This window comes from Oryza sativa, chromosome 11, assembly GCF_034140825.1.
Source record: "Oryza sativa Japonica Group chromosome 11, ASM3414082v1".
NCBI lineage: Eukaryota > Viridiplantae > Streptophyta > Magnoliopsida > Poales > Poaceae > Oryza > Oryza sativa.
The window spans coordinates 8157172-8299803 of NC_089045.1; the positions used below are offsets into that span (position 1 = coordinate 8157172).

Consider the following 142632-nt stretch of genomic DNA (forward strand, 5'->3'; position numbering starts at 1 on the left):
GAGACTTGCCGAATGATTTATTTGGTCGAAGAAAATGAATACACGCAGTATAATAGGATGGAGATAGACCGATTAGAAAAAAAATGACAACTTTTCTTAAAATTTTGGATACTCGTGGCATGTTTTTTAAATTACTAAATTGTGCGTTTCGTGTAAAAATTTTCTGTATGAAAGTTGTTTTGAAATATCAGATTAATCTATTTTTCACGTTTTTAATAATTAAAACTTAATTAATCACACGTTATTACCATATCATTTTACGTAAAACGCTTAATCTTTATATTCATCTTCATCTTCAAGTGATTCAAACACCACCTTAGATGAAAATTTGTGCAAACCACGACATCTAAAATCACAAAGAAAATCCCATATGTAAATATGATGATGATGAATAGTTCATTTTAAGATAAAAAAATGAAAATTCAAATAACCGACTGGACAATTGTCCAGTTCGAAATTTGTCATTTTTATAACTCACAATGAAGTCGAATTTGAACAAAGATTTTTTACACGGCTATTCATCACCATCTTATCTATATGTACGTAGGATTGTTTAGTTTGTGTGAGTTCAGATGACATTTCAGTTGTCGTTTACACGGAGATTTAATATTGTGCGGTGGTTTACTACTACGAGAATATGTCTTCGTACTGCATTAGCATTTACAAGACATTTTACAAGTAGATCGAGTTTTATAAGTAGTAATAGCAATTAAGTACATTAGCATTTACAAGACAATAATTATATAAGCATAAATAAACATTATATCAATCCGTCTCTCCTATTTCATTTCTCCCCACCGAATTACAACTAATTTTTTAGATAATGACCGAATTACAACGGATAAACATGTAAAGCTTATAGTACTATTTAACAGCAAAGCAAAACAAAACAGAATTTCTAGGGTGAAATTAAGGGTCGAGTATATATGCAAAGAAATTGAACTGACATCAATTTAGATGGTCTACGTGTACGTATGCGAAAGATTCTGATCAAAAGTTCCATAAACTTTTGGATAAAAGTGTGCCATGTTCTTTTCTTGAATAAACTTTTGGATAAAAGTGGCACGCTTTTCAAACTGCTAAACGGTGTGTTTCGTGCGAAAACTTTCTATATGAAAGTTGTTCTAAAATATCATATTAATCTATTTTTTAAGTTTATAATAATTAAAAATCAATTAATCATACGTTATTACTACCTCGTTTTACGTGAAACACTTAATTTTTTATCTTCATCCTCAACTTTTATCCTCAACTTTTAGAATATTCAAACACCACCCAAGTTTTTTCTCACCAGCGAGACTAGCTAGCTAGCTAGCTTGTCCGATCCACGGCGACCGGCCGACGGGCGGTGAGAAGGGGCCTGGTCGGCGCTCCGGTAACATTGATGAAGGAGAGACGATGACGTTCGGCGATCGGCGACGGTGCCCGGACGTGTTCCGGCTGCCGGTGACAAGGACGAAGACACGCATGAAAGTGGCTTAATTAAGCAGGTGCTGTCGTTAGGAAACGATAGGCAAACAAACGATAAAAAATAATAGATCAATCACAGAAGACACGAGATTTAACGTGGAAAACCCTCCCAAAGCAGGAGAGAAAAAACACGGGCGCCAGCCAGCAAAATATCTTCACTATATTGGGGTGAGGTTACAACGCCGCACAACGGCTTACAAGAGGTATATATATGGTGGAACCCTAAAAGGGAAGACGATCCGTACCGCGGGGGCTTCGCCCCGTACCCCCGGGCGTCCCCAGGTGCACAACCCAATGAGCCAGCTTCGGCCTCCGTTTCGCTCCCGCCCAGCCTCCAGCAGGGCCTCCACTTCGCTCCGGCAGAAACTGGCCTTTATTAAGTGCAAATTAGTTTGGATCACAACTCAACAAACTCCACCTTGAGAGAAATTCCTTCTTGTAGCATGAAGCAATCCTTCACCCCTGAACATAATAAAGACAAAAGCATTTTCGGCACCAAATAGCCTCTTGGGCTAAACTACTACTATACCAACTAAGCTTGAGCAAAGCTCAAACTTAGCAACAGGAACATGTTTTGTCATCATATCAGCAGGATTATCATGAGTGCTTATCTTGCATACCTTTAACTTACCTTGCGCGACTACATCGCAAACATAATGGTACTTGATGTCAATGTATTTTGTCCTCTCATGAAACATCTGATCTTTAGTGAGGTATATGGCACTTTAACTGTCACAAAACAAGTTAATGCAAGAATCAACTCCGCAAAGCTCAGCAAACAATCCTTTCAACCAAACTGATTCTTTACATGCTTCAGCAATAGCCATGTATTCTGCTTCAGTGGTAGACTGGGCAACAACAGGCTGCAATGTTGCATTCCAACTCACAGCACAACTACCAATAGTAAACACATAACCTGTGAGTGACCTTCTCTTATCCAAATCAGCAGCAAAATCTGAATCCACATAGTCAACAAGCCCCTTATCAGTCCTGTCAAACTTCAAGCAAGCATCAGCTGTTCCTCTAAGGTACCTGAAAAACCACTGAACAGCTTTCCAGTGTTCTTTACACGGATTAGCCATGTATCTACTAACCAAACTCATAACATAAGATAAATCCGGACAGGAGCAAACCATGGCATACATCAAAAAACCAACAACACTAGAATATGGAACTCTTGATATGTATTCTACATCCTCATCAGTACTAGCACATTATAAAGCTGATAATTTAAAATGAGGTGCAATAGGAGTACTAACAGGCTTTGCATCATGCATGTTAAAACGCTGAAGATAACTTTGCTGACTAAGAAATAACAAACCAGAATTTCTGTCTAGTGATTTCCATACCTAGAATTTTCTTAGCAACACCAAGATCCTTCATATCAAACTCACTACTTAACTGTTTCTTAAATGTAGTGATTTCTTCCTTGCTCTTGGCAGCGATCAACCTATCATCAACATATAACAGCAAGTATATAGGTGATCCATTAACAAATTTAATGTTCACACAGCTATCAAATTCAGACCTCTTAAAGTCATGTGACAACATAAATAAATCAAACCTTTTATACCATTGACGAGGAGACTGTTTCAAACCATACAAGGATCTTTTCAACTTGTAAAAATAATCCTCCTTACCAGGTACTATGAACCCTTCTGGTTGGTCCATGTATATCTCCTCCTCAAGCTCTCCATGTAAAAATATTTTCTTCACATCTAGCTACTCAAGCTCAAGATCATGTATAGCAACAATACTGAAGAATGTGCGAATTGAACTATGCTTTACAACTGGAGAGAACACATCATTATAATCAACACCAGCAATCTGACTGAAACCTTTTGCTTCTAAACATGCCTTAAACCTCGGAGGCTCGCTGAGAGATAAACCCTCCTTTCTTTCGAAGATCCATTTACAACAAACAGGCTTCTTCTGTTTTGGCAAGTGCACAAGCTCCCATGTGCCATTCTTCTCAAGAGACTGCATCTCCTCCTGCATAGCTGAGATCCACTTCTCACGATCACCAGAAACAACAGCTTCAGTGTATGTAGCTGGCTCCAGAGTATTCTCCACCTGTTCAGCACAACTAAAAGCATAGTAAACCATATCACATTCCTCAATAAGACGGACTAGAGCTCCACAACTCCTCTTTGTTCTGTGATGTGCAATAGGTTCGTCTTGTGGCTGCAAAACAGAAGGTGAGTACTGAATAGTATCATGAACATCATTATCAACAATTTCAGTTTCCTGATCATCCACGTGCTCCACCTGCACGCTGACATATTGCTGCTCCTCATCAGAACCACCTGGTATGACATATGTGGACAAGCTGTCATTAAACATAACAGATTCATTGAAAACAACACTCCTGCTCATGAAGGTCTTATTAGTTTCAGGATTCCATAATTTGTATCCTTTTACTCCTGAACCATAACCAAGAAACAGACACTTAATAGCTCTAGGGTCTAATTTTCCATTATCAACATAAGCATAAGTAGTGCATCCAAAAACTTTCAACTGTGAATAATCAGCAGGCATACCAGACCATACCTCAATTGGACTTTTCTTATTAAGTGGGGTAAAAGGCGACCTGTTGATCAAGTAGCAGGCGGTGTTAGCAACCTCTGCCCAAAAACGCTTGTTCATGCGAGCGTTGGCACAACATAAAACGAGCCTTGGAGATGATGGTTCTGTTCATGCGCTCAGCCACACCATTCTGCTGTGGAGTGTACGGGATGGTGTGATGCCTAACGATGCCTTCCTTCCTGCAGTAATCATCAAAAGCATCCGAACAAAATTCACCACCATTATCAGTGCGAAGTACTTTTACCTCCTTTTCAGTTTGCATTTCTATCATAAATTTCCACTCTTTAAAAGCAGCAAAAGTATCATCTTTATGTTTCAGGAAATAAGGCCACACTTTTCTAGAGTAATCATTAATACTGGTAAGCATATAACAAGCACCACCAAGAGAGAGCTTGCGAGAAGGCCCCCACAAATCAGCATGTACATAATCAAGTATACCTTTGGTGCAATGAACCGAGGTATTTAATTTTACCCTCTTGTGCTTACCAAAAACACAGTGCTCACAGAACTTCATGTTACCCTGAGTGCAGCCATCCAGTAGGTTCCTCTTCATCAATTCTATCATACCAAGTTCACTCATATATCCAAGACGCATATGCCACATGTTAGTCTTACTAGGTTCATCTTTAGAAACAGCAGCAGCATTAACAGAACCATGTAATGTACTTCCTCTAAGGACATATAAGTTTGCAGAATTCATATCACCTATCATATAAACGAGAGAACCTTTTGATACCTTTACAACTCCACCTGAACCGGAGTATTTGTATCCTTATGCATCAAGTGTGCTGAGAGAGATGAGATTTCTCGCCATCCCTGGTATGCGTCTCACATCTTTCAGCGTGCGTGTCATGCCATCATGTGTCTTGATCTGAACAGAGCCAATGCCCACGATCTCACGTGGGTTATCATCTCCCATACGCACAACATCTCCATTCTGCACAGACTTGTAAGAACTAAACCAATCTCTGTTAATGCAGATATGAAACAAGCATGCAGTATCAAGTATCCATTCATCATGACCAGCAACACAACCAGCAAAAACGACAAGACAATCTCCTGAATCAGAGTTTTCAGCACTGGTAACAACATAGGCCTTACCATCAGATTTCCTTTTCTCCTTATTTTGCAGCTTCCAACATTCTTCAATGAAGTGATTTTTCTTTTTGCAATACTTACAGTCCTCTACCGTTCTGGCTCTTGTCACGATCATTGTTATCGTTGTAGGTTCTCTGCTCAGATCTGCCTCTGAGCTGCAATGCTTCGCCCTTGGAGGCCTACGCATCAGACTGAACCATACCTTTCATCTTCTCCTTATTTTGGAATGCCTCATAAACTTTCGCAAGGGTTAGTTCATCATAGTTTAATAGTATGGTGTCACGAAAATTTGCATATGAACTAGGCAGTGACCATAACAGTAGAAGACCTAAACCTTCATCATCAAATTGTACCTCCATTGACACTAGGTCGGCAACGATCTCCTTGAAGACCAATATGTGGTTCAACAAAGAACCACTCTCCTACAACTTGTGCATGAACAATTTCATCTTCATATGCATCTTACTGGTTAGATCCTTAGACATACAGATCGATTCCAATTTGAGCCAAAGATCTGTAGCAGTTTTTTCCTGCAACACTTCTTGCAAAATATCATTAGATAGATGAAGTTGGATCAGCGACAGAGCCTTACGACCTTTCTACTTCTCCTTAGCGGTCCATTCATCCTTCTTCCTCTTCTCGAAGCTTTCCAGCGCCTCATCAAGATCCGAAGATTGCACCAGAACAGCCCGCATCTTAACTTGCCACAGCGAGAATCTCGTCTTGTAGTCTGGCAGCGGTAGATCATACTTCATCGATGCCATCGCGAAACCCTAATCTTAGAACAAGCTCTGATACCACTTGTTAGGAAACGATAGGCAAACAAACGATAAAGAACAATAAATCAATCATATAAGACACGAGATTTAACGTGGAAAACCCTCTCAAAGCAGGAGAGAAAAAACCACGGGCGCCAGCCAGCAAAATATCTTCGCTATATCGGGGTGAGGTTACAACGCCGCACTGTGGCTTACAAGAGGTATATATATGGTGGAACCCTAAAAGGGATGACGATCCGTACCGCGGGGCGCCCCAGGTGCACAACCCAATGGGCCAGCTTCAGCCTCCGCTTTGCTCCCACCCAGCCTCCGGCAGGGCCTCCACTTCGCTCCAGCAGAAGCTGGCCTTTATTAAGTGCAAATTAATTTGGATCACAACTCAACAGTTGTGAAGAAAGAGGGAGAGAGGAAGCAAGCTTATACTCTATAATTAGCCAACGCATTCACTCGCCGTCACATCTTCAGTTCGGTTGGTGCAGTAGCTGGAAGTGAGTGTAGTGTGTGTATGTGTGTGTGTATAGGCAACATATAATATGCACACAGGCCCTCACGTGTACACACGTGCACACCAACTAAAAAATGTCACCAAAAAATCTAGAAAAAATCATACACATACTTTCAATTGTATTCACCTAGGGTTAAAATCTTAACGTCAAATTCATTATATTTTAGCCGTAACAAAAAAACAAAAAATCTGACAGTTTTAAGATTGCAATTTTGTCAGAATTTTATCTTTTTTGTTATTCTCTATGTAGAATGAATTTGAAGATGCGACTTTGCACGTAGATGTAATACTATTGAAAGTACATGTATGAATTTTCCTAGAATTTTTTGTGATAATTTTTAGTTGGTGTACACGGTGTGTACATGCGAGGGCCTGTGTGCATAGGATACGCTCCCGTGTGTGTGTATATATATATATATATATATATATATCTATATATATATATATAGATATATATATATATATATATATTCTAATTAGAGCGCAATACATATATGATGTTTCATGATAGTGGCGACGAGTACGTCAGATCGATCGAGGTCGGATGCTGGATTGGAAAATAACAGCTAACGCTTGGCCCCCAAGGATGGATCTCTCATGACACATATTTAGAGAAATTAATACTGTAGGAAGTACTTTGTTCTGTTTTCTTTTGCTGTTACGCCTATTATTATTATATAACCCCTACTACCATGTAAGGACATGTAGCCTAGTGGTTGCAGTGATCTGAGTAGCACCCTAAGATTCTGAAATCAAATCGGCTACATATATCCGGTTGGATGTAGAGGCCGGGTAAAAAATACCATTCTTTTAAAAAAAAACCCTACTACCACTACAGAATAGTCAAATGGGGTTATACAGTGTCTAAATCAAAGTGAAGACACAAATGTTTAGGGTGTGACTCTCTTTCTCAATACAATCCTTTCATCAAATATATAAATGAACAACCCTTTTTCTTTATATAGTAATGATCCATGTATGGAAGGTTTTGGTGATGGCCCCAATAAATGTATTTGGGTCATGCCTTCATGGGCCAATGCCAAAGTTTCCTAATACTTCTCCTTGGGCATTCACCGCGCGATGTCAGTGCCTCATCAAAACTCTATATAAAAACACAGTGGAAAAATATGAAAAAAAAATACATAGCATACACATGTATGTCATATGGGTTACCTTATTGAAAACATTGATAAGAAATTACAAGAAAAGTTATTCAAGGGAAAAAGAATACAATCTACCCATTTCTTGCTTTGATTTTCTTAATCGGATTTGGATATTTGATTCTTCATATCAAGTTTTGTTGATAGACTGGCAAAATCGGCCCCTTAACCTTGCATTTCTTTTAAGTTTAATTCGTTGCTTGTATCTTAAAATTTCAAAGATAATGCGAGTGATGTTCCAATGGTCAAATCTTGTGTAATTTATCTATGACCTATAGATCTGGTATAGTCTATTACTGATGGTGCGATGCACATCTCATTATATTCTCTGAAGCCTTACTACTTATTAGCACGGTTCAAATTAATTCAGAAGTGAGAGCAAATGGAATATTTTTCAAGGCATGTCTTCAAATATGCCATAACATCAATTATCATAACAATCAAAGGAGAACATTTATGTTGCTTAAGGAAAAAATATTTCCTTAGAGCATGTACAATAAGGCTTCAAATGCTAGCCACAATCTAGTACAAATAATAAGGTGGAGAGAAGTGAGAAGATAAATAAAGATAAAACAAACGAAATAAAGTTAAAGAAGCACTGCGGCGGTGAAGTTCAAATCTTGGTGACAACGGATATTGCAGACATCTGAGAGTACTTTTAATAGGATTTTAGTCAGGCCAGGGATTTGTCTTGGTCACCGACTCTTTCTGTTATAATAATTTCTTTACTACACTTATTATATAGTACAAGATAATTGTTTATTCCATTAAGTTTTTTTTAGACAATGAAACTACAACAATTGAAAACATAACCTAATTGGTGCAACCACCAGGTCCTCCATAGTAAAACATGTCATCTTGAAAGATACTAGCTTGATAACATTTCTTGTGGGTTGCAATGGTGAATATTGCTAGGCCAATGGGGAACATATCCTTGTCCATCTTTATCAATAAATTGAATGTTTTGTATAGAGGTTGAACCTTTTTCTGGCCATTTCCCATTGCCCATTGGAGTACTAGAATCTCCTCGGTAAGACACAGTATAGGGGCGGATATAGAGGGTAAGAAGTGGGGGCCTTGGCCCCCACTCAATTTTACAGCGAGTGGGGGCAAATGCCCCCTTGACACTTTTTACTTCCTTAGACTACCTAAGCGGTAGATCGTTGGCCCCCACTCTTGCTACTTTCTACATCCACCCCTAGGTATATCCACCCCATGCTACAACCGTGACATGGTCTAAGCTTTTGAAAAGACTATTTGGCCAATACCCGACTGCGCTAAGACTGCCTATGTCATTCCCAAAGTGTAGCCACCAATCACCATCATCAAGACTCTATAATACAATTTTCAAAAGTGAGAAGAGTTTGTTATAATACAAATGCAATTATTTACCATGTTGTATGCTAATCATCAAGTTGTGCATTTGCATGTATTGTATACAAATGTTTTAATAACATGTGTTGGTGCTAAGAACATGTTGAAAGTTAGCCAAATATTGGTCAAATCTCAAGGATTATTAATTTTTGTTGACTAGAAGAAACTTATGATAGGAAAAACTATTGTTTTGGGCCCTCAACTCTTACTATCTAGAAAAAACTTTCACCGCCACCTGTAATTACATTTGATTCTTCATGTTTCTAACTGGGATCCTCTTTGGCAAGCAGGCCAATCAGACAGTGTCAAATTGGCCATGGGCCCTATAACTTCCAGATCTCTCTTCCTCACTACGACGAGATATATCTCCTTATAAGTTTAGTTTTGTACGTGTACTTCGATGATTCATCATTGTCTATCAAGAAGGGGTCACTGCTATTGCCACACATGCATGACGATTGTGTTCAATTATTAATGATACATGGGGACAATTGTGCAATGTCATGTTCATGCCAAGAGGGTCCAAATCAGCCTCACATGGGATTAACCCAAATAGTTTTTGGCTAGGGACCTAGGTTTTCAAGGTTTCAAGACATGGTGGATTTGGATGTAATACGTTGCAAAAAAAGTTTAAAATATCTTCAACAAAAGGCAATTAAGATATTATTTGCTATGCATACACCCTTTTTAGAAATTCTTACATAAAATATCTTCAATGTGTTTTTGGTTTGTCCAGTGTTGTGATCTAGAGTATTGCCAGGAGTAATAGGAGCCCCATTTACTTGTACAAAGCCAGTACAATCCAAGTTAGAACAGCCAGTTGATTTTGTTCCATCCGTCTGACAAACCGAATTAGAAGAATAATGTTTACTAAGCAGTTCTTAAACACTTATATCAGAAATAATAAACACTTGTGAAATTGATTCGTACTGTCCAATATACAAAAAAAGGGCTTTACTATATCCAGGTATAATTCTGGATTAATCTACAAAACAGATATATTTCTGAGGTTAGTGCTAGTTGATGGTAGTTTTGCATGTTAGAAACAGAGAAAACTCTTACCTCCCATCCAGATATAATGAGATCAACTTCACTGTTTTGGTCATTCTGTAACCAAATTTGAGCTGAAGTTTGTGATCCATTCTTTGCATTTGGAAACTCGTAAAATCAAAAGTGGCGATGGCACCGGCAAATCCAGTTTTAGGTGTTGTGCTTGATCGATATATTGCAAACTACTCTCTCCGTCCCTAAATATTTGATGCTGTTGACTTTTTAAAACATGTTTGACCGTTCTTATTATTCAAAAAGTTTAAGTAATTATTAATTCTTTTCCTATCATTTGATTCATTGTTAAATATACTTTTGTGTATACATGTAGTTTTACATATTTCACAAAAGTTTTTAAATAAGAAAAACGGTCAAACATGTTTAAAAAAGTCAACGGCGTCAAATATTTAGGGACGGAGGGAGTACAACAAAAGAATATTTTATCAAGTAGTACTCTCCGAGTCGGTCTTTGCTATGCAACCCACATTTCTAGAGGTTGAATATACTTTTACAACAAATAATCCAAAAGCATATAACTCCGGTAACAACTGTCAGTGCACTATGCTACCATAGCTCTATATATAGTAGATTTAATTTCCTATAGCATGTCTTCTCTTTGCCTCAAGTGTTAGGATCTAGTCTTGTTCTACAATGGACATTCATGTGCTTTCTTACTATATGGGAAATTGTTCAAAAACTTCTTTATTGGAGACCACATCTATCAGGCTCTTTTGTTTTTTCTAAACTACAGTAATTAATATATTTGGTACCATTGCTCAGAGTATGCAGTCCCCCCTTCCCCATCAAAAAGAAAAAAAAATATAGACCCTAATTGCACTAAACCCTTGTATGGCTAGAATCGTGACCATATTTTGGCCTTTCCATACTCAATGGTTACAAACGCTCAACAATGTGCGTACCAGACTACACTCTTTTGGGCAATGCTGTTTTTCTAAGACTATTTATTGAGCCTTTGTTATTGGTCATATAGTTAACCTCAAAGCAAACTTTATGTGAAGAGCTATATTATTTTGTGAAGAATAAAGGCATATGTGTAGCAAAACAAAAAACATTATACCTAACACAAGGAATAAAATAAATTTGGCAAGAATAATGCATACCTTAGGTAAAACAACGTAGAAAATTATGGAAGAACATAAGTTTCGAGTATTTTCGGACTTACATGTGGTATTTGATTCGGTTCCAATCCATTAATAGGGGAAGCTCCACTTGCCATCATGTCACCATATCTGAGTTGAAAAGACCTTTTCGAGGATAAAACACCATTAGGGGTATGTTTAGTTCACGTCAAAATTGAAAGTTTGGTTGAAATTAGAACGATGTGACGGAAAAGTTGGAAGTTTGTGTGTGTAGGAAAATTTTGATGTGATGGAAAAGTTGGAAGTTTGAAGAAATAGTTTGGAACTAATTAAACTCGGCCTAGGTTGTAAAATGTCCATAGGATACTCATAACAGTATGATATTATGCAAACACGACTCAACCAAACCACAAATACTAATAGGAAAAGGCTGATATCTTGTAGCATTATGCAAAGGATTGCGATTTCTCTCAGATAAGTACATACTGTTATATGAATAAAAGACCTCGGGTTTGTGATGATATGCCTACAACATAAATACGTAGAATATAGGAAGGATGGCATGCTTTATTAAGACAGAATTTACTTTATTTAATGAGCATATCTCTCATTAAAAACAAATATCAGATATGTATGGCAATTATTGTAGCTGATATATATGTATATGCATTCATGCATATCTTCTATTTACTGTAAACAGAAACATTTATTGTTCTAGCTTTGATTCATTTATATAGGTAGACTTATCTTCTACTATCCACAACCACTGTCTAGTATTTGTATTGGAACAACATGTTGAGTGTGGGTATAGTTCAGTACTAAAATGCAAATTATTGCACAAATTAATATTTCCTTCTCTCGTGGTTTGATGTAACAATCCTATATGTTTTAAGTATTTGTTACCAAATCTAACGGATTCAGCAAGTGGTATTTTTCTGATGGGAAAAGTCCAATTTTAACCCTCTAACTTTTATGCTTATCTAAAATACACCACCGAATTACAAAACCGGATATAATACACCCTCCAACTAAACCGCACACTTTAATCCCATAAGCTGTTTTTATGGTGGTTTTGGAACACGTGGATGCCAACTATATAAATGCTCCACGTCAGCGGTTATATATATGGGCCAAAGCCAGATGCTTTTTCTCCCTTCGGTGTTTGCCTTGCAAGCGGCGGCAACTAACACAAAGGGAGGGGGGAAGGAAGAAAGAGAGGGAGAGGAAGGAAGAAGATGGGCCAGTCCTCCTCCTCCCCCTCGACCGCAGTGCAAACCCCGCCGAAGGGAGAAACATCTCGCTTTGGCCTATAACCGCTGACGTGGATCATTTATACAATGGTCTTCCACATGTACCACAACCACCATAAAAACAACTCAAGGGGTTAAAGTGTCCGGTTTTAATATTTAGAGGGTGTATTATATTCGGTTTCATAATTCAGGGGTGTATTTTAGATAAGCACAAAAGTTAGAGGGTGTAAAATGGACTTTTCCCTTTTCTAATAATAGATTCCTTTGCCACGAGAATCAATTCGCTGAAAACAAAAGCACTTTATCTGGTAGCATAATGTTTGTGCAAGAAAAACAGTTGATCATATACCATCCACTTAGATTAAACCTGAGGATCTACCCTCCTGACCCACATGTAAGTAACCTTAGACGGCAACATATGTTCGTTGGCACGAGAAAGGAAATCTTCATTTTAGGATCCACTAGCCAAGAGCTTGTGCGTTACAACAAACAAATTGGTTTTGTAGCCAGTTAAGTCAATGAAGCATATATTTAGTTCAAGTAGTACTTTATGATTTTCCTTATTGTACAGTGATTTCAAAATTTGCGTAGAGACACCAGTGAAATGGGAGAAGACTCGTTGGAGGTGGTGTAATAGTATAGATCGATTGTGGGGCCAAATATTAGTGGTAGGGATCGCCATATTTAAGTAGAATAGAAATGGTGGGTATGTTATCCAATATACCTTCATGTAATGGATTGACCGTCGAGTTAACAAACGGTACTTTCTAGCCATTAGGTGACCCAATTTTGGTGAAAATTTCAGTCATCTAGCCCCGGCCGTGGGGATCACAATAGAATGGCAAGAGCATCATCTTCAATGTCTGAAGTCTGAACCAGAGGAGCAAGTGATGGGTAGCACGCCAACGATTTGCAACACCTTCGTCCAGCTAGTGAACTCTTCTCATTCTCTGGCGTCAGTGATGACGACCATCAATTTCTTAAAGAAAGTGTTAACACCCTAATTTCACACCTAGACACGAAATAGGAAGACATTGCAAAATTTTGGAAAGGACCAAATTTCCTTCACAGACCGGTCTTGAGTTTCCTTGCTGGGGTGGTGGTGAGTACTAAGTGTAGGCATAGTAAAAAAACAAGACCGGACCGACAGTCCAACCGGAAAAAACCGAAACCAGCTTCCTCACCGGTTCGGTTTGCTATAAAGACCATTCATGCAATTGACCCGGTGTGAACCGGATGAACGAGAAACCGTCAAACCGGAGACTTCTGAACTGACCGTCAAACCGGAGACTTCTGAACCGGCCGATTCACACGTATTGGGCTGTCAGATGACATTTTTTCACCGGTTCGGTTTGCTATAAAGACCATTCATACAATTGACCCGGTGTGAACATGAATGAGAAATCGTCAAACCGGAGACTTCTGAACCGGCCGATTCACACGTACTGGGCCGTCAGATGACATTTTTTCGTAATGGGCCAGTCAAGTCCTAAGGCCCAGCTATGTTTTTTTGTTTCAAAAATGGCTGCAATGTGGGGAATCAATCCCTGGTCGGCTGGTCCTAATGGCAACTCAACCACCACCATGCTAATCTCCTTACTGTTGAATGGAATGAACACTAATTTAACTAATACATAGAACCGCGACCGGTGAACCGGTGAACCGACGAGCCCACCTGGTCAGTCCCCGGTCCGGTTTTTTCTACTATGCCTGTAGGAGGTAAGACCAACCCCTTTGTAAGGGCCAAGGTCGGTGGCCGCGCGCCGCCGCAGCGCCACGTCCGCCCGAGTCGGCTTGAGCCGAGCCCGTGTCCGGGCCACTGCCTCCCGTGTTGTTGGATTCACCTTGGGTGAATCCATGCCATGCCATTGTGGCCGCCACGTAGCCGTCCACATGGTGCCCCCGTGCCCTCGCCGCGGTAGACTGAGTCCACCGTGGACCGCTCTCCTTGTGCCGCCGACTCGTGGGGCCCGCGTGTCCCCACCAGTCCCTTTGATGACGTCAGTATCATCCTTTTTCTTCGATAAAATAATTATTAATTGCAAAATAATTTGGTTTAATTCCAAAAATTCATTTAAATAGTTTAAAACTTCTAAAATTCATAACTAATTCATACGAACTCCGAATTGAGTCATTCAACTTGCCAAATTCATCTAAAATTGAGATCTACATGTTTGCTTACTTTTAATATACTGTTTATTTGGTTTTTATTAGTATTTTTCCTCATTTTGTGTGCCAGCACGTAGATTCCGCCGTTTCGGAAGGTCGCGTTCGCAAGGAAAAGAGTTTGAAAGATCTTTTCAAGAATCAATGCAAGTCACACATTCCCCTTGAGTTGAACCTAATTTATAAATGTTTTATTGTTTGCTAATAAAATTGCATGTCTTGCTAATTACATGGGATTATGGGATCACCTATCTGCTTGCTTGTACCATTTACTTGACATCCGTCCTTTGTCAAACCTTAGGTGATAATTTGGCTAGCTTGTGTCACTTATGTTGATCTTGCTAGAATTATGTTATGCTTATCCATGCTCAATTACCACTAGCTCACATAATGGGATAATTACATTATTTCACTCTAGTGTCCTAATGAGCCGCGAGCTCGGGACATATGGCCATGTTTTATTGGTCGTAATTATCCAACTAAAATATGGCTTAATGGTAGGCTGTGGGTGTAAGGTTTTGCTAGTCGCACCCATGGCAATTAAGGACCGGTTCATGGGAAACCCTGAAAGACTTTACCACGCTTACCACAAACAAGAATGGGCAACTGATAGACTTGTAGTATAGCTTTCCCATTTCTGACGTACCGAGGCAAGGGTGGGCATGATGGAGTTTGGATGAGCCCTGCGATGGCCTATGCGGCTTCTGGATTCCCCTAGGTGCAAGGGGGGCTGCCCACTGCCGGTTTAGATGTGGGGCGAAACCTGAAGTGGGTGCGATTGGTTAGGGGGAGTTATGTGAAGGGTTTTGTCAAAATCACTCGCCATGGTGACGTGTCTGTGCGGACACAGTGACATGATGGTGGGTTGTGTCTTATACCCATGGGTATAGTTGTGCACCTCTGGCCAGAGTAAAACTATTCGAATAGTCGTGCCCGCATTTACGGGCGATCAATCAGATTCACCGTGATTAGACCCACTCCATTAAGTAACTTGACTTAATGAATTGGTTTAGTTCGGGTGGAATGGTTGGGCCTGTTCAATATGGTGTAGCGTTGTTCAGTGGAGATTTAATATTGTCTTTAATTGATCAACCGTTTTATTGTTTTAAACTATAAAATGTTTACAACCGTCTTTATGCATATAGCCATATACCCTGTTTGTTTTTCCTTGCACGAATGCATCGTTGGTGTGGTTTGCTGAGTACGGTAGTTGTACTCAGCCTTATTATTATTCTCCCTTTTCAGAAGTGTAGTGTTTTTGAGTTGAAGACGAAGTTAGAGGACTCAGGCTTATACCCCAGTTGAGTTTTACCTGTGGAGTGGAGATGAAGCTCTGCTAGGATCGTCTTTTTCCGCTGTTGCTGCTTTCTTTTCAGGATGAGGACTAAGTGCCTCTTTTGTAAGTATTTTACGCTTTATTTACGTCTATATCTATATATTTACTTGTCGTTTTGTGTACCCTGGCTGATTCCTGAATTGGGATTTTATACACAAAATATTCTGGAAATTGAGGCTAAATTTGTAGATGTGACACACCATATGGGCTAAAATGGTAAGGCACGTCCTCACGGTACTGAGGAATCTCAATGGTTTGATATGTCCCAACTGACGGCTAAGATTTGGTGCAATGAATGAAGTGGGTTCGTTCAACCCACTTTAATTAATAATAATAGAGCACGGTTAGGGTTAGCTTAATTTGGAGATCGATTGAGAGCTAGTCAGGTGTCAGCACACAACCTGCTGCCAGTGCCAGAAGTACTCAAGCTTTCCTTCTCACCGTCGATATATATATCTCTGCCCTGCTCCAACCGAAGTGATCTCTCTCCATTTCAGTGTAAAGCTAAGCCGCCCATATTCTTGCCTGCTAGCAGCTAGATTGCACCTTCATCATCCTCTCCGGCCGCGCCGCCGTCCCCTTCCTGTGTCGCCGCCGTCCGTTGCTGGAGCGCCGCCATCCCCTTCCCGCTGCCCCGCCGCCGTTGAAGGAGCGCCGTCCCCTTCCTGCCGTCGTCGCTGGTGAGGATATATCGATGAAAACTTCATCAACTTGATCTTTGCAAATGTTCGATTCTTGCTTAATTTCCCCCACTGCTTGCGACAATGTATTTTTTGTTCTTACACCAAACATTTCATGGACCCTTGCTTAATTAATTATTGGTGATGGAGATTATATTTATGCTTTTACTATGATTCTTACTTAAGATAAAATGATTTCCACCCTATTTAGAAGTAAAAAAATCCGGCTGGTTTACTTATAAAAACGTATAGTGGTTAATTTGTTGAATGATTTTTTTTTACTCCATGCAGGACAAATCTAGGAACAAAAAGTTGGGGAACTCAACATACCGAGTACATTGACATAAACACATCATCTTAATATACCAATACGTATTTTCTTCTACCCTCCAACTATTCAAAGACCTTTAGTACCTCTTATCTTATTAACCATGACGAAAAATTAAAGGGGGACTTACTCAAGGGGTATCCATAGGGTCCAGCGGATGTAGGGGGGACTTATGTCCCCTGCACCCACGTTGAATCCGCCCCTTACTCCATGCATATATTTCTATCCGTGTCGTGTGCGTGCACGATGTTAATTACTTTTGTCACTTCGTTCATGCCTATTAGTATGATCCTCTTGTTTGATTAGCATTAATGTATTGTCCATGCAGCTAGGATTTGCTCTTGTTTGATCAGTATCGGGTGCATAACTGCTATGCCAATTAAGGCTTTTGTTTCCGAGTCGCAAAACGGCACGACATATATAACATGCAGCATACAGCATGCAAACTCTTCCATTAAATAATGTCATCAACTGCACGACATATTAGATGTCACAGGTATACATATATTTGCAATAAGCAATTTACAATATATACTAATCATCAACTCGCGCATATCACATGGGCATGCATGTCTCAAAATATTAATATATGTATGACATTCGATGTCATTATATTTAAAGAGATTTACTTTATTTATTCAGATTTGAATACTTTATATGTAAATTTTTTAGATAAATATAGTAATATTTATAATACTAAATTAGTTTTATTAAATCAGTAATTAAATATATTTTCATAATAAATTTATCATGGGTTGAAAATGTTATTATTTTTCTCTACAAACTTAATCAAACTTAAAGCAGTTTGAATTTTACTAAAGTCAAAACGTCTTATAACATAAAACAGATATAGTACTTAGTAATTAATTTGCAGAAAACATATGGGCAGTCTACCAGACTGCCACCATTGGTTATATATCCAATGGATACAGAATGTGATTGAAATTTCTCAAGTTTTCTGTCACCTGAAAACTAAACTCCCCCATTTGTTTAACACATACAGCCTAAAACAACCAAAAATAATAATGCATTTTCTACCCGGTATCTGTGCACCGGGATGGACGTACCTTCCATATAGGAATAATAAATCTATAGTAAAAGACAAAATGATTGTGTGCACGGTCTCGAATACTCATCTAAAACTCTACTGTAGTAATGCTGCCTTTCAACAATACTCCTACCGAAACTAAATACCTGAGAACATATTAATTTCAGGTGTCATTTGCTACGAAGGAACATGTAGGTCATGGTGTCGGGGATTCCTGTTCAGCGCGTACGCGCTAGGAACGGAGGCATCGCGCACTCTCGCCGCGCTAATAGCGTTTAACGTGCTTTTTTTGCTAACAGCGCTTAGCGTCGTTTTTTTTTGTTTTTTTAGATAAAATTTACCATGCGTCATTTTCTTTTCTTTGTTTAGTTGACTGAACAAACTTTCAACTCAAATTTATTCAGGATTTAGAAATATTTTAACTAAGATTTAAAAATTTTCAAGTCTAGATTTGAACTTAGTTTTAAAAATTTTTTAAGTCAAGATTTAAATACTTTCAACTTAAATTTAAAAATTTTCAACTCAGGTTTTGAAACTTTCATATCTTGATTTGAAAAAAATTCAAGTCAAGATTTGAAAGCTTTCAACTCAGATTTAAAAACTTTTATCTCATATTTAAAAACATTCAACACAAATTTGAAAACTTTCATCTCAAAACTTAAAAACTTTCATCTCAAATCTTTAAAACTTTCAACTATTTAAGCCAAGATTTGAAAACTTTCAACTTAAAATTTGAAAACTTTCAACTCAGATTTGAAAACTTTCATCTCATATTCAAAAACGTTCAACTCAAATTTGAAAACTTTCATCCCAAATCTTAAAAACTTTCAACAAAAATTAAAGATGAAAGATTCAATTTCTAAAATTAAAAAAATCACGGAAAAAAATCAACGAAAAACGTTTCACGGCCTCCTTGCGGTGGAAAAAAGGAAACGAGAAAAAAGAAAAAAAAAGGAAGAAAAGAGCCGCGTGAGGAGCGTGGGCCGCGTGGGCCATAAACGCGCGCCAGTTGCACTAATTAGCGCATACGCGCTAATTAGCCATTGCGCATGGTGTCCCCCTCAGCGCTGAGAAGATGGAGTAGCGGTGATTGTTGGGGTTAGCCTAGGGCTAGTTATCCTAGCTATTACTCGTTTTCTAAGGGCTGTTTGGTTGAGTGCCAATCTTTACTAAAGTTGTGGCAATCACCAATTAAGCCTAGTGTTTGGTTTATGCCATAAGTGAGTTATGCCACAATATTTTAGCAAGCTGGTCCCCTTGTCATTGAGTGATTTTTTTACCATAACTTGCCACAATCATACCAACAAATTCTTAGCCATACAAATATGCCACACTTTACTAAATATTTTATGGTAAACTTATGGCCTGATCTCCTCTTTGTTGGCACGCACACGCAGACAGTCGTACGTCGCACCAGCTATAGATGGCCAAAGGGCCCGCCCGGCACGGCCCGGCCCATGCACGGTTGGGCACGGCCCAGCAGCCATCGGGCCGGCACGGCCCGATAGGCACTTCGTGCCGGGCCGTGCCGGCCCATGGGCTGCACCTCCCGCCCAGGCACGGCCCACCAGCTGTCGGGCCGTGCCGTGCCAGCCCGAAGGCATGCGTGGCCCATCGGGCTTTTATAAAATAAGTCTATTTTTCGTCCCTCCTCTTTGGGCTATTTCATGTATAGCTAAAATAAGTCTATTTTCTGTCCCTCCTCTTTGGGCTGACATATGTATAGCTAAAACAAGTCTATTTTCCATCCCTCCTCTTCGGCTAACATATATATATATATATATATATAAAGTCTATTTTAGGTCCCTATTCTTTCATCCATGGCATATAATATGTCTAGTTTTACTCCCATATTTTTTTTTTGTATCGGGCCTAGCTGCCGGCCCATCGTGCCGGGCCGGCCCAACGTGCCAGTGGAGGGGCCCAGGCATGGCCCGGTGGTCGGGCCGGGCCGGCACGGGCCTGACCTCCGTCGGGCCGTGTCGTGCTTGGGCCGGACCAAAATGCCGTGCCATAGGCCAGGCCGTCGGGCCTCGGGCCTTTTGCCCATCTATAGCACCAGCTGCAGGGGAGAGGCTACCACCTCCTGTCGCCTTTGCAGCTGTAGAGGGCACGCTAGCTTACCTGCAGCGGATGCTAGTAGGGAGTGTGTGCTGTGTTTAGAGGACTACGAGGCGGCTGAGCAGGTGACGGTGCTCTCGTGCGGTCACTTTTTCACCGTCACTGTGTGCTAGCATGTGGGTTATTAGGAACCACCACGTCAGAAAGAAATTTAAAAATATACTATTTTTTTTATAAAAATATTCGGGATGCAATTATTTTGGCAGAAATATACGTCCGATCTCGCATGATCATTGTACGAAAATGATGTAGGTATGATGATGCGGGCGGTGTCACGGATGGAAAGAGCGAGACCGAACGATTTCGCGAAAGGAAAGAACAAGAACGAAACAATGTCGCATAGAGAAACAGCGATACCGGCTGTCTTGTCCAATAGTGTCGTTTAACTAGTGATTAATTACCATAATTAGTGAGTAATTAATGATAATTAGAGATTAATTAGAGCGAGTACAATAATCCACCATGGACTGACGATAGGAATGCCACATCAACTATTGTGATTAGCTGGAGGAGAGAGGGGGAGAGAAAGAACATGAGCCGACGACAAATCTATCGCCGAGCTGCACACATTTATCGAGATAAGAAGCATTGACGATGGATAGCTAGCCAATCAAGAGAGAGAGAAGATTACGAGAGAGAGAGGTAGATTATTCTAATGCAAAGTGAAATGGATGGGCCCCAGCAGTATAGCTAGCTATTGTATACAAAGACTATACTGATAACTTTGATGAGTTGGAAAAAAATTGGAGCTCGCTGCTTACTCTATTATTGACATTACTCTTAGTTACTAATCAATGTGATTAAACATTAATCATTGGTGGTTGTGCGAGACCGTACGCTCTCGCGGCTCACCAATACAAAACCGTGGTGCATCGTCACCCTACATCATTCTCGCATAATGGATCAGTGATACCGCATCGCTTTCGCACTTTCATCCAGCGACGACGGTATATTTTTGCCAAAAAATTTATATCCCGAATATTTATAAGAAAAAAATAAATAAATAATATATTTTCAAATTTAATTCTCACCACGCATGCCATTGTGTGGGTTTATAGGTTGGGAGGTCTAGCTGGTTGTCTAGACATGGGAGTGTGTATAATGTATACAATCAATGCAATCTAGCATTCTTGATATAGGGATAATTTTACAACCACCTATAATGTTATAGAGCTTGAAAAAAGAAGCAAATTATTAATAAGAGATAACATTTTAATATAAGGAGTTTCATGTAATCAAATGGAGAGGGCATCTCCAGTAGATATTGGCGTATGTTGTGCTTACACGACTGATATTAAGTGTTTCACGTAAAATGGATTGTGATTAATTGAGTTTTAATTATTACAAACTTAAAAAATAGATTAATCTGATATTTTAGATCAACTTTCATATAGAAAGTTTTCGTATAAATGCATCATTTAACAGTTTAAAAAGCGTGTCACAAGTATCCAAAATTTAATCTTCCCCTTACACAAGAAACGAACAGGCCGTGTTCTAAACATAAAAAAACATCATTTTATACGCACTAGCGCCTCATGGCCGTCCATGTTGGATGGCTCTGGCCAGGAAATTATAAATTTCAATATGATTCACTTTGTTTATTGATTTTGGATTACTAAGCAAGCAAGCAAACACTTGTTGACGAGCATCGACCGATCGACGGTTGACCTAAGTCAAGGCTTCAAGCTTTTGTTGACGAGCACGCACGCAGCACGTGGTCCGGCGTGACGGCGGCCCAGAACTCGCCGTCGAGCTCCAGCGCCGCCATGTGCTCCGGCGCCAGCACCACCTCCGCGTCGACGCCGCCTCCGCCGTCCCGCGCCGGGTACAGCGACGCCTTCCCGTCGGACTTGTTCGCCTTCCCGCTCCGCGCCGCCACCGCCTTCCCCCACCCGAAGTCGCACCCGTACATGTCGAACCGCGGCGAGCTCCCCACCATCACCCCCGACGCGTCGAAGCACCTCGCCGTGTACACCGTCGGCCTCGCCCCCCACGCCGCCACGCGCGCCCGGATGCCCGCGTCCGTGTGCGCCGCCACGGCGCGCCCCACCGCCGCCGCCGCCCACCCGTGCCCGCGCTCCTGCACGAGCTCCGACGCGCGCACCGGCGACGCCTCCGTGCCGATGGCGTACACGCTGTTCCCGAAGTACTCCCTCGGCAGCGGCGGGCGGAGGCGCCCGCGGTTGTTGATGGCCACGCGGCACACCGTCTCCTGGTCCGGCGACGAACACCTGGCGCGCGTGATGCACCGCCATAGCAGCGAGGTTAGCGCCTGGAACTTGGTGATGGCCGCCGCGCCCGCCGTGTCCCCGGCGTCCAGGAGCTCCTGGCGCGCGCGCTCCTTGAGCGCCGCCAGGGACTCCGGTGAGAAGTGGACCATCCGCTCGCGCAGCGGCGGCGTGTCGAGCCGCTCGATCAGCTCGGACACGTCGGCGTACGGCAGCACGACGGTGGCGTCGTCGTCCTCCTCGGGCGACCACCGCTTGAGCAACGGTGGTGGGCGCGACGTCGGCGGCGGCGGCGCCGCCGTCGTGAGCCTGGCGCGCGCTATCTCGGCCCACGCATTGACCATGTCCCAGAACGCCGTGCCGTCGGAGAGCGCGTGGTTGTAGGCGAAGCCGACGAACACCCCGTCGTCGAGCTCGGTGACCTGGACGACGAAGAGCGGGAGGTGGTGGCCGTCGTAGTTGACGGCGTCCCGGAGCGGGAAGAAGGAGTGGACAAGACCGCACGGGACGTCGGCGTCGGGAGGGACGACGTCGGCGACCGAGACGCCGCCGGCGACGGCGTGGACGATCTCGACGCCCTGTCCATCACAATCGATGGAGACGGAGCAGCCGCCGCCGCCGGGGCGCTTCTCGGTGACGAAGCGGCCGGCGACGGGGTAGTAGGCGCGGAGCGTGGCGGCGAGGGCGGCGGCGAGGTGTTCGACGACGTGGGCGGTGGTGGAGAGCAGCGCGGTGGAGGAGGAATGCGGCGGCGCGAAGAGGAGGCCCTTCTGGATGTAGTTGGCGGAGAGCATGGCGACGTCCCACGAGGTGAGCGGGATGCGCTCCCGCGGCCGAGGCGGTGGCTTCACCGTGCGCGTCGACACCACGCGCACCGTCGACGACGGCATCCTGAGATATATGTGTGGAGTACTGGAGGAGTATATGTGTGTTAATGAGAGTTAAGTTAGTGTGCATCCAAATATATATAGGGCAAACTAAGTTAGCACTCTCTCCGTTTTAGGTTATAAGATATTTTAACTTTGGTTAAAATTTAACTATTTTAAGTTTAACTAAGTTTATAGACAAATATAGTAATATTTAGTGTTGCTTTAAGTTTTTGTTTGTTATATTTGATCATTCGTCTTATTCAAAAATATTTAGAATTATTATTTATTTTATTTATGAATTGTTTTATTATCAAATGTACTTTAAGTATAACTTATCTTTTTTTATATTTGCACTAATTTTTCAGATAAAACGAATGGTCAAACGTTAAGGAAAAAGTCAAAGCAACAGTAATATGGGACGGATGCAGTATATATTTTCATAATAAATTTGTCTTGGATTGAAAATATTCCTACTTTTTTTATACAAATTTGGTCAAACTTGAAGCAGTTTGACTTTGACCAAAGTCAAAACGTCTTATAACCTAAAACGGAGGGAGTACTTTACTACTAGGTCAGATGAGTAACTTAGGTTTATTCCAATTGCTAAGGATTTATTATTAGCGACAGAATAATATAAGATATGGGTTGGTGGCCCAAAAATTGATCCAGTCCAGTCAAAAAAGATAGTCAAAATAAATTTACATGCTCAAACTGCTAAGGATTTATTATTACCAAAAGATGAATATAAGATGGGTTGGTGGCCCAAGAATTGATCAACTTCACTCAAAAATAGATATAAATAAATTCAAATGCTCCAATTGCTAAGGATTTATTATTACCAAAAGAAGAATATAAGACGGGTTGGTTGCCCCAAGATCCAATTATCCAAAAAAGAAATAAATAAATTCAAATACTCCAATTGATAAGAAATTATTATTTTTCACTAACACCGGAAGCTTTAATCTTTCTACTACATTTTACAAGCTGTATGTTGAGTCTGACATGTGCCGGCCTACCTACAGTTACCCATACTACCTCCATCCGATAAAAAACCAATCTAATACTAGAATGTGTCACATACATCTGTTCAGATTCGTTGTACTAGAATGTATCACATCCAGTCCTAAATTTGTTTTTTTGAATGGAGGGAGTATGAGCAATTCTGAAATACTGGTTCGACATATCTTTAAATCATTACAGCCATCTCGCAATCACCCCTATGAACAACTTGGAAAGACTGGACCAACATATCTTTAAGTCACCACGGGCGTCTCGCAATAGACAGGTACGTTGCCTACTACTGAAAAAATAATTAGCAGTAAATACGAGCACATATGTCATTTCTAGGACTTAAACCTAGAGCAACGCTCACTTCGCACCTTACCAGGTATTCTGAAAATAATATGGTCATAATTATGAATTGGCACACACAAATTAACACAAAAGAAGATGAAGTGAATATGCGAAGAAATACTTATTATACGATGAATGAACTTCCCTTTCAAACTTGGCATGGCCAAGTTTGATGGAAGGGAAAGTGCCTGGAGCCTGCCTGCACTGCCTTTCCTTCCATATTCTCCTGCTACCCATTAAAATACTTGCTTAGTTGTAGAAACATGTAAAAAGAGAGAAAAACATCAAATTTACTTGCTATCTTTGACCCCAGTCTGATGCAGAAGATTACCGACGCCACGGACTCAATCAACGCTTCTAAATTATAGGCAGAACAAAAAATAACTAATTGATGCCCTACATTGATGTAGAATATGCTTAGATAATTGTATGTTAAATATTATAGAAATGATGAATGTGTAGATGTTAATATATTATGAAAATAATGTGAGGATGATAATTTGACACTTATATATTGAGTTTTATAATATACTACATACATCTCAATACTACCCACCTTCCTCCCGGCCAACCACAAGTAGATCGTGGCTCAAGAGCGACACCTAACTATCTATTAGCTCTCAACCTCTAAGAGTAAAAAGAAGCATGGTTCTCTTAGGATGAAGCAAGTAGGAATACTCAACAAATCTTCACGAAGTCAACAAAGTGGGACTCAGCAACAAACCAAGGGCATGAAGTATTCAATGGGAGCAGCAACCTTGATTTGGAGGGGAAGAGGCTATTTATAGCCACAATCTCAAATCTATTTGTTGAGGGCAAATATCCCTTTTTTCGGAAATTTTTGAAATAGATTTTCGGGAACTTCCAAAAAAACACCAGAGAGCATTATTGCTAGTTAACCATTTGCGGATTTCTTTTTGAAAATTACTTTCAGAAAATTTTGAAATCACCGGAGAAGAAAAATGCATTTTCAAAATCATCCAAGAAAGACCAGTACCGATTTTCTCAAGTTCAACTCAGTTCGGAAATTTCCTAAGGCAATTTTAGAAACTTCTAAAACTACCGATACTATTTTCGCGCCAACACACCTTTTCGAAAATTTTCAAAGCATTTTGGATACTTCCAAAAAAAGACTAGTACCGTTCTTCGAAAGCAAATATGTTTTGGAAATTTTCGAAACTCATTTTTAGAAAATATTGAAATAAACCGGTACACAAAATAAAGAATAAAGAATGAGAACCACTTCAATAAAGATTTTGAGAACTTATTTTGTTCCTAGACATCAAAACAACATCATAGTCCTGTTTTCCTAATGACGTAATTAATCAAATGAAAGTTTACATTTTGCAACATGAACAGATTATGCCTTGAACATCACTTCACGAAGAAGTGGCATTCCTTCGCTTACTCTCAAACTTCACTTAGTCTCAAATAAATTGTTAGTTCTCATAATCGTATTAGCATTAATAACCTAAATAATTAGAGAGCTATATACACTTTTAAATTTAAAAATATCCAATACAAAGGGCGTATGGTTTGGAGTGTCGGATGTTTGGATTCAAAGTTACTTCGAACTTTACCCTTTAAAAAAAAGAGAACTTTTAGGGCAATTAGGGAAAACATTTTCTCACATGCATAAAATAATCTTCATTATGATCATAGTATTACACATAGGTGTCGCCGATCACTATTCACTGACATGCTCACATCTCGGCCTTGGACGCCTTCACCACCTCCGCCTCCATGTCGCCGGCGCCGGCGCCGTCGATGGCGACGACGCGCGGCTCCCGCCCGCGGTGGCCGGGCACCTTGGGCACGGTGACGGTGAGCACGCCGTCGTCGAGCCTCGCCGCGACGCGCCCCACGTCGGCGCCGGGCGGCATCCTGAACCGCCTCCAGAACCTCCCCGCCGCGCGCTCGGCGCGGTGCCACCGCACGCCGTCGCGCTCCCCCTCCTCCTCCTCGGCGGCGCCGGCGCGACGCCGCTCGCCGGACACCCGGAGCACGCGGCTGGCCTCGTCCACCTCCACGCGCACGTCGCCGCGCCGCACCCCGGGCACGTCCACCGTCACCACGTGCGCCTCCGGCGTCTCCTTCCAGTCGCACCTCGCCAGCGCCACGGCCGCCGGCTCGCCGGCGGCGGCGGCGGCGGCGACACCTCCCGCCGGCCTCAGCGGCGACTGCTCCAGAACCCGGAACGGGTCGTCGAGCATGTAGCCGTAGCCGTACGGCACCAGCGCGGCGGCCGGCGGCGCCATCATCACCACCATGGCCGCCACCGCTGCAACCATTCCAAGAACCTCCCGTTCCGCCACCGCCGCCATTGCTGTCTAGGCTCCAACAATGTCTACGTCTTTGCTGTTTCTGCTTGTTTCTTGGGAGAAGGCAGCGTTCGCGTTCACGAGGGTTTTATACGCGGTGGCGCCATGGATGGCGAGGAGAGAGGTCGAGATGGGTCGAGATGGAGGTGGAGTAGGTTCTTCTAGGAGCTTCTCTTGTGATGGAGGATGGAGCGCCATTGGAGGAGTTGCGAGGTTTCGGGAGAGGTCTGGAAATGCAACTAGGATGGGTTGCGCCAGGATGGTTAGTTGGGCCCAATGTAGGCCCAACAGATGGCTTGATCGGTTGATCCGGGTTGGAGTAAATAATACTCCCTCCGTTTGATTTTTAAGTAAAACTAGAAAAAATTACTCGTATGTTGCAACAGATGTAGTCTATTTTAATCTTATTATTATTATATGGTTTAGTTAAGATAAAATTCACTGTGGGAGTTCGCTTGGATATATATATATATTTAGAAAATCATGATCTGCAGTTAGGAGTCCGACGTCTCAAGTTAGCATGCGAGTTTTTTTAAACAGATTTCTTATATGATTCCTTCTGTATTAACAAAAGTGAACGATCTTAAAAACCGACTCAAATACGGATGTGTATTTCCAAAAGCAAACGAACTTAAAAACCAACTCATACACGGATGACGTACCAAAATACCGGTAAAAACATTTTCAATTTTTTATAATAGTAGAGATTTAGAAAAAGCTTTAGCAACACCTAAAATATAAAATTAGTTTTATTAAATCTAACATTAGATATATGTTGAATTTTTTTTTTGCAGGGAACGTTGAAAATATTAATATATCTTTCTATTAACTAGGAAAAAAATTAAACAACTTATAATATAAACAGAAAGATTCAAAGTTTGGGTTGAGTTTTCGCGCCATCATTTCGTGTGCTTCTCCGTTTTGATTTACTCTTGGCTCCTTTGGATAGCCAGAGAATTCTTTTTTAGAATCTCGCTAACAATTGTGCTGTTCTTTTTTTCTGCGGAAAATGTACGTGTAAAATTAAGATTCGGGGAGATTTAAAATTCCTTTTACACCTCTCAAACTCTCAATGTATTGAATGTGGAAGGGAGCACATGAAACAGATCAAAGAGAAAGGGCTCCTTCGTAGCGCAGGAATTTTAGAAAGATTTTGATAGGAATTAGCTCGTTTTCTCCTGAATTTCCTTAAAATTTCACTGTTCCAATGGACGGCTGAGTGCGAAAAGTACTTGGTTCTAATGGTGAGAAGTGTTCAGTCGTAGAATTCAGGGTACAAATATAATTAATAGACTCTCCTTTGAGTTCATTTTGTTAAGAGTAAACGTTCAATTACAAGATTATAATCTCACGAAAGCAATAGACGCTTAATTAGAATGTGATGATTTGACCATTTCTGCTGCATGCATTCCTCGAAATTGCCTAATTCATACTCCCTCCGTTCCAAAATATAGCTATTTCTAGCACAGTGTCTTGTCCCAAAATAAAGCTATTTCTTCACCTACCTCCTCCTCTCAACCAATCACAACCATTCTTCTTCACCTACTTTCTCTTTTCAACCAATCACACACTTCCTCCAATCATTCTCACCTACTTTCTTAATATCCATGCCAATCTCAAAAATAGCTTCATTTTGGGACGGAGGAAGTACTAGTATATGTCAGCAGTTACGAAACTATGGATATATATGATCATAACGACATGCATACAAACCCAATGATATTACTTTGAATCTGAAGTGTATGGAATATAGATGCCTCATGGAAACTGAACGGACTACAGAGACACAGGATAATGTTAGGAAGCAGACAACAAAAAGAAAAATGGAATTCACCAATGGAAAAAGTATGATGAAAAATGAAATAACAATGAGAAATCTAGATACTTGCAGAGACGCTACCAGTTCTTGTACATCATCACAGCTTGATGGCACATTAACAAGTTAACATTCTGTTTTTAACAAAAAGGGAGAAAAAGTTGGTGTGATGACCAAAGTAAGAAATATACCAAAATGTTGTCACATACAATAAAACAACTATCATCAAAGAAGGACGCGTGAAAAACAAGAAAAATTAATCATAAATCAAGGCTATCCTAGCTGTGCCGACCGCCTCACCTCTTCAGATAGACAAGGGGATTTCACATCAAAATGTCTGTACAAGAAGCATAAATTGGTCATGAACTCAATAAAGTGTCATGTTCACATTTGAAGTCACACCCGCATTTTTGCTGAACAACCAACTTTTGATCACCCTCTACAAGTTCATAAATTGGATAGGCTGAGACGTGCACCACGGCAGGCCATCAAACTCGCGAAATTTTGGGATGTGAGCTCGACTGCGAGGTAAACATGAGTAGCGCGTCTTAAATCGTCTTTGCACGAATGATTTGAGTAGTGTTTGCAGTGGACAAGCTTTTTTCTGCATTTGAAACCACAATACTCATTTTATCATCACCAAATTGTCAGATTAAGATGACTTCAAACGAGTTTGCCCTTTTGCCTGAAAATACTTAGTGTGATCAAAAGAGAAGTTGTGAGGTGAGATAATCAAAACAAACTTCTATACGGAAGTTACCAAATTATAGTATTACCTTTCTTCTTTTTGATTTTTCAGTTTTCCAGCAGGGGAACAGACCATGACAGCCAGGTGCTCCGGGCTCAGAGACCCTGCAAATCACATATAGGTACCCTAAGCTCAGGCAGATCAATAGTAAGCATAACAAGTTGAAAGAAAAACATTTCCTATTGAGCAATGAACTCAGTGTCCTACACAGGGAATTTGGTCAAAAACTTGAAATATTTCTGAACCACCAAATGGAGAAGAATATTCCAAATCCAAAGGTAGCCTAAAAATCTCTACTCCAAAACTACTAGTGTATCAGAAATTCAGAATTGACCAATATGACAGGGAACCAAAGTAGCTTCCATGTCAATATCCACTTTCTACACTGTTCCAAATAATGAGTCTAAAAAATCAAAGCTTGGTTCGCTTACTAACATTTGCATGTTGTATGAAGCTAGGTTTGCTCTATAAAGATTGCATGCGATTGTTTATTATGTAGAAGGAAACCATAGAACTAAGATGGTCTGTTACTTACACACTCTCATTGTCACAGTTTGCCAAGTGGTTATTGCTATGCAAGAGGCTTGGTGAAATGGCATATCCATTTTCCATTTGTCCATTTTGGCGGAGACCATGGCTGCCAATATTTAAGGATTTTAATCCATTGCTCAGTTCCTTGTCGACTTGCCTTGAGGGAAAAACAGTGTCCGTTTCGGGCATCCTGTGGTACTGTTCACCACTAATTCGTGGCACAACTTGATTTCTCTCAGGTCTCATTTGATTCAAAATCCCAGGTGCATGTTTTTCAACAGCCTGAAGCCATGCACTTTCTAACCTTTGCTCCTCAACAGTCACGGCTTTCGCTTGTTCAACAGAGACTTCTTTCCCTCTAGTTCTATGCATTCCTGTGTTCCCTTCAGTGGTGCATGACTGCAAACCTCCACTAGCAGCTGAAGCACAGCTGAATTTCTCCAGTTTTTTCTCGATCTCTTCAGAATAATTTAAATTTCTTGATGGGTTTCGAATTCCCTTTAGTCGATCACTGTTTGTTGAGCAACTCAACGCATCAAACTCATCTCTTTCGTCCAAGTCCTCCTCACGTTTTAGTCCTCCAGCAAGAAGCTCTGGCATTAAACCGATCCTGACTTCTACATTGCATCTCAGTACAGTCTCCATAGAATTTCTGATGCTGCTCGTGAATCTTTGAGCTCGAGACTTTATATCACTGCCCTCAAATGCTATGAAAGCAATATAATATCCTGAAAATAAAGTTTACAAAAAAAAATGTTGGGCATGCTAGCAGCTCAAATTTAGATTAGTGAAACATTAGGAAATCGTATAGAAGGGAAAGAAATTCATAAAGGCCCTGTTCTTTTCTCCAACAAAAGTTGGATTAAATTTTGGATATTCGTGGCACGCTTTTTAAACCGCTAAACGGTGCGTTTCATGCGAAAACTTTCTATATGAAAGTTGTTCTAAAATATAAGATTAATCCATTTTTTAAATTTGTAATAATTAAAACTCAATTAATCACACGTTATTACCACCTCGTTTTGCGTGAAACACTTTATCTTCATCTTCAGAAGATTCAAACACTACCAAAGTTTCTCAGAACTTCGCTTAAACATGCATATGAGGCTCTATTGTACTATATGCATCTGATTAATCATATTAACATGATAACATTAGAACAGAATTCAAATATGAGCTTTCACCTAATCTGCAGGCACTAAATCGACCAACTACAGTTAATAAAAAGTTAATGACACGTTCTGTTTGAGGCAAGCAATAAACTATGCCTTCATTATACCTTCATTAAACGTTTGTACACCATCCTGGAATGCAAAATGCAAAGCATCCAACTACTATCACACTAGCATTTAATCAATACTCAATTTTAGACCGATTCAGTGGAGGCAGTAGAGCTATACAGCAGCTCTAGCCCTAGTCCAGAAGGTAGGTCCTAAAGCTCGGCAAACTTGTGAAACAAACTAGTGAAAGCACAAAAAATGGTGCAAGAACAAGAGAGCATTCATAGTACAGGTTTACCTCCATAGTCTTTGACAGATGCTAGCTTCCCATGATCACAGAGTAACTGCTTCAATGTCTTGGAGTGACAATTATCTATGCATTTTCTCCAAATTCGGGCAAGATTATCTGAGCTTACGTTAGTCATAGGCCTAAGCTCAGAAGAATTACTTCTTTGAGCAGAATCTTGTAAAACTCTATCAACAGACCTACATTCTCCATGCTTTAAGTTGTCGTTGGCCCTCATTCTGGAAGACACTGAAACAACACCCTGAGGACTGGAGTGCCCACTGGCTGTTCTGAGGTCCAGTGTTTTCCTTGAACCACGCAAAGTGAATAGAGGATGAGCTGTAGTCCTGCTAGCAGAGGATTCTCTCACTGCATCCATCACAATCTCACTGGTTGCTTTAGCACTTTGTTTACTGCTGCTTCTTGACTGGATCATTTCTGAATTATGACCAGAACCAAGCTGGAGTAGTGCTGCAGTGAACCATGTAGAACGCTCACTTGAAAGCCTTATCTGCTTCTCAGCATCAGAAAGAATCTTCAAAGCTTGTTGTAATCGTTCCAACTCGGCATCAGTAACTACATAAAACAAAATTGTGTTTGAGAACTTCATGTAGATAGCACTACATGGCTGTCTTGCATGTAGCTTGTATTACAAAGAGGTCATGAGACACCCACGAACCCTAGGCTAAGGAGAAATACCAAAAAATACCCTTTAACAATAGCAGTAACAACAAGCAGGGCATTACAGATACAGTGGCAGACAAACAGCAATTCCAAGCAAGAAAGATAACAAGGTGTGCCGGTATACACTATGTAGTATGTACTATTGATCTTCTTTTTTTTTTTACACATAGCCTACTGAGTAAGTGATTGTTACATTCATATTTTCAATTGTTCTATGAAAGATCCTTTTTTGGTCCCTAAACTATCGTCGGAGTACAATTTTCACCCTAATGAACTGAACATAAAAATATGAACTTGATGTCCTCTAACTTCTCAACAGGACCAAGTCCAACCTTAATGGTGGTATTCATGGTGATTTTTTCCATGTAAACCCACTGGATGGTGTAGCATCCAAATGGCAGAAATGATGACAAATCCGTAAACATGTAAGCAATAATCATGCACCAAGGTACCTTATCCCTGCAAACTGAGTGACATACTGACATGGCCAAAAGCACTTCCAATACCAACATTGGGATTGAAATAGTGGATTTGATCCAGTTTAAAAGTTTGATGATGTAGAGTAAATGGTTTTTTAAGTTAAGGTAAAAGTTACAAAAGTGATAGACTGAGAGTTGAGGGACCTGACATGCCATTTTTCCTTCTTTTTAGTACTGAAGTATTGAACAAAAGTAATTTAAAACTTCCATCGGTAGTAGCACAACAGGAAAAATCATGATACTAATAAGAATGCATCATGAATTGGCCTCTATAGTAGTATAGTACCTTGAAAACCACAATTTTTTTGTGTTATTCAACACCTTTGACTGGGAGCATAAGAATCACAAGCACAAAACAGTCACAGTGTCACACCATAATAAATGAGAACAAACTTCAAAAACTACATTCCACGTTACAAATATGAAGAAAGAGCATAAAACAGTTTAATCTAGCTAATCAAAATGATATAATATTGATATTCTGTGGAAAAAATTATGCATGGATGAGCAATAATTCAATAAAACAGCATAACTTGATAGTATTGCACTAGTAAATTGGAAATACTCACTGTTTCGACCACCAATTCCTTCTCCACCACAAGTAGGGTCAGCTAACCTATAAGTCCCAGCAATGATGTCCATTATGAGCCCAGCTAATTGAGACATTAATGCCATCGGATCAACACCAGAATCCATCAGTTCTCTGGACCTTTTCACTGTTTCAGCAGTGTCTGCTGACATGGCTATCTCTAAAAGATCAAGTAATTTCTCCTCGGACACAACCCCAACCTGAAATTTATTCAAAACATTGTAACTAATTTGGATAGTGAATTCATATTATATAACAAAGATAGGTTCAATTCATTCATGCGGGATTCCAATAACAGATCAATAAGTACAACTAAATTAAAAAGCAACTAGCTGATGGATTGCCTATTTGATTGGATTGTGCTTACAGGCTCTAAATTTGCTATGGAGAATCCTTGGACTCTGCTAACTATGACAGTACACATCCCAGAGAACTTAAGCCAACTGTTGAAGGTATGATTACTCTCTCTGTTGTTGAACAACACACACAGTCTCCTATATAAATGTTTGATCATTTCCTTTCCTAATCATATCCATAAAAAAATATCAAAATATAACATGAAAGTATTTTCTCATATCATATCAACTCGTAATGTTTTTTGCATATATCTGTGAGTTAAGATTTCAAGGTTTGAATGAACCCAAGTCTTTTTTTAACCAAATACTCGCATTCTAAACTGATAGGGAGTATATGTTAATTTCTTTGCACTGCTTTGATTAAACAAGACATTCAACTTAGCTTAATTTTATTCAGCTTCATCGATCATGTTATCAGGGTCTCTTCCCTGTTGGTTAAACTAGAACACAATAAACATATTCAATACATACAAGCTCCATTTGGATATGTGCAAATCGCGACGAAATCCTTAAAGAAGCAAGCACAACTTCAAATAAAATAGCAGAAATGATAATTCAAAAGATAGCCAATAATCTGAGCAGTAACTCACCAGATCATTTACGAGTGAAGGTGTAATCTTTTTCCCAAGCAAACTCAACTGATCTAACATAGTCTCTGCATCTCTTAGTGATCCATCTGAATTTAGTGCTATCAAATCTAAAGCAGCCAATTCAACATCAAGATTTTCCTTCACAGCAATTTTCCTCAGCCGACATACTATGTCAATGTCCTTGATCTTGGAAAACATGTATTTCTGACAACGTGATATGACAGCACGAGGAAGGTTTTCTGGGTCTATTGTTATAAATATAAACACAACACGAGGTAATGGTTCATCAAGAAATTTCATAAATGCTGACCACACTTTAGAAGATACCATATGGCATTCATCTACTACAAAGACCTTGTATCGTGAAGAAGTTGCAGATGCTGGTATATTTTCAATCAAGTGCCTAATTCTATTTATACTTTTTCTATTGCTAGCATCAACTTCAATTAGATTAATTCCATTTCCAGTGAAAAAGTCCGTACACTCCATACAAGCCCCACAGGGCTTGTTCTCCCCAATAGCAACACAACTTAAAGCTGCTGAAAATATCCTTGCTGCAGATGTTTTTCCTGTCCCACGAGGACCATGAAATAAATATGCTGGGGCTATTCTTTCTCTTATGATGGCATTATTAAGTGATTGTACTACAAAACTCTGACCAACAAGTTCATTAAATGACCTTGGTCGGTATTTTTGGCTCAAGCTTCTCTGGTCCGAAACTGCATGATCAGCTCCACTCATAGGCAGTGCAATCCCATCCTGACTTTTACAGCTTGACCACCTTCGGCCATCCAATCTGCTCAAAGCTTCCAAATCTAATTCTCCAAAGATGGTCGAAACTTCATCACTTGCTGAATCAAATGATGAATAAGCAAAATGACAACTATCATCTAAGAGTGGCGTGCTTTGGGAAGACTTCGTAAGATATGCACATTTACTGGAGCCAGATGATCTCTTCCTTCTGTGCATTGTCTGACCCCCACACAACAGGCTGCTCCCTTTTCTTCTGAGTGTATCAGAGAGCGAAGGAGAAAAACTTCTTTCAGATCCTTTATGTTTATTCCTCTTTGACCAATTACAAGGAATACCGCACCTTTGACTTCTCAATAATTCAGGTTGGTTTAGCCCATCTTCATCTAGTGAAGCAGCAGTTGTTCCATCCCAAGAACCAACCGTGCTGGGATTCCTCCCTCTGTACCTGTAATAAGAACTAGTGGAGACTGGAGTGCAAGAAAACGAAGATCCTTCTCTTCTTGGTACTTTCAAAAACTTAGAGGGGTTCGATGAGCTGAGACACCCAGGTGCAGCAAAGAGGGGTGATGTAGAATGAGAAAAGTAGCCCCCCTTCTGAAGCAATTCATGATTCTCTGAGTTATAATTATCAGTGTCTTCAGATTGCTCCCCAGAGTTAACATGGAGATCTAGCAACTTGGAAACTGTTGAATTTCTGATTGCTCCTTTCTTTGAAAGTGAACTCCTCCTCACCCTTCTAACAGTTCTTGTAACAGGAGTGCCTGAATTGGATCCCTGAACACTGTATATGCTGACAGGAACTTCCAGGCCTGTCTCGCTCCTAGAGTCCACACCATTAGAAATGCATGGGCTTTCCAAGCTACAGTCTGCTGAAGCTTGCCTGTCATCATCATCTAACTTTATCCCACTTTCACTGGATTTGTTAGAATGATGCCTCCAATTGTAGAGATAAACCTTTTTCCTTTTCTTTTCACCCTTTGGAGGTGCAGCAGCTGGCTCAATGTGCTTTTGTGATACATTACTGCCAATCTCATTGGGATTAATAACACACGAAGTTGTCATAAATGATTTAGAACTCAAAGGCGATCTCCATGATGAACATGTTTCAGGATCACGCAAGAACCGTGCCTTTCGTAGTGCAGTAAGTTCCTTTTTCAAGTGAAGCTCACTTGGACCAACACACCCCTCAACCATAGTTGCCATAACTTAGGAGCAAGAGAAATAGTGATAATCAAAAGGAAGCACTGTCCAAGTAAAGAAATGTTGTTCTTCAGTCTGCAATAAATCATACCCAATATTGTCAAAGCCTGAAACAACTAAAAGACATATGCAAAGTAAAAATAACCTATCATAAGCATTAAAGCTACCAAACTACCTGAGTAATAATAACACAAACAATTGAAAAATAGATCCATGATGAAATGGGAAGCAAACAACATAAAGGGCATTCTATTGGCGTGGGATAATCTAATAGAATTAGACTATGCAGAGAAAACTAAGCAAGCATTCAATGAATACGCGAATCATAATTCTCATTTTTCTCACAGAGAAAAGATTAATTTTGGCACAGCAATCTTTTCATAAACAATATTTTCATTACAAGTGACTAACAGTCTAACACTAGTGATGTACTGTCCTAGACTCCTAGCACCGCCATAGCCTCCTCCCATATTGCCCCTCCCCCCCTTCCCCATCCCACAGCCTCCTGCTGCTTCTCCGTATGCTGCGACCCTCCCACACTGCATATGAGCACAGCCAGAAAACCAGCATTGTAGGCTTGCATGAGGAGGGACGTGGGAGAAACAGAGGAGGAAGAAGGAACAGACATAATTGTCTTGTTCATCTTGGAAATTTTTTGTTCAAAAAAGAAAAATATATATATGTTTAATTAAGTGGTATGAGTAGAGGAGGGGATTTAGTTTTACCAATTGCCATTTAGAGGACATATCATCAATTTCCATCTAGTGGAAGGCAATGTACTCTTTTCTCAAACAAGAAAAATGGCAGTTATCAATCCCTGTTAAAGGAGAGGAAATCTATGTGGAGGTGGTGGCGTGATGCTAGCGGGGAAACCTCCAGCAGGTGGGAGAGCAAATATCTGGATGAAGATGGTAGCATTTGGAGGAATTCCTGTTGGGTCAAGTCTAGCCAAACTGTTGGTCTAGTCAAACCAGTATAAGTGAATTGAACGCTCATAGTCGACGACAAGAAAACAGGGACCTATAAGTGGTAAATAATCCCAAATTTATCCTTTATTCAAATATCAATATTCATATTCCTTTTCCTTTGCACTGCCTAAATGGAACACCACGTCTTTCAGGTAAGAAGAAAACACTAACTTACATTTGCACAGGTAGAAAACATGCGGTCATGCACACTTGAACAGATCTCATTAACCATCACTAACTAAAGGACAAACAATGCAATTCACTGAACAAAGCTATTACTAAATAGTTTTCCCATACTTCGCACTAGTTTATGAGAACGTCATCACAAGAGGAAGAGATAGGCCAACCAGTAGCAACATCATTTATCTGACAGGCAGAAACTTGGATCGCCCACGGCAACTTTAATTCAGGGAATTTTCCACCACAAACCACCAGCCTGTCCAAGAACTGAAATGGTGCTCAGGGCCAACCCGTACTTGAGTCAAACTGAAGCTAAACTGTCATGCTCCGCACTGAGCTGACCGTGGAAAGTATTCTGCTTGAGATCAACCAACTAGACCAAGTTTTCCAGCGCGCCGCGTGTGTGGAAGGGGGACCAAAAAGAAAAAAATTCACATTTTTGTACCGGAAACGAATCCAGGAACCCTAGCATCATCATCATCATCCTAGCGTGATCAGGACCGAATTCGCGGAATGGGAGCTCTACCCCCAAATCAAACACAAGCTTCAAATCAAACCACAAGCTTTGCTGTCCGATTCGTACCGAGATGGAGGCATGCAGAAGAAGGGATGGCTCCGCAGATTGGAGAAGAAAACACACAAAGAAGGGGATGGATTCGCCCAGACATTACCAGAAGAACACAACAAATCGGGCCTAGAGCCGCACGAGCAGAGCAAGAAACCGAGAAAGAAAAAAGGTGGCGCCTTTAGGAGCATGCAGCGACTACTAACCTCGAGGAAGTGGAGGAGGAGAGCGGCGTCGCAGTGGCCGTCTCCGCCGCGGTCGCCGGGCTGGATTTGGAGCAATGCGGGTGACTGGATTTGTGGGGAGATCGCCGCCGCTGCGTTTGGGCACCTCCTCCTCCTCCTCCTCTCCCTTCTTCTTTCCTTTTTTTTACTTTTTCTTTCTTTGGATTCTTTTATGTACACTGTACTACTCCTACACTGGGGAGAGTTTCTTCAGTTTTAAGGCCTTAAGATTCTGAGAAAAAAATGTAAAAATCTGGAGAAGGTTTCTATTTATTTTTTTTTACATATTCTTATAATTTTGATTGAAGATCTGAATTGTTTGGGAGAGCTTCTAGCTATTATATTTTTTCTCTAGAATCTCCAAACATGTCCTATGTTAGCTACAGTTTCTCTTAGAATCAGATACTCTCCTAAACAGTTTAGATTCTTATTTATATTTTGAGAAACAGTAATTGTATAAAATAGAAAAAAAATAGAAACTAGAAACCAGCTTTTTCATATTCTAAAAATGTTTGGAAAGCTTAAAATTATAAGAAGCTACTAATGTGTAGCCAGTTTCTAATAATCTGAAATAATTAGGTTTCTTATAGTTTATTTTTAGATTTTGTAACTACAATTTCTTAAAATCTATAAAAAAAACAAATTATTCGAGAGAATATTTTATTCTATTAGAAACTGCACATTTCAGAAGCTTTTCAAGTAGACCAGTGGTATGCACTCATGACTCATGTGAGTGCTGTGACTAGGATGAGAGGATGGAATAGTTTAAATGTGTTGAGCTGGACACACATTGGGGCCCATACTTAGGAAATTGAGAGATTTTTGCGGGGCAAAGAAGAACCTTTTTATTTTTCTTTCCAAGTGAGGGACAACCCTTTGGTCCAACATGCCGGCCTTCATTTCAGGCCTTTCTGAAACTAGTTTATCTTCTCTCCCCTGAATTATTAGTATGCCCCAATTATCATGGCATGGTGTACTTGCTTCCCTTAAATAAGAAAGCCAGTGTAATGGGGACATGTTGATGTTTTGATGGGATCATGGGAGAAAAAGGACTTTAGTACTACTTGATGGTATCATTGCAAGCATCTGATCTGAATTTATCTCAAGTTCATACCCCTCCATTCCACGATTTGGTTGAACTCATAATCCTTTTTAATGATGGATCGATAAAATCCTGCCTCTACAACTAACGTGGGTGTATACAGTGAAGAAAAAAAAATAAGACTACTTGGACCTAACACCTTGTAAAGAAGCCAGAAGGCACACACTAACGAAAAAGGTTCAGAAAAAACACAAATCATATGGGGAAGACGAAAGGCTCTGTTCAAATGCGTGTATTGATTGAGCTTTTTTTTTATCTTTTATTTTTGATTGAGCTTATTTACCTACATGGAAAATGAGACAGATTATTAGTGTATAATTAATTAAGTATTAACTATTATAAACTTAAAAAGATCTATTTGATTTTTTGAACTTATATGTAAAAAACTTTTGCACAAAACGTATTGTTTTAGGGAAGCATGTATGTAGGTAGAGAATAAGGAAGTAGCCATTCTGAGTAGCTCTTTAGAACTCGCCTAAGCTTCAATCTCGTTTCTAAAGTTCCAACCAAATTTAGAAAAAAAAACATGACTTCAATAGCCCACACTTTCTTCAACATATGACAATTATCTTCTTAAGCACATAGTAATGATTGGATATTCAGATCATCTGTGCATTTCTTCTGCTCTCCCGAAAATTTTAAAAAAAAAGAAAAAGAAACTGCTACACTTTCATGAAAATCGCCCCCAATGGTTTGATAGAGCATGTACAATCGGTGTCCCCCTGGCTCACATCGTTCGGCTCCGTTGCTTTTTGAGCCGACGTCATCACCCAGCAGGGGCGTGCGGTGCGATGAGGGGACACGCCCCTCGCTCACTTTTTAGCTGAGCCACGGAGCCAAGCTCTGCGTTGGGCACGCAGTAGCTTGTGGACACCGTTCCGATCCCAAAAATTTCCCCTTCCACCCTCGCCTCCTCCACCACTCTCCCCTCCCCCTTGGTGCCGTCATGCTCATATTCTCTCTGCCTCCCCTTCTAGCCGGCGAGGTGGTGGAGGAGGCGTCGGCGGCCCCCGCGAAGATCCGCGACAGCGACGACCTAGGGACGGTACGGCCGTCTGGATCTAGCCTCCCGACCAGCCATGGAGGGAGAGAGAGGTGGCGATGGCGGCCCTCCCCATCGCCCTCGCGGCCGCCGGCGACAGGAGAGAGAGAAGCGGTAGAAGAGGAAAACAAGTAAACAACATATGTGGCTTTGTGGGTTGGAGTATCTTCACATGGTTGCTTGCGATTTTGAAGAACCCAACTACGAGTATCCTCCATTGGAAAATGGATATCACATAGAGTGGCTCCAGTTAGTGAGGGCACCGATGAAGTGGCTTTGGTTGTAGTGTTGTACATGCCCTTAAGGGCATATTCAGAATTCATGAACTTTACATGATTTTCACAGGAAACAATTCAATCCATTCAACATTTACACGAAATTCCTCCGGACCAAATAGGCCCTGAGAGTTTCAGCAAGATACTGAACTTTTCTCCTGCTTAATACATAACACTAATTTTAGCATCAGGCTTATCATCAATGGCGTTCCTAGAGTATACTACCCTGGGTAGGACCCCGGTAGAATTTTAATTTTTAGTTTTTTAACCTATATTAACTATATTATTAGTTCAAAATCGTTGTATTATATGTACTGTGTTATTATATATATAGAACCTTGGGTAAATTTTGTTCGGGTTCGCCACTGATTATCATCCAAATTCCTGTAGGATGGAACCTAGCTAGTGAAGGCCGAATCATAGTCTGCCGGGCCTAGGCTATATCAATCAAGCCTATCTAGTCTAATTTTGGCCCACTCCTGACTATTGCCCTCCGGCCCTCTTCTTCTTCCCCAAACATCAGAAGGCTACCAATTTGTGCAAGCTAGCTCATTAATTAGCTTGCAAACTGACTTACTGACTAATTAGCTCACTGATTAGGAAAATTCACAAAAAAAATGTGATTTTCCATGTACCGTAATGCTAATGTAAACTTGTGATGTTATGCCAAAAATCGTGCGTCCAAATATTCAGTTTGTTAATCAAACTATCATGGTGAGACGGAACAAAAGAATATGTACATTTACTACTACACACATCGTTTTCCCGTGCGGTTAATTTGGATTTTCACGTACGGAGCTTCGGCCCGTCTGGAGCAATTCATCTGCGAAAATCACCATTTTTGCGTGCGGTGGCGTAACCGCACGCGAAAATCCGATTTTCGCGTGCGGTGCTTATGTCACCCGCACGCAAAAACAAAAAATCGAAAAAAAAATTCAGAAAAAAACAGAAAACCCTAGATCAGGTTGTCGCCACTGCTCCCGCCTCATTGTTGTAGGATCAAGGAGGCCGACTAGAGGGGGGTGAATGGGCGGTTTTAAAACTTAATGGCACTTAAACAAAACTAACCTAAGTTGCTAGGCAAGGTGAGGTGCAAGGTTAACTAAGCAACTAAATTAAGTTTTGCAAACCTAAGTGATATGGGCTCAAATATGTCTCTATGAATGTAAATAGCACAAATGTAAATGCAACAAATAAATGAGACAAGAGACAAGGAATTTTTCACCGAGGCTCGGAAACTCGCCGGTTTCCTAATCCCCGTTGAGGCGAGCCCAACTCCACCGCTCAACCACGAAGCCACTGCACGCCCCCTTCGTCAAGGGGTGGGCAAGGCGGGAGCCGGCCCACGGAGAGGACTACCCAAGCCTCGATCACTCGGGGTAGTTCTTCCTTCACTCCGAAGGTGGTGAACTCCAAACCACTCACAAACGGTGCCGGGCCTCCTTCACAATCTCCTCGGAGAGGTCACCGGGCAACACCTCCATAAGCCGTCTAGGAGACGGCAACCTCCAAGAGTAACAAGTCTAGGATGCTTGCCGAGGATGATCAAGTGCCACACTAGCTATAACAATGAAGCAACGCACTTGGATTGGCTTAACTCACTCTCTAACACCTCACTAGATAAACTAAGTGCACAAGGGTGTAAGAGCTCTTGCAAGGGTTCAAGATAATGCAATGGAGTGCCAAAACCTTACCCTTGCTGCTGGGGAGTAGGTATATATACCCCCAACCACCAAAACTAGCCGTTGGAACCGAAATCCCCAACTTTGTGCTCTGCCGGTCAGACCGCCGTTGTGAGGCCGGTCAGACCGCCGTTGTGAGGCCGGTCAGACCGGACTACTTTGTAACGGCTAGAAAACTAGCCATTACAGGGCAATCATTGAGCCCACTCAACCTGGCCGGTCTGACCGCAGTGTAGTGGCCGGTCAGACCGTCCACGGCTCGGTCAGACCGCCGTCGGCTCGGTCTGACTGGTTGCGGCTCTGGCGGCTCTGTATCACCACCAAAAACCAAAACAGTGCAACAGACCAGTGGGGCCGGTCAGACCGGTCTTACCACGCCGGTCAGACCGGCTAACAGACCCGGTCAGACCGGCCTAAGGCCCACGGTCAAACCGCAGGTCACTTTTCAGCTCAACCGACCGTTAGTAAAACGGCGATATCTCTTGACTCGGGTCTCAGAATTTGATGTTCTTGGACTCTATGGAAAGCTTATTCAAAGGGCCATCCAACCCATGAAAAATCCATCCAAGAAACACAACTTAAGTCAAGGATAAAGGGCTCACACTCCAAAGGATATCCACCGGACATACGCACAAGATGTCACTCACTCCTATTAGACATGCCCACTTCTCTCCTGGTTTAGGACTTGAGAAAACTCATCACACTTGGTTAGACAAGCCCACAAAATGCACCTATATGCATATGAACTAATATGGCACAAGATCATCCACAAGCTCACTTCATAGACCCCTCTTGATAGTACGACGCCTATCTAGCAAATCCGGTCTACACCAAATACCAAGACCGGGAAAAGACTAAGAAAACATTCTTAGCTACATTATACCTTTGCCTTGCGCCATCCATCTTGGGGTCAAGCTTGAGCCGAGATCAACACTTGTGACCATCCGGTTGAACCATGTTTATGCCGAGGTCTTGTCCATCCTTTGTCAAGACTTTATTCTCATCACAAGCTTGACTTCATTCTTGCCAACATGACGATGTCCTTGGCTTGGTGACCACTAACCCATGGTGTCATTCATTAGCCTCATCGTAGTGGGACCTATTCCTTTTCACACCTCAAAGGAGAACATTAGTCTCAACAAATCGGTTGTCATCCTTCACTTGATGACCAACCGGTTGCTTATGAAAGATATGGATATGTTTGTTGAGTATTCATTAACATCACAAGTGTCATATACTCGTATGCAAGCTCAAGTGCAAAGATCCGATATAAATAATAGGTGAACAACATGGATCTAGAACATGCACAATAAATGTATAGGATTTGCTCCCCCTAAATATATGCATACAAATAAATATACAAGAGATGCAAGAGATGCAAGTGTATGCATAATTAGAGAATGACCAATGGGGGTTTATCCTATACATATAGAGAAGGCATATGTAGTAATGATGTAGAGCAACATAAAACATATACCTTCATGATCTCCATGTTCTCAATGTAAATGAGACTAAATAAAATAACATTCGAGTAAACATTAGTCTCACACTTATATATCAATAACATGGAAATCATATATATGAACCTATCAAAAAGTAGGAGATAAAAAGTGGTACATATCGTTTTATCTCCATGCATTTCATCCTTGTCATGATTAAGGTCCATCACAAAAGAATGCATGTCTTCCACATCTCATTATCGGGAAATAACCTAGTAGACAACTTATGCAAAAGAGAGGTTAATCCCATAAACATCGGTTTATCATCTATCACCAAAGTAACAATTACACAAATTGTTTAATCCAAGATCTTTCAATCTTTTCTCTCTTTGGTGATGGATAATAACCCGATATAAACAATATAGAGAGATGAGATGAAAAATGATTTCAAATCAAGATAGAAATCTTATAATAAACAAAATATAAAATAAGCTCCCCCTCAAGATGTGCATATATATGGATATGAAGGAACGCATGTGCACATAATCAATAAAGATCAAATAGGAAGCTCACACTATATTTTGGATCCACAAGAGAGACCAAGTTAGAATATGTGAAGTTTAATACATACCTCTCATCATTTTTACTTCCATATCCAAATGAGACTAGTCAAAGAAAGGCTCATAAAAACGTTAGTCTCATATAATTAGATTTGTCATTAATCACCGAAACCAAATTAAGGCACTTGAACTTACAATTGTCGGCGTCGCCGCTCCCGCCTCGTCATCGTCGTCGTCATTGGCGGCGCCGCCTCCCGCCGGCCTCCTGTGCCGGATCCGTGGCGGTGGGAGGGCGGCCGGCCACCGATCCAGGCAGGGACGGCCACTGCCACCGGATCCGTGCGGGGACGGCCGCGGGCCGCCCGTCGTCGCCCGCGCGCCGCCGGATCGCCGTCGCCGCCAGGAGAGGGAGGGAAGGAGCCGCGGCCGCCCGTCGTCGCCCGCCCGCGCCTGCCGGATCCGCCGCCCGCGCGCTCCTGTCGCCGCCGGGGAGGGGACAAGGGGGAGGATCCGCGGGCCGCCCATCTTGCCTGCACCCGCCGCCGCCTCCCCACGTCCTCCCGCCGCCGCTGAGCTCACCACCGTCCCGCCTATGGAGAAGGAGGCAAAAGAAGAAGGTGAGAGAGAGAGAGAGGAAAATGAGTGGAGAAGGAAGGTGAGAAGATAAGGGAGAGAGAGAGAGGAGAGAAGGGGCCGGGGGGAGAGAGAGAAGGAAGTTAAATTATTTTGAATAGGATGGGAGGGAAGGCTATTTTTTCGTGCGGGTGGATTAGGAGGCCCGCACGCGAAAATTAGGGTTATTTTCGCGTGTTGGCCTGTTAAGTGACCCGCACACGAAAATCAGGGCGACGACCCGGCTTCGCTCCCCCATTTTTCCGTGCGGTCTAACTTACGGACCGCATGGAAACAAAATAGGGTGGCGTCCAGGAAAATCAATCTTGTAGTAGTGATTATATACACTAGCTAAAATACCCATACATTGCAATGAAATTTTAAAAAGAGAACACCACGGTTTGCTATAAATCCCCAAGAATTATAATAAAATTATTCCCATTGTAATCGATCCTTATACCTGTGATGGGCCATTTCTTTGAGCATTCGTGACTAGATATTTTGGCCCGTCGTAGATAGACCGTTATAGATGGGCCGATCCGGCGTAGTGGTCCGTAAAGGAGTACACAATCACTATTTGAGGGTCCCACATGCATGGGCTTTATTTGGATCCTCCGGGCTAATAATTAGCCCTCCAGAATCTTGCTATTTAGGAGTATTAAACGTAGATTACTAATAAAACACATTCCATAATCCATGGGCTAATTAGCGAGGCAAATCTAACGATGTATATTAATCCATTATTAGCCGATAATTACTGTAGCGTCACTGTAGCAAAACAATGATTAATTAGGCTCATTAGATTTGTCTCACAAATTACCCTAAGGGTTATGGAATAGGTTTTGTCAGTAGTCTATATTTAATACTCTAAATAACAAGATTCTGGAGGGTTAATTATTAGCCCTCCAGATCCAAATAGGGCCATGGTAACAGTGGAACCCTCAAATCACCAATTCACCATTCACTAATACTATCACCATTGCGGCCTTTTAAAGGAGCATATAGTATAGGCATTTTAAAGGCTCCCTTTTTAAAATGGAAGATACCTACAGATGGCAAGTTACTCTAAACAGTTCAAACACATATGGCACATCACTCATTATTAATTACAACTTATAACAATTAAACTATACAACTAGAAGAGTAGAATTAGTGTGCCACAAAGCTGAAGTTGAAATTTGGATTTAGTCATAATTAATCAAGCAAAGAAGGCAATAATGGGGAAAGAGATTTCATCTCTTTGAGTGGATATCCCCTCGTTTCGTGCATGCCACCTGAATAGTCATAAAAAAATTTAAAAAAAATTTGGTAAGATAGATTAATATGAAATATATCACTTCACAAACATGCAGGTTAAAATTCAACTTCAACAAGTTGTAACAAAAATTACAAATATAATTGTGAATATACGATAACTATTTTTAGTTTATTTTGTTCTTCTTGTTGCAACTTGTAGAAGTTTAATTTGGTCTTACATGTTTGTGAAGTGATATATTTCATTTCAATCCATGTTGTCAATTTTTTTCAATTTTTTTGATAACGGTAGGACATCCCCTTAAGGAATGAAAATCCATATCCGCATTAATGTGCAGGTGCAAAACGCTGCAAGGCCTAGCTATCTACCTCCCTCTCTCCATCATGGATATATAGAGTTGAAGACGACTCGTATGACAAATAGCTTCGCCTTTTTTCATACTATATATCATTCCATACAAAATCTCTGTCATTCACGTGAAGCCCTTAGTTTTGTAACATTTATAGTAATCTCAATCAAATAGAAGTATTAGGACAAACAGGCAATTCAAATTAAGTTACATTGTTCCAATATTCAATCACTATATGGTCTAAAACTAATAGGGTTACAATGCTCACCATTTATAACTATATGGTATAAAAAGAATGTATGATCACTATATGGGAAATCAAAATTAACATGGTGGCAAAGGAAAACACACAAAATTAACAAGCTTCCTTTGAAACAACAAATTTAAAGCAATCAAACAAAAAGAAGCTATATACCAGGAGATAAGACCAAAACCAAAAGGGAGAAAAGGGGGCAGAACAAATAATGAGTAATTAATTAATTATTAGCTTCTTGTCAGCTGAATCAAGACACAAAATCCCCCAAAACAATTGCATGAAATCCTTGCACACAAGTGATAGAGAAAAGCTAGACAGAGAAAGAGAGAGGAAAATTAATTAACAAGCAATATAATCCTGCCCTCAAAATTAATATACTCCCAAACATGTTGCATTTCATGACGATGATCAGCTTCTACAAACTAGCAAAGCTAGCTATAGATAGCTACTCTGCACGCCCTGCAACGAATGGTCGCCGCCGCCGCCGTCGCCGTCGCCGTCGTCGAACTCCACCCACACCGTGCTGATCGTCGTCTCCAGCTTGGTGGCAAACGGTTGGGGATGGCTCGCCTCCTGCGCCGCCACCCCCGCCGCCTCTTCGGTGGTGGCGGCGCCGCCGCCGTCGTCGTCTTCGTCGTCGGTGACCGGCGGCGGCATGACGAGCTCCATTGCCGACGTGACGACCCTGACGACGGGGTAGTCGAGGCTCTTGCTGCTGACATTGCTGCTCTTCTTGCACTTGTGGTAGAACTCCTTGAGCTCCGGCGTCTGGGCGCGCGCCTTCTTGAGGATCTCGTGGGCCGACGACGACGCCCTCGACGCCTTGCCGCCGCCGCCGGCGGCGGCGAGAGAACGGAGGAGCGCGTCGAGGCCGTCCTTGAAGGCGTCGTAGACCTTGAAGCTCTCGCGGAGCACAATGCCGAAGGCCGACCGGGCGGCGGCGCTCGTCGCGCTCGTGTTGTTGTCGGGGAGGAGCTGGATGGCGAGGTCGAGCAGCCTCTGGCTCATGGCCAGCTTGAAGACGAGCGGCGCCTCCGCGGCGGCGGCGCCCGCGGCGTGGTCGTCGCCGCCGTCGTGCGGCGGAGGACGCGGCCGGGTGGGCTCCAGGTTGCCGGACTGGTTGATGGCCCACTGCATCCGCTCCTCGAGGTAGGCCGAGTAGCCATGGAGGAAGGAGCAGGTGCCCGTGGCGGTGGCGTACTCGCCGCTGCCGCCGCCGCCGCCGGCGTGCGGCGAGCAGCTGCACCGTGGCGCGTCGATGCGGAGGTCGCGGGACGCCCAGAGGCCGCGGAGGTCCTGCTCGAAGTACCGGTCGCCGGCGCGGAGGAGGCGGTGGACGAGCAGCAGCGACCGGAGCGCGGCGGCCGGCGGCGCGCGCGCCGCCTCCAGCCTCGCCGTGATCCGCCGCGACAGGAACGTGATCGCGCCGGGCGCGTTCGACACCAGGAACAGTATCTCATGCACGTGCCTCTCATCATCCCCGCCGCCGCCGCCGGCGGTGCACCGCTCCACCGCCGCCTCGATGTCGGCGAGGAGCGCCCGGTCCGGCACCGGCGCCGCCGCCGCCGTGGGCGTCGCCGCCGATGAGGCCTTGCTGTTGCTGTGGTCCATGAGTGACCCGAGTGCTGCCCAAATCTTGCCCTTGAACACCTTCATGTCTTATAAGCCCTCATGAGGAGGAGGTGAGCTTGAGAGAGAGTGAGGGAGGAGGGGACAAGAGAGAGATGGTGCATGAGAGTTATAGCACAAGCATGCACTCACTGCCAGGTGGGGCCCACACAGTAGTTGAGGAACTAGCTGATAAAGAGACCTGAAAGATCTGCATGTGTATGGACATGGTCAGAGACATGATCAAAGAAATTCTTTTGGATGGATTTTAAGTGTATGACTTGGAGAAAAGGAGTGTAGCAAGAGGAAAGCTACACCCCACTGGCCACTACCCCTCTCTCTCTCTGAAATGAATGAAATCTAGAGAGAGATAGAGGAAGGAAAGAAAAATATATTGGGAGGTATGTATAGCTAGGTCAACTCTTGGGTGGGGGAATCAAATGCCTTTGGAATGAGGTGCCTCATGCATGCTGCATCAAAGGCTTCAACTATTGGCATATATGAACAATAGGTTTGACTCAAACAAATCAGTTACTCCCTCCGTTTCAAAATATTTGACACTATTGACTTTTTAGTACGTGTTTGACCATTCGTCTTATTCAAAAAATTTAAGTAATTATTTATTCTTTTCATATCATTTGATTCATTATTAAATATATTTTCATGTACACATATAGTTTTACATATTTCACAAATTTTTTGAATAAGACGAACGGTTAAACATGTGCTAAAAAGTTAACGGTGTCAAACATTTTAAAACGGAGGGAGTATTTAGTATTGGTATGGATTCCTCCACATCAACATCACACACAAGCAGAGCTTTGGGCTTTTTCTTCTCATGGTGGGGGGGGGAATGTAGGGTTTAGGGGGCTAAACAAAGGCAAGCTGGTACAGTTAAGTCCACACTTAAGCCAACAGAAGAAAAGAGTCATACTATATATTCCCCTCTAGAGAATACATACTCTCTCCCCATAAGAAGTAAAAGCTCTGGATATGAATCTAGACATGGGCTATGTCTAGATTCATAAACAAAAGATTATTATTTTTTGGACGAATAGTGTATATATTATCCTAGTTGTACTCACCTAACGTGATGGGATAACTATTAGACTAGCTTGCTTTAATTTGCACTCCGATATATATAGATATATATGTGCTTGACAAAGAAATCAATGGAGGCTTTTGAACTGCTCATGGTGTAGTTATACTTGTGCCGCGTTTGATGTTATTGTTTCAATGCACTTTGTAGGACAAAGTGTGTCACCGGATGTGTCGACGAATCGGATTGCGAAAAGTGTAGGTTGAATAATTTTGATCAAAAGGATATTTTTCATAGGGAGAAAATTAGTGGTGTGGGTGATCCCTGGCCATTTGAAACAACCCAACCCCACACATATTCTCTATGTTATATTACTGGTGGCATTAGTGGTTATAGCTAGGAAAATCTACTTTTAAAAAATTACAAAATGTTTTTATAATTGGTATGGGAAGAAAGAGAGAATCATGCGAAAATTATGCCGTTATGCAATTTTATATACAACTTTAAGTACACTTTTCACCAGCCAGATGTCGTCGATCGGAAAATATGGGACTGATTAGAGGAGCTATAGTAAATCCGATAAACTAATTTGTTTATCAATGTCGACATTTTGACACCACTTGCCTCGGTCCACCATTCTTGAATTCTTATTCGCGAAAGGATCGATCACATGGGTTGATAGCAACATCTTTTGGAAATCCTTTCACATATCCCATGAACCAAGCATGCCAAAATTCCACAAAAATTAAGTTTTCAGCTGATCATTTGTTGGTTCCTCTTCTCTGCTAGTGGGACACTGTTCACATGCCATGTCCTGGCATGCACCATGATATTGCCTCCAAAGAACATAAATTCCATGGGAGAGGGAGAGAGAGAGAGCATTTGGAGAAAGTGAAAAGGTGTACTTGACATGACTAAAGGCAAAGGCAGTGCTTCTGTTTGATATAGAAGCACACGGTGGATTTAGAATTTTTATGCTCTTGTGTCCTGGCCTCTGCCTTAGCATGAAAAAAATTCCACACGAAAGTTAATGATTTTAAATAATTCTTTCCAAGGGACCTAAGAACATTCTTCATTTGGTGCAAGCAACACTAAACTGGCATCCTGGTGGTTACAATACTTCAAGTTGATGCTGCTTTGCTACAGCATCAGATTCAAATCCATTAATTAGGAACTTGATTTGTGTGTTAATATATAAACTAATCCTGTCTAAATTCGGGCAAACTATATCGCAACAATTGAAAATAACACGCTGAAACAGAGCAACGGTAAGTATGTGGCATTACATGTACTCTGTATTTAGTTATTTACCTTCGAGTTAGATATATGAAAACAACTGGGGTCAAGTACAAAAGTTACATATATCTTATTAGTGATACTGGTTTGGGTAATTCTCATTAGAATATAACTAACCTACTCAATTTGTTTATTCAATTTAGGGCAATATTTCCTCCATCTGAAAGTGATTATGCTTAAACTATTCACTTATTCTTGTAAAACCTTTTTACAGAAATTCCAAAAAACTTAATATTCATCTGTCGTAACATGTGGAGAAGCATTGCACATGCCATTTTATCATTAACCTATGCTTCAGCGTTTTTCCTTGATTTCTTTTTGTGACCTAGTATGTTCTTTGTCATGGTCCACAATTATAAGACTAAGAAATGAACATGTAAAATGTTGGCTCAAGATGACAAAATTAGTAGTAGCCTAACAAGAAATCGTATATAAATTGCAAATATAGAGATGTAGAAAAGCAAGGGTGAAGCACAAATATAGTGCAAATATTCGTGAAAAGCTGTGTCCTACCATTATCATTTAAAAATTTAGGATGAGAATGTGCCTTTCTTACTTCCAAAACAAAGAGAATAAAAAATCTACTTATGAAGAAAATGCAGTCTTTTCTCATGTCTCCTTTTGTAAGCTATTTGAACGAGCGAGAAAAATTGCATATGCCAATGAAATTGATGACTAGGAGTCTAGGACTGACCAATGATTTTGGAACAAAATGAAATTTGAATGGAACGAACGTATTAGGGCATGTTTTGGGGGTGGGGGTGGGGAGATACCATTCGGCTATCTTTATTAATACGAAAATATAGTTACATTGTTCACCAGCATGCTCGTAATAAATTAAGTTGGGCAGTTCATCGACCCATATACACGAAATGTATTAGGGCATGTTTGGTTGCCTGGCTAGACCCATATGCCTTTGTCCTGGATGGGGTTGGCATGGTAAAAGCATTTAGGACGAAACCGGACCGATGACGAAATTCGAGGCACTAAATCAGATATTCTCCCTACCAATGTATAGGATGAGAATGCTACCCTTTTCTTAATTCCGAAACAAACATAAAGAAGAAAAATCAACTGGTTAAAGAGAGTGTCTTGGCATCATGAAGTGGACATGAGGTGAAGTTGCAGTCAACGTGAAAAGGTGATTGCTAGACGCTATCTATCCATCTAGTTTAGAGTGAGGCTACCGTGGCATCTGACCATGATATCTATCCATCCATCCATCCGGTGGCCTAACATAACAGATCGTCTTGCCCCCAAAACCCTGAAACTGTACACAAATCTGCAACACATTGTTGTCGCCAGGATTTGGCACGCCTGGGAAAAAGTGCAGAAAACATGGCAAGAAAGAATCAGAGATAGATAGACTTCGCAAGTCAAAAAAGGTTTGAGAGGTTGGCAGAGTGGAAAATAAAGCTTGATAGGTTGCAATTAGGACAGGGACATGAGCATGAAAACCTTAGGGAAAAAAAAGAAGAAAAAAAAGTAGACCGTGATTGATTGATGCAGATATGCATCTAAACTAACAGAGCATCTGATGCAGTCTACTCTCTTGCCAATCTATATATGTATGTTCCATTTGACAAAAGGTGACCACTACAGAGTCAAACCCAATTTAATTATATGGAGATATATTACATATAAGCAGCCTCAAAAGCAGAGCAAAGTTGATAAATGGAAAGATTAGGAATACTGCAGATAATAAGCCACATGGGGAAACCACAAAGAACAAATTAAATAGACTTTTCGGCATGCAGTATCAATTAAGTCCACTGTAATTTTAGAAGATATCAAAATCAGCATCAGAGCAACTGAGTTTGTAATTTAATGAGTTGACAAAAATCACAACACTACTGCGCCTTCCTGCTAAAATTTTAAGTGGGCAAAATGATATCAATAATGAGGCTGAGAATAAATGACCACAAGCAATTTTTAACAAACTACAAGAGTACATGTTTGACACAAATACACAATTCAAATCTAAAACACTAAAGAGTCCAGTACAGGTGCACTTAGAAGGGCTTGAAGAAGCATAAGCTATTACAGTTAGTTTCTACTACTAACAGAAAATCTAGAATTGATGCCATTGACATACACCAAACAACACATTAAAGACCCTAAAGCTGGTCCTAAACTGAAAACCAACAGCTGAATGCATATCCATTGGGCATTCTATCTCATGAGGGTCTTTACAGCGAGTCAAATTCTTGGTTCTTCAGACATAAGCCATAGAGGGATCCACCATCAAGCTCTGGCTCTCTTGCTACTACTGCTGCAGTTCGGGCACTTGTAGTGCTTGATGTGCTCAGCCTTGGCAGGGGTTATCTTGACACACTTACCGTGGAACCATGTCTCACAAGCATCGCAGCAGATCCAGAACTCATCCTGTCCATAGTTGTCACCACATGCACCACATAATGTGTTTTCGTGATCTTCTTCTTCCTCCTCTTCCTCACCTCCGCTATCATCCTCATCCTTCGGAGGTGGCATCTTTGGACCCCTAGAGTTGGGTTCCGGCTGGCGCGATGGCTGGGGAATGTTTGGTGCCAAAGGACATCATGTTATGAGCTCATTTTCATGCCAAAAGGAACACAGTAATTAAAAGGATTCATTCATTACCTTCGTGCCGGATTTATTGCTCTTGCCACTGGTCTTGGGGGTTTTTTCTTTGCTCTGCTTCTTTGCAGTCCCAGTGACAACCTCATATATGGTTGGAAGGTTGTTAATCATGCTAAAAAGCCGTTTCCTACAACACAATCACACAATGCATTTATATGTAAATTGACGCTCCAAATGGACAGAAGAAAATCCATCATGTTACTTTAAAAACATAAATTAGTTGGAACACCAAAAACCGATTTCAAAATCTTAGAATGCAAAAGCTGCAGCCGGTGTCATAAAAAGAAACATGAATCATGCCATCAAAAGAGCAGAAAACAGAAAAAATAGGAAAACACCATAAATCATTACACATGAAGGTAACCAAACTAGAATTTCAATCCAGTAGAAATTATAACACTTGAAAACATAAACATATGCAATAAATTCTAGATCATAATTAACAAGAACCTAGTTCGAGAACAGGATCATGACTCATGAGATGCAGGTTGTGGGTGGCTAAAATGTGGATTGAATTATTAAAGGGAGGTAGTGTTCTAAGCAACACTAGTTAGTGACACAGCCCCTCTATCGTAATCTCTCAAACCAAACCTAACGCTGCTGATTTGCACGCTCTCTCACTTACCCCCTCCATCCCCGTCATGTCCAATGAAGCTACAAGTCGGTGGCAACAGCTTCAGTTCCAATAAGCAGCAGCAGCAGTAACGGTGAGAAGAAACAACGGCAGCTAATCAGCCCTCTTCTCTCACCCCTCTCCTGCTCGATCAATAACATGGCAACAAACCAAAATCGTGGGGAACCTGCAATCTGGAGTTATGGCACACAGCTTCAACCCACAGGCCACAACTATGTACTGGAGAAAGTGCTTTTAAACCATAAATTAGTTTGATAGACTACAATTCCTGCACTGTTGCTATTAGTCACATGTTGAAGCCAATTATCTTATTCTGTTCCCAATGGATGTTTAATTGCTCTCAACAATATATAACTTGGATCTTTTAATCGTGAGACCAATCATAATGCTTCAATAGGAAGATATCATCATGTGGCGCAATCAGTAAAGGTGTACAGTGCATAGTCAAGCAAGACAGTTTCTCCAGCTTCTGCATTAAATAAGTCACTTTCTTTTAGGATTTTATGTCTTGTCTCTTGTATATGTTTAGTTGGTTTTCAACAGACTAGATATTCTAGTTAGTCTGTTAAGTGCAACTAGCTGAACCGGCAGGCTTTAGGTTAATTAATGCTTATCAGCGACATCACCCAAGCCCTGGGGTAGGTCCTTGTCTCCCTGTTCATCATGGCTACCTATTCAGTCCCTTGCCTGTGACAGATACAAGTACCACGTTTCTATTTAACAGGGGACTTGGGGGACTCTTGTGATGTCCATCTCAGAGGAGCCAAATAAGCTGCCTTAGAAAAACATCGCACATTAAATTGAGGCAAGGCCCATAAAACATCATATGAACCTCATGGTCAATATAGAAAAAAGTCAAATTGCATGACAGAACATACCAGAAAACCGTTACTTACCATCACTATTGGAAAATACAACAATTAAAAAGTTAAATAAATACGATAATTAATCAACCTTAAGAAAGACTCTACCTAGATGTTGAAACAGGGCCTGGCATTTCGGATGCCAAGTAGGCATAGAGGTGTCTGCTCCCAAGAATTGGTTACGCAGCTTATCCATAATTGTTCGTTGACTTTATTCATGCATCCTAACTTTTACTCTGAAGCACATCTTTAGAACAAACCACACCTTCGTACTGACTGATATCCTAACTAAAGATTGTTATAAGAATAGACGTCTTTTGTCTCAGTTACCTGCAACTTGTTCAAATCACTTCAATTTACACCGAAACAATAAATCCCATTGCATTTGCATACGTGCATATTCCAAATTAAAGATTTGCAGACAAATTGTCTAGATTATTTATGCATTATACAGAATTGAAGTTAGCTTACGCCATTAACCCACATCAGGAACAAAATCTACATGGGACATAGTACCAACATAATACCAATATAATAGGTCAGATGGCATCCAGTACCACTAGTCCACAGTAAAATATATAAACTAAATACAAGTTAAACAAGATTCCAGTGGACAGAAGGCTTTAGTTCGTGACTAAATAACTGGCATGGTGTAACTTTACTCGTATTAAAGAAATTGTTTGTGGCCGCGGCAGTAAGGGCCCACAGATATTTATTTCTCACTCCTCAACTTAGTTTAATATTTGTATCTCAACTCCAAACAGGGTAATAATTGTCACTCAAGTCCTCAACTCTCAAAAAAGAGAAATCAATACTGGACTGACGTGTTGTATAAGTAGTATCCAAGGTGGCAGTGGGTCTGTTTGTCATAGAGGGAGAAAGAATAAAAAGGAATTGTCGACCCTAAGGCCACCTCTATTACACATGGGCTCCAAGAATAAAAAGACCAGTCTGGCCCAGTTTTGGGAGTTGAGAGATGAGTTATCTCCAGTTTTGGAGTGTAAGGGTGAAAGTAGAGAAGCAAAGAGTCAAGGGACAAGAAATACACTTTTCCCACATAAAGAGGGTAAAAAAAATTCAAGATCTTTCTTACCGTAATTTGAAATTCTTTCAATTAGTCTTATCGCTAATGCGTGTTTCTAAAATTTAAATTCCCACAAATGATACTCTATTGAACATGGGATGGACAACAAGTGAGCAAGAATATTCAAAATTTGTAACATATCATATACAACTGACAGTGATATTCTTTATAAACATACTCTGTCAAATATGAACAACAGCATGATAAAATCACCACCGGCAGGGAAAGAGGCTTGGCTTGTAGCTTGTAAGGGAGGGACTTTAGGGGAAAGAGACTATGGATTATAGAAACCCTTTTGATTAATTCTTCTCTAGTAACAATTAAGAATTAGATCAATCCAATTTTAACTAACTAATGAAGAAGATACCAAACAACCAAATAAATAGGTCTCTAAATAACAAATCCCTTCTAACACTTGTAGGACTATACTGTTCAGGCATAATTAGTACCATAAGTTATTACTGCAGTGTATGACGAGTGCCCTAGCATGCTACACATGGATGGTTAAGGAAAGCATTACCTAAGATAATGTAAAACTACACAACCATGATTCAAAATTCAAACAGGGTATTGAAAAGTAATAAAACGAAACAAGATATAAAAATGCTCAGTTAAATTATGGATCAATAGTACTTTATTGCAGCTATTTACAATTTTTAAAAAATATTTACAGTTGAAATAGTATTATTAATTCAAGGGTTTCATAGACTTTAGTGTTTGCCGATGAAGTTAAGGGCCCTTTTTACTGTTTCAATCTTTGCCGGGCCCAATCACAGCCCAGCCCTACATACCAAAAGATGCATAGAAAGTTAGAAACCACTATTTTCATAATGCGACATAGTATAAACACTATATCTATCTTTACTTCGATAGCACGAATATAGATTGCAATCTATGTCTGAGCCCAAAAACTACATTGCCAACACTGTAGTATGAAAATAAACTGTGGTAAAAAGCACAGACCATAATTATTCTATGTTAGCGACACAATAATCTTTCCATTTCTTTTTATAAAGTGTGTTTTGGTCAGGAATAGGGAATAAGGTGACAAGGTGATTAACAAACAAAGGAAAAAAGACATGTTATAAATGTCTTGGGTTTACTGCTAAATGATGAAGATAGAGAAGAGTTTGATTGGGCAAAAGGTATAAATCTCCATGCATACCTAATTTTTGTTAAAAATTTTGGAAAGTTATACTCCTAATGTTTCGAATTTGACGGAGTGCCAGTGCGCTAGGTGTTTCCATTTCCAATTGTATATAGATTATAAATCAGATGACAAATGTGCATAATTGCATCCTGCCCATTTCCCACAAGTCAAGACATAAACTGTGTGAAAATCAAAATCAGAAATAAGTACCCCTCGCAATTTTGTAAATATGCAGGATCGTGATTAAATATCTATATTCACCAGGAAACCATTAACATATACAAGCGACACTTTCTCAAACTGTATTCTCCTCTATGTATCCTGTTATTTTCTTTTCAATACACTGGTACTGAAAATAATTGAATTACCACTCTGCAGTTTAAACTATAATATTTTAAAATATTTTGCGAGGTATTAGTTTTTCTTATTATACATGATTCCATTAATTTTCATCAGGCAAAACAAAAGAATTTATAAAATTGTAATATAATGTTATCGCGAAAGTAGTTGCATTTCTATTATGACCAAACTAGACATATGCATCTAAATAATCAAAGTTAGACAACACCGCGAACATATACAAGAAGGCCAAATACTTTGGACCAGATATACTATCTATGAATAATAAAATGAAAGAGAGTCAATAATTGCCCTACAACAAAGAGTAGATGGTACGAACATTTTGAGCAATCAAAGTTATAAAAGTTTCACCAGCAAACAAAAACAAGGCCAAGTATTGTGGGTTTTTTATAGTATGTAAGAACAATACAGTGAAAGAGAAAGAAAGAAGCAAAGAGAATCATGCAAAGAATGACTGAACTTAAGTTTGAAAGAAAAACAGAACCCAAGAGATGCCAGAAGTACATCATATTAACATACTGTAAGGGTGCATTTGCTATTCCCTAACAAAATAACAAGTTGATGATTCTACAAGCAATGAAGCCTATGGAATCAACAGGGGAAAATGCTCTTTATGTAGTGCTCTAAGCGGCACAGTGGTTTTAAAAGCATCTGCTCTAAAAATACTCATTCTAACCAAAGTAGTTGAATGTTTTTAACTTCCACAAACCATGAAAAGGAACAACTGCACAAGAGTGGTAGCTTTATTAGTTATTATTCAGTTGTCACATTCCAAGAACAATATATTAAAAATAGGGGACAGAAAACCACATTGAACAACCACAAGCAACTGACAATCAAAATTGTATGCCCCAGAACAACAAATATAGTACCTGGATTCTTTGTCAAACCCGAATCTTGCTCCAAAGTAAAAGGCTACTGCTAGCAGCCAGGTATCACTATGAACCGCAACAAGTGACAGCCAATCTTTCTCATCCATCCCATCCCGAGCAAAATTAATTCCCAGAGCTGGTTCTGGAAGCTCTGGAGGAACCTCCTCAGCAGGCAAGTTCACTTCCCATGTCTCATTGGGAAGACCATATAAACACAAATTCTCTTTCTCTGCAATGTAAACAATAATTCAGAAGCATATCAATCGTTTTCTGGAAATTTTTTCATGGAAGTTATATAATCGAAATAAATCGTAGCCAAGAAACATTGGTAACGACTGCAACTGTGCCTACAGAAAACTGAACGGAGAAAATAAAAAAATATTGAATCGAAAAAGGTATGGTTTAAAAATGATTCTATTAACTGCCTGACAAGCAAAAAAAAAAAGACTAACAGATCCATATTTCAACAAAACAAGATTAAAACATATTGTTGGCCTATTTCCAGTAAGGGATAATCCCTAATATGGTATATATGAGCAAGTAAGCATTTGCTATCATGCTACAGAATTTAAGACAAGAAAACATATCTTTTCTACCAAATGACAGAAAAAAAAAACAACGAAAGGAATGCTCCAACAGTTGGAAGCCAAGAAATGCAGCGTAAACCAGTGACCGTGTGAGTCTTCTATTATGCTTCATTAACCTTCCTATTAATTTTTTTTTACAATCAGTGTATATTAAAAAAAACTATTCCCAATTATACCCCTGGTACGATGGACATATTGGTCATTTTCCACTAGCAGGCCCCAAAACAGTACAAGTACATCACACATCCTTTTCTTGTGAGGAGCGCACTCGTCAACCAATCACAGAAAAACAAGCACTTCAACTTCCTCCTCCTTTCCCCTCATATCTCTCTCTCTCTCTCTCTCTCTCTCTCCCTCTTTCTCTCTCACATATCCTACCACCATATCATTTTTTTAGTAGGACAAACTAATCTGCTACTAGTAGATCGAAAGCAAGAACCACAAGACCGACACTAGGAGAATAATTGCAGCGCAGCTTTTCTTCAAAAATGAAGTACTTTTCCCAAAAGGGTAAAAAACCCCAACCAAGAAACACAAATTCCAGCAAAGAAAAAAAAAGCCCCAGCGAGAATCGAAGCATAGAAGCAAAATAGTCCCCCCAAATCAGTGCTGGGAACACTAAAACCCACCCAAAAAAAATCTCATTTCAGCAAAATCAAGCTGAATACCCCAAATCGTCCACAAACCAGCTCAAAAACCACATCTTCCCCGAGCTAAAACATCAAGAAACACACAAATTCGAGCCCCGAGAGCGGCGAATCGGAGGAACTAAACAGGAAGGGAAGCTCACCTGGGTCGCACTGCTGGTAGAACTTCTCCACATCTGCAAAAGAAACAAAAAAAAATCCAACCAAACCAAAATCAGCCACTCATTCACCACTCATCAGCAACCCAACCGATCAATCAGTACCCCTTCAAAACCCACCCAATTTTTCCTTTCAAAAAAGAAAAAGAAAAAGCATCCGCGTGAGAGCTCAAACCGAGAGACCCCTCTTCCCCCCTCCATACCTGTGGTCAGCGCCTTGATCATCCCGGCCCGCCGCGCGCGGAAGTCCCGGAACACGTCCTCCGGCGTGCGGTGCGCCCCGCCTCCGTCCATTCCACCCACCACCACTACCACCCCACCGCCGCCGCGCCCTCCTCCTCCGCCGCTCCCGCCCGCCGCTAGGGTTAGGGTTTTGGAAGAGAGAGAGATAGAGAGAGCGCAAAGCGAAGCACAAAAAAAAAAGCTTTACTAGTTAGTACAGCGCGAGCGAGAGAGAGAGAAGAGGAATGGGGCGATTTTTTTAGGCCAAACCGCGGAGAGGTGGGGGACCAGGGCGCGGATTTTGAATCCACCCGAGGGCCCATCTGCAAATTTCCCCCCCCCGGCCCTTTTTTTTCTCGCGGCGAAATTGCGTTTTGCCCCCTGGAAGAGTGTGTCTCTCTCGGATACACCCCTAGTGGAAAACGGTCGGGGCGCGCGTCGCGTCGCCCGCTGACACGTGGGGCCCACTGGCCAGTGTGTGCCTGCACACGTCACGTGAACAAATCGGCTATGAATGGGAACAGGGCCTAGTAGGGGGTACAGTAGTGGGGCACAGGCTAATTTTTCAGGGGGAGGACGGATAGCTCTGGATAGGCAGCGCTGTTGCTTTCATGGGATTGGAATGGAACTATGGGATTTGCAAATGAAAAAATAATTTATGAATAAAACCTTTATATTCGTGTTCTATGCGATCAAAAAGCAAAGGCTAAAAAAAAAACTTCGGTGGAAAAGAAAGTTCAAAATCAGTTTTAAATTTAAAGTTGAAGATTTAAATTCTAGTTGATAAGTATAAACATAAGCGAAAAAAGAAGATGCGGCATGTTGCTACTACAAACTTTATCAAGAAACAACAGTATTGCTGAAATATGTATCCAATGATCTAAGCTTGGGATGGATGCTAGTTATGATGTATCATGGTTTGGATACTTGATTCCAGCATTCCATGAAATGCAGGTAGTAGAAGAAAGAAATGCAGTTGTAGTATTTGCACAAGCTTCTTCCGGTCCTATTGTTCAGCTTATGCTTATACTTATACACCAAAATTTGAATTTTAAAACCTAATTTTAGAGTTGATTTTGTAACTTTTATTGTAGTTTATTTTACAGCATTAACATTTGAACCACTAAGGACATGTATATAAAAGTTTTATTCATAGATTATTTTTTGGTTGCAAATAAGGCGTGTGGATAAGCGTAATGATGGGATTGTTTGAGTGATGAACTGAAGAAGATAATAACAGCAGCGGCAGATGCAGAGATACCACTGGTTTGAGTAAGCATCCCTTTTGTTGCATGTTTTCAGTTTCTACTGCTGAAAATGGTGATGACATCCAAACAAACAGAATGGACAGACAGAGATATTTACAGAACACAAATAGTGCTGTGTCATGAAGCTCAAACCTTCAAGCTGTTAGCTGTGAGGGCCAAATGTATACTACTACACAGTAGCCTGCAAGAATACAATTTCTCCAATCATGCAGCCTGCCATGCAGGGCCAAATGTATGCAGCAGCAGATCTTGGTTTCACATGAGTGGATGTTATGGGGGGGTCACTGTTGTCAGTTAAGGGCTGGTTTTTTTGGTAGATGGTGATGGTAGCTGGTGCAGGAAGTGGGGGTCTTGGAGAAGATTGAAAAGATTGGTTGATAGTTGCAATGACAAGACAGAGAAAGAGGGGTTCAGCAAAGCAGCATAACAGGATGGAGAGACAGGTAGGGCAAATAGGTTAATCATGTTCTTGATTCTGAACAGATGATAATACAAACTACTATCTCCATCCTCATAATATAAAGGATTTTGATAATCAAATCATAAGGGGAGTGCACCTCTAAGCTAGGAGATAACAAGAATTCTCTCTCTAATACTTGGCAAGCACGCGCTAGCTAATTGACCCATCTGGACCCTATCTCTGTTCTTCCTGCTGCTCTCTTGTGCGGTTGTGCCCCATGTAGCCCAAGGACCATATGGCAGATGGTCTTGGTTCTTCATTGACAACGAGGCAAACGATAGGAGTTCTGGTACAGTAATAGAGTCTTTTCTCTTCAAATGAAGCTGTGGTTGAGTGGGTGACTAATGGAGGACATAGTGCAGTTATGTTGTTGCTTCCTGTAATTCTGCTCATGCAGAGTGATGATGAATTAGAACATGATATAAATTGATGCATACCATGAAGCAATGACAAAGTCGATACGTCCATACCTCTTAAAATGGCAAAAAACATGTACAATGACAAACTATGCAGTTGCCCTTTTGGCAAAGTGCATCCAGTTCCACATCAGTCCTGAATGGTGACAGCAGCATGTTCATGGACATGATCCTTATAAGTCTGCCACCTAGTGAAAAATAATGTTGAAGTTACAACAAACAAATTATCTCATTTGCATATAACTGATTACTGAAATGTTGACAACACCAAAAGACATGGCACCACATCAGCAGTTTGACACATCAAACTATTCCAGATTTGTCAAGCCGAATAAGACAAAAGATCAGGACATAAGAAGTTGACTAATACCTGATTATTTTAGATGGGCTTCACTTTGAGGCAAAATCTCAGCAAATGCCTTCTGCAAAGCCTCCTTGGCAGTTTTGTAAATCTCCTCAGATGTTGCACCTTCCTCTGCAAATCTGATACCATCACGGCACAAATCATTACACCGCCAAGCCAAAGACCCTTTTGTGTTTGCCGGAACTTGAGATAATATGTTGTTCTTGGCATTTCTTGTCCACCTCTTCAAAATATAATTTTCAGGAAGCACTGGTATGCCAATAGCTGTCAAAACCCTTAGTGCATGCCGGCACAGCACACCAGCAAACTCAAATTTGTGACAACTGCAAGATACGCTCGCACGTGGTTCACTATAAAGAACAGTGTATCTTATATTGGCATTTTCAGATTGTGTTACCTCAAATCTGCTTATGTCCCCACTTTCAACATTCTGCACCAAAAACCCCGATGATTCAATAAGCTCATCCTGAAACAAGTCAAACATAACTTTGGTGTAGAGCTCTGATGCTTGTTTTTCCATTGGATGTGAAGACTTCATTACCGGCTTGCTACTGAAAGTCGCAAAGTCTTCCTGGAGTTCAGTTTGATAATCCCTTGCTATAGCCTTATCAAACTGAAATGCAATATCTCGCAGGGTAGTGGTAGTGATGGAGCTCCTCTGAAAAAACTTGAACATCGTCTCCAACTTCGGGGCATTGATTATCTCACCAAAGAAGCTATCCTTCAGATAGGCAGGCACCCACTGGTGACGGATACTGTATATTGTTTGCAACCACTCGTTCCCGAAAAGATTGTATTTGCTAAGCAACATCCTCCAAGTCGACTCGAACTCATCGATCCTTTCCAATTCAGTTACACATTCCTTCAATTCATCTTTCAGTGTCGAATGCTCCGAATACAAACTGGCCAATTTCTGCTTGCAGATGAAGAAGATGTCCCGTCGGCAAAACCGGTGCCTAACATCACCACCAAAGACCTTCATGGCAGCCATCTCGACATCTCTACTGTAACCGATCGTGAACGACATCGGCTTCTTCCCACCCATGAAAGCAAGCCATGTCTCGAACAACCACGCGAAGGAATTCTCGCTCTCGTCGGTCATGAGGGCGCAGCCGAACACGATAGCCTGCCTATGATGGTTCATCCCGGTGAACGCCGCGAACGGCACGGCGCGGCGGTTCCTCCTGCAGGTGAGATCGAGCACCACGGCGTCCCCGAACCGTCGGTACAGTGACCTCGCGCGCGCATCCACCCAGATGAAATTGGCAATGCAGCCGCTCCGGTCGATCTGGACGGCGTAGCAGAAGGCCGGATTGTCCAGCTGCAGCTTCCTGAAGTGGTCGAGGAGCCCCTGCGCGACGCCGCCTCCCGGCGCCAGCGCCGCGGCCGCCGCCGCGGCGCCGCCATCCTGTTCGGCCGATGAGGAGTCGTTGGGCTCGGCCGCGTCGGTGGCTGCGGCGTCGGCGGAGGAGGAGGAGGAGGCGAGGGGGTGGGAGTGGAGGAGGACGCAGCGGGAGACGAGCCAGCGGGAGGAAGGGCGGCGGTTGACCTGGAGCATGGCGGGGCAGGCGGCGCGGGCGGAGGCGCGGTTGCGGCGCTTCTTGGAGGCGTCGAGGAGGGTGTCCTTGCGGGAGGGGAGGCCCTGGCGGGTGCACACGAAGCGCCGCATGATGATGGCGTCGTCGATGCGCGACGCGAACGACTTGCTGCTCCGGACGCGGAACCCCGCCCGCGCCGCGTACGTGCAGTAGAACGCCCTCGCCTCCTCCGGCGACGCGAACTCCATCCCCGCCGCCGGCTCCCCCGCGGAGGACGGGCCCGTGACCGCCGCCGCATCCTCGTCGCCCGCGGCGCCCAGCGGCATGACCGCAGTTCGAGGAGGAGGAGGGGAGATTCGTTGCCGGTGAGGGGAGGAGGGCGAGGCGGCGGCGGCCGGCGGCGAGAGGAGAGGAGAATGGGACGCCGGCGAAGTGGGAATGGGGGGCGGAGGAGTGACAAGTGAGAAAGGCTTGAAGCTCATTTCCCAAGGGAATAAGTTCACTTTGGGTCCCTCTATTTGCTCAGTCCGATTTTTGTCCCTAGACCACAAAACGGGTACGATCCGTCCTCCAACTTACGAAAATCAGGCAAACGAGGTCTCTCAGCGGTTTTGAAGGCGGTTTTGGCTGACGTGGCGCCTACGTGGCTTGTTTGACTAGTCTCCATCTCACATGGCATTGACGTGGCGTTTACGTGGCAATTATATCTCGAAAAAATAATAAAATTCGCGGGCCCACCTGTCAGCTACACACCAAAGAATAGTTTAAAAATAACGGGGCCCACGTGGGCCCACATGTCAGCGAAAAAAATAATATGGTGGGGCCCACGTGTGCCCCACATATAATTCCCTTTCCCACTCGGCTCTCGGCTCTCCGGAGTGGCGGAACTCCGCGGGCGCGCCACCCCGCTCCAGCACCAGCACGCGGCCGCCGCCAGGACCGGCCAGCGTCGCGGCGAGCGGGCACCCGCCGTAGGGGAGCCATGGGGGAGCTGGAGCGGGCACCCGCCGTGCTGCCCGTCGTCTTCATCGCGTCCCCCTCGAGAAGGGGACCGACCTCGCCGCCGCCGTCGCGCACGAGGGCGTCATGCAGTGCTGCGGCCATTGGTGGTAGGGCGCCTCGTCGGCGGCGGCGAGTTGGGATCACCCTGATCCCCCGCCTTGCTTGACCTCCATGGACGTGTCCTCGGCGTCCATCATCTCTGTCGTCGTCGTCGCCGCGCCCGACGTGGAGGCCTCCTGGGAATTTGAGGGCACGGGAACCCATGGTACCATGGTCAAGTTGGAGGTCTCGTCCATGGTTAGCTCCTCGAAGAGAGCACGGTGGAGGTCTCGTCCATGGAGGTCTCTCGCCTCTCGCAGCCCGGTGCCTGCAAGATCAAACCATAGTTAATTTGATCTCAGCAACTTCAGGTTGAAACAAATTCGACTCAAATTAGGCGTGGATTTGGGGGCGATTGGATAAGAGGGGAGGGGATGACGTACTCTTGAGGCCGTGGATCCAATCGGGGCTGACGCGGAGAGGGAATTCCGGGCGGAGAGGGCCGAGGAGGAGGTTGCGAGCGGCGTCGTCTGGCTTGTGCAGCACAATCGCCCTCTCCTCGCTCGGCACTGGCACGGCAATCACCAGAACCTCCTCGCTGCACACTTGCACCTCCGCCACCGGCTGCGGCGGCGGTAGCGCCGCGCACAGCTCGGGCACAACGGGCGGAGGCACCTCCTCGTCCTGCACGCACCACGACGCGAGTTCGTTTATGGGATACGCCGGTAGTGTGATTTGGGGGATATTTGAGTTAAGAGGGAGTACGCACGAGACAATGGATTTCGGTGGCGCGGGAGGAGGCCGGGAATCCTGAAGCGGCGCTGCCGTCGTCCAGCCACAGCTCCGGCGCGTCCTCGACTTTCCTCTTCGCCGCCGCGGGCGCCATGCCCACTGGCACCTGATCACCGAACACCCGCACCTCGTCCGCCCCCAATCCCGCCACCGGCTGCTGTTGCGTTGGCGGCGGCGGCACGCACACGCCGGCCACAACAGGCGGCACCTCCGAAGCCCTCGTGCTAACTGGGTGCCCGCTCGCCGCGACGCTGGTCGGTCCTGGCGGCGGCCGCATGCTGGTGCTGGAGCGGGGCAGCGCGCCCGGCGGAGTTCCCGCCGCTCCTCTCCCGCCGGCGCCGCTCCGGCGTAGCCGAGAGCCGAGTGTGGGAAAGGGAATGATATGTGGGTCCCACGTGGGCCCCACCATATTATTTGTTGGTCGCTGACATGTGGGCCCACGTGGGCCCCACTATTTCTAAACTATTCTTTTGTGTGCAGCTGACAGGTGGCCCATGGTTTTTTATTATTTTTTCGAGATATAATTGCCACGCAAGCGCCACGTCAATGCCACGTGGGACGAAGACCTAGTCAAACAAGTCACATAGGCGCCACGTCAGCCAAAACTGCCTTCAAAACCGCCGAGGGGACTCGTTTGTCCGGTTTTCGTAAGTTAGGGGACGAGTCGTACCCGGTTTTGCGGTCTGGGACGAAAATCAGAATGAGCAGCAAATAGAGGGACCAAAGTGAACTTATTCCTTTCCCAAGGGCTACTTTGATGGCCGTTTTGGGCCACAAATTGGAGTCCAAAAGGAGTTGGTCAAAATCATACTGGGCTGTTGTTGACAGGTTGTCGTCTCGTGGACTATTTGCCGCGGAACTGTCTATCCATTTATCGGGTAAAAAAATCACCTAGATTTTTCTATCCTTAGATTTACATCCAACGAACTACAGAAGAAAATAATAAATACATATTTACTTACAGAACATTTTATTAAAATTACAATCCATTTACATATCATATCAACTACATTTACAAATGTAATTTAGTTATATAGGACTATAATTTTATATTTTAAATAAAATAACTAATACATATTTACTTACACAATATTTTTATCAACTGAATTTACAAATGTAATTTTAGTTATATAGGACTATAATTTTATATTTTATTTTAAATTTTAGTTTCAAATGTCTTATTTTTTCAACTGTTAAAGAAATCAATTTTTATTTAGAAAAGAACCGGGCCTAAGAATCCAATGCATGGCCTTATCCATACATGCAGCCTCCATCACCAATTCTTGCACAAATCTTGGCGCACATCATGCGGCCAAAAAATGGTGAAATACCTGGGAAAAAAATCATACGACATATATCTAGCAAAAACGATTTGGCGCCCTCCAAATGATGTATTCTCAAATGCTACTTTTACGGATGACTTTTTTTTCCATTACCATTGGATAGAGAAGATTTTTTTTTTCTTTTGTATTATTTTTGAGCCTGTGAGGTTCCACGTCACCATTGTAGCGTGAACGGTGGACAGAAGACAAACTTGGCCCTGGCCCGAAAAGAAGAAGGGGAAGAAACTCTCTGGTGTGCACCGTTGCCTCTCCTGGCGGCGGGTAGCAAACGATGAGTTAGGGGAAGCCGCGGGGTCGGGCCTTACTCCGCCGTCGATACTGGGAGAGCGCGGTGAAGAGATAATAGGAGGGGGATAGCATTGGCTGACCATTAATGACGAGAGGTTGGTGTCGTCTCACTCATTTATATCTGTAGTTGCTCGCGGTACTCGGGGGACGAAGGCGATGGCCATGGAGTAAGGCTCCAATGATGGGCTCCACCCCTGGATCTAGAGCTCCCTGCTGGGGTGCTCCATGCTCATAGGACAATGACGATGATGGTGATGGAGTCGGGTACTGGTGATGGTATCTCGTTACCAAGCGGCCATCGCCACTAGTCCACAATGGTGTTGGCAGCAATGCAGTGAAGGAGGGACCTAGAAGATGGTGAACAGAGGAAGGAAGATCGCAAGGTGGAGAGCTCTCTTGAGATTGCCGCAGCTCGCCGCTTAGGGAGACAGAGGGTGAGTGAAGGGAGGAGAAATGTAGAAGGGTAAGACGGTTATTTTGTCGTTGGAGCTAATGATGTGGTGTCTTACGGATAAAAAATAGCACACGAAAAGACAAACGGATTGTAATTTATCATTGGAGCTAATGATGTGGTGTCTTACGGATAAAAAGTAATACACGAGAAGACAAACATACTGACACACAAGTGGCATTTGAGAATACACCATCAGAGTGGCAAATAGTCCAAAAATCCCCTCGGCATGCATGCAGAGACGGTAGCAGGTCAACCGCTGATCGAAACCTCGTTTTTGTCGATCCCCTCCACCGCATCACTCCCTCTTCCCCTCCGGCAGCCGGCCTCCTCCAATCCATTGACCTCCACGCGCCGCCGCCGCCATGGCCTCCTCCGGCTCGCCCGAAGCTCGGCAGGTAGGTAGCTAGCTACGCCCTCGTCCGCTTCACTCTCTCTGCCTGCAGGGCCGCTAAGCTCCCAGTTTGGTTAATCTTGCTGATCAGCCACTTCTTCTTGCTTTCGTTCCACTCAGACTCATGGTGAGATCGCCGGAGCGGCGGCGCCGGAGAGGAGGCTGAAGCTCTACTCCTTCTGGCGCAGCTCGTGCTCGTACCGCGTCCGCATAGCCCTCAGCCTCAAGGGGCTGGACTACGAGTACAAGCCGATCAATCTCCTTGCAAACGAGCAGTCACACCCAGGTAATAATAAGTAGTATATATAATTAACCAACTAATCAAGCTCTCAGTTTCTCCATCAGCTAGCTTATTTCAGATTAACTTTTTTTTTGTTTAGAGATTTTCATATCAGAATTAGTAGTTGTTTCATTTCTTTTCATATTATAAGTTGTTTGACTTTTTCCATAGCCAAATTTTATTACGTTTGATCAAGTTTATAGAAAAATTTAGCAGCATCTAAAATATTAAATCATTTTTATTAAATCTTACATTGAATGTGTTTGTTTGGGTTAGAAATAGTACTATATTTTTCTATAAATTTAATCAAACTTAAAAGAAGTTTGACTAGCGAAAAAAAGTCAAATGACTTACAATATGAAATGGAGGGAGTAGCATGTAAAGGAACGGAGCTTTGTGTTGGTAGAATTTGAGAAGCTGAACCCGATGAAGTATGTCCCGGCACTGGTCGACGGTGACGACACAGTCGTCGTGGATTCCTTTGCGATCTTGCTGGTGAGAGGCATATACATGAGGAAATAAATCATATTCTTCATTATCAGTTTCATATCTGAATGTTTAAAATTGATGTGATAAGCTTTTCTTGTGTGGTTGATAGTATCTTGAGGACACTTACCCTCAACATCCTTTGTTGCCACAAGACCCAAAAATGAAGGCACTGAATATCCAGGTACACATACATTAGTTATTGATTGATGCCATCCTAAAAAAAGTGCATGGGAATTCTTTCCAAGAGATGTGTAATAGTTTCAGCCAAATTGTATTTTCTCGAATTAGTTTCAGCCAAAATGTACATACCCAAATCCTATTTTAATCCCTCACAGAAGTAAAACAAGTCCTATTTTACAATGGTCATGAACGAGTAGGAAAGCAACATTTTTAGTTAGACTGCCACTGTCTATGCATCTTATATTATTGTGGATGTGAAATTCTGAGTGAAACAAATTTTGTTTTGGTTGCAGATTGCAAGTATAGTTGGTTCAAGCATTCAACCACTTCAGAACAATTCTGTCCTTGTGAGTTTGGACTTTGGTCTCATTTCACATGAACAGAAATTTATGTTCTTACAGTTTGCAGTATATACTTGTATAATTTCCTCCTTCATATAAAGAAAAAGAAACAATATCTGAGATCTGTATCTGTATATATCTGCAGGATTTTATTGAGGAGAAATTAGACTCACAGGAGAAAGTTAACTGGATCCAATATCACCTCAACAGGGGCTTCACAGGTTCTGTACTCTTGCCATTATTTCTGCTGAGGATAGACGGAACAAGTGTAAATTGTATATAAATTACTCAATTTCTGTTAATGACTGTAACCCTATAATCAATTGTGATAATTTCAGTTCCTAGTAACCCATCCAAGTTACCATTGTTTTACTGAATTTCAGCTCTCGAGAAAATGTTGAAAGGTTGCACAACTACATATGCCACTGGAGATGAAATCCAACTGGTTTGTGCTTGATCTCAGTCATGCACAGTATTACATATTTTCAGTTTTTCACTGTGCAAGTAATACTATTGCCAGAGAATTTCAGTTTTTTGTTGCTCACTCAACCTTCCGATTTGTGGTTTGTTTACTCATTGATAATGCACAGGGAGACCTCTTTCTGGAACCCCAGATATACGGTGGCATTAAGCGCTTTGGGATCGACATGGTAAGCACTGATATCGCATCGTGGTCAGATTTTCCTGCAGCATACAATTACAGATTAGGTGCTTGACAAGAATGTTCAGTAATAACTCTTCACATGAGGTTTCTGTGCAACCAAATCACAAGATAAAATAACTCAAGTGCATTTTCCTTTTCTCGCAGACAAATTACCCTACCTTGGCCAGGCTTCATGAAGCGTACATGGAACATCCAGCTTTCCAAGCCGCGCTGCCAGAGCGGCAACCGGACGCACCTTCCTCTCCTGAGATCTGATCATATCTACATTAAAACACTTATATTAGGATCAAATAACCCTGTGGTGCCGGAAGAAACAGATCTCTCATACTTGGAATGATTACATAATTTCTAGTATTTTCTGGTTGCACCAAACTGCAGCAAATACGGCACAATTGGGATATTGTTTCTCTGTTTTGCATATATCTTCGTGGCTTGTTCAAGCAATTACTATTGTAACTATCGTAGTTCTGTGATCTCTTTAAAATTTATATAAAGATGAAAGAAGCCAGAAAAGGTTCATTTTGCCGCATCTTATGGCAATAGAACCTTAGCTTGATCATCACCATGCTGGCTTCTCTTCTCCACAACCTCTGCATCCATTGAGCAGTTTGTTGATGTGAAACTGAATAGGGATAACTATCTTCTGTGGAAGGTTTATACTATCAATCTTGCGATGTAGAGAACAGATTGATATCCATTAAAAAAATTATAATAAAAGGTGTACCGGTAGAGAAGACTTTTACAGTGATCTCTACACAAAGTTTTGTACTACTCCTGGAAATGACCTGAGAGTTTAGACCAATTCTATACTTGTATTTGGACGTAGCGGCTTTCCTTGGGCTTATTTACCGTCATCATCAGGTTTCCCACTAGATTAGCAACAAGTTACCGCCATCATAAGGCCTTTCTAAGAGTACTGTTGATGATGATTAAGTTAATGCGAGATCATCCAGAAGTACGAAACCATTCCTGTGAAACAGCATTATATTTTCCCCCACAAACCTGACAGAGGAGAGCAACATATCCTATGCCCACAAACTTTTTTCACACCAACTAGTAAATATCACAAAAAATCTAGAAAGAATTAGACATATACTCCTAAATTAATGCACATATCTGCAAAGTCTCAAATTCAAATTCATTATATTTTAGCAGTAACCCAAAAAGTAAAACTGTCAGATTTTTTGCCTTTTTTTGTTATGGCTAAATATAATAAATATGAGACTTTGTAATATGTGTAATACTATTAGGAGTATATGTTCATTTTTTCTAGAATTTTTATTTTTCGTGACATTTGCTAATTTGTGTGCACAGGAAACTTGTGTGTATAGGATATGTTGCCAAATTACTTCACCTGATGATCAAAGCAGACTAAATGGTGGTAAAATTTACAAAGTTAAATCTTCTCCCACGATAAAAGATTAATCTCCTATCCAAACATTTTGCCCATGCTCTGCTCACACGGCTCTGGGAAGACAAACAGGTGCAGGAAAGAACAACCTGAAACTTTGCTTAAATTAAAGGAAAAGCAAGGACGATTTCTCAAAATCTTACCTCAGTAACTTGCATCATTCAGGAACTTTCTATATCAATTTTGAGAGTAATCTCCTTCACTTTGTCCTCAGCTTTCATGTACGAGGGCGATAGCCCTTTGACTCTGTACATGAATTTCACCAACTAATTCTGGATTCTTGGTGGTAATTTTGACTTTCTGTGTCTTTTCCTGACCTTAGCTCCGTTGTTCCAGTCTTGCTTACAACAGTGCCACCTAGACCAAGTAGTCCTCTTCTGAGCTTTTACAGGGATATATTTACCTAACTCCTACCACTGGGCAGAAAAGTAGTTACAGGATAAGGTAAGCTGAGTTTTGAATGTGACCTCTTACCAAATTATATAGCTAGGGAGTTGCATTGATTTTTTTTTTAACTATGATCAGGCAAAATGACACATTACTTATATCACTGGGGGAAACAATCAAATTAAATTAGAATATCAGATGAATAATCACATTTGGCATGAATATAAAAAAATTCTCACACTGGCATATCATGAGAAGGTGGCTTTGATAGAACCCATCCTTATTTTCTTCATCTGTCACTTGCATGGTCTGTAAGGACGAAGAGTTTTCAACCAAACAAAATATAATTACATAAATGCACCATTTTTCTACATTAAACCTCTGTGCATTACAGTTGCATCATTACCTCAATCATAAGTACCATAGAAAGCAAGCAATGTTGGTAAAAGAATGGGTCTAGAAATACCAGATGTTTTGGGTCGAATCGCGTTGGAAAATGCCTCACATACAACACAAGCACACAACAAAATGGTCCCAATCTTTGGTAATTTTCCAAAGTCAATCCTACCATAAATATACACCAAATAAAATCTACAACATTCAACCAAATATAATATGCATGCAATACATATAAATCTCTTAAAAGGAGTGATACTTCAAACATGGTAATAATAATTTGAATCAGTCAGATCCTAATTCATGGCAGATAACTTCATGCTCCCCTGCCAGCCAATAGCGTACAGTTGACTCGCATTGCTCTCTCTCTCGCTTGATAAAATTTGGGGCCTTCACCATTAATTGGATGATTTTTTAAAAGGCATCCATTGAGAGGAGATGACAGTCACATTCTTGACTGATTCCATTAACTAATACACAACTGATGTGCCTATTCAGCCTTCATAACATCGCGTAGTTGCAAGTGCACAAAATTTTAGTAGTGGAGAGTTGCTAACCTTGCATAAGAAAGGGCTTCTCAGCAACCTGAAATCAAGATCACTATGGGGCATTCTCCAACTTCTTGGAGGATCATCCATCTGTTAGTCTTCCTGATCATTGTTCTTGACCACGCTCTCATAATCTCAGCAGATACAGATCCACAAGATAGTAAGTGTTTCAGTCTCATTCCAGTTTCTGGTTAATTTGCTGTAAAAAACTAGATTTTGTTTCATGATGATGTTTCTTCACTCTCATCGCTTTGTAGCCTCTGCCCTAAATGGCATAGCAGCTTCCTGGGATAACGCCAAGTCCAAGCTATCAGAATGGGTTGGTAATGATCCATGCGGCGAAAAATGGCCAGGAGTGTACTGCACCCAGAATCGTGTCACCTCAATGTAAGAACCATTTTAGCCAAATCAACATGATCTTTCTCCCCTTTGCCCTTTCTTATACTTTGTGGAATCAACATGTTGTTTCCTCTATGTTTCAACTAATGATTTTCTCTCTCTCTTTTTTCTCGGATGGTTTGCAGAAGGCTGTCAAGTTTTGGATTGTCCGGATCACTTTCAGGTGACATACAGTCATTGTCAGAATTACAGTACCTGTATGTGCTACTATCTTGTCAAATTCGTGCTAAGCTTTCCAGTGCTATAAACAAGACCTGAAAACATGGATCTTGCTTAATGGTGCTGAATCTGTTTGGGCAAGCTTTTGCCTTGTTTGATGCTGATGAATCTATTTTGATCATATGCAGGGACTTGTCTTACAACAACTTGAGCGGTCCACTTCCACCGAACATTGGATCCTTGAGTAACCTTGAAAGCCTGTAAGCACAAAATTAAATGTTTATGTTAGCTCATTGTTGGTTGATTAATTCATAACAAAGTCTGAAGCTGGATTATTCAAAAGTCATAAACTGATCATTTGATTAGAACAAAGATTCCATATCATGATTTTAATATAATATCAATTTTAATTTCATTAATGAATCGCTTCTCTCACTTTCTCTTGTGCATGACAGGAGCGTTGTTGGCTGCCAATTTTCTGGTGACATACCAAAAGAACTCAGCCAACTCCCAAAGCTGCGGTTCCTGTAAAGATCTCAATGACTTGGAAAATATTGTTAATGATCTCATATACCTGCGTCATTTTTTTTATGTTAATAAGAAGTTGTGACGGTAAAAAGTTGTGACGGTAAATGAAGACAGTAGTTTAGACTTAGTTGAAATTTCAATTTGAAAACCCTTCTTTTTTCACATTGACTTATTTGTTAGCTCGAAACCATTTCCATTTCATTCCAGGTAAAACAGAAAATAGTTTTTATCTGTTTTGGGGGATATAACAAACAAAAGGAAATGCTAACTGAGTATCAACTTTGTATTATTTCTTATAGTATCATGGTATAAGAGTTGATGGATTGTATTGCTGCAGGTCCTTGAACAACAACAGGTTTACTGGAAGTATACCTCCATCAATTGGCAACCTTTCAAATATGTACTGGCTTGACTTGGGTGAAAATCGTCTGACTGGATCACTTCCAGTATCTGATGGAACCAATACTGGATTGGACAATTTGACAAACGCTCTGCATTTGTGAGTACCTTTCTTAAAATATCTACCAGGCTTTCAGTTCACTCGCTTCCATTCTAAGGAAAATGTTCGGACTGCTCTTTATTCAGTCATTTTGGGGTCAACCAGCTATCAGGCACCATACCAAGCCAGCTATTCAAATCAAATATGAAGCTCATACATCTGTAAGGCAAAGATAACCTTAGATAATATTTGCAAACTGTTTCATTACTTTTAATCTGTTATGTCATGCTCAAGATTACCCATTGTTCTTGTCATTCAGGTTGCTTGATAACAACAATTTCACTGGCGGCATTCCTCCCACATTGACCCTTTTAACTAAACTTGAAGTCCTGTAAGTGCATACTTTTTCTGAGCAGGCTTATAACCAGCTTTCTTCTAACTGAGTGACCATTCAGTATATAATCCATACAACTCAATATGCACAGGCGTCTCGACAGAAATTACCAACTGACTGGACCTGTTCCTGCCAGCATCAATAGCCTCACAAAACTACAAGAATTGTAATTTTCTGGTTACTCTGAATCTCTGATCAGTATTTGAATGTGCTAGCCTTCAATTCTAACAAATAACCAACCTTATTCTTTGTCAGGCATCTAGAAAACAATAAATTGACAGGCCCTCTGCCAGACTTGACAGGAATGGATTCACTATATGTTGTGTAAGTGCCGAACACACTGTGGTACACTCTACTGAAATTTTATCATAGGAAACCCTTGTATCTGGCATATTGAACTTTTGGTTCATTTGGCCAGTAAGTACAACTAATCTGACAACACATTTGCAGCTCCATGGGCAACAACAACTTCAGTTCATCCAATGTTCCAACCTGGTTCACAGCTTTGTCAGCCTTGACTTCACTGTAATTCTTCTCTGCACACTTTTTGTAGAACACAAGGATGCAATTTTTTTTACACTCGCTTTCAAATCTCGGTAAATGCACAGGAACCTTGAGAACCTACACATCACTGGGGAGCTTCCGCAGCCTCTTTTCAAACTCCCGGCTATCCAGACACTGTGAGTGGAATTAGTGTTATCTTTGCTCATAATATGTGGTTACAAGAACTATGCACTCAATGAACAAAAAAAAAAGAGTAAAGGAAATTGAACATGTCAGTGCTAACTAGCAAGGTAAACTGGTGGTGGCAGGGGTCTTAAGGGCAATAATTTCAACGGCACACTAACCATCGGATCAGACTACAGCAGCACGCTCTCACTGATTGATTTGCAGGACAACCAGATCACCACTCTCGCCGTGAGCGGGGCTCAGTACAACAAGAAACTCATGTAAGATCCATCAAATATACCAAGAGAAATTTTACGGTCCTTTAAAAAGAACTTCGAGGTACCTAAATTTACACTAAAGATTTTGGAACCTCGAGTTACCTAGTACCTGGAGGTATCAAGTTTTACACCAGAAAATGTGATACCTCCTGGTACCTTCTCAAGGATGATAAAATTACCCAATATACCAATTCTTCAGTATGTAGGCGCTCTTATATATGCTTTCATTCACACTCCCATGTTTCTCTTCTCATCACAGACTTGTTGGGAACCCAATCTGTGTTCAGGGGAACAATGAGGCACTGTACTGCAAAAGCTCACAGCAAGCGAACCCTGCAGCAAAGCCTTACTCTACTCAATCCATTTGTCCTGGATTACCACCCACATGCCTGTCGGACCAGTATCTCAGCCCCAACTGCACCTGCGCGGTGCCATACATGGGTACTCTGCACTTCCGGTCACCACCGTTCTTCGACCTAAGCAACGATACATTCTTTGTACTCCTCGAGGAAAACATGAAAGAAGCGTTCCTGGGCAAGCAGCTTCCTGTTGAGTCCATTGCTCTGGATAACCCGGCATTCGGTCCTAGCAACAACTTGGATATAAACTTGAGAGTGTTCCCAAGCGGAAAGATTCGGTTCGGCAAAGAAGATATCTCCTACATTGGGTTCATGCTCAACAACCAGACCTACAAGCCTCATGCTCCTGGTATAAATTATGGGCCATACTATTTCATTGGGCAATCCTACCCATTCGCTGAGAGTAAGTCAACTGTTCGAAAATCTCAACTACTGTAGAATTAATCCACTACCGAATTCCTTTTTTTTTTTTGTTGAAGAATTGGCACTACTGATTTCTAGACTTCTTCATGATTACACAGCACTATCAGCACCCAGACAGACGAAAAAGAACCAGTCCCTCATCATTGGTGTGTCAGCTGGTGGAGCTTTTGTTGTTGTGTCACTGCTTGTTCTTTTTACAGTTCTGTTTTTCAGGAGGAACAAAAGGCCAAAGCTGCAGCCACAACCCAGGAGCCCATCTTACGGTAAGAAGCATTGGATAAAAAAAAAATCATGTTTTTTGTCCATTTGAGTTGACCAACACATGAGCTGGCAAATAAAATTACTTAAATGGCTGTAGCTTCATGGGACATCAAGAGCACCAGCATCAGCACCCCGCATCTCCAAGGCGCGCGGGTGTTCACATTCGATGAGCTGAAGAAAATCACAAACAGCTTCTCCGATGCTAATGACATTGGAACTGGTGGCTATGGGAAGGTAATATATAGTATATTTGTTGAAACGGGTATGTGACTATCTTTAGTGCCTGACATCCAAAGCGATAATGCTGATCAATTGCAGGTCTACAGAGGAGTACTCCCAAATGGGCATCTAATTGCAGTCAAAAGATCCGAGCAAGGGTCCTTGCAAGGCAACCTAGAATTCCGGACTGAGATAGAGCTCCTATCCAGGGTTCATCACAAGAACCTTGTCAGCCTTGTGGGATTTTGCTTTGACCAGGGTGAGCAAATGCTGGTCTATGAGTATGTGCCCAATGGCACACTCAAGGACAGCCTCACAGGTGTGTCCATATGTTCAGTTATGCATGACTGAATCTGCAATTCTCCTTTGTGAAAATAAACATATTCTGCTCACATCTTTTTCAGGGAAGTCTGGGGTGCGCCTAGATTGGAAGAGACGGCTGCGAGTAGTACTTGGTGCAGCGAAAGGCATCGCGTACCTGCATGAGCTTGCAGACCCTCCGATAGTACACAGGGATATAAAGTCAAGTAACATTCTTCTTGATGGAAACCTCCACACAAAGGTTTCCGACTTTGGTCTCTCCAAGCCTCTGAACCAGGATGGAAGGGGTCAGGTCACAACTCAAGTGAAAGGAACCATGGTGAGTTTCACAGCTCTCTTAACTGCAATACTGCAACGATTAAGCACATTGGATACTGTTTCCTGGTTATTTTTCATCAACTCTGTAAGATGAGTATACAGAGCTGTTTAAAGATTATAAAATACTTGTCATGTAGGGATATTTGGACCCTGAATACTACATGACCCAGCAGTTGACCGAGAAGAGCGATGTCTACAGCTTCGGTGTGCTACTACTTGAAGTGATAACGGCGAGAAAGCCATTAGAGAGGGGAAGGTACATCGTGCGTGAGGTGAAAGGTGCAATGGATAGGACCAAGGACCTATACGGCCTCCATGAGCTCCTAGACCCAATGCTAGCACCCACGTCGCTGGCCGGCTTCGAACTGTATGTCGACTTGGCTTTGAAGTGCGTGGAGGAGGCAGGAATGGACCGCCCATCAATGAGTGAGGTGGTGGCGGAGATTGAGAAGATCATGAAGATGGCAGGCGTAAACCCAAAGGTCGACTCGGCATCAAACTCGATGAGCTACAACAGCAGGACACCGCGTCATCCATACAGTGGAGAGTCTCAATTTGATTACAGTGGTGGCATCCCATCTTCGTCCAGGGTTGAACCAAAATGATCAGTTCGGTCGGCCCACAATGATCTCCATGTAAATAACTTGGCGCTTGTTTGTTTGTGTACAGTTCATCAAGGTTCTGAACTGCTTCGTACAGTGACTTTCTTCTGGAATTTCTGTATGATTAATTAGCTAACAATCTGGGTGTGTAAGTTGTTGTGCTAGAAATCTCCTGTTGGTAATGCCTTTTATATACGACACTTTTTTAGTGTTATCTGTCATATATATGTTTAACGATTCTATGGCGCAAAGGGGATTTGGGGAATTTGCTTCTCCAGTATTATAACCAAATAACCAAAGAACCAAAATTTTTCCCAAATGCAACAGGCTGACACTGAGAAGATGAGCAATTCATCATCATTTTCCTTTCCAATCGACCAACGGTGTAATCTAGACTGCGCCCCACAACCACAACATTGGTTCTGATTTCACCGATTCCAGAACTAATCAAACCTCATAAACCAAAATACAGTAAGTAGCTAAACTAGTACTGATAGTGGGGATAAACCGATCGCGCGACAAAACGGGTCGAGATCTCCGTAATCTAGTAATAAATCGATCGCGCAAGTAGATTCAGATTGGGGGTTAGTGACCATGGCGGGAGGACGTAGGGGGCTTACTTGGGATCTGAGATGGTGCGGCGCGCCTCCTCGTCGACCGAGGCGGCGCGCGCCGGAGAGGGAGGCCCGCGACGGTGGGGGCTGGACGGAGGCAGACAGCGGGCGGCGCCGCGGGATGGAAGTGGAAACGTGGCTTAGATCTAAGGCTGTATTTTTCTGTTCCTAACGTTCCTGCTAATTTTTTCACGCGCGTTTTCTAAATTATTAAATAGTATTATATTTTTATAAAAAATTATAGTATAAAATTTGTTTTAAAAATTCGTACTAATTTTTTAAAACTTTTTTTTCTAGTAAGTACTCCCTCCGTCCCAAAATATAATACTTCATCCATCTACTTTTGACAGTCATATTTCATCTTGGCACACAGACAAAGGATAATCAATTCTACTTATCATCTATTTAAGCATACTACTAGTCATTCCTCGTAAACAAGCGATTCATTAATATTTACATTTATCGATGCCCATATAGCCAATCTTGTGTGGAAGAATAGAGAGTCACGTGTTAAATATGAGAAAGTCATTAAGATGATAGGGTGCTAGATTGAAATATGCCTATCAAAAATAAATTTTTTAGATTAGGAAATATGCATATCAAAAGTAAATGTAGGGAGTAACTTCTAGCCTCTAGAATTTGTATAAAAATATAACAACTTTTACACCAACATCAAGATCCTCTATTATTTAATTTTCCCACATACCATCATTTCTCATCCAATCACAACCCTCTTCTATCTAATTCTACATAATTTCTTAATAACCACGTCCAACTTTAAAAATACTTACATTCTGGGACGGATAGAGTAGTTAATTATGCATTAATTCATCCTATCGTTTTGAATATCCAACTAATACCTCCCAGCACATCATAAATTCTAAGGGGGTGTTTAGATGAAGGGGTATAAAATTTTGGCGTGTCACATCAGGTATTATATAGGGTATCGCATGGTGTGTTCGGGCACTAATAAAAAACTAATTACATAATTAGTTTACTATACCACCATATTGTTAAGCCTAATTAATCTATCATTAGTAAATGTTTAATGTACCACCATATTATCAAATCATGGAGCAAATAGGTTTAAAAGATTCGTCTCGCAAATTAGTCACAATATGTGCAATTAGTTATTTTTTAGCCTATATTTAATATTTCATATAGGTGTTCAAACATTCGATGTAACAAGGGTGAAAATTTTAGGGTGGGATCTGAACAGAGCCTAAGTGTAGCTTAGAGCATGATGGTGACAATTGTTTCCATAAATTCTAATACCAAAATAGCAAAATCTCATATCAAATTCTCTAAAGAGTATTTATGATTTAAAATCACGTTACTATCTAATGGATGGATCAAAACTTTGACTCTGTAAAATAAAAATATAGGCCACCCTAAATTAACAATAAAATAAATAACTTTATCTAATGAGTTAGTTTCAATAGTTTGAAGGAAAAAGTACACCCAAGGTCCCTCAACTTGTCATCGAGATACAAAATCATCCTCAAACCGCAAAACCAGATATCCCACGTCCCTTAATTAATCAAAACCAGTCACAAGAGGTCCCTCTTAATCCCGGTTTGGTCCTACGTGGCTGCCGAGTCCAGCGTGGGACCCATGTGGGGCCCACGTGTCATGGTAATCCACGTCATCACCCTTCCTTTTTCTCCTCTTCTCTCTTTCAGGGAGAGGCAAAGCGGCGGCCGGCGGGTGCAGGGCCAGAGGCCAGCAGGAGAGAGGAGGGCGACGGCGGCCGGCGCCCAGCGGCGGCAGCTGGCGGGAAACACGGCGACGCGGCGGCCCCGACGGCGATGTCATCGACTGCGTGCCGACGCACCTGCAGCCATCCGGTTCGGGATGAAGCAGCCACGCGTCGCCGGCGTCGTCCGCCGCGACTCCACCAATGACGACCGCGACTCCACCTGCTCGTGCATGCCGAGGCGGCCTCTGTGCCGACGCTCCTCCTGTGCGTGTTCGGCTGCCCCTGGCGAGCGACGTTAGACTCTGCTTCGCGGCGGCCGCGCCGGAGGCCGTGGACGTGCCGCGGCTGGTGCTCCACTTCGACAGCGCTGGGTCATGGAGTAGCAGAGCTTGAGCACGGGGGCAGTGCCGCAGAACTCAGGGATTACGTCGCAGCTGAACCCGAACCTGAGATCCACGCACCCCTTCAGCTCCTCCAGGTCGTCGTCGACTCGTCGGTCAGGCTCCGCGCGTGCCGCCGCCGCCGCCATCGCTCCCGCTCCTCGCCGTACATGCGCCGCCGCCGAAGACGACGACGCCGCAGGGCTTCTCCTTGGCGACCACCACCGGCTTCGTCCGCCGTGGCCACGCCGCCTCCAACTGTACCCCGCACCACACGTCCTCGGCCTCGACCTAGGCCACCGCTGCCGCTCCGCCCGTGGCCTGCTGCCGTCGCCGCCGCGGTGCTCCGCCCGCCCTTTCGTGGCTCCAACACATCCCGTCTCTCCCGCCTCCCCTTCTCGAGCTCCATAGTCCCCACAGATCTCAGCGGCGAGCTGTGCCCGGCGGCGAGAGGACCATCGCCGCGGCCGTGCAAATCCGGCAGCTGAGCGGCGTGATCCATACGGCGGCGGCGGAGGAGGAGGAGACCGGGAGATTGGCCGCCGCACGCCGCTCCTCTCCCGCGAGCCGCCGCGCGCTGCTCCTCTTCCACAGGCCGCCGCACACCGCTGCCTCCTCGCCGGTGAAGACTCGGAGGTAATAGAGGTAGAGAGGGGAGAGGTGGACGCCGCCGCCTTGCCGCTCCTACTCGCCCGCCGCCATCCTCGCCACGCCGTTTCCCATCCACCACGCCACGCCGCTTTCCCATCCGCCACCCCACTGCGCGGCGCCGCCCCTCCGCTGGCCGCTGCCTGTCTCCTCCTCCCCGTGCCTCCGCCGCCGCCCAACTCCAAGGCCTCCCCCACTGGCGTCGCGGCCCTCGCACGGTCGCCGAGGAGCTCGGCCGGGCTGCCGCGGCCGCCGGCCGCCGTCGCGGCGCCGCCCTTCTCTCCCGCCTCGGCCCGCCGACCGGCCTCAGGCTGTCAGGCACAGAGAGCGAGAGGAGTAACCGAGGAAGAGGGGGAGAGTGACTCAGCCTGATAAGTCGGGCCCACGTGGATCCCATGCTGACTCAGCTGCCACGTAGGATAAAACCGGAATCGGATCCACCGAAGGACTGACCGGTTTTAATTAGTTAAGGGGCGCCGGATATCTGGTTTTGCAGTTTGCGGATGATTTTGTAACTCGATGATAAGTTGAGGGACCTTCGGTGTACTTTTTCCTTGTTTGAAAGGGCCACCGAAACTGGGCCTCGACTAGGCCCAATTGCCTCGGAATTTGACCAGCCCAATACCGAAGTGTTACCAGTACACACCACCCTCTTCACTTCGCCGCCGCCACCGCTGGCGACGGCGACCGCGAGCCTCCGCTATCCGACCTTACCTCGCCGCTGCCGCTGCCGCCGGCTGGGAGAGTGAGGGGCGGACGCGCGGAGGACGGTGCAGGCGCTTCGGTTACGGTCGGCCGAGGACCTGCAGCGAGTTCGGTTCGATCCGTGAGTTCTCCAGCTCGTCCTCTTCCGCGACTAGAAAAAAAACTGTGTTATGCATTCTGATACAACGAGTCTGTGAGTTATGTGATGTTTGTTTTGAATCGATTGCAATTGCCTGTCCCTAGCTCTACTAGAAATTTACTGAAAATGTTAATTGGTTGTGCACTTGTGTGTGATGCATTAGGTTAAATTTAGTGGAATCGTCTTAGATCGATCAGGTTGGTGGCCACATTAGGATGGATGGAACTCAATGGCAATCGCCAATTTGGCATGTCTGTTCAGTTGATTGTTGCATATTATTATTATTGATGCAGTAACGGAGCTCTGAAGCTTGAGGATATACACTGTGGGAGCTAGGGTGATAGGAACACACTCAATTTAGTATCTCTGTTGTTAGAATAGAAGTGGTAAAATCTGTGACATGTTACGAATGATTTTAGGAAGAATGATGGTCTTCCTCCCATGATTCATGCCGAGACTAGCCGGACCATGAAGCTGTCTTTTGTTTAGTAAAAGTCTAGAATTAAGAACTGCAAAAGGTTACACTTGAGGATTTCTTTTTTTTCGCGGCGCTATCTGGGTTGGAATATTCTCAAATGCAAATTTTTGTGATGGAGAACTGGTGAATCCTTGATTCCCCTTGTTTCTTTGATAACTTTTGTGCAAGCCAAAAGGAAGAGAGAGGAACACCTGAGAACAGTAGGTATGGGAGGCATTGGGAAAACACGGGAACATATTGTGATCCCTAATTTTAGAGGGAAATGATGGTCGAGGCTTTCCTCCATGTTCCCATGCCCAATGCTCTTAGATGCTCTTTTTCATCCTCTTCCCGACTCGCCTTCAAGACCTCATCATCTACACTATTGCCAAGCTGATTATGTGTGCCAAAGGGAAGAGGAAGGAGCACCTAAGGACAATAGGCATGGGAGGCATCGGGAAAACATCAAAACAAGTCGACCCCCCTAATTTAGAGGGGAAGAAGAGTTTGAACTTTCCTCCATGTTCCCATGCCCACTACTCTTAGGTACTCTTTTCTTCCTCTTCCTGACCCACTCTCTTTGCCTCGTCACTGAAGCCAACATATGAACATCTTTTGGCCTTGTCAACTAAAATATCTATATGAGCTGAAAGGAAGAGGAAGGAGCACCTAAGAACGATAGGAATGGGAGGCATCGGAAAATAGTGAGACAAATATATCCACCTCCAATTCTAGAAGTGAAAACTGATATCTCATTTTTCCACCATGTTCCCACTCCCACTGCTCTTAGATTACCTCTTTCTTCCTCTTCCTGGCTCATCCCAAACACCTAAGGCTCCAAATATTTCAGGCTTAGAACATGAACTGTTGATGATGCCTGTGGTGTTGAAGTATATATATAGACATAGGTGAAGCACCTAAACTGTATACTGTACAGGAGGCAATGAGTATGCACACATCATAATGAACCATAACACACAACAGTCAGTGACAGTGGGCCATAGATCATCTACTTTTAATGTAGACCTCATGCAATGGAGACACCAGTACATCTTCTGCCTACTCTCATATAAAACAGCTGACACAATAGTCCTTGGTTTTGAGCCTTGCAAGGTTAGTCATTAAATCTGAGCCATGCATTTACATAAGGAAGAAAGGAACCTATGCCATGAATTCATTCTGATTACTTTGAGAATGATAGTTGGGTGGAGGAAGAAATAATAGTGCTCGCAGTGGAGGATCACTGGAACCAAGCATAATTTTCTCACAATTAAAGATGATCTGCCCCAACATATAATGCTAGCCATTTTTTTAGACCATAGATCGAACCAGCTCTTTTAGAAAGCCAAGATAACAAGGTCTTTACAGGAAAGTAAAAACAGAAAATTAAAAAGAAGCAACAGATTTCAACGTTGGGGATGAACCAGTTTACACTTTCAGCATACCATCTACCTCTAAACAGGAAACTTAGCCCCTACCTACACTCCAGGGAACAAAGACTAGAAACAAAATGCAGCAAAGCAAAGAAAACTAGTTCAAATCGCCAGAGGTAGAACATCTGTGGGTCTCAGTTCCTGCATCCTGTCCATCACTTTTTCAATCCATTTCCCCGTCTTCTGTGTCTTCTTCCTTCAGAAATATCTTCCATTTCTGCAGCAGAACAATCATTCTAACCGAGATTTCACAAGAATGTTTTCATGCACTGTCATTTCTCCCACTCAACTGAGCCCAAGAAATAGCTGCCAACATCACCAGATACAAATTCAAATTCTTTGCATTCAACTTCTCAACATTGGCCAAATGCCATAAATTTTCAAACTCCCAGGGCACCTCTGCAAACCCCACAAGTTTCTGATCATACTCCAAGCAAAGACTGCATTCTAGGGGACAGTCAAACAAAATATACAATGCTAGCCATTTGGCCAACGAATATTACAATTTTCGCATAAGCAGAGACGCATCATGTAAGTGTAAGCTTCATTGGCTGATGGGTCTAAACTCTGAATACAGAGCATGGAACAAAACTAAAAAAGATCATACATTTGGTTTTACTGAAGGAGAAACTGCCATGAACTTTTGGTTGCAATCCCTTGAAGACCGGAAATCTGCAACATTAGTTTTATGTAATATATCCACTGAGAATCTAACATTTTCAGGACAGGCTTGATTCCTGTCGACCTGGAAGACTGAGAAATTTTGAGAAACAGTGTGGTTATTTAGCTCAGTTTCTGCTTAACCCTGTATAAAACAGATGATAAAAGTATTTTGAGTCTAAGGAAAAAGTAATAGAAGCAACTGGTTCCATTACCATCTGGATCATTTGAGGCGATTATATTTTAGAGAGCTGTGGATAGGTATTGTCACTATTCTTGTGCTGCTTTTTTGCTACATTTGCATTTCTCTTCTTTTCTGTCCACTCTAGTGGCCACGCATCAGTGCCAACTCAATTTGTCTTGTTCATAACATGCTGGGTTTTGATTTTTCTAATTTATATAATATCAACGAAAGAACTAACCTGATTGAACTATATTTTTTAAGTCTCTAGTGCTAACTACATGTCTCCAGCTTTAAAGTTGTGTGCATAGTGCATAGTTATTTTTTCAGTTTGTTCCAACTCTTATTTAGAGCAGCGCTGTATCAACCTTCTTGTTGCAAGGTCCTTTTTTTTTTTCCATTCCATGGAAAATCTTCGCATGTTATTCATTCAGACGGTTCCAACTTCCAAGTTACTGGCATAGCTTTTCAGTAATCCTAAATGCGCATTCATCCATGAGTTTGTAACAGAGTTCACTCTTCACACTGGCACACTGCAGTTGTATTAAGTGTGCAGTTTGTACTTTCTGCAGCTTTCAGAAATAGCCCGACATGAAATCTTCATCTAAGACACCAGAAGGTGTTAACTAGCAAAAGCATGCCTCTTTTTCTTTATAAAAGAACACTATATATTTCAGTAGCATTTGGATACTGACCAGGTCACTAAAGTTTTATAAATCACATTACTTTCTTACTGCGATGGGACTTAAGCATTCATTTCCTTACTAGGTAAAATCCACCAACTTTAGAGGAAAAAACAGTATGAAAATGCTGAACCAAGATTCAGAGACCATCTCTACATATGCATGATTTATGTATGGCTAGAAAAATAAAAAGACTCCAAGTCTTACCTTTTCTCACTCAACTAAGAAATGTGTGCAAGCCAACAGGAAGGGGAAGGAGTACCTAAGAACTGTAGGCATGGGAGGCATTGGGAAAAATGCTTAGCAAATCTCAACCTCTAAATTTAGAGGGAAGAAAAGTACATGTTCTTCCTCCATGTTCCCATGCCCACTGCTCTTAGACCCTCTTTTCTTCCTCTTCCCGACTCACTCTCAAGTGCTAAACCCTCATCATTTAGACATATGAATATGATTTGATATTTTTCACTCCCTCCACTAAAATATTGTGCGAACCAAAAGGAAGAGGAAGGAGCATCTGAGAACAATAGGCATGGGAGGAATCAGGAAAACCCAAATCTCAGCCCCTAGTTCTAGAGGCAGAAAAGAGCTTGGGCATTCCTCCATGTCCCATGCCCACTGCTCTCAGACCCTCTTTTCTTCCTCTTCCTGATTCGCTTCCAACACATCATTATCTAAACCTATGCATTGGTACTTCTGTTTCTCTCCCCTTAAAATAATAGCATGAGCTTAAAGGAAGAGGAAGGAGTACCTAAGATCGGTAGGAATAGGAGGCATCGGGAAAACGCAGAGCAAATTTCTAACTCCGATACTGGAGTAGAAAATTTAGCTTCAGGCTTTCCTCCATGTTCCTATTCCCATCGCTCTTAGAGGCTCTCTTTCTTCCTCTTCCCTGCTCACTCTCAAGCCAAAGAACATCACAACTATAACAACAAGACTCAAAGCTGTTGAAAAATGGCTGGAGTATTCTGTGGTATATATAAGCCTCTAGTGAAGTGCTCTAGACTGCACAGAAGCCCTGGATCAATGAACAAACCTAGTTCATGGTGCACCATAGCACTCAGAAGTCAATGACAGTGGGCCATCTGCATAAAAGGTCATCTGTGCATATATAGGCCTGCTAGACTGTAATCTTTGACCTTGCATTTACTGAAAGTGAAAGAAAGGGATCCATGCATTCACTCCCATTCTTATTAAGAACAAGAGAAGGGTAGGTGCAGGAAAAGTTGGTACCACCTCACATATGTCATGGACCTAATTCTCTGGTTCTTGTTTATAGAGATGCTACAAACTTCCCTAGGCAGTCAACAAATGAATATCAAGTGTTAATGACTTGAAAGTTTAACTTGAGTAGTCACAAAGCAATAGAAGAAATTAATACTGCTATATGATCCTACAGAACATATAATGTATGAAAGCGTGTATTATGTATTTTTACCCTACGGAGCAAGAGGTCTGAGGTCCAACAAATTTTGTGTACCTGTGTTCACTAACAACAGGAAAACAATATGGCACAAATATGATTTTTCAAATTGAGAGAACATCAGGAGACAATTAACATAATATATTCCTAGTAAAAATACACTTTGGCATTGGCATTTTCTCATCATGTGTGTCATGTTGATTCGGCATGATGTTGTATTTAGTACATCTACTAAAGTGTCCAGTATTTCCAGGACATGCTTAATTCGAAATAAACAGGACAAATCAGGAATCTTGAAGCGCATCAGGTAGCTTAGCTTGGTCTGAACTTCACCAGAATGTAGAAGAGATTATGCAGGATTGCAAATATCTTGTACCTAAGGTGAGAATACAGCAATCGTTGTGCTCTTGTTGGAAATACAAAGAAAATTGAAGCTCCAAATATGTTCTTACTATAATCTTGCTAATCGTACTACCATTGCAAGAGTACCAATCAATCAGAGCACTACAAACATGTGGCCTTGGATTTCACATGCCATTTTCACTATGAATGGCATTTTTCGATTGACAATCTATTTGCGGTGGCACTGATCTCGGTTTGTCTTGGAAGAACTAGTGACAAAAATGTGCCAATACGTGTGTTACCAGCTAAAGTATCTTGTATCCAGTAAATATGTTGGCAGAAGAACTAGGATTAATTTTGAAGAGTGGCCTAATCTGAAACGTGCTCCATCTTGTGTTCATTTGTTGCCTGGTATGCATCTTGTCTATCCCGTGGAACTCAATGAGAGGATGATAGCAATCTAACTGGAGTGTAGAATGTTGGAAGCTCAAGGTATGATTTCTCACTGTTATATATACTTCATCTCTTGCTAATACATGAGACATTTGCTTGCTGCGCCATGGCCTATGTAATCTTACTAGGAGTAGGTAGGAGCAATTACTATTGACTTGTTATAAATGGCCTCAGGTGTTCATGATACAAGTAATGTCCATTGTTTTCTCCAAGTATTATTCTTCACAAGAGTGCTCTAAACCAACCATCTGTCTAGATTATGGAATAGGCACACTATAACATGAAATCAGTACATGCATTTACATGTTGTCAACAAAAATGTGTTGTTTAATTTGGTAAGATTGTCATATATCATTTAAGCATCCCATGATTATGCATCTTATGGATTTATTCGTGAACAATCAAAAGTTAAATTTTATGTCATTGTTTCTGTAGATTGGCACTAAACTAGGGTATGCCATCATTTGAACTTGGGGGTCAGACATGCAAAAGGTAAGCAAAACATGCTGAACTAAATGAAAGTTGGATTCTGGTACCGCTTGGACAACCAAACCGCACAGTCCTACCAAATTTTTGTGAGACCAAAGGAAGAGGAAGTAGCACTTAAGAACAATAGGAATGGGAGGCACTTTTCCTTCATGTTCCCATTTCTACAGCTCTTATATAAACCTTCTTTCTCCCTCTTCCCAATCTCACTCTCAAGGTCCAGCCCATCACTCGAAATGCGGACATCTTTTCCTACTAGACAAATGTGCGAGACGAGAAGGAAGGGGAAGGAGCACCCAAGAACAATAGGAATGCGAGGCATCAGAAAAAAAAAAAGCCGAACGTCGAAGAAATTTAGAGCTCATGCTTTCCACCATGTTCCTATTCCCCCTTCTCTTGATTTCTTGAACCCTCTCATTCTTTCCCTTCCCTAGCTCACCCTCCCTGCTGCCAAGTGCTGTGCAGAACTCGGAAAATAAGCTATGTGAGTGATGAGCAATGAGCACTCCTACTGCACGGTGTACCATACTTCCAGTCCATAGGACATATCAGTGATGGCAGTGGGACTATATGGATTTTGTGTTGTAAATGTAGATGAACACATTTTTGGCTGTAGGGAGGTGGTCTTCTACTCTTGCATATCAACATACATGAAAAGCTGACTGTAGGCTAGTCCTGACTCCTGACCCTGAGCTTTGCATCTACAACCCAAAGAAAAATAAATTAAAGGAACATGGAGCTAGACACATCCTTGTTGGATCTCAAGCGACTCATGCAAAACAAAAGAGAAAAATAATATGAACAAAGAATACTCCTATCCTTGTAATTGAAATTGTCGTAAAACTGGTTCTGTTTGTTCTAAAGAAAAACTGGTTTCGTTTCAACACGGCCCCTGTTATTCTAAAGCATTCCATGTACAAAGTCTGTGCAGAATTAAGAGGGGAACAAAATTAGACCAACAAATGAAAACACCATTTGGACTTTACAACTTCAGAGAGGTGATGGATTTGGACTTGAATAACTTTGTTCACTTAAATTGTCTAATTAATTTGTACAGATCTTATGATCATCAATCCAATGGGCATGACAAGCATGCCACTGAACCTGTTTCCTATACCTCGACATGACATCATACAAAATATTCAGATTATACTTGCTAATTGCTACACAGGACAAACCACTTTTAACATGCTTTGGAGGCAAGGCAAGTCGGCCTTCAGTGTGGTTGGTAATAAACTGATAGCAAAATGGTGCGAATTACTTGTAGTTGCCTAATTGTTTTTGAAAAGAGAAGTTGCCTAATTGTGGCAGTATCAATTTACATTGACATTGTGGTAAGATTCCCACTAGGCCACAATGTTTTTTTTAGAGGAAAAAAGAACTTCATTACTTGACCAAAACAGCTATATCGCTGTTCACCAGGTTACAAACAAACTCAGGAAACTGTCCTGACCAAACTACAGGAGTAGAGGAACCAAAGGCAGCACCTTTTGCTAGTTCATGCGCAACACTATTACAAGCTCTACGACAATACACAACCTTTATCACATCAAACTGCAAAGAGAATAAATTCCTAACTTCACGAATCACAGCAGCGTTCCCACTAGGCCACCATGGTTGAAGTGGCGTAAAATAATGATGTTGAGTTACTACTCCACTTCAGATTTTCATGGTTAAAGTGACGTTAGTAAGTAATAATATACAGAAACATTAGCAGTTCAAATGGCTTCCAATTTGGTGAGCCATGTCAAAAGTTTGTGCCTTGTGCTATTTTATTCGCAGAATTTTTTTTTAGCAATCTGTGTTGGCAGTTTTGCAGAATTTCATATTCTTCAATTACCTTATGCTATATGGATCATTTGTGCATGAGAAAACGATTGCTCTTTACCATGTTGCACAATGCAGAGCGTAGGAAGTAAATTCGAAGTTATGACGGAGATGAAATGGATTCTTTATATGCAGTGTGCAAGTTCCGATTACCAACAACTACGTGTCTGGTCTCTCCAAAATTTATAACACTAGCAAAAAAAAGAAAAAATCCAAGTCCAAAGGGTAGGCACCTCCATTCCCCCCCCCCCCCCCCCACACACACACATTGTGCAAGCTAGAAAGGAAGTGGAAGGAGCATATAACAACAATAGGTATGGGAAGCATTGGGAGAACACCATAAACATTATCTTCACCCCACAATTCTAGTGTAGAATAATACAATGTAGGCTTTCCTCAATGTTCCTGGCTCGCTACAAAATTACCAAACTCTCCACATACAAATCAGTACACAAAATATGTTCTGTTTTTCTTTGCGAGACCGTGCAAGCCAAAGGGAATATGAAGGAGAACCTTACAACCATAGGAGTGAGAGGCATCAGGAAAACATGAGCGAGTTGGGAACTCCACCTCCCCGCACGGAAAACAGGACGGTTCATTAAAGCATGATTAATTAAGTATTAGTTTTTTTTTGAAAATAGATCAATATAATTTTTAAAGTAACTTTTGTATAGAAATTTTTTATGAAAAACGTACCATTTAACCGTTTAAAAAGCGTACACGCGAGGGAGGAGAGTTGGGAACTCTAAGAAAAGAACACAGCTAAGTGCTTGAGGGGACATCATTAGCACTTTGGCTTTCCTTCGTATTCTCATTCCTACGATTCTTTGGACGATATAGACATAGCGGCCAGTGATAGTGGGGCTGTGGTGAAATGCACTTATTAATTTGGAGTGAATGCGAATGCAAAATACATCAGAAGTTCTTTCTCTAGGTTCTGCAACTGAGGTAACCCCTCTATTACTCTATATGTAAAATTGAGGAATTGCGCACCCAATAAATTTAGCTTTTTGGTGATTTTGTATTTATACACGTATATTTCTTTATATGCTTATTTATGTTTTTGTCTATATAATTCTATATGGAACCTAACAAATAGTGCGTGACAGACAAGCTGTAGCTCAGAAAAGAATGGCATTATGCTCGCCAACGAAGTCCATTTTATGGTAGTCCTAAACCAAAAAGGTAAATTTGCTTTCATATTGTAAGCCTCAATCCCAAGGAGTGGTTGATCCAAATTAATCAAATTTTTACATTTGAATTCATGTAATTGCGAGACAGTATGAACAAATTACCGGACGACGTGGATCCATTTTATTAATTGTATACACTCGGTGAAACTATCATTTTAAAGGAAAAAAAAGGATCATGAACTAGAACGTGAAAACACATTAACGTTTTCTTTCCCTTTTTTCATGATGTGTAAGCATCCTAGTAGTGCTTTTTTTTTTCTCCCTTCCCTTGTTGTACTGTGTATGCGTCGATTCATTCAGTACATACATGTTGGCTTTTAGGTCTTCAGCTATGTATCAAGTAATTCGAATGCAGCAAGAACAAGCAAATGATGACAGAATCCCGAAGAACACATCCTGTCACCTCTGCAAAGTTCAAGAGAGGCATGTACTCTGTATATAGGTGTTGACATTTCATTTCTAATTGAGGAGCCCTTTGAAACAGAGAGTTTGAAAGGATTGATTCTTACCAATTATTTTGAAATTTCTATAAAACTAGCCTATGATGTTGCGTATTTACGCGACTCTAGGCCTCCTATTATGTGGTATGTGGGAGTGGCTCTCGGTTTTTATGGGTTTCTCGTTGCTCTAAAAAGACATAGGTGAGGATGACTAATATTATGATAATACAATTAAAAAGCTTAATATTTGTTACAATTTTTTATAAGTTTTTTTTTGTCGGCACGTGCTCTTTATAGCCTATATACAAATATTTGTAAGGTTTTAAGGAATGAGTTTGATTTAATTTTGAATTCATATGAAAAGCATTAAACTTATGTTCGGGTGACCATGACTGTGCATGCAACTATAGCAATTTTGTTGTCAAATATATTAAAATTAATTGTTAGAAATAAAATTAATCAAATGAATATACATTTTGTATAAGCTCTAAATAGCTCAATCTTGACCGGTGAATCTTTGGTTATGATGAGGGTTTATTTGTAAAATAGTTTTTACAATAGATGCAAACCCTAAATTATATACATAACCTTATACTTTCCTATGCTTATTCTTTAGCTTTTCCTTCTTTCTTTCTTTCTTTCATTTTCTAGTAGCTTCATCTCCGGAAACCTCTTGAGTTACTATGTTTACCATCCATCTAATCCAACTGCCAAGATTCACTTATCCTCTTTGTCTTATAGTGAATTCAACGGCTAATATTTATCGAATGATGTGGCTCATCCTCGTTTCATTTTGAGTTTCACTTTTCATTAGTTAAGATGTGCTATTTTAGATGAATTTAGGAAGAAAATAAACACCAGGTTTCACGTTATGTTTTCTTCACGTCCCTTGTGGTCCTATGTTTTTCTATCAATTAAACGTTAGTTTAAAACTTTCTTGTGTCTTGAAACCTTTTAAGTACCCCTTTGAAACGCATAATTGAGAAAAACATAGAAATAGGAAAAACGTAGCAATAGAATGACATACTTATTGGATTCCTAGGGGATTTTTAAACACAAGAAAGTCTCCAAACTATCGTTTGATTAGCACATAGGAAAAAAAACATAAATTTTTAGACGCATGAAGAGAAAAACATGAGGTCTCACCTCATATTTATTTTCCTTCAAAATTGCTCTAGTAAGGTTTATTTTATAGGAATTTCAAAGGAATTGGTGGAAACAATCCTTTATGTCAAAGGACTATAGGATTATTTCTCATAGGATAAAGTTGTCTAGAATTTCTTGGTTTTTCATTTGTTTCAAAGGGGGCCTAAGAATACAAACTGACAACCTCTGACCACTGGGACGCTAGATCTGGTGTCATGGAGGTTGCTTGGGAAGGGGTAGAAGAGATTGAGGAGTGGTGGAGGCGACGACACTGCAACTATGAATAGGTGACGACGGTGGTCACTCCAATCACAGAAGTTAGAACAGGTGGCGACAATACATCTGTTACGGATCATCTAATCCCCTGCAGCCATATTGAAATTTCGATAAGTTCATCTGTTATAGATCCAACGGTTTCTTTTTTATCTGTCGGAGATAAGTTCATCTAACACGTGTCTTTTATATATATGATAGATGATCCATCATAGATGTCTAGCTGGGGATTTAGCCACATACATACTCCTTTCATTCCTAGTACAATGGATCTAGCTAGAGTGAGTGATGTGACGTTTCATAGTACAATGAATATGGATATGAGTATGCTTTTTTATCCTATCTTATTTGTTTTTTATGTAATGGAGGGAGTAGGATGCAGCCTTTCTTCAAGAAAATTCAAAAGCACATTAATTAATTTATATACACACGGTAACAATTCTCACTCTCAAAGTTCATATTTATATATAGAGAGATGCTGAAACGCATGTCATGCAAGCGACGCATGTCACAAATAACACCTCCACACACGCAACACCACACTCTTCTACAAAATCGTATTTACTCACGTACGAAGACGACGACGACGGCGAGCTTGTAGCCACAGTGCCACATCGATCGATCGCCGGAATTAATTAATCCAGATGATCTCTCTCCTTCCTAACTAAACTCATGGCATCACCTCGCCGTCGTCGGCGGCGGCGGAGTGCATGGTGGCGAGGGCCATCTTCTTGAGCTTGGCGACGATCATGATGACGAGCTTGCTGTTGAGCCGGCTGACGAAGCACCGGGGCAGCCACCCGGCGGCGGGGTCGAGCTGCACGACGTAGGTGACGACGCAGCAGGGCGGGCCGTCGCCGCCGTCGCCGGCGTCGAGCTTCTCGACGACCCAGCCGGACTGGAGCAGCAGGCCGGCGCCGCGGGCGCCGGAGGAGGAGCCGGGGGGCAGGAGGCCCGCGGCGATCTCCTTGGGCAGCGACGCCACGGCGACCACCAGCGTGCCGTCGTCCATGGTCTGGCGGCGCTCGTAGACGACGACGTCGCGGCGGCGGAAGAGGCCGGCGGTGCGCTTGGAGGCGTCGGCGCCGAGCTTGAGGTGGACGATGCTCAGGTCGTCGCCCAGCTCCCTGATGTACCGGGCGTCCACCAGGTCCGACTCCCACTGCTGCAATATTATTGTTTTATTTGTTTATTTAATTAAGCAGTATTAATAAATATATATGGATATGTAAAAATTAATTAATTAAATAGATACCAGTACATCTGTTTTATATTATAAGCTGTTTTGACTGTTTTGTTAGTTAAATTTATTTAAGTTTAATTAAGTTTATTAAAATATATATAGTAACATTTTCAACACGAAATAAACATATTATTAAAATATATTCAACATATATTTAATAAAACTAGCTTACTGTTTTAGATGTTGCTAAAGGTTTTCTTTTATGAATTTTAAAGAAATGTTGACTTAAAAAGTCAAAACGACTTATACTATACGGAAGGAGTAATTGCAGTGTAATTCAATTGGATTATTGGACCCTCTTCAAGAGTATAACTATGCACCGAATATCAATTTATTTCTACCTTTTTTATATTATGAGACATTTTAATTTTTCTAAGTTAAACTTTCATGAGTTTTACCGTGTTTATCCAAAATTGTACCACATCTATAACATTAAATTAGTTTTATTAAATATAAAATTAATATATTTTTATACTATATTTGTTTTATATTTAAAATTTTATTATATTTTTCTATACCCCTAATTAAAGTTAAAAAAGTTTGATTTAGAAAAAAAATTTTAAGTGTCTTGTAATTTGAAACGTAGAAAGTAAAACTATAATTTCTTTATTTACTTATTAACTAGTGAAATTATACTTGAAAATTACTATATTTTATTAAATATAGTGTTAATATATTTTTATACTATATTTGTTTTATATTTAAAATTTTATTATATTTTTCTATACCCTTAATTAAAGTTAAAAAAGTTTGAGTTAGAAAAATTTTTTAAGTGTCTTGTAATTTGAAACGTAGAAAGTACAACTATAATTTCTTTATTTACTAATTAACTAGTGAAATTATACTTGAAAATTATTACGGTCAATGTTCAGATTAAAGCGGTCAATTCACACCTAATAAAGTGGTTATATGAGGGATGTGCTAGTCAAAAGATAAAGATGTTTGGAAGAGGACCATTGCTGCATGCAAAGATCTTAATTTTAGCCATTGGACTATCTGGCCTAGTAATTTTGGGCCCATAAATGGCCCATTTCACTAATTAATTCGCCAAGTACAATTAATTAGCTGCCGACCAGGCGAGAGCCATTCTAATTAATTAAGGTCACAAATTGTCTGATCGGGACCGATTTAATTCAGAATGGTATTAATTAATTTCCTGCTTAATTCAAATTAAGCTTGCCGATCAATACTCCAGATAGCTGGTTACGTACAAAGAAGTTTTCGATCTTCTATTTTTTCCTACTATTCCCCTGTTTTAAACCTTATCTTATTTTTCACTTGCACTTGCGTAGTTTTTACCACTGTTTTGCACTATCTAATTTTTAGAAATTTAATTGGTGTCCAGCTCGACGGAGATGACTACTAAAAGAAAACAAAATTGGTAATTTCACACATGCACATCGTCTTTTTCGTTTTGAATTAAAACAGGAAATTGCTGACAACAATCTGACAGGCTGCGTGCCTTTAATTAGCCGTTAAGACAATCATGTTCACGTTAATTAAGGTTTTGGCATGTGGGTACACGTGCCCTCACATGGCACCGTGTGCCCCTGCCTGACACTACTGCCAGCCCACGAGTTTAGAGCGTAATTAAATCAGCATACATGCGTGCATGCATCATCTAATTAATTGGAGTAATTGATTAATTACCACATCTCTCTGATTATGATACACACATGGCTCTAATTAATCATCCTCATATACCCATCTCTTTCTCTCTCGATCTGTCTAATTTTCCCCTTTTTTTTGCTGATCTCGAAGTGCCAAATGATTTGGCCTGTACTTGTGGGCTCGTAGATTCATGCATATGCCTGCCTCGTCTCACACATGTTACTGCAGTAGTTTCTTTTTTTTTCTGTCTTTAGTAGATTAATGTAGGTTGCTTCGTTGTTTTACATTTTTAAATTTGTCTTTTAAATATTACAATTTCTTTTAAAGTTTTTCTTCTCCATATTTGCTCTACCAAAATGCTACTCTCTCCCAATTAATATCAAGTGTAGTTCAAGGGCAATAAGATTATTTTACTTTTAACTCTAGAGCACAAGTAAAGAAACAACTCATATTCAAAGTAAAAGAGAGTATTTTCTCAATTAATTAGCTTTGTTCACAGAAATAGCTAGAGACGGAGCCAGCTCCTGAGCTAGCCGTTGTTATTATTAACGACACGAAAAATACTCATAAAAATTAACCGAAAGTCTAAAAAATGTTCTTCGTCCTCAGGCTTCACGACATCGCTGGCTCTATAATGCAATATTTTAGTAAAGGCTGTCGTTTTCCTTATTTTTTTCCAATGGCAGTAATAATAATTTCTTGGGAACAATTTTCTGGATGTGTCAGGTACGTGTCAATCTGACGATGCGACATGCATGGCCGGGGGAGCAGCATGGCGACAAGTTGGCATCAGAATTTTGTTGCAGCGTGCATGAGGAGAGGTGTAGTGGGGCTAGCTAGGTAGTAGTAGGAACTTTGGTTACTGTTACATTAGTATTTCTATACAGTCTGTGTACAGTAGAAAACAGAGACTTCTCTGCAGCACAATACCCCTCCATTAATTAATTTTGTTAGCTTTGGCTTTTGTTAATCAATAATGTGGTCTTTGAGCTTTTGTAGTTGGTAAGCCTAAAATTTTCCAAGCCACATGTTTTGTAGACTCTGATCTAGAGAGCTAAAAAAAGTAGTCATATTAGTTATTTTGGTTTATTGGTGCAAGAATAACACAAACAATTTGAGAAAGAATTTGCAAAAGAATTCGTAGATTCTTCATTTCGCCTACAATCGTCTATACCTAACTTATAAGTAAAACTTTTATATTTCAACTATACGATGAAAAAACATCAAAATCAAATCAACTCTTAAAATAGGTTTTAAAATTTAAATTTTACTGTACGATTAGGGTTAGGCATTTTAGTTATAGGTATGCTAATACTTATTGCATCATGTTATATCGAATAAAGCTGGAAAAACAAATGTACAAGGGCTAGGTTTCTAATTAAGTACCAAAAAAATAGACACACTTTACCTATCACTGATACCTGGACTGTTAATTACTGCATGCTCGTACAATTGGTAAATTCCTTTGCATTCATGGTATCGTACAATAGGTCGTTCAAAATGGTACAAATTGGTAGATTTGTACCATGCACAAAAAAGGGTACGTTTAATTTGAAGGCCTTTAAGAATCACGGGCGTAACAAAGATACTAGCTACGACGACAGGTACGGTGGGTTGGGCTGGCGGTCGGATCACGAGACAACAACGCATTAACTTTACTCATCAATGGTAACACGTTTTACTAATCTACTGTCACCGTTACCCAATTATACCCATTTATTACGTAGGTCCTGTGTAGTTCCTAAAATAAAAACTTTCACACTATCACATAGAATGTTTGGACACATGTATAGAATATTAAATGTAGGCAAAAAATAAAACTAATTACACAGATTGCGTGTAAATTATGAGATGAATCTTTTAAGCCTAATTACGTCATGATTTGACAATGTGGCGCTACAGTAAATATTTGCTAATGATAGATTAATTAGGCTTAATAAATTTGTCTAGCAGTTCCCTGGCGGAATCTGTAATTTATTTTGTTATTATATTACATTTAATACTTCAAATGTGTATCCGTATATCCGATATGACAACCAAACGTAAAAATTTTTCCAAACTAAACAATGCCATAGTATTATAAAAAAATGCTGTGCATTTTCACACCATATGTACGTAATGTGTGTACTCTCACAGTCACGGTAGTACGGTATAGGGGTAGTACGTTGTTGTTGGTTGCTTTTTAATCAATTAATTAGTTAGTGAAATTGCATCAATATTAATTCGACAATTTGATCAGTTGTAGGTACTAGCAATTATTTGTCGTTGGAGATTGATGAGAAAGGACGGATAACTTGGGTATTGAGAGCTACTGCTCGAGAGAAAGTGTTTTAGTTTTCAGTACAAATTAATTCGTTGAAAAGGAAGGATATATTTCAAACCTTATTAAAAGGTCTTAATTAGTTGTTCACTTTAATCTAAAGCAAAAAAAATCCTTTGCAAAAAAATACCTTTTATTAATCTCTCTTTAGTGAAACCTCTTGAATTAAGTTTTCTTCCTTTATTGATGATTACTTAACCAAAAAACGTTTTAGTTTCCCAGGCTTTAGTTAATGATCCATTAAATAAAAGCAGTAAAAGTAATTGAGATTGTGTTCTTTTCCACGCTTTCCTAACTTGTAGTCTCTCGCTTTTCATGTACACACACGATTTCAACAAACCGCTAAACAATATGTTCTTTTAAAATGTCTCATATAGAAAATATGTTAAACAAATCATATTAATCTTTTTAAAATTTTATTAACTAATATTTAATTAATCATGCGTTAATTCGTCCGCTTGGTTTAGCAGTGCCAGGAATACTGCTAATTAAAGTGGCAGGTACCTTGGCGGCGTCGACGGCGTTGGCGACGGCCATGAACTTCCCCGGCGAGACGGCGTGCAGCAGCCACCGGCTCCGGAAGACGTGCGCCGCCCCGGCCCGCCGCTTCGATATCTCCACGCCGTTGCAGTACGCGAGCACCTTCCACCCATCGTCGCCGCCGCCGCCGCCGCCGCCGGAGTCCGACGCGGCGAGGAGCTCCTGGATGCAGCTCTCGCTCGCGTAGCTCACGTACCTCTTCAACGAATCCTCACTTATAGACCTGATTCAATTAATTAATTTATTTGCACACACAAATCAAAATAATTAACACATGATCGTCATCAGGCAATTCATTAATCTTCACTGATTTTCTTGCTCATGCATTTCACGGATTAACACGTGAATTTTCTGTCCAAAATAATGTTGATATGTTGATAGGCAACTCATGATAAGACTAGACGGACCTATGGACATATAGGGTGATTATATTAAAGAAACAAAAAATGGTGAACATATGAATAGATGTTGATAGTTTTGTGTGATGAGAGAGTTTGCATGTATGCATGCCTACCATGATCTGGAGCAGACAGAAGGGGATGATGTTGGAGAGGAGCCACCACCACTGCTCATTGCTTCTTCTTCTTCTTCCTTCCTTTCTTCTGAAAGATATCTCTTTTGGCTAGCTAGCTAGCTAGGTAGCTTCTACAACCTCTCTGATGATGATGATATCTTGATGAGTTGAGTTGAGACTTGAGAGTGAGTGAGAATATGCAAAGGGGGATGGAATTGGGGTAGTAAGATTGGCCTTCTCTCTCTCTCTCTCTCTGAAATGGAAATGGAGATGTGGAGATGGAGATGTGTGTGTGTATAAATATATAAGCTGGTGTAGAATTAGTTAGATGTGGAGTAGGTATTTTGGTTTGCCTTTTTTTATGTGTGTGGACAATGGTGGAGAGGAGAGGGAGGTTTTTAAGAGGAGAGGAGAGGGAAATTGGGGTGTGGAGCCACACCACATGCAGTCATTGGGGCACATGGAGATGCCAGTGACAGAGAGGTGGAGCTTGCTTGCTTGCTTGCCCTCGTGGATATACACCAATGGTATCAAAGATGGGGGGTAATGTGTGTATTGCTACACTTACCCAACGGGGAGGGGATGTTGTGCGCGCACCGACCAAATGCCGTAAAATAATCCGGGTCATCATGTGGTTCTTACAGATATATAGGTTTAGAGTAGAGTGTATTTGGAGCTATATGCTGGATCGGTGCCGGTCAATGATAAAAGGTATATATTTCGATGCGAGCGTACGAATACATAATGGCCTGGTTCTTTGCTTAATAGTATTGTGTGGTTGTAGCAACATAGAAAATTATCCGATGGTTTGTTCGTAGTTTCTCTTAAGGAAAAACACATAAATCATAAAAGACAACCACAACCCTGCTTAATTAGAGCGCAACACAAGTGAGGGGTTGGTGAACAACAATTATAAATGACCACTAGAATATGTTGTTATGGGAGATGTACTTCTATTTTAAACGAGTATATATGTTAATTGATTTACTTTCCCATATTTACTCCATGTTGCATCTTTTAATCTGTCGAGATAGCTAGATTCATCAACTGGTGTAGGAGAGCAATCTTAATTTGCACACAACTTATCCTTTAATTCATTAGAGAAGAAAACATCTGCACAATTTAAAGTTGTTATTTGTATGTTGTTTTAGTGGTTGTATGCTGTAACTCTAGAGCAATTGAAAAAGGAAATGATTCTTTTCCTTTGGAGATCATAAAGAGATGAAGCAAAGGAAGATGCTGGGGGAAGGTTTGTGCACATGGCATGTTTGAGCAGGCATGCATGCACTTGGCTGCAGGGCTACTCTCCAAAGGAAAGAATTGGGCTTTTAAGGGACCAAACTTAATTATAGTTAAGTGAGATAAAAGTGATGAATTAATTATAAAGGGGTTAAAATGATGTCTTTTGGGGGCACTAGCTTGTCCTTCTTTTTGTGGGGTTTATGGCATAATATGCTCTCATTGCACATACATGTGCCAACCAAGCTCCAAAGGAAATAATCATGCCACGTCAGAAGGAATAGGACCATTAAGACCTTTTTGATCTAGAGTTGATTGTACTATTTAAATTCAAGGTACTTAGGGCAGTAGGTGACACATTAGTTGCTTTAGAGGAGAAAAGGTGAACTGGGATATGCTTTGGCAGATAAGGTCTTATAAATGATGCATGTCCTCTAAACCTAGCCATAATCCATGTAGCAATATAATGTGACTTTTGGATGCTGCCTAGCAAATCAGAAAACATGCTTATGTTAAATTTCTAAAATAATACGGCATAATTCGATAATATAGCCGGTCCTAATGATTTTCATGTGTGGATATCTAGTTGGAGAGCCAAGGATGGTACGAAGCTTGAGCAGCAAAGAGCTTTTATTAGCTACCGGTGGGTTTTCATAGCGCATTTCAGAAACTAGCCGTGTGCTGCATATATTGACATTGAGACGTGCGCCCACCCAACTAGCCCAATAACTAGTTGTGCCGTTCTGTAAATTATCAATTGGTGCAAAGGCTAAAACCGATATTTTATTTATTAATCAAATGTTGATTATCAGACTTATTTTTGAAAATCAGGGGAACACAAGTAATTGGCTATGAAAATCAAACCTAAAAAAAACCTCATGAGTTTCCCACACAAATTACCCTTATCCATGCTGGCTGTCACACAATTCGACACCTAGCCAGGTAGATCTCAGAAAGATTAAATGGCATCATTCAAGCAGCATGTAGGCAAGGCCATTGGTAATATGACCATCATGAATGCCACCCATACCATACAATACTTTTAGTTGGACATACTATATCTACTGGACCAATATATCACAATATATACATGCTGTGTTGCTGTGCAAAAAGGTTGAAATTTTTGGAATGATGCAAGGTAATTAATTAAGGAGATCTTGCTTTTCAAGTGGCTATAATAAAGGGAGAAATTTAAGATATTGTTGCAGTTGCATGCTGCTGCTGCTGGAGTTAGTCCTTGGTACCTTGGTAGGTCAGGTGATGACTTGGTTTGGAATTACTCTGAACCTGTTCACCTTTGGACTTGAGATGTCTGCTTTGAATGCAATGCTGCAGAACAGGGCAACGTGGATGTGCTGTTGAGCAGTTCAGAAACAAAAGCAACCAGGACATGTTTGTTCACTGTATTTTGTTTTAATGAAATGTTTGTTACTTGGTCAATTACCAAGCAAAGCCAGTAGCTACCCGCCTCTGTTTTGTGTGAGCGGTTTGTGACTTTGTGTATACGAGATATTGAGATGCTACACATGTATATGAACATATATTCTCTCTTTTACTTGTCACAACCATTTATATTTTAACTTTGACCATTATTAACTTTAGACTATCAGTATGACTAATACTCCTTCGTTTCCTATTATAAGTCGTTTAATTTTTTTCATAATCAAAGTTTTTTAGGTTTGATCAAGTTTATAAAAAAATTAGTAACATCTACACCACCAAATTGCTTTTATTAAATTTAATATTAAATATATTTTGATAATAAGTTTGTTTTGTATTGAAAATATTACTATATCTTTGTACAAATTTTTTCCAATGACTTGTAATATAAAACAGATGGAGTATATTTTTTTAAAAGGAATAATATGATCGGTCAAAGTTAAAATGTAAATAGTATCCGGTGACAAGTATTTGAAATTAGAGTGATCGAAATATGAACTAAATAATAATTCATACTACAAACTATAACGAGGTTATACTAAAATATGAAAATAAAATATATATACTCTTTAATATGAAAAATAAAAGGAATAAGTTCACCGGAGGTCCCTCAACTTAACATCGAGATTTTTTTAGGTCCTTTAACCATAAAACTAGAAATGTGTACTCTTAAACTCACACAAACCATGCACTCAAGGTATTATGGCAGTATATATGGGTGGTTTCACTGACGTGGTATCCTAGTCAGCAAAAAAAAAAAAGTAAGTGTGGCCCAATGTCAGCTGCACATTTTTTTCTTCTCATTTCTTCTCCTATTCTCTTTTCTCTCTTCTCTTCTGCAGCGGGCAGAGCAGCGATGGCACGCTTGTGCTGCGCGCGGCCGCGGCGTCTAGCCCCGCGGGGCCTAGCCTAGCGACCTCCATCTATGAGACCCACCTCGGTCTCGCTGCGCTGTCCTGGACGTGCACCTCCCTCGGCCTCTTGCTCCGCGTCGTGCTCCAGCTCTCGTCCCCAGCCACCCCGGCGTCCTCCTAAGTGGCGGGGGTGGGGATATACTTCGACAAGGACACTGATGAGGAGACCCTGGCCTTCCGCGTCTGCCCTTGGCTCCTCTGGCGGCGGCGCGGGACGAGGCGGTTCCGCGCCGCCGGCAACCGCCGCGCCGACCTGGCGTGGGATCGTGGTGGCGGCAGCGGCGCGCGGCCAGAGGTAGGTGGAACGGCGGCGTCGACGGGCAAGCGCGGCTGCGGAGAGGGGCGAGCGCTGCAGAGGGGAGAGCGGTGGTGGGCAAGCACGTCAGAGGGGGGACCGACGGCGGGCGAGCATGGCAGTGGGCGGAGCGGAGCGGCCGGAGTAGGCCGCAGAGGGGGGACGGCGGCAGGCGACGTGGCAAAGTGGGCGGAGCGGCGGCTGCCACCACGCTTCTCGAGCTGTAGCCGCCGCCGTCACACTTCTTGAGCTCCCGCCCTCGATCTCCTCCACCAGCTGCGGTGCCTCTGCCACCCTACGCGGCTGACTCTGCTCCTCCCGCCGCCGACCCCGCACCGGGTGTCCCGTCCCCCATCACCTCGCCATCCCCGTCGCCGCGTCGCGCCCCCCGTCCCCCGTCACCGCGCCGTCCTTATTGTCGCGCCTCTCCCCTCCCCCATCGCCCGCCGCCCGCCTCCCCTTTCCCTCCTCCTATCACGGTGCTCGAGGCGACGCCGCATTCTGGCCGCCATTCCTCCATCCGCTGCTCTGCCCGTCGCCAGCCTCCCTCACTTAAGAAAAGAAGAGAAGAGAAGGAGAAGAAAGAAATGTGCAGCTGACATGTGGGCTCCACGTACTTTTTTAATTTTTTTTTGCTGACTAGGATGCCACGTTAGCGAAACCATCCATATATACCGCCATAGGATCTTGAGTGCATGGTTTGTGTGAGTTTAGGGGTATATATTTTTTATTTTGTGGTTAAGAGATCTTAAAAAATCTCGCTGTTAAGCTGAGGGACCTCCGGTGAATTTATTCCAAAATAAAATATATGCTCTTGCTTGATTATGATTGGCACTACACATTTAGTAGTGTCCACTTAAATTGAGTGTCTGATATCCAGACCGGCAACTCCATTATTCAACTACAAACAACCACGGTTAGTTAATGGATCGGACGCGTCTCAACAGCTACCAATTAGGCTGGTCCGCACGCAAGCACTATATACCACGTGGCAACAACTGATGCATTTCCATGTTCCTCTCTGCCGTGCGATTTGAGATAAGTCGCACATAATATTATTGTTGAATTTCAGGACTACATTTCAGAATTAGTTTATTAATTTTTTTGGGTTTCCGTTACTGGCCTTTGTTGATTGCTGATGCTATGCATCTCTCTCTCTCTCCTCTTTTCTTCCATACTCCTCTTTTTTCTTCCATACGGTCAAAAATATTTGACATTAGGATGAGATTTGTTAAATTTTTAAAATTTGGTCCATCAGTATTTTCTTGAATGCTTAATCTAAAACCAAATAAATGATGTATACTAAGAGTAAAAGTGTAAAACTCTCATTAAAAATTAGCTTCACTTACATGGCCATGTGTATTCATCCTAAGATTGCTAATGCTATGCATCCTAAGAGATACATTATGTACTAATTAACTACTATAATTTTAAATATATGATACCGTTGATTCCTTGATATGTACTTTTATCGTTCGTCTCATCTTGTTCAAACATTATTTACTTTTCTATATTATTTACTTTTCTATGACTTGTTTTATTACTAAATGTATAATGAGCATAACTCATAGTTTTACTATTTTTTTTCCAAATAAGGTGAATGCTCAAAACGTATGTCCAAATATCATCCGTATCATATATTTAAAAAATGTAAGGAGTATATTTTTTTTTTCATTTTTCATATAGAAGCACTGAATATAACCATGCAAAAATATATGTTTCTTGAAAATTTTGTTAGTATCATTTCAATGGGATTGAAAACAGAGTTAACTACAACTGAAATGAATGGACACGGCATGCCCAAGGCACTGACCAGATGAATAATACTATCATGCAGCCTCTACTGTGGAGAATCCAGCTCAAATTTGCGTTAATGGGGCGTTGACTAAACACAAATTAGTTGGCGGCAAAAGCTAAGTGGTTGACTGGTGAATTATGTGTGTTGCAGCTAGCTGTTTGCAATAATCGCTTTTTAATTTGGTGATAACCAGGTTGACCTTTTCGGGAGTGGACATGTAACTGACCATCAACCTTCTCCATGTGGTCGCTGACATTGCGAGTAGTTGACTCACAATGCATGATCATCTTAAAATCCAAGAATATATATGATTCATATAGATATATAATTAAGTTCCACCCTTCGGGGTTTATCTTGCATTTTTTTCCTCCTCTAAAATGTATTTTGCTAAAAGCCGGCTAAGAGGAGAGGATCCTTATTGTGTTCTTCCACAACATGTAAGAATATATATGAAACATAAAAATAGGAAAAACACCTTAACATAGTAGAAAAGCAAGATGGAATTCGGAAACCGTTCCCGTAATTAATCCAGATAACTCCAAGGAAAAAAATCCTACACAAAAAATATCATCTTTAAATCCTTTGGTCCAAACATATCCTTAAAAAACGGTGATAGATATACTACCCGTATAAAACCCACTATGATAGTCTACCGGCAGCGCCCAATATTAGCCACATAGCATTTTCACCTCTTGGTATGCATCGGCGAGCCCCGGCAGCTGCTCATGGCAGCCGGAGTGCTAGCTCCGCCGCTGTCTAGAAGGAAACAATTGGTAATTGTAAGCTAAATTATATACATTTATTAATACTATTTTAATTTGTGGCTCTATCTTTTTCGATATTTTTCATTAATAGGGAAGCATATATAATAGTTCTCTTTGGGGTTACGATAAAGTTGGGGAAAATATGTAATAAGATAGAGATCGATGTCGGCTTATTTTGCAGTACCAACAATTTATTATATGTAATACACAGATCGATGCGCATATGGATGGGTGCAGAGCATCAAACGTTAGTAGTTTATGCAAATACAGTATATATACACATCTAAATCCTTCATGCAGTCACCGGCTAGGAGTCAATATTTTGACCTAAAAATGTAGTTATTCATCTGTTTTTTTTTTTTTTTTTGCTTATTATAATGTCAACTGTTGTGATAGATTCCCATGCATATGCTCAGATTGGCAAGTGAAGAGGAGCACACCATGCGTTAATATAGCAAGCATGCAATACCTGATTGATTAATTAAGTTAATAAGATGCAGAAGTGGATAAGTTCTTTTAATGCATTAGTTCACCTATAATTTTATTGTTTTTACATGCTTACTAGTAGTATATATTTTTAATACTATAGCTGTACATTCATCTACTTAGCCGTTGGTTCAGTTTACTGTTTGTTTCCTCATCGAAGAACATTGGGCAGATAATTTTATTCTTTTATTCACAACGGTATACATTAATGTATTATAATATAAATTTATGATCATGTATGCACAATTGATTAACTGATCATCTGCTCTCTGATCTCACAACGTTCATGCATGGGAGCAATGCATTATGTTCAGGGATAAGCATACCAAGTCTGACAGATCATAAGATACATACATGCTGCATGCACCAAAGCTATAGAGATCTGTGATTATTTTCCCCTTTTTTTTTTAGGATTAGATCTGTGACTCTCTGAAAATATAATGGTGTTAGCTGGTAGCATGGCAGATTAATACCAATTAAGACAGGTTGCAGACTTGCAGTATGGTTAATTAATTTTTGCAACTTCATGGAGCAACCAGTTTATTTTTCCTTCAACTTAGAATCTTGTTTTTCTTCTGGTGGAATCAAAATCTCAACAATACTGACAAAAATTTTTAGCCCCATGGAAGATAAGACCAATATTTGTCCTACTAAACAGGGCCTTTCATGTTCTTGAAGAATAACAACATGACAATTAACAGGGGAAAATGACAATATTTGCATGATTGACAAGTATGGGGAGAAGACTTCTCTTTTGTTCTTACAAGACAACATTACAGCACATCAAGGCACCAAAAAACAGAACTAAAATTTTAAAAACAAAATAAATACAAACATGTACTTTATTGCAGGATAAGAAACCAGCATAAATACAAAACGGAGCAAACCATGGATGCCGCCATTTCACACTGTTTATTTGCTGATTCAAGCAGAAGGAAACAAAGCCAGTAGCATTGGCAATTTGGCATTGCCATGCTTGCTGAACATGTCTGATGCAATGGATCCCAAGCCCAATGATATATGCAGATAAGGGCAAGAACGCATAACATTGAGCATAGAGTGACTAGATTCTGCAGCCAATTAGGCATTTTTGCCAGCCAATTTGGCTGTTATCCATGTAGTATGTAGTATGGGCCTTTTGGTTGATTGCAAGAAGATGTCTGAACAATGAGTAGATAGGACAGGCAGGCTTGTCTCGGGATCCCTGACCACAGTTGCAACTTGTCCATGTTCTTCTGATACTGCAGTCAGTCTCTCTGTGAGACTGTGACTGATCTGATTCTTTTCAGTTTGAAGGCTTTGAAGATCATCAGAGATTCTAACTCTGAACTTACACTGGCTTGGACGGTTGGTTTCAAGAATGTGATCCCGTTGTAACATGGCCAAATCAATCGGTGTGATAGAATCTCTTCAGAGACGTTTGAGATCATTCTACCAGAATCATGAGGAGATTATGCAGAGGCCAGGAGTGTTCTCAGTGAAGTAGTATCACCTTGATGTAATCAACTCAGTTTAATTAAAACTTCCATTATCTACAAAAATCATGAGGGGATATACATACTGATTTTTGGTAAATAGCATATTGTCACACTGAACAAGCATATATATGGCCACTTACTACATCAACATCAATATCCTAAAGAATGCTTCAAAGATTAAAATATATGTATCTCATTTTTGCTTCGATTATACAAATAATAGCATCATACAAAATAATATCACATGCAAATCAGAAACCAGACTTTATCTGTAAAAGCAACAGTAATTGGTTCTCCTTAGCGCTGTTTACACTTAAATCCAAAATCCTCATAGTTTCCAATAAATTCCCAGCTTGTGCAAGATGCCTGACACAACACCCCAGAAGACAATCTCCCCAAATATGACATACAGCAGTGTTCCCAACCTTTGTGAGTGCCATACATTGATAAACACATGCTTCTGGATCCAGCTAACCTGCAGATTTTTTTTTAGGTAATGGATTAAACCAAATCAAACTCATGTCAAAACTTTGCCTGTAGATGTCACCATGCTGTCATGATGGATTAAAAATAAACTTGCAACAAAGTTACTTACAAGAGTATTGCCTGGTGAATCATAGTACCATCCATTGACAAATGCTGGAAATATTGCCTGTGCTGCTAGAACAAACACAAGCATGGCATTCATGCCAATCCACTCCAGGAACAAGAATGGTGTTCTTAGTCCCCAGACATCAATCTATTAATAAAAAAATAATAATCCAGTAAATAAATAAAATTAAAATCGGTCATGAAAATGAGTACTGAAATTCCATATCAGGCCTCGTTTAGATGGGCCTCAAGTAATCGAACCCAGCCCATCCGTGTTTATAGGCTGGGACTTTGAACTAAAATCTCGGTCCACACCAAACCAAACGAGGCCTCAATGTACTAATGAAAAATCATACCAATATGTAGAAAGCTGAAAGAACTACTCCAGCTGCACCAGCCGTGAAGCAGACATAGCTTAAGCTGTAGAGTTGCTTGTTGATTGGAATGGCTGCAAGAAAGATAAAATGGATGTAAAAGTCCTGAATAAATATTTTGACCTTTTTTATCAGTTGTGGGAAATAGATTTTGGGGAGTAGTAGTACCATTTGTGAAGTGGAGAAGAATGCCGAGTGCAAGGAGAGAAAATCCCAGCAGAAGCCAGTGTCTCAGTCTCTCTCTGTGGGTCTAAAATTCAGACACTTTTGTTTCAAACTTGTGCTTGTTAAATATTAACTTAAAATAGTATAAATTAACACAAAATAACCTTGAAATGAACGAGAACATGTCCATAATGGATCCCAATTGTCCCTGACAGAATCGATGATATTGAACTGCAAAAGAATAAATTGTTAGACAGCTGAATTACTTAATACGTAGTGCAAAGAAGCTTCTAAGACAAATTAACTTCAGCTTCAGTTAGCTCATGTTGTCAGATTTCCAACCTTAATAAGCCTTCTGGTTCAAAAGGCCCAAGACACCATGCTGGAGCATCAGCTCGGAGAGGACCTGCCCTTGGTGAGCTAAATGTACAATCCTAATCAAAGATAATTGCAGTTCACAAAAAGTTTCAGAGTTTGCAGGGTACAGGTTAACAAAACAAAATTTTGCACTTGATTACAGAAGGACAAATATTGTACATCTGATCATTGCAAGATTACAGTTTCTACCTTTGATCGGATCCAAACTGGCTGCGTGTAGAGATGATTGATTCCCCAAACCACCCTATCAACATAACCAACTGCGTTGCAGGCAGGGTCCAGATGACCTCTCACACCACATTGTACCTGCAGGGATAAGACAGTACTGTAGCAAATACAGGATTTGCAGCTCTGCTCACATGATCAGGGAAAACTGCAAGTAGTACCGTAAATTGCTTCCCGTCATTAACATCGCCATCGTTGTGGTAGACATAGCTCCAATCCGGGACATATAGAGAGAATGTGGTGACCATGTAAATGAATAACGCGACAAAACCGCCTAGCCTGTCAGATAACAGAAAAGACCAGAAATGCTCACCATTTTCAGAAATTGAACAGATGTTCGCTGAATTGCAGTGACATTGTTAGCCAAATATCAAGGTAATATTTGTGTACCATTGCCATCGGTATGCGTGGAAGATTGCATATGGACCGGACCGCACTGTCGTAGGCCGAACTTTTGTGGTGAATGCCTCTATCAGAGCAACCACGAAGTACACCAAAGCTATCCTCTGCATTGTCAAAACAGAACTAATAAATTCTGAAGAAATAAACAGAACATAAACTCTGAACAATTTTTTGTTTTCTTTCAGCAAATTAAGGTACTGGACCTGGAGGATGCCACACCATCTTATCTTCTTCATATCCACCCCATAAGACAGGTCATCCGGTGCATGTGAATATCCACCTTCATACATGCGAAACATCAAATTCGGCAGTGCCAATGATTGTCATAACATTCAAGTTGCAAACTGAAAATTTGTTGATATGCACATTGCATTTGATAGTGGGCATGTTCATTGAAGGTTTTACTTACCTTGCAGTAGCAGGCCCCAGAAGAGCATTTTCAGTGTTCTGATGGTGATCTTCTTCACAGCTGCACCCAACTTTGGAACTCTCTGCAACCATGTATAAGCCAGACGATCAATTGCCAGAATTTAACAACAGCATTATTCATAGATTCATAGCAAGAGGTGCTCTTGTGCAAGTGTCTGTAGTAACCTTCAACGCGAAGGCGATTGCGACGCCGACGATGAAGAGGAAGAAGGGCATGACGAAATCTGCCAAGGTGCATCCGTTCCATGGTGAATGGTCCATCCGCTCGTAAGCCCCACCGGCATCATCCACCAGTATCATTAGCTGCACAATGCAACTCAACAGTTTACACTGTCACATTCATGCTCATTCAAAGAATTTCAACTTCTGTTTTTACTACTCCCTTTGGTCATAAAAACATCGGCACATTTGTCAGTTAGTTTCTATTATAATTTTTTTTACAAAAAGATCCGATAAAATTATAATTTTATGGAAGTAACTTTTGAGACAAATATATATAGATGATTTTCAATTTTTCATAGTTCAAATCTAAATAATTAAAGAGCATTAATTAATGACCAAACATTCTAAGGTTTTACTTGAAACATCCAAAACAACTTCCTTTTTTTATTGAAGGGGGTAAATAAAAAGGGGTGCTACTTTCTACACTTCATGAATACTAAATTACACTGATCATCAAAACACTGATAAGTACTACCAAAGTGTAACTAGATGGAAACAAAACTATTCATATTTTTCACTGCATATGCAGTAGATATATGTATACCACAATGGTTAGCCCTCTAAAGGCATCAAGAGCTGCAACCCTCTTGCTTTTCTTCCTGGGCTCCTCTTCAACAACAGCCAATCTCTCCTTCTCCGGTGCTTCTGCAGCGGCGCCGGCGACGACTCCGATGGCGCCATGCTCGCCGGGGCGGACGTCAATGGCGTGCTGCTCTGAACCTTTCTCGCCGGCTGACGCTCCTATCTCCTGCCCCTTCTCCATGATCCAGAGCTATGTCAGGACATGGAAATGGATATTAGTATCAACGAAAATTGGAGCCTGTCACATCTATATAGTATCTGATCTGTATCTGATCATAAGAATTTCCCCTCTTGCTGTCAAAGATGTCTTCTTTTGATAGTTAATTTGTTGTTACGTAGATTTATTATGTTTTTGCAGTAATGTTGGCTTGCCGTCCAGTGGTTAAGTACATGTTTTTTTTCTAGGATAATTGTCACTGTCCATGTTTGCTTGCACTGACTTCTTGGGCTATGTTTCCAAGTGTCAGAACCTTAGTTCCTTTAATATGCAGTCTATCCATGAAAAATAAAGATTGGAGAGCAGAGAGAATATTTGTAGTTTAGGATAAGTATGCAATATGTAAATTACAAATAGAAGTACAGAATCGTCATGAACAACAAATTCAGAATAATTTTCAGATGTCCGTTGAACTTTCAAAGAACTGCTACTCCTGCATTTTTAAATGTACGACGTTGTTTACTTTTGGAAATTTACTTTTGGAAATGACGATAACCATTCGTCTTATTTAAAAATTTAGTACTAATGTTAAAATATATTAAATGATAAAACAAGTCACAACAAAATAAATAATAGTTATATAGCTTTTCTAATAAGACAAATGGTCAAATACCATGTCTAAAAAGCCAACGGCATCAATAATTTAATAGTGAAGGCAATATTCCGCAAACTGCATTAGAATTGTAATAAGTGCACAGTTTTAAATGTTAAGAAAGGTTACCTGGTATATTTTGCTAATTGTTTTCAATGATAGAGAGGTGCGTAGGTGTTGGGGAATCAGCCGGCTGGAATGGAAGATGACATGCGCATTGCCGGCTCCGTTTCTTTGGATGTCATTATAATTGTACCGTATCTGTTATACAATTAATTACTTGACTGATCCACTTGGTTTCAGACAAGTGAACACACAGACAGTTGTATCACATTGACGTTGCCAACATATACTCCCTCCGTTTCAAAGTGTTTGACACCGTTGACTTTTTAGCATATGTTTGACCGTTCGTCTTATTAAAAAAAGTTGTGAAATATGTAAAACTATATGTTTACATGAAAGTATATTTAACAATGAATCAAATGATATGAAAAGAATAAATAATTACTTAAATTTTTTGAATAAGACGAATGGTCAACCACGTACTAAAAAGTTAACGGTGTCAAACATTTTGAAATGGAGGGAGTTATTAAACAATTGCCATGCGTGTTGTGGGGAATTCACTTCGCATAAAACACAAGACTTTTGGACGCTTACAAGTTTTTACAGTTGATCTCAATACTTTAGTGTAACAAATCAAAACAATTAATGACTGCCGGGGTGGTCGATCAAATTGGTTGGGTTTATGGCACGGCGTTAGTGTTTGTGTGCGGTGCGGAAGCTGCGCGCGTTAAATCATATGGATAGATAAATTGCAGCAATCACTACCACAGAAGTGGTCATCACTGCTGGTTCGGTATGAACCGGCGGTGAGAATTTATCACTGTCAGTTCACTTTGGTTTCTTTGCCCAAACTGAAGTAAACTGACAATGTTACTAAATATCACTACCCAGTTCATTTGCGGTGATATACCACTGCTGGTTCTTGTTATGAGCTAACAGTGACAGAGGAATAAAAAGTAGAAAGAATCTTATATTCAGAAGAGTAAATACATCTTTTTTACTTTAGAGTTAACGGTCAACCCACAGTCAACTGACGGGAGTGACATGAGAGGATGCGTAAATTTAGACCAACTAGGAAGGTGGCCCGCGCATATGCGCGGGTACTTTACTAAATTAGTATTGATTAAATTTGTATTATGAATCCTTATTGTGTTGAAATGACTTTTTTTAAAGGAAATAGTCTGAATTACACCCTTAAACTATAATGACAGTGCGAATTGTTTCGGTTATATACGATGGAATAATCTATAATGTTAATAATTAGCATATTATTATATAGATGGGAATGATATAATTAAAAAGATATAATGTGGTTACATGCGACATTTTTATGCTATATATATATATATATTTATATATATGTTTTTCTTGGCAAATACTAAGTACATATTTTTTCCTCTTTTTTTGACAAATATTTTTTCTCTTAGGGTAGGTGTGCGTATGCCTATTTCTATGATGGGTGTGCACACGTTTATATATGCGCTCGAGATTGCCTTTAACATTAATAGTAAAAAAAATGCTTTCAAGAAAATTGGCGAGATGGCGTGAAGCGGTGCTGTGTAGCGTGGCTTCTTCGACAGCCTCGCCAGGAGTGGTCGCTACTCATATGCACAATTTGTGGAAAATCTCAGAGCTGCAAAGAAAGATAGAGAAAACTACTTGATGGGGCTGATAGTATACACACTCTTCTTTTTTTCCTTTATGGCATTTCTTGTGTACGTACATAGTGAGGGATTATTTGAATAGATATAATATAATGATTGAAAATAATATATCCACTGGTTTATGTGTAAATAAACAGTTATATTTTTCTTTTCTTAATATATTTTTCTTATATGTTCTCTAATTTATTAGAGCGTCATGCGGCATCTTGGAAGTGCAGGAATGCTATTAGTCATAGTCGTAATGGATTACTTGAAGAGGTCTAATCTTATGGTTAAAAATAATTTATCCACCAGTTTAAGTGTAAATCAATGGCTAGATGTTTTACTTTTTCTTATAAATTTTATTAGATTTACCCTAATTTATTAGAGCGTCACGTGGCAACCTAGGAATGTATGTAGGTGTGTGGGAACACTATTACCCAATAGTTTCAATATATTTGTAGTCAACTATTATTTGTTGTGGCTTGGTGGTATCAATACTTACCTATCATTTGTTGATGGTTTCTCATTTAGTATTGTCCATTATCAGTACTTGATAACACACTGCATATTAGATGTCATCTAATTATTAGGTGCATTAAGCACGGATGCTTCATAAGTAATTAATATGACTTGATAATTGGTGGACAGTGGTTTGTATATGAAACTTATACACATAGGAATTAGTAGGGATATATGATTGATATATTTGGCTCTATTCCTAATTGACAAAATATATTATATACTATATATTTTATAGTAAATTTAAGGTTGAGTTCTAAAATCTTATCGGATTGGCTACTCCCTCTATGGTGAGATGTTTCCTGAAATGATGCATGTTTTCAAATACTTTCTATGCAAAGTTTTTTTAAAAGATCAAATAAATCCATATTCAAGTTTGTAATATTTAATACTTAATTAATCTTACGCTGATGGCATGCTTTTTTTTCGCGTGTCCTAGATAAGCTCATCTAATGAGGTAGACCGAATGAAACCTAAGAGATAAAAAATACATCCACATGGTGTAAAAAAATATATGATCGTTAATTTTCCAAAAATATATGAATAAAGGAACATATATAATATATGAAAATATATTCATGATAATTTAATAATGTCATTTGGGCATATCAATATTATACAGTAGGGAGTGAGTAAATTTTAGAACGCTGCTCATAATTTAAATTCTTTTTATTTTTTGAAAATATAAGTCCAATTTAACTATGTTCTTAAGAGATATACAATCATATAATCTACAATTTTAATTTATTAATAATTTTAATGGATGTTTTGATGCGATGCGCTATTTAGAATAAAACTTGAAATAGCATGTATTTTTACAACTTTAATTTAACATGGTTTTTCATCTAATATAAGAATATAAGAAGAAAAAAAAAGAAAAAGACTTACAGGGATACGTACGTACGTATGTACGTACATACGTACAGGTCCACGGGGACACCGCGGGGGTAACGTGGGATTTTTTTTTTATAGATTGATTTGGGTTTTTTCTTAACAAAGATCTAACTAATGGTTTAAAATAGCGGGTCCACCAGATTAAATGAAAATCGATGGCTAGATGTTTTGCTTTTTTCTTAGAATTTCTAGGATTTACTAAAGCGCCACATGGCAATCTAGGAGCGTTTATAGGAGCGCCACATGGCGGTTTAGGAGCGCTTGTAGGAAGTTTAATGGACTTTTAGTATATAATAGATAGATAGAAATAGATAGATAGATAGATAGATAGATAGATAGATAATAGATAGATAGATAATAGATAGATAGATAGATAGATAGATAGATAGATAGATATATGACATATAAGGAAAAAGCCAATTTTCAGTGGCATACAAGGGATCAGACTAATTTTTAGTGGCATATAAAGGGATTCTCTCTAAGAAAAAGTACCACCGTTAAGTTGGTATTACAAGCCAGCACTGATACTATGGAGCAGATATTTTGGACCATGGTCTGGACTGTTATGTTCATTGAGTAATTAACCGGTAGTGATATTTACAAGAACATTTAAAAAAAAGAATAATAAACTTTTTTATATAAATCCGAGTGAACACAAAGGTAAAATCAAAATTGTGTAGGTCAACGAGATATACAACTTTGTCATTGACGACCTTTTTATTTGAGATACTTAAAATGACTGAATATGTGTTAGAAATTCTGAAATATTTGGATATTTTATTTTGAGTAAATTTCAGAAAGTTACATATTTAGTGACTAAATTATCAACTCACCACAACAATAGCAGAGAAAATTATCATAAAAATGCAATTCCTTGAAAACCTAAAGTTACTTATACATAGGGCCTGTTGGCAACTTTTTTGACAAGTTGACAAGCACGATCGTAGCACCTTAAGCCTTGCGGTGATCCTAGAGTCGCCAACCACCTCGATCTAGCAAAAAAGCTAAATCTAGATGGGTTTTGATAACTAAACCGGCTAGCGGAGCCAATTTCTAGATAACTACCCGTCTCGTGGGCAAACGGAAGGTTTTCAGGACAAACCTACAAAGAGGTGTCGCACTCTCGCAGCAGCGGCGGACGGTTTACGGTGCAAACCGACAAAGATGGACAAACTAAGAGAAAACTAAAAGCAATATGAAAAGAACGATTCGATTGATTGATAGTAGATTTTTTTTTACAATGAACCGGCCTTGTCCCTTATATAGGGGTTGGTCTTGCCTTCTACAGGCCCTCCTCCACGTCCAACTCGGGGTAGAATCCAAAGGAAACCCGAAACATGCCTTCCCGAGCAAGGAAACTTCGAGACCCGACGAAACAGGGTCGGACTCGGACCCGCCGTTCAGACCGGCCACACACCACCGGTCTGACCGGCCTACAACCGGCGGTCTGACCTCCCCACACATGGCGGTCAGACCGGCCCACTCGGAGGAAACCGGTAGATTTCCAAATTTTGGCAATCTTTCCTATTCTAATCCTAGATACCAAATTTGGGTGCAAACACATGCCCCCCTGCCTTTTTGATGAACAACGTGAATCTAAAAGCATAGAGCATGTTTTTGATCTTAGGACGATAATCCAATTACCGGCCATAGTACCTCCTAAGCATCTTGCCAAACGCTCGGGAAGTATTTCTTCAATTATTTCCCGTTGATTGCTCGCTGAAAACGCTCCCCTTGAAGTGTCTCCAAAAAATATGCGTTCCCTCGAACAATGCCGCATATTCGATAAGGACCTTCCCAACTAGGAGATCACTTACCGAACTCCTTGGATCGAGTACCCAAAGGTAAAATTGTCTTCCAAACCAAGTCTCCAACTTGAAACAATTTTGCTTTCACCCTCTTGTTGTACGCCTTGGCCACCCTCTTATTCTCTTTCTCTATCTCTTCCAATGCCTTTAAGCGCTTGTCGATGACTTCATCAAGATTGTCTCCCATCAACGTCTTGTAATCTTCAGTTGACAAATCATCTTGCTTGATATAACGAAGAGAACCAAGATTTACCTCCACCGGTAAAACGGCTTCTTGACCATAAACCAACTCACAAGGAGTGACTTTAGTGGCACCATGTTTAGATATTCTATGCGCCCACAATGCTTCGGAAAGCACCTCATGCCACCTCTTCGGGTGTTCCTCAATCTTCTTCTTCACTAGCTTTAGCAATGTCTTATTACTCGACTCGGCTTGACCATTAGCCTGAGCGTAGTAAGGAGAAGAACTCAACAATTTAATACCATAAGATTCGGTAAAACTCTTCACTTCCTTAGACATAAAAGAAGCACCTTGGTCTGTAGTCAATGTTTGCGGAATACCGAATCTATGAATAATATGCTTCAAAATAAAGTCAATTACCTCCGTATGAGTCATATTCTTCAAAGGCACGGCTTCGGCCCACTTGGTGAAGTTATCCATAGCAACTAGCACGAATCTATGCCCCTTTGATGATGAAGGATAAATTTGACCAATGAAATCCAAAGCCCATCCTCGGAACGGCCATGGTTTGATTATAGGGTTCAACACGGCGGCGGGCGCCAATTGAACATTGCCGAACCGTTGACAAGCCTCGCATCCTCTATAATATTTGAAGCAATCATCAATCATCTTCGGCCAATAGAACCCCGCTCTTCTAAGTAACCAATTCATCTTGTGGGCCGATTGATGAGTTTCACAAATTCCTTCATGCACCTCCCCCATAGCCACTTTAGATTGATCTTCATCTAAGCACTTCAACAAGACACCATCTATGTTTCGGCGATACAAATCTCCATCAAGCAATGTATATTTGAATGCTTGCCGCCGAATTTTTTGATCAACCTTAAGTGTGGGATCTTTTAGATATTGAATCAAAGGAATTCTCCAATCCTCTTCTGTATCCTGGGCACAAATGTCCGAATTTTCAATTAACTCGGCCTCTAAATCGATTGAAGTGTACCCCCCAGCATTCTGCCCAGAACCAGTCAGACCGGCCACACAGGGCCGGTCAGACCGCTCGTGGTCGCCGGTCAGACCGGCGGCATTCGGCCGGTCAGACCGCCCTTGGTCACCGGTCAGACCGGCCGTGCAACGCCGGTCAGACCGCCTCTGGTCTCCAGTTTTGCCAATTTCGCACAAAAATTTAAAATCAAGCACCGGTTCTTCTAATATTAGAAATAATCCATTTTTCACATTATAGCCAGATGCTTGTTGTGCCAAGTCATTTGCTCTAGAATTATCACACCTAGCAATATGTCTAATAGCAAAATTATCAAAATTGGCAATAATATCTAAACATGAATCGAGGTACCTATTTAGTGATCCATCCAAGCACTTGTAGATCCCGGCAACTTGTTGCACCACCAATTCCGAATCACCAAAGGCCTCCACATATTTAGCTCCAACCATCTCCATCACTTGTAAGCCGAACAATAAAGCATTGTATTCGGCTTGATTATTTGTGCAATAATATTCCAAACGAACCGATGCCTCATAACACATGCCATTAGGTGAAATCAAAACTACCCCTATGCCTTGACCCTCTTTGCAAGAAGAACCATCAAAATAAATCTTCCAAGGTATAACTTCAACTAAGCAAACCTCTCCCTCATAAGCAACATCTATATGATGGTCTACTATAAAATCACATACAATTTGGCCTTTTATAGTTTTCAATGGTTCATAAGCCAAATCATATTCTATCAAAGCATATGCCCACTTGCCAATTCTCCCACTTAGAATTGGCCTTTGCAACATGTGTTTAATAAGATCGGTTTGACAAGTAACTATGCATGTACTAGATAACAAATAATGCCTCAATTAGGTACAAGCATAGTATAAGCATAGACAAAGTCTCTCTATAAAAACATACCTCGTTTCGGCATCCAAAAGACGGTGGCTCAAATATGTAATGATATATTCCTTGCCATCTTCTTCTTGCGTCAAAACGGCACCAATGACTTTGTCTTCGGAGGCAATATATAACCGAAAAGGCTTTCCGGCTTTAGGCGCTCGCACAACGGGTGGAGTAGATAAATACCTCTTCAACTCTTCAAACGCCTCTTGTTGTTTTGCCCCCCCAAGTAAAATCGGCTTCTTTTTTCAAGCGAAGTATAGGAACAAAAGCATCGATTTTACCTGCTAGGTTAGAAATAAACCTCCTCAAATAATTCACCTTACCTAGCAACTTTTGGACCTCTTTCTTGCATGTCGGCGCTTTGAAATCACAATTTTTTTCTATCTTCTTAGGATCAATCTCAACTCCTCTCTCATGCACCATGAATCCTAAGAACTTCCCCGCCGACACACCAAAAGCACATTTAAGTGGGTTCATCTTCAAACCATACCGGCGCATTCTCTCAAAAGCTAATCTCAAATCGGCTATATGGCCTTCCATACCATCCGATTTGACAACAATATCATCAATATAGATCTCTAAGATAATACCTAGCAAATCATGAAAGATCAAATTCATTGCCCTTTGATACGTTGCACCGGCATTCTTCAACCCAAAAGTCATGACAACCCACTCAAATAAACCAACAAACCCCGGGCACCTAAAAGCCGTCTTGTACATATCCTCTTCCGCCATAAAGATTTGATTGTAGCCGGCATTACCATCTAAAAAGCTAATCAACTTATGACCCGAGGCATCATTAATCATCATGTCGGCTATAGGCATAGGATATTCATCTTTGGGAGTAGCTTTATTTAAATCTCTAAAATTTATGCAAACTCTAATCTTACCACTCCCCTTCTTCTCCACCGGGACTATGCTAGAAACCCACTCCGCATAACGACATGGCCTAATAAACCCCGCCTTCAATAACCGATCAATCTCCTCTTTGACTCGGTCATATAATAAAGGATTAAAACGACAAGGTGGTTGCTTATAAGGCCTAAAACCCGGTTTAATTGGAAGCCGATGCTCAACAAGCTCACGGCTAAGACCCGGCATCTCATGGTACTCCCATGCAAAGCAATCAACATACTCCTTAAGTAGCTCGATTATCTTAACCTTATAATCGGCTTTCATGTTTTTGTTTATAAAAGTCGGCCTTGGTTTAGTTCCATCACCTATGTCTACTTCCTCCAATGGATCAGCCGATGTAAACCCTTGTCCAAGCTTCTCCACTTCATCAAAATCTTCAACGGTTTCACCAATATCGTTCTTTGTAGACCGATATTCTTGCACCCTCTTTTGTAACCACTCTAAACTAGCCTCTTTACTCATTATATAAATTTACATGGCTTAGCCGTGCTACACTAGCCGGCTTTACAGAAATAGGTACAAATTTGCCATCGGAGATACTAATAAAATCATAGCTAGAAAGATCCCTCCCCGATAAGCATTGGATATTCCCATGACGCCACTCAAAAGTAGCATCGGCCATTGCAACCTCGGCTGATATATCCGCTTCAACAATTTCAACATCATCGCCGTCCCATTAGATTAAACATTGATGCAAGGTAGAAGGCACACAACAATTTGCATGAATCTAACAACGACCCAAAATAACATTGTAGTTACCTTGCACATCGACGATGAAGAAAGCGGTTGGTAGCGTCATGTTTCCCACGGTGAGCTCCGCCAAAAAGATACCCCTCGCCTCCGTTGGTTCACTGTTGAAGCCATTGAGAATCATGTTGGTCTTCTTCAACTCATCATCCTCACGCTCCAACTTCTTGAATAGCGAATACAGCATCAAGTTCACGGCGGCACCTCCATCCACTAGCATCCTAGAGACCGGCTTCCCATCAACATGGCCTTTGAGATAGAGAGGCTTCATGTGACGGTTTGATTCATCGGGTTCCTCAAAAACCGCGTCTTTAGGACCTAATGAGAATTGGGCAACCTCGGCTTCATCCATAGCACAAAACTCCATAGGCAACATACACACCATGTTGATATCCATGTCCTCCTTTGGAGACGATTTACCTTCATCAACCGATTGTCCTTCCTTCTCCTCTACATCAATCGGTTTTGCCTTCTCTATGGACTTAGGCCTCCATACCGGTGGTGGTCGCAACTCATTGAACCTCTTATCCCTCTGTTCTTCGGCCTTTTTCTCTCTTAATTCTTGGGCCCGAAGACGTTGCAACCTTCTCTTTTGCGTAGCCGTCAAATCCTTAGGCATCCACCTAGGATTCGGCTCTGTTCCAGGAGGCAAATAATGCCCTCTATTAACCTTGTTTGGAGACGATGAAGCCCTCACATCGCCCTTTGCAGCCCTCTCATCAAACCGACGCTGGAGCCCAGTCAGACCGGCTGTAGACCACCGGTCAGACCGGCCAGACGCGCCGGTCAGACCGACGTGTGGCGTGCGGTCAGACCGGCCTGAGGCGTCGGTCAGACCGTCGTCAGATCGGCGGTCAGACCGGCCTGATGGCCCAGTCAGACCGGCTACATGACCGCGGTCAGACTGGCCAGAAGGCCTGGTCAGACCGGCCGACTGCGAGGAGCTGGTACCGGCTTCGGATTTCTCGCTTGGGAACTTTCCAACTCCATCTCCAGAAGGTATAGGCACATCATGGGACCCTATCTTGATGGTAATCACTTCCGAAGTCCTTTCCTCCACCTTGGTGCGCTTTCATTCCCTCTTTTCTTCATTAACCCGATTTTTACCATAAAATCGGCTTTTGTTTGGTGAAGATAAGCGCTCATGAATTGGCCTCCGTGGTCCTCCCCACCCTTTGTTGAATTGCATTGGAGGCATATGATTGTACATTGGCGGCATTGCCCCCCATGGCATGAAGTAAGGATAAGGATAACTCGGTGGCGGCATTGGATAAGAACCCCATGACATGTCTTGTGGATGAAAATATGGAGGTGAACGCGATCGTCTTGGTGAGTGACCAAACCGCTCCCTAGGGGGTGATCTTGGTCTTTTCCCTTTGTTGTGATCCCTCTCACCACCTTGCTTCTCATACTTCTCCAAGAGCATATCGAAGGTTACTTTGGTCTTCCTATGAGCCTTAGAAGTTGAAGCTTCACCCTTGTTCTCCTTCCAAACACCAACCTCCGGCTTCTTTGGCACCATCATCTTAAGCCTTGGCTCACCAATGACCACTTCCTTTCCCTTAGTAGATTCGGCTTGCTCCGGCCGAATCAACACCTTCTTATCATTGAAATTAATTGTATTCACCGGAAAAGGATCATGATCAAGCTTCATCTTGGAGCCATCGGTGAATTTCAATCGTCCTTCATCTATGGCCGATTGAACCTGTCGTCGAAACACATTGCAATCATTGGTAGAGTGAGAATGAGAATCATGCCACTTACAATATGCTCGATGTTTTAACTCCTCTTGTGATGGTATGACATGGCCTTTAGGTAATCTAATTTATTTCTCTTGTAAAAGATAATCAAAAATCTTATCACACTTGGCCACATCAAAACTATACTTAACCTCACTTTGCCGATCTTTACGATGAGTCGGCATTAAATTAGAACAAACAAAAGGTTTATTCTTGTTAGTCCATGACCATTCGGCAACATAAATATCATGATCACCCTCCTCTTCACTATCACTAGCATCAGAGTAATCAACTACATTAACATTAGGCTTTTTATCGAATGGTCTAGCAATTTTTTTATTATCCTTAACCCGGCTTTCCTGAGCCAGAGCCCTTTGCATAAGTTGACTAACATCAAGAAATTGTTGGCCATCTAGTTTCTCTCTAAGAGGAGCAACTAAACCATTAAAAGCAAGCCCGGCCAAATCTCTATCAGTTATATCCAAAGTATAACATCGGTTTCTAACATCTCTGAACCTCTTAATATAATCAACAACAGATTCATTATACTTTTGCTTAACCGATGTTAAATCACATAACCTAAGTTCAGTCTCTCCAGTATAGAAATAATCATGAAATTGTTCTTCTAATTGAGCCCAAGTATGAATAGAATTTGCCGGTAAAGAAGTAAACCATGTAAAAGCATTACCGGATAAAGATAAAGAAAATAAGCGCAATTTAAAAGTATCACTATTAGCCTCACCACATTGCGCTAAAAATTGACCTACATGCTCCCATGTGGTCTTACCATCCTCACCACTAAACTTGGTAAATTCGGGAACTCTATAATTTCTAGGAAACGGCACATTATCATAATAATCCGGATATGGTTTTTTATAAGCTCTAGCACGATTCCTAGTCTCGATCCCGAATTTAGTCCTCATAATATCACTAATCATGTTCTCCATGTTATTAGGCCCTTGCGGATTTGGTGGTGGGTTTGGTGGCCTAATAGGTTGGTTTTGTGGCGCAATATGATTATATTGGCCTGGCCTAGTATCGGGAGGATATCCCCTAGAGACATCATTGTAAATATTAGGAATATGTGGGGGAATTTGAGGACTAGTGGTGGCAGTAGATACAGGGGAATCAAATGTTCTAAAGTGATACAAATAACTAGCATTAGTCATTGGATCGATTCCCTGTATCGGCACAATTGCACCGGTCTGACCGGCCCAGGGCCCGGTCTGACCGGCGTCAAGCTGCGCGGTCGGACCGGCCTGAGAGCCAATCTGACCGGTGGATTAATACCCGGTCTGACCGGCCATCTGGCCAGTCGGTCCGACGGGATAATACCCGGTCTGACCGGCCATCTGGCCGGTCTGACCGACGGCTGTGTCACGGTCTGACCGGCCGTTAGGCCCGGTCGGACTGGTCACGAACGCCGCTCCGTCGGTTTTAGACCCCATCAGATCTATAGGAGGTTGATCAGCAGTGGTATAGGCTTTATCTTTTAAAGTGTAATCATCCATAAAAGAACCTAGCCTACTCCTTAAAAACCCATCAACTTTTTCCTTAAACATCACATCTAATCTATCTTTAAAATTAGCCATAGATGAATCTATTGTAGATGCAATTTGTTGGTTGATAGATTGCGATACCTCGTCATTACTTACCACGTCGGGAGCGAGCTTGGGACGTGGCCCGGGCTTGATGATCACGCCTTGACGAGTCCTAGTAGTTGCTCTCATCAACGCCTCCCGTGTGAGCTCGTTGATGTACTCCTCCATGGCTTTGCGATCCTCTCCTTCAAAGTCATCCAATGTGACCGGTATCACATGAGATGGCTCCACCTCCGTCTTGGATGATGGCTTCGTCATGGCGAAGTCGAAGTCGAGTTGACGATGAACGGATCTCTTCCCCAGCGGAGTCGCCAAAAATTGTGTTGGCAACTTTTTTGACAAGTTGACAAGCACGATCGTAGCACCTTAAGCCTTGCGGTGATCCTAGAGTCGCCAACCACCTCGATCTAGCAAAAAGCTAAATCTAGATGGGTTTTGATAACTAAACCGGCTAGCGGAGCTGATTTCTAGATAACTACCCGTCTCGTGGGCAAACGGAAGGTTTTCAGGACAAACCTACAAAGAGGTGTCGCACTCTCGCAGCGGCGGCGGACGGTTTACAGCGCAAACCGACAAAGATGGACAAACTAAGAGAAAACTAAAAGCAATATGAAAAGAACGATTCGATTGATTGATAGTAGATTTTTTTTCTTACAATGAACCGGCCTTGTCCCTTATATAGGGGTTGGTCTTGCCTTATACAGGCCCTCCTCCACATCCAACTCGGGGTAGAATCCAAAGGAAACCCGAAACATGCATTCCCGAGCAAGGAAACTTCGAGACCCGACGAAACAGGGTTGGACTCGGACCCGCCGGTCAGACCGGCCACACACCACCGGTCTGACCGGCCTACAACCGGCGGTCTGACCTCCCAACACATGGCGGTCAGACCGGCCCACTCGGAGGAAACCGGTAGATTTCCAAATTTTGGCAATCTTTCCTATTCTAATCCTAGGTGCTAAATTTGGGTGTAAACAGGGCCAACATGTTATAGAGGTGGTACTCGACACAGGCGAGACGGCAAAATGCATCAGCACGTTACTAATACATGGGGCTATCTTTCCTTCATTTCCTCCTTGCGTTTTGACATGCCGCCAAATTACAATGTTCTCTCCGAACCATGTCCGTCCACCGGGTACACTCGCATTCCAACCTTATCACTCGACATTGTTGATCGTGCTAGACTCCAACTATCCTTGAGTTTGGTCTCAGCCCGCCGTCAACAAGGTTGATCCTAGGTACTGCATACCAACAATGTCATGATCGGAATTACGTATCGTCGCAGGGGCGCACAGGTCCAGACACAGCACGCCGAGTGCTTAGGACGCGGTTACAATGGCAGGAGTTGTGCGGGAGGGAGCGTAAGACGGCGTGTCGGACAGCTACAGTACTTACCGGCTTGCGATTTAGATAGGACTAGTTGGCACCCCGCGCCTTGCCGCGGGATTTGCTAGTTTTATCACAGAATAAAATAAATGTTTTAAATGATTAGATGCAACTCTTTGTATATATAAAATAGATGATAATGCGGCTTCATATATAGCTTCTGTTATTACGATACAATTTATGTTTTATTTTTTGAAACGTCATTATGTATTGTTATGATATATGAAAGTTATTTTCATGTACAATCTGGATACTGTCACAATTAGGTAGTGTAGCACTTCTCTGCTTCATCTCAAGTATGTTTCAAAAATTGGTTTGGATTCATGATACCTAATTATTGTATGTTATCCAATTGTTTATAACAAAAGAAAGCTCACATCTTATGTAATAATTGAAGTTGTATTTAAAAAAAAGATTAGTATTATCTTTGAGGATTTGGATGTACATAATGGATAACAATGTCACGAGTGATTATGAGCTAAAGGGAAGTGAATGGATGAGTAGCCAGCTTCTTGATCCAATGCATGGCTGATAACTCTATACTAATGCGATCCAATGGCTTAAAATTATCGATGATGTGGCTTCTTGCATGTCTTGCTTTATAGGAGTAAATGCTTTTTAGTGGGTACCAACTATATAGGAAGATAGGATTTGTTAGATCTTTCGGTTATCAATTTGTTAGCAATTCAGTCAGTATTTATAAGCCTATTTAAAGCAAGCAGATTCAATCGTTTTCTCATCTTCATGTTAGTCAAAATACACACTCTTTTAGCACTTGCTAATTTTTCATTATAAATAAACTAAAATGGCACTTGGGTTCACATAAGAGGGCTCACCGGAGTAAAGATAACCAAGTGCAGTATAGAAGAAAGCTGAAAATCGTTGATCCAAGGATGCCCCCCTGAGAGCTGGACACCAGGCGATGCCATGAAGTTACTGCTGTTGGGGTTATCATGTACAAACAGTGATCGGAAATTGAGGCCTAATCTTGCAGCTGATGTCTGGTATATGTGAACCGAATCCACGAAGAAGCATATATATAACAGTTCACTCTGTACACGAGCAATTTTGTAAGAGAAGTTGAGGATGTGTGAGTGGTTCATAAGCTACAGTAGAATGCAGGCTGTCCAGTTTTGATAAGCTGCAGATAGATGTGGATGGTATGGTCTGAGATATCTATCTATCTATCTATCTATCTTCTATCTATCTATCTATCTATTATTTATTATCTATCTATCTATCTTTATATACTAAAAGTCTATTAAACTTCCTACAAACACTCCTAAACCGCCACATGGCATCTCTACAAACGCTCCTAAGCCGCCAAGTGGCACTTTAATAAATTAGAAAGTTTTGAAAAAACATCTAGCCATTGATTTTCATTTAATCTGGTAGGTCCATATTTTTAACCGTTAAATCTAAAATACCAAATAGATTTATCTTTAAAAAGCTGCACGTCCATAACAATCCCTCCCGAACCTGTACGTGCACGTACGTACATACCTCATACGTGGCCACCCCCTTCCCTTATTTTTTTTTCTTTTTCTCTCTCATGAGATAAAAACCAAATTAATAATTTCAACTAATAGTTGTCAAAATATATGCTATTTTGAGTTAAATTCTACAATACGCACATCATCAAAACATCCATAAAAATCTAAATAAATGAATAATATGCATTATATAATTGTATGTTGTATAGTGAAATTAGACTTACATTTTTAAAAATAAAACAACTTCAGTTGTGAGTAACATTTCCCAAAATTACTCTTTCCCAAAATTACTCACTCCCTACTATAAAAATAATTGATATATCAAAATAATATTACTAAAATTATCATGAATGTATTTTCACGTATTGTGAGTTATCTTTATTTATATATCATTAGAAATTAAGGATCAAATATATTCTTTTCAAATCGTGTCGATGTCTTTTATCTCCTACTTAGGTTTAAATCGATTTAGCTCATTAGCTGTGCTTATCCAGGACGTGCAAGATGATACATGTCATTAGCATAGGATTAATTGGGTATTAAATATTAAAAAATACAAATGAATCTATTCGATTTATTAAAAAACTTTTATATAAAAAGTTTGTAAAACACGTACTGTGTAATACACCGTATAGTAGTTTGACAAACGTACTCGCTATAAATAGGGAGTAGTTAATCCTATAAGCACTTTACAACACTGCCTTAAATTTATTACTTAGGTATTAAAAACTTAATATGTAGTACGCAATATAATTGGTCAATATCCTAGCCTAAAATATCAATTGCATGTCATCACTGATCCCCATATATGTAAGTTTTATATACAGGTCACTCTTTACTAATCGCTAAGTCATATCACTTACAAGATATTCATACACAATGCACCTAACGGCTAACGGTTAACTGATATCTAATGAGCATGTATGTCGTCAAGCACCGAAGATAAAGGACAATACTAAGTGTGCAACGATCAACAAATGATAGGCAAGTAGAGGTTGCATAATCCACCACAAACAATAGTTGACTACAAGTAGATTGTGACTATGGGTAATAGCATTTCTATACTCCTACAAACGCTTCTAAGATGTTATGTGACGCTCTAATTAGAGAGTATCTAGGAAAAACTATAAAATAAAAGAAAAACAACTATTCATCGATTTACACCTCAAAATTAGCGATTCCATTATTTTCAACCATTAAATTAGATCTATGACAATAATCTCTCTATCTAAAAACCGTCTAATCTCTCCTTACGTACATACACAACTCCTATGTACATACATACGCTAGATATATAAAAATAATAAAAAAAAGAAGAGTGCGTATATGACTGTCCTATATGGTAGTTTTCTCATTTGTTCTGACTATAAGGTTTATTTTCTAAATTGAGCATAGATGTAGTGACCACTCCTAGCAAGGTGGTAAAATAAGCCACACCATGACACCACCTCATGCCACCCGTTGCTCCACCCTCTTCCTGTCAAATTTTTTAAAGTATTATTTACTAACAATTTAAAAGGCGATCACATAAGCTCATATAAATCCATGCAGATGCACACTATGAATAGAAAAATGTACATCCTATTCTTATGATTGACAAATAATCATCCAAAAAGAAAAAAAAAAGAAAAAATAAACATCCACACGAGAGACTACTGTTCACTAGAAAAAAAAACATAGATGTAACTACATTATATCTCTTTTTATGTCGTTCTCTACCAAATAGTGTTAACAATTAGCACAAATAATTTTAACAAATTTCATCAAATGTTAGTCCCATGAATATGCATAGGTAAATTAGATGTATAATAGAAGAAAAAAAATCAAAACCTATATTAACTTGTATGTTAGCAAAAGATCACAATTTGACCAAATATTTTTTTAGTGGTCCTCACCACTGAACCTATTGGATTTTTCAAAGTAGAGTCCAATGATCAACTCTGCTAATCTTTAAAAGAGAAAATTATATATGTACCACTAAAATTTAGTAGTATCGATTAACACCATAAATAAATTATGTATACTCTATAAAATAAATCGATTCAAAACATTTAAAAAATATTTTCATCACCTGCATTTTCTCTTACTCATACCCTAAAGGGCGCCAAGCATGGACCTCAACTGGCTACATTGTAGTAACTACGGCAAAAGTACGCATTATTGAGCAGAAGTGGTCCGAGTAAGAGGTCACCATTGATAATAGAGCTCAACTAGCCTAGTTACCGATGCAATCCTTTATAAAATTGTGCTCCAAGGTTGTCGTGAGGAGCACAACTATATCAATAAGGCACACATGAATCAAGGCATTGGAGAAAAAAGGCTTAGCGGCTATAGTCGGCTTCACCGGTTATTAAAGGGACATTCATATATAAGTTAATGTTTTTATCATATTAATTAATTAGTAGATGTGGTATTTTTAAATATTTACATATAGATTCGGATACCTGTAAGGTATGAGTACTTGCATATGAAGTACATATGAATTTTATATGGTATTAATTATGTATTGGGTTTATTTGTGGATAGAGATGCAGTTCTAACTATTAAAAAATATCTATATTTCAAGACAACGATAATAAGTAGTGATGATAGATGAGGGCAAAAAGATTTTTGTTTGGATATGATGGACATTATTATAATTTAGTATGTCAAAATTTATGGTTTATTTCTTATAGTGAATATGGTGATATAATGTTTTTTTAGGTTTTTTTAAACAATAAATAAATTGCCCGCGCAACTGCGCGGGCTTTCTTCCTAGTTTCTTAAACAAGGTGAAAACGAGCTAAGCGTTGAAAACTAAAAAAAATCATACCTAAAGATTTGGTTTTGTCCTTTAGGGCTTCATCTTACTGTTTAGTTTTTTTTTTTTTACCGAACTTACTGTTCAGTGTTTGTTTATGCTGTTCTATAACAAAGCATCTCTGCATCTGCAAGCTGATTCTTTTGCGCACCGTCATATGTTTCAATTCATGAGGTGCTACTCGGTAATCTGAAGAAACTGCGAGTTTTGATTTTTGTGCTATTACAACTGTACTGAGTTGCGTCAAAACTATTACTGAGTTGAAGTGCATACGGTATTTGAGCATCCTCAAAGCTTCAAATTTTCTGAATTACCTGGTGCTGTTGGATCCATTTACAGTTCCTATGAATGAGTGTATTACCTGAAGCTGTACATGTTACCTGTAGCTGTACACCGAGACGTTAACAATCTCATACTACCACAGTTTACCCTTCAACTTGTAAAGGCGCAGCCAAAATTTAAATTTCAAAAATTCATTTCGTGATTTTCCCATCGTATTTTATTCTTCTATATTTGCTCTTAAAGTAATCTCTCTGTCCTATATTATAAGGGATTTTGAGTGGATGTGGCACATTCTAGTAGCACGAATCTGGACAGACTCTGTGTTATATCCACCCAAAATCCCTTATAATATGGACGGAGGGAGTATTAAGACCACTAATTCACAAGTTATTATTCTGATAAGAATTATGTCTTACAGTTAGCGTGATTGAACTGGTGATTGTGAATTTGATGAAATAGAGGGTTTCCCATTGCTTACGTTTGTTTCCAGCGAAGAGCTCAACAGCTTGAGCTTGGACAGCACGAACAACATTTAAATTTGATGAAAAATCGCCTTCCTGTGGGCCTTCAAGATGGGCCAGGCCCTATCCAACAAGGGCCCGGCCCATTCTCCATGTCAACGTGTCGAAGCCTCCAAGGCTGGGCGGAGCAAACTCGACGGCAAGTGCCGCCGCCGCCGCCGACGACCATCGCTTCCGGGATGGGAGTGCAGGCGGCGGCGGCGGTGGTGACGATTGCCGAAGTGCCCTCCTTCTTGGCGCGGGTCGCACACCACCACGAGCCCCGCCGACCGAGGCCGCCATGGTCGGTCGCCGGCGCTGGGGCAGAGGGTCTCTTATCGGGATGAGGTCACATCACGTCGCTGAATCCCCACGGCGACTCGGGATGTCGGTTCCGCACTCAACGGGGAGGATCTCCCTTGGGATTCATTGGTACAGGTACGTCTTGCTCAGCGTCTTTGCTGATGGATTGGGTTCTGCGTGTGACGTGTTCGACGAAATGCCGTAGTTCGCTTTCCATGTCTGTTCTTATGTAGTTGCAGAAGCTCAGCTTCTATATAGCTTCTACAATGTGTTCTTACAATATTATTGATTGAGTATGATTTATCTGTGTCTCTCTTGACTCTCCGTACATTGAATTTTACCAGAGAGAGTTAAAAGGCGAAGTTTACAACTTCGTCACCCATTTGAGAATTTGAAATTGGCATATTCTTGCTTTGTGTTGATACAGATATTTTCTTTTCCAGCCATTTGAAGAAATTTCGTATTGTACTTGAAGTGTACAAGTATTTATTTGGTGCATCCTCCATTGGACAATGCTTCTCCTTGCCGCTCAGCTACCCGGGTGCGTCATGCCCGCAGGGAGGCTCACTTTATTTCTCTTGGAATTGCATTTATATTTCATCAACTGACTTTCTGTTTTTTTTATCTACCAGCTCTTTTACCAACTATTATATCAACATCCCACAACTCGTATGTTTCTTTTTCTTGGGATGAATAAACACTGTTCTCACAATAAAGGAATTGTACCTCAGTAAATCCCCACATATACAATACAAACAATTTCTTTAGTGTAGAGAAGTTTAAAAGAACACACCTATATGCCCTTGTGTAGATATAAATCTCCACATATTAAAATACAAGTTGAAGAAGAGTTGCTTGTAGGTCCATCGATTGTGCAAGTTTAGGTGACTGATAAACAAGGAAAATAAACTAGGCAATAGATAAATAGCAAAAATATTATCTGTGTGTTTCTTTTATTTTGTTAAAAGGGTATCAACCGGGCTCCTGATATCACTTATAGTCACATCTGGCAGTTTTATATCACCATGCTGATGTTTTTAATTGAGGTTGCATTTACAGGTAAGCTGTAAGTGTACTAAAACTGCTGTATAATTGCATTTACAGGAAAGCAACAGTTAGCATATGAAGCACTTTTTTGTACTCCCATATTGATATTTTTTAATTGAGGCTGCATTTTACTAAAACTGCTGATAACACTTTTATACCCTCATGTTGATGTGTTTTAATTGAAGTTGCATTCACGGTAGGCTGCAACTGTACTATAACCATGTACATTTGGTCATCGGTCTCCAATGATATACTCTACTCCCTCTGCCCCATTTAAGTGCAGTTGTGGGTTTCTGTGTCCAACGTTACTTTGACCATCCGTCTTATTTGAAAAATTTATGAAAAAAATAAAAAAAAAGTTATGCATAAAGTACTATTCATGTTTTATCATCTAATAACAATATAAATACTAATCATTAAAAAATTTCAAATAAGACGGACGGTCAAACGTTGGACACAGAAACCCACAACTGCACTTACATTTGGACGGAGGGAGTATTAATTTGCAGACATGTACCAATTCTTTAGAAAACAATACATCAGGCTAGTCTGACTGCAATGATAACTTATCTTTATGTGCACACATCAGAAATTTGGCTTTGGAATCTAACTTGATCGCTAGGTTTTGCAGTTTCGCTCAATTGCTGGGTGCTGCCACTAGATTTTTTTTGAAACCAGTATCAGCACACCGGATTTGGAAGTTGGAACGAACCACTCAATCAGTACTCAACTTCTCATGCCATCATATTTGTCTAGTTAAACCTGTGACAAAACAAATCACTGAAACACAGATGGGTCACAAGCTGGCAGACACAGGGCAAGGGAGAGTTGACTGAGTTGTGAAGTTGCAGACTTGCAGTACAATGGCAGAAGTGGTGGTGTTGGCGGGCTCAGGGTGGGTCGTGTCGCCAATCATGCGGAAGATCATCAACGATGCTAAAACATACCTTGGCAAGGACATGGCACAGGAGCTGGACGATCTTGAGACCACCGTCATACCACAGTTCAGGTTCGTGATCAAAGCGGCAGAGAGGAGCCCCCGCCGGATGGAGTTAGAGCGCTGGCTTTGGAAGCTCAAAGCAGCCTTCTATGATGCCGAGGACCTGCTCGACATGCATGAGTACAAACTCCTCCAGCGCAAAGCAACTGGAAACATTTCTATGCCCTCAACCTCCAACTCTCGCCTTGCTTTGGTGTCTACCGCGTCCAATTTGCTCCCTGCCAACAGAAGACTACTCCGTAAGTTGACAGAACTGAAGAACATCCTGGTGGAAGCCAAGAACTTCCATCGGGAGTTCCTTTCAGCAGGGACTACTGCAGCAGCCATCACAGGGCCTCATGTCAACAGCAGCAGCAGTACCATCACCACATCGCTTCCCACTTCAAAAGTATTTGGTCGTGACGCAGATCGTGACCATATTATAAGTTTTCTCTGCAACCCAGATGACACTAACACTAGTGGTGAGAGAAACTACTGTACTTCGGCCATCGTTGGACATGGAGGTGCAGGGAAAACCACGCTGGCACAGTATATCTACAATGATGAGCGTGTGGTGAATCATTTTGATGTAAGGATGTGGATCTGTATTTCTCGTAAACTCGACGTGCATCGCCATACAGCCGAGATCATGGAGTCTGCCACAAACAATAATCGAGTTGTGCATTTTACTAACCTTAACAATCTCCAGTGCGCGCTGAGAGGCGTCTTACAAGAGTCACAGAGGTTCCTACTTGTGTTGGATGATGTTTGGTTTTATGGTTTCCAGGACGAGGAGGAATGGGCAAAACTGCTAGCTCCTCTAGTTTCTCAGCAACGGGGAAGCCAAGTTTTGGTTACTTCTAGATCAGGGAGACTCCCAGCTCCCCTTTGTTGTAAACAAGTTTTTCCTTTGCAGAACATGAAGGACACTGAGTTCCTGGCACTCTTCAAATACCATGCATTTTCTGGAGCAGGAATGAGAGAGCAGCACAGAAGCGAGGAGCTATTAGATATTGCAGGGAGAATAGCTCAAAAGCTTGGACAATCTCCTCTGGCAGCAAAAGTTGTTGGTTCTCAGTTGAGCAGGAACATGACTATCACTGCATGGAAAGATGCTCTGAAGAGTGATAACTTAGGTGAGACCAGGGGATCTCTACTGTGGAGTTATCAGAATCTAGATCCTAACATACAGAGGTGCTTTATGTATTGCAGCTTATTTCCAAAAGGTCATGTGTTTGTAATTAATGAGTTGGTTCACCTCTGGGTAGCAGAGGGGTTTGTTGTTGATTCATCTGATGTCAATTCATCCGATCAGAGTAGGACAGTAGAAGATATTGCCAGGGCGTACTTCCGTGAGATGGTATCTGCATGTTTCTTTCAGCCAGTTCCTAAAAGCTTTGATACATCATATAGTATGCATGATATTATTCATGACTTTGCGGAAACACTTTCCAGAGGAGACTGTTTCAGATTAGAAGACTGTATGGTGACAGAAATTCCGCACACTGTTCAACATTTGTCTGTTTACGTTGATAGAATGGGACAGCATAAACAAAGCATCTGCAAGTTGATTCATTTGCGTACTGTTATCTTCATGGAACCAGTAATGGATGATGCAAATAAACTATTTCATGAGGTATTCTGTAACATGAAGAAATTGCGAGTATTGCTTTTGTGCTTTTACAATAGCAGGAAGTTGCCTCAGTCTATTGATGAGTTCAAGCACCTGAGGTATTTGAACATCCTCAAAACTTCAATTTCTGAATTACCTGGATCATTGTGTACTCTTTACCATTTACAGTTCCTTCGGGTACATCGTGATGTTAACAATCTGCCTGCGAAGATCTGCAACTTAAGTAAATTGCGGCATCTTGAAAGATGCTCTCCTAGTCTTTCATTTGGACCAATTGCACAACTACCTGTGCCTCAAATTCCTTATATAGGTAAGTTGACGAAACTCCAACATGTTTTGGAATTCTCTGTGGCAAAACAGATAGGTTATGAACTACAGCAGTTAAGGGACATGAGAGAGCTTAGAAACATTTTACAAATTAACTATCTCGAAAATGTCAGAACGAAGGATGAGGCTTTGGAGGCGATGCTGCATAATAAAAGTCGGCTTGATCGTTTGGAACTTTCCTGGAGTTACATAGATGACTTGCATATAAATGACAATTTGCATTTGGAGGTTCTAGAGGGTCTCAAGCCACCTCGTGAACTTAATGACCTTATAGTTACAGGCTACAGATCTCCAGTATATCCAAGCTGGTTGCTCGAAGATTCTTATTTTGTTAATTTAAAGACCCTTGTGCTTAGTAATTGCACTTCCCTGGAATGTTTACCATCCAGTGTACAGCTCATCAAGCATTTCCGTCATATAGCCCTCCGCAACATCCTGAATCTGAAGACATTACCATGCTTTCCAGGAGGCCTTGTATCCTTAAATATGATGGGTTGCCCGTTGCTTAGATTTATTTCTAGGGAAGAACTTGGACAGGATGTACAACATACAGATTTGATGAAAGTGGGCAATTTGTCATCCACCCTTGCAAGGATCCTGGAGGCAAAGAGAGGATCAAAGATTAGTAAAAAGGTCAGGGACACGTTGGTGTTCGAACATTCATCTCTGAAGCAGTTGATGGCATTGATGGATGATGATATATCCGCACAACTCCAAACCATAAAAAGTGCTATAGAAAGTGAAAGAGAGGAAGTATTGTTGGAAGAAAATATCATAAAAGCATGGTTGTACTGCCAAGAGAAGAGGACGAAACTTATCTATTCAAGACCCACTGAGAATCTGTTGCTTCTCCCATCATCGATTGAGAATCTCTCTCTTTCTTCATGCAACCTCACAGATGGAGCTTTAGCTGTTTGCCTTCAAGGACTCACCTCGCTGAAATGGTTGTCTATAGAGCGAATTATGAACTTAACTTCGTTCCCATCACCGCAGGTGCTGCAGCGCTTGACGATGCTTAAAAGATTATATATCCGTTCTTGCTGGTGCCTCAGATCATTGGGTGGCTTACGAGAGGCAACCTCCCTTTCAGAAGTTAAGATAGATTCATGCATCTCATTAGAGTTGGTGGATGAAAATGGAATAGCTGTTATGCCATCCTCTATTGGAAAGCTCTCTCTATTTGGCTGCATACTAGGGGCCAATTTCCTCAGTACTGACTTCCCACGTCTGCGTAGCATTTCCATCACATGCTGCCGAAGCTCTTCATCATTTGCTATTGGTCATCTGCGTTCCCTGGAATCACTCTCACTGAATAACATGCCAGACTTGTGCTTTCTTGAAGGCTTATCATGTCCACATCTCCAGGACATACATCTGATAAATGTTCCAAATCTTACCGCAGAGTCTTTTTCCCGGCATCATGCATGGAAATCACTCGCTATTAGTAGCTCTGCTATGCTCAGTCTCATGCTCTCTATAAAGGATTTCATGCTCCCAGAGAAACTCTGTTTTGAACAATACGACGAGCCATCCATTACATTTCAAAGCTCTGCAAATTTCACATCTATCAAGTTTCTAGAGTTCAGGGATTCTAAAGTCATGTACCTGCCAAGCAGTTTGAAGAACCTGTCCAGTCTGGAGAGGATCAAATTTGTCAGGATCCCCAACTTATCATCTCTACCAGATTTCCCTAATTCTATCCAGCAAATTGAAATACAAGACTGCGAGTGCTTGAAAAGAAGCTGCCAGGCACCTAATGGAGAAAACTGGCAAAAGATTGAGTGCATCCGTTGGAAGCTTATCGAAGTTTCCAAACCTGATGAAAGTATAGCGTGGTTCATGTAAGTTACGATAGATTTACATCTGCAATAGTTATATTTTGGATCAGTCATACAAAAAGTTAGGCCTTACTAGTATGTGTGTGTGTTGGATAAAAAACTTTGAGGGTATCGCTGAACATATTCACCGAAGATTCATCGTTTTTTTGGATGGGTTCAATTATGACAAAGAAATCATTAATTGCTAATTTCTGCATTAATGCTTACATAGAGACTCTAACGAATGTTTAATGGACTTATTAAGTTTAAAAATATAAATTCCTGAAATAATAAACATTGATTTATAATTATGCATGTGTTACAATATTAATGATCCAGGTCTAACAACTACTAGTACAATTAATTTTGTTTTGAAAATCTCTACTTATTCCATTAAGATTTTATTGTTCTGGTCCTGTCAGACACAGGTATGATAAAGTTGGAATAGCTGCCTACCCTAAGAAGCTACAGCCTGGACAACCTGTGGTCTGGTAAGTTTGTCATTTGACACTCTTTATTTTTCTTGGGGGTGTCTAATGATCGAAATGCTCCTGCAAGGGCACGATGAGTTGTTCGGTTGCTAATTTAGTACTCCATAAATATTATTACCTCTGTTTTTCAATGTATGACGCCGTCCACTTTTTGACAAATGTTTTGATCATTTGTCTTATTTAAAATTTTTGTGTAAATATAAAAAGTTTTAAGTCATGCTTAAAGAACATTTGATGATAAATCGAGTCACAACAAAATAAATAATAGTTATATAATTTTTTTGAAAAAGACGAATAGTCAAATATATCTTAAAATATCAACGGCGTTATATATTAAAAAACGGAGGGAGTACAACTTGGCATGCTAACACTAGAGGTGCATCATTATGGTGTTACGGACTCTTGTTCCTGTTACTGAACAAATGAGCCATTAGATTTTCTGGGCCTATTTGAGTAGATGAAAGCCTAATTTTGTTGTGTGCGGTTACATACAAAGCATATGAAATATACTCCCGTCCCAAAATATAAGCATTTTTTATCCTGACACGGTCTCCGATATGCTACTTTGACCAACAATATCTATAAAAGTAAGATGCTTTAAATAAAAAGAGTTGCATATTATGATTGTTTTAATAATAAATCTAGTAACATCAATTATACATGATTGATCTTTTTTGTATTTTTTTGCTATTAATGGTCAAAATTGAAAATGTTTGACTTGTCACTATGCTAAAAATGCTTATATTTTGGGATGGAGGGAGTAGGTTCTTTTACCATAATATAAGGATGCACTAACCAGTACATTGTGTAGTTGAGGTGCTGTGATGCAAATTACTACTGTCCGTATAAGGCACAAATCAAGTAACTGTGTATTTTCAATGAATAAGCAAACGCTAGGAATGACTCCTTTACTTTTTACAGGCACGACAAGAATCACTGAGTAATTAACAACTCATCACAACTGAACTGCCGCTGACCCGCTGTTTAAAACCCGTAAACAGAATCACATCTCTTGTTCGTCCATGTCTCCAGGACGGCAGACTGCTGCTACCGTTGCAGTTGGCAGCATATGAATCATCTTTTTCCTCTGGATGAAATTTCATTGGGGAACAAAATCATTTTTTTCCCCAGGGGATGCAAAGCTCATATTCTCATAAATGGTTCAGTCAAATAATTAAATAGAGTTTTAAGTTCTCTAATCCTATGAATGTTTGTGAATGTCAGGGCACCAGTGCGCCATCGCCCACTCACCGAGGGCTCGCCACACCCTCTCTCCTCTGCCAGGTGAGGGATGGTGTCGTGGCAGCAACAACGTCTTCAGGAGAAGATGAAGCGGCGATGTTGGAGAACTGGGTCGCGGGGAACGGAGAACTCCTGGTACGAGGCGCTCATGTTAAACTCAAAAAGGGACTCTTCCTTTCTTCTGAGTTCAGGCAATGCACTGCTAATTGTCTATTCATATCTACGACTATAAGCACCCCACTACCCACTTGTATAGTTGTATTTGATGGAACAGCTCTTATTAAAAGGTGGCGTAACCCAACCAAAATGCAGGGAATGTTCATGCATAAGGATTTACTACTCCGTTCTAGAAAGAATCCAATCCTAGCAGCGAACCTGCGTGTCCAGGTTCGTTGCTAGGATTGGATTCTTTTTGGAATGGAGGGGGTAGAAGATATCACTATTTTTATAAACTTAATCCTGAATGAAAAGTTTCGGATCTACAGATAGTGAGATAAATAACCCCTTCCATTGGTTTTGAATTTTCTGACACTTCCTAATTCAGGCAGGGTGCATGAGTTCGAATTCAAATCTGCATTCTCTCCACAACAATAAATGAAGAGTGAAGCCATGACGTACGATCCAAATTCCCATGTGTTATCCTTGCCAGTACTAATTGGAATTTGGCAAATTCCCATGGGTTCCGGTACTGTGCATGTCAGTTCTCAGAGATCACTATTTGCTGGCAATACTTTGGCAATTCCATTCTTGAAATAACTCGGGGATAATTGGCATTTGTTCAGATCTCTGTCCAGGCATCTATCATCATGGGGCTGCAGGGTGCTGTTTCACAAACTGCACTACAGCCCGGACAACCATCGCGTGGTAAGTTCATTTGGCGCTCTTGATTTTTCTTGCAATGAGATAGCCTAACTTTGTGATACGCGATGACGCGGTCACATAGAAAGCATGTGAAGTGTAGGTAAACATATTCCTTTATCATAATATTAGGATGTACTGGCAGGTATATTGTCTAGTTGTGGTGCTGAAACGATACAAATTAGAACATACATAAACTATTTACACTATACTATTGTCTGATCGAATAAAGCACAAACCAAACAAATATGCATCACTTTTTTAATTTTTTAGACCTTTTTAAATCAATAGTTTATTAATAGACCTTACAAAATTTTATTTCTAAGGGCCTGTTTAGTATCTTCACTCCTTCCGTTGGGTTGGAATTTGCCGACATTTTCTATTTCAGGGTACATACTATCTCCATTTTTTAAATAGATGACACCATTGATTTTTAATCAATATTTGATCATTTATCTTATTTAAAAATTTAGTGTAAATATGCTAAAGTATAACTCATACTTGAATTAAATTTCTTTGATAATAAAGCATATCACAACAAAATAAATTAAATTTATTTATTTATTTTAAAATAAGATAAATAGTCAAACGTCATATTTAAAGTCAACGGTATCATCTATTTAAAAAATAGAGGCAGTACATTTCAATTTCAAATCTGCACTGTCTCCACAATAATGAAGTACGATCCAAATTATGAAATTCCCATGTGTTAGTGTTAGCATCAGTCCACCATGAGATCACTCTATGCTTGGCAATTCCATTGCAGAAATAGCTGGGTGATACTGTAACGCTGATGTACTTGACTATCTTTTCTTTTTTTTTCAGATGTCCGTCCAACAGTAGAGAGCTGGTATTTCGCAAACAACAAACTGCATTAGAAATGTGAAGTTGTGTGATTTAAATCCTTAGCAAAGGTCTTACATCTTCTTACTACACATTTTTTTAATGTCCCGGGCTTATATTTGGTTGAACTGTTGAAGGTGCATGCATTACTCCACTTGGCTTCAGAAAAGTGAACACATACAGTTATCACATTGACGTTGCCAACATATATCTGATGATAATTAAACAATTATCAATTATCAATTTATCATGTGTGTTGTGTAACGCATTTTGTACAACAATCCAGCTTATCATTAGAGTTCAATAGTACGTCTGCATATCATTTTCGATGATCAAATTTGTTTTAAAGAAATTTTTACCGTAAGAAAATAGGAATATGGATCTTGTTCAAGGATAAACTCGTAGTTATAAGTCCAATTAACTCAAAAGAAAAGAAGAAAGCGAGGAAGCAATATTTCTTGATAAGAACAGTACAACAACAGCTAGAAACACATACTGCAACAACCAAATCAGTCTGGAACATTTATTATATTATTATAAGGTGCTGCAACATTAATCCAAAACAAAAAATAAAGGAAATAATTTAAACATTGACAAAAGTTGATCTGACGTCCGTAAAAACATAATACAACAAGCGTCATATTTAAGTGGGGATCAGGATACTCTAGGTTTGAAGTTAGGTGACTTCGAAAATAGACGATCTTAGTTCAATAAGGAGAGAAGAGGCATGGTAGTCCTTTACTATCGCCATTATTCTCGTCATCATAGCAGAGTGTTATACAGAGAGTGTTGTGGTAGTATTGAGCGATTAGGATAAGATTCGTAGTCGTTATATCGTTATATTTTATAACATAGGTAATAATAAGTTGTATCTACTGTTGCTGTTCGCCGTAGCACTCTTCTCCGTCTAGCGGCGAAGACTACTCCTTATCTTCAGACTAGCGGCGAACAGAGGTCTTACTCGTAACACTATGGTACTGCCACCGACGGTGTAGCGGACTCGTGGCCACCTTGCAGCATCTCTCCACGCTCCCACCGTCACTGCACAGGCAAGCAGGGGCGGGTTGACTCACTCCTCTTCCGTTGATTCTGATTTAAGATCTCGTGGTACATTACTCCATTACTTCTTTAGTTAGCAGATTAGGATTCTTTTAGTTTTGTTTGTATATTCCTTATCTTTCATAGCTTCAAATGTTAGATTTTAGAATTAATGTTGCATACTATAAGAAGCATTTGTTAGGTGCTAAGAAAAAAAAAGGAAAACAATAACGAGAAGTTCAATTTATTGAATCGTAAAAGGGTGCTATTCACAAGTTCTTTTCGGCTCCAAGTAATGTTGTTAGTGGCCGACCGGGGTTGAACCCTAGCCCCCGGCCGCAGCCACCCTCCCTTCCTCTCCCCCGCCTCGCCGCCGCTAGAGCGTGTCGCCGGAAACCGTGCGACCTGCCGGGATGGCAGCAGCGAGGCTACAAACCCCGGTGCGCGTGGCCGTCCCGGCGTGAAGGGGTGGCGCGGAGAGCCGGGAAGGCCACGCGACGCCGGCGCATGGCGGCTGATCCGGCGCCGCCATCGCCAGATCTGGCACCCCCGTAGCTGGATCCGATGTCCCCGCCGCTGGATCTGGGCTGTGGCGGTGCGGGCGCGGCGTCGGCGGTTGCGGCAGGCATGGAGGCGCGGCTGCTATGGTCGACAGCGGGCTGTGGCAGGGCGGTGGGAAGATGGCATCGAGGTGGGTCGCCCGTGCGAGCGAGCTGGCGCGTGGATGTAGGCGGCGGGCGGCGGTGGCTGCCAGATCCAGAGGAAGCTACGAAGGTGGAGGACGCTATGCTCGCTATGGCCTTCTTCATGGCGGCGGGGTGGCAATGGTGGCAATGTCGGCAGGGTTGGTGGTGGCGATGACCACGGATCTGATGGCGGGGCTCCCGGATCTGCCCCCCTCCCCTCCCCCCCCCCCCCCCCCCCCCCAGCGCCAGATCCGGCCGTGGCGCTGTTGGTGGTGGGCTAGTGGCGCTGGGGGTGGAGGACTGGGGCGGTGACGGCTGTGGCTATGGTTGCTGTGGCGACCGTGGCCGTGGTTGCGCTGGGAGGAAGCACGATGGTCTCGGACGGCTAGCCGGGGGCATGGTAGACGGTCGCATCTGGCTGGCACGGCAGTGGTTGGAGGAGGGGGCGGAGGCCAGCTCGGCGCAGAGAGGCGTAGCTGATGGCAGCGGAGGCCAGCACGGCGCGAGGAAGCGCGGCCAGCAGCGGTGAAGGCTGGCTTGGCGCGAGAGGCACGGTCGGCGGTGGAGGAGGCGACCATGGTGCGAGGAGGAGCTGTCGGTGGGTGTGGCACGGTCTACGGCGCATGAAGGCTGACTGACGGGGGGTGCCGGTGCAGTGGTCCCACATGTCAGCAGAGGTTAGATGGTGGTGGAGCATCGGTGCGTTAGTCGTGGACTCGCAGGTGGTGAGTGGCAGGTGAAAACCTAGCCCGGCCTTGGC

The 142632-nt window shown here is 41.2% G+C and overlaps 12 protein-coding genes and 4 long non-coding RNA genes across 29 annotated transcripts; 5 read left to right on the top strand and 11 right to left on the bottom strand.

Annotated features, from left to right (window-relative positions):
• Window positions 1–21471: 21471 nt before the first annotated feature.
• LOC107276402 (protein ENHANCED PSEUDOMONAS SUSCEPTIBILITY 1) lies at window positions 21472–23209 on the bottom strand. The gene has a single exon (XM_015761069.3). It carries the CDS (start codon window positions 23164–23166, stop codon window positions 21730–21732), a length of 1437 nt encoding a protein of 478 aa, XP_015616555.1. The 5' UTR covers window positions 23167–23209; the 3' UTR covers window positions 21472–21729.
• Window positions 23210–26034: 2825 nt separating this feature from the next.
• Window positions 26035–26875, bottom strand: LOC4350180 (21.9 kDa heat shock protein-like). Its single transcript, NM_001423181.1, has one exon. It carries the CDS (start codon window positions 26820–26822, stop codon window positions 26202–26204), a length of 621 nt encoding a protein of 206 aa, NP_001410110.1. The 5' UTR covers window positions 26823–26875; the 3' UTR covers window positions 26035–26201.
• A 1802-nt stretch (window positions 26876–28677) lies between these two features.
• On the bottom strand, window positions 28678–38150 carry LOC9270748 (protein STICHEL-like 1). 2 transcript variants are annotated; one of them, XM_015759950.3, is made up of 7 exons: window positions 37991–38150; window positions 34119–36146; window positions 33153–33372; window positions 31433–31996; window positions 29919–30642; window positions 29412–29487; window positions 28678–29320 (listed from the first exon to the last, which is right to left on the bottom strand). In XM_015759950.3, the coding sequence occupies exons 2-7, from the start codon at window positions 36072–36074 to the stop codon at window positions 29288–29290; spliced, it is 3573 nt and encodes a 1190-aa protein (XP_015615436.1). In that variant the 5' UTR covers window positions 36075–36146; window positions 37991–38150; the 3' UTR covers window positions 28678–29287. The 2 variants fall into 2 exon arrangements, with proteins under 2 accessions (XP_015615436.1, XP_015615433.1); XM_015759947.3 differs by having other exon boundaries at window positions 28678–29329.
• Window positions 38151–46779: 8629 nt separating this feature from the next.
• Window positions 46780–48290, bottom strand: LOC4350182 (putative clathrin assembly protein At1g33340). The gene has a single exon (XM_015761995.3). The coding sequence runs from the start codon at window positions 48234–48236 to the stop codon at window positions 47016–47018; it is 1221 nt and encodes a 406-aa protein (XP_015617481.1). The 5' UTR covers window positions 48237–48290; the 3' UTR covers window positions 46780–47015.
• Window positions 48291–52414: 4124 nt separating this feature from the next.
• LOC4350183 (PHD finger protein ALFIN-LIKE 8-like) lies at window positions 52415–59928 on the bottom strand. Its single transcript, NM_001423183.1, has 5 exons — window positions 59701–59928; window positions 59483–59515; window positions 58106–58334; window positions 53143–53269; window positions 52415–53052 (listed from the first exon to the last, which is right to left on the bottom strand). Exons 1-5 carry the CDS (start codon window positions 59789–59791, stop codon window positions 52768–52770), a joined length of 765 nt encoding a protein of 254 aa, NP_001410112.1. The 5' UTR covers window positions 59792–59928; the 3' UTR covers window positions 52415–52767.
• A 1503-nt stretch (window positions 59929–61431) lies between these two features.
• LOC9271013 (protein FAR1-RELATED SEQUENCE 5) lies at window positions 61432–64223 on the bottom strand. Its single transcript, XM_015760058.3, has 3 exons — window positions 62234–64223; window positions 61918–62051; window positions 61432–61832 (listed from the first exon to the last, which is right to left on the bottom strand). The coding sequence occupies exon 1, from the start codon at window positions 64089–64091 to the stop codon at window positions 62238–62240; it is 1854 nt and encodes a 617-aa protein (XP_015615544.2). The 5' UTR covers window positions 64092–64223; the 3' UTR covers window positions 61432–61832; window positions 61918–62051; window positions 62234–62237.
• Window positions 64224–67923: 3700 nt separating this feature from the next.
• Window positions 67924–70615, top strand: LOC9266826 (glutathione S-transferase zeta class). The gene is made up of 9 exons (XM_015762085.3): window positions 67924–68078; window positions 68195–68360; window positions 68761–68849; window positions 68953–69024; window positions 69317–69370; window positions 69510–69585; window positions 69748–69809; window positions 69955–70014; window positions 70173–70615. The coding sequence occupies exons 1-9, from the start codon at window positions 68046–68048 to the stop codon at window positions 70281–70283; spliced, it is 723 nt and encodes a 240-aa protein (XP_015617571.1). The 5' UTR covers window positions 67924–68045; the 3' UTR covers window positions 70284–70615.
• On the bottom strand, window positions 68708–69674 carry LOC136354004 (uncharacterized). Its single transcript, XR_010737664.1, has 3 exons — window positions 69538–69674; window positions 68971–69012; window positions 68708–68846 (listed from the first exon to the last, which is right to left on the bottom strand). It is a non-coding gene; the product is annotated as an uncharacterized lncRNA (long non-coding RNA).
• Window positions 70616–72432: 1817 nt separating the features above from the next.
• LOC107279530 (uncharacterized) lies at window positions 72433–78935 on the bottom strand. The gene is made up of 4 exons (XR_010737663.1): window positions 78760–78935; window positions 74229–75367; window positions 73765–73902; window positions 72433–73586 (listed from the first exon to the last, which is right to left on the bottom strand). It is a non-coding gene; the product is annotated as an uncharacterized lncRNA (long non-coding RNA).
• LOC4350184 (leucine-rich repeat receptor protein kinase HPCA1) lies at window positions 72760–78360 on the top strand. Its single transcript, XM_015762084.3, has 19 exons — window positions 72760–72930; window positions 73028–73157; window positions 73295–73366; window positions 73517–73588; window positions 73784–73855; window positions 74194–74355; window positions 74442–74516; window positions 74615–74686; window positions 74781–74855; window positions 74945–75013; window positions 75140–75214; window positions 75298–75369; window positions 75502–75639; window positions 75896–76398; window positions 76517–76681; window positions 76777–76913; window positions 76998–77217; window positions 77303–77538; window positions 77675–78360. Exons 1-19 carry the CDS (start codon window positions 72825–72827, stop codon window positions 78140–78142), a joined length of 2919 nt encoding a protein of 972 aa, XP_015617570.1. The 5' UTR covers window positions 72760–72824; the 3' UTR covers window positions 78143–78360.
• Window positions 78936–80127: 1192 nt separating the features above from the next.
• Window positions 80128–82460, bottom strand: LOC9266245 (uncharacterized). The gene is made up of 2 exons (XM_015761191.3): window positions 80899–82460; window positions 80128–80819 (listed from the first exon to the last, which is right to left on the bottom strand). Exon 1 carries the CDS (start codon window positions 81875–81877, stop codon window positions 80918–80920), a length of 960 nt encoding a protein of 319 aa, XP_015616677.2. The 5' UTR covers window positions 81878–82460; the 3' UTR covers window positions 80128–80819; window positions 80899–80917.
• LOC107279252 (uncharacterized) lies at window positions 82121–89078 on the top strand. Of its 2 annotated transcripts, XR_010737787.1 has the most exons (5): window positions 82121–82306; window positions 87412–87539; window positions 87643–87992; window positions 88389–88445; window positions 88657–89078. It is a non-coding gene; the product is annotated as an uncharacterized lncRNA (long non-coding RNA). The 2 variants fall into 2 exon arrangements; XR_010737786.1 differs by lacking the exon at window positions 88657–89078 and having other exon boundaries at window positions 88389–88531.
• A 2295-nt stretch (window positions 89079–91373) lies between these two features.
• LOC136354063 (uncharacterized) lies at window positions 91374–92138 on the top strand. The gene is made up of 2 exons (XR_010737788.1): window positions 91374–91451; window positions 91781–92138. It is a non-coding gene; the product is annotated as an uncharacterized lncRNA (long non-coding RNA).
• Window positions 92139–93702: 1564 nt separating this feature from the next.
• On the bottom strand, window positions 93703–99820 carry LOC4350186 (uncharacterized). Its single transcript, XM_015760454.3, has 3 exons — window positions 99547–99820; window positions 98997–99255; window positions 93703–94483 (listed from the first exon to the last, which is right to left on the bottom strand). Exons 1-3 carry the CDS (start codon window positions 99603–99605, stop codon window positions 93989–93991), a joined length of 813 nt encoding a protein of 270 aa, XP_015615940.1. The 5' UTR covers window positions 99606–99820; the 3' UTR covers window positions 93703–93988.
• An 8151-nt stretch (window positions 99821–107971) lies between these two features.
• LOC9271178 (uncharacterized) lies at window positions 107972–111630 on the bottom strand. Its single transcript, XM_015761066.3, has 13 exons — window positions 111291–111630; window positions 110690–110827; window positions 110505–110586; window positions 110299–110375; window positions 110084–110199; window positions 109855–109972; window positions 109658–109774; window positions 109433–109524; window positions 109255–109321; window positions 109094–109175; window positions 108908–108999; window positions 108556–108699; window positions 107972–108435 (listed from the first exon to the last, which is right to left on the bottom strand). The coding sequence occupies exons 1-13, from the start codon at window positions 111507–111509 to the stop codon at window positions 108289–108291; spliced, it is 1491 nt and encodes a 496-aa protein (XP_015616552.1). The 5' UTR covers window positions 111510–111630; the 3' UTR covers window positions 107972–108288.
• A 19079-nt stretch (window positions 111631–130709) lies between these two features.
• Window positions 130710–140412, top strand: LOC4350187 (disease resistance protein RGA2). Of its 12 annotated transcripts, none has more exons than XM_066305328.1 (8): window positions 130710–131046; window positions 131355–131452; window positions 132581–136738; window positions 137137–137205; window positions 138127–138582; window positions 138992–139143; window positions 139230–139311; window positions 140131–140412. In XM_066305328.1, the coding sequence occupies exons 3-5, from the start codon at window positions 132822–132824 to the stop codon at window positions 138143–138145; spliced, it is 4005 nt and encodes a 1334-aa protein (XP_066161425.1). In that variant the 5' UTR covers window positions 130710–131046; window positions 131355–131452; window positions 132581–132821; the 3' UTR covers window positions 138146–138582; window positions 138992–139143; window positions 139230–139311; window positions 140131–140412. The 12 variants fall into 12 exon arrangements, with proteins under 12 accessions (XP_066161425.1, XP_066161426.1, XP_015617422.1 ...); XM_066305329.1 differs by having other exon boundaries at window positions 132590–136738; window positions 138127–138638; XM_015761936.3 differs by having other exon boundaries at window positions 132590–136738.
• The last annotated feature ends 2220 nt before the right edge of the window (window positions 140413–142632 follow it).

Bases quoted from the DNA above. Each gene is read 5' to 3' on its own strand.
- LOC107276402 (XM_015761069.3), bottom strand. From the start codon at position 23,166: ATGCCGTCGTCGACGGTGCGCGTGGTGTCGACGCGCACGGTGAAGCCA.
- LOC4350180 (NM_001423181.1), bottom strand. From the start codon at position 26,822: ATGGCGGCGGTGGCGGAACGGGAGGTTCTTGGAATGGTTGCAGCGGTG.
- LOC9270748 (XM_015759947.3), bottom strand. From the start codon at position 36,074: ATGGCAACTATGGTTGAGGGGTGTGTTGGTCCAAGTGAGCTTCACTTG. The intron at 31,997-33,152 runs GTGAGTATTTCC...TGTTTTATGTAG, and splicing joins AGGAATTGGTGGTCGAAACA to TTACTGATGCCGAGTTGGAA. The intron at 29,488-29,918 runs GTAAGTAACAGA...TGTGATTTGCAG, and splicing joins AACTGTGACAATGAGAGTGT to GGTCTCTGAGCCCGGAGCAC.
- LOC4350182 (XM_015761995.3), bottom strand. From the start codon at position 48,236: ATGAAGGTGTTCAAGGGCAAGATTTGGGCAGCACTCGGGTCACTCATG.
- LOC4350183 (NM_001423183.1), bottom strand. From the start codon at position 59,791: ATGGACGGAGGCGGGGCGCACCGCACGCCGGAGGACGTGTTCCGGGAC. The intron at 59,516-59,700 runs GTATGGAGGGGG...TTTCTTTTGCAG, and splicing joins GATCAAGGCGCTGACCACAG to ATGTGGAGAAGTTCTACCAG. The intron at 58,335-59,482 runs GTGAGCTTCCCT...TTTACATTGCAG, and splicing joins CTACCAGCAGTGCGACCCAG to AGAAAGAGAATTTGTGTTTA.
- LOC9271013 (XM_015760058.3), bottom strand. From the start codon at position 64,091: ATGCCGCTGGGCGCCGCGGGCGACGAGGATGCGGCGGCGGTCACGGGC.
- LOC9266826 (XM_015762085.3), top strand. From the start codon at position 68,046: ATGGCCTCCTCCGGCTCGCCCGAAGCTCGGCAG. The intron at 68,850-68,952 runs GTGAGAGGCATA...TGTGGTTGATAG, and splicing joins ATTCCTTTGCGATCTTGCTG to TATCTTGAGGACACTTACCC. The intron at 69,810-69,954 runs GTTTGTGCTTGA...GATAATGCACAG, and splicing joins CTGGAGATGAAATCCAACTG to GGAGACCTCTTTCTGGAACC.
- LOC4350184 (XM_015762084.3), top strand. From the start codon at position 72,825: ATGGGGCATTCTCCAACTTCTTGGAGGATCATCCATCTGTTAGTCTTC. The intron at 73,367-73,516 runs GTATGTGCTACT...GATCATATGCAG, and splicing joins TTGTCAGAATTACAGTACCT to GGACTTGTCTTACAACAACT. The intron at 75,370-75,501 runs GTGAGTGGAATT...TGGTGGTGGCAG, and splicing joins CTCCCGGCTATCCAGACACT to GGGTCTTAAGGGCAATAATT.
- LOC9266245 (XM_015761191.3), bottom strand. From the start codon at position 81,877: ATGGGATCCACGTGGGCCCGACTTATCAGGCTGAGTCACTCTCCCCCT.
- LOC4350186 (XM_015760454.3), bottom strand. From the start codon at position 99,605: ATGAGCAGTGGTGGTGGCTCCTCTCCAACATCATCCCCTTCTGTCTGC. The intron at 99,256-99,546 runs GTAGGCATGCAT...TAATTGAATCAG, and splicing joins TCTGTCTGCTCCAGATCATG to GTCTATAAGTGAGGATTCGT. The intron at 94,484-98,996 runs GTACCTGCCACT...ATAATATTGCAG, and splicing joins ACGCCGTCGACGCCGCCAAG to CAGTGGGAGTCGGACCTGGT.
- LOC9271178 (XM_015761066.3), bottom strand. From the start codon at position 111,509: ATGGAGAAGGGGCAGGAGATAGGAGCGTCAGCCGGCGAGAAAGGTTCA. The intron at 108,700-108,907 runs GTATGATTTTTC...TTTTATTAATAG, and splicing joins TTTCAGCTTTCTACATATTG to ATTGATGTCTGGGGACTAAG. The intron at 108,436-108,555 runs GTAAGTAACTTT...AAAAATCTGCAG, and splicing joins ATTCACCAGGCAATACTCTT to GTTAGCTGGATCCAGAAGCA.
- LOC4350187 (XM_015761933.3), top strand. From the start codon at position 132,822: ATGGCAGAAGTGGTGGTGTTGGCGGGCTCAGGGTGGGTCGTGTCGCCA. The intron at 136,739-137,136 runs GTAAGTTACGAT...TGGTCCTGTCAG, and splicing joins GAAAGTATAGCGTGGTTCAT to ACACAGGTATGATAAAGTTG. The intron at 137,206-138,429 runs GTAAGTTTGTCA...TGTGAATGTCAG, and splicing joins CCTGGACAACCTGTGGTCTG to GGCACCAGTGCGCCATCGCC.